Source organism: Hibiscus syriacus, unplaced genomic scaffold, assembly GCF_006381635.1.
Source record: "Hibiscus syriacus cultivar Baekdansim isolate YM2019G1 unplaced genomic scaffold, ASM638163v2 tig00110864_pilon, whole genome shotgun sequence".
In the NCBI taxonomy this organism is placed as follows: Eukaryota; Viridiplantae; Streptophyta; class Magnoliopsida; order Malvales; family Malvaceae; genus Hibiscus; species Hibiscus syriacus.
The window spans coordinates 2443959-2588137 of record NW_024062893.1 but is presented as its reverse complement, the minus strand read 5'-3'; the positions used below and the strand labels follow the sequence as shown (position 1 = coordinate 2588137).

At 32.7% G+C, this 144179-nt stretch overlaps 3 protein-coding genes and 2 pseudogenes across 3 annotated transcripts; 2 read left to right on the top strand and 3 right to left on the bottom strand.

Annotated features, from left to right (window-relative positions):
* Window positions 1–43071: 43071 nt before the first annotated feature.
* LOC120143833 lies at window positions 43072–44601 on the bottom strand (annotated as a pseudogene).
* A 633-nt stretch (window positions 44602–45234) lies between these two features.
* LOC120143836 lies at window positions 45235–58418 on the bottom strand (annotated as a pseudogene).
* A 3774-nt stretch (window positions 58419–62192) lies between these two features.
* On the bottom strand, window positions 62193–62926 carry LOC120143896. The gene is made up of 2 exons (XM_039158102.1): window positions 62454–62926; window positions 62193–62292 (listed from the first exon to the last, which is right to left on the bottom strand). Exons 1-2 carry the CDS (start codon window positions 62924–62926, stop codon window positions 62193–62195), a joined length of 573 nt encoding a protein of 190 aa, XP_039014033.1.
* Window positions 62927–62986: 60 nt separating this feature from the next.
* Window positions 62987–100104, top strand: LOC120143895 (fruit protein pKIWI502-like). Its single transcript, XM_039158101.1, has 6 exons — window positions 62987–63014; window positions 85757–86375; window positions 87527–87626; window positions 87725–87820; window positions 87905–87985; window positions 99889–100104. The coding sequence occupies exons 1-6, from the start codon at window positions 62987–62989 to the stop codon at window positions 99949–99951; spliced, it is 987 nt and encodes a 328-aa protein (XP_039014032.1). The 3' UTR covers window positions 99952–100104.
* Window positions 100105–104720: 4616 nt separating this feature from the next.
* Window positions 104721–106034, top strand: LOC120143894 (probable prolyl 4-hydroxylase 10). Its single transcript, XM_039158100.1, has 4 exons — window positions 104721–104764; window positions 105041–105127; window positions 105547–105638; window positions 105961–106034. Exons 1-4 carry the CDS (start codon window positions 104721–104723, stop codon window positions 106032–106034), a joined length of 297 nt encoding a protein of 98 aa, XP_039014031.1.
* Window positions 106035–144179: the final 38145 nt, after the last annotated feature.

Below are 144179 nucleotides of genomic sequence, written 5' to 3'. Positions count from 1 at the left end.
TTGGTAAACAATTGGTTCGAGGTGAAAAATTTTATCAAAATTCCAAGCTTCTAGAGTAGGAAGATATCTAAAGTTTATTTCTTGCATAGCTTGAAGTGAAGGAATACGTTCTTCCCGAATTTTGTATGACTCAAAATACTGAGAATACCTAAAGAATAGATTTTGTCTACGACCAGGTTCGTTAAAGCATGAATCATGAATAGTCATAACAGGATCGTCGGGATTAGGAATTTGTTGGATAAGAGGAGGATTTGGAGGTGGGTTAGGAGGTTGGTTTGAACGACTAGAGGATGTCCTAGGGCATTTTTGAGACATGATATAAGAAATCGGAAGGGTAACCTACAAATTTAAAACATATGTATGCAATACAAATAATTCCCAAAACTCAAATGAGTCCTCAATATTTCAAGGTTCTCTAAAATAATCCTAATGGGCAATTTTGAAAACTATGTTCGAAAATAATGTTTGAAAATCAATATATAGTTTTCAAGGATAACATAATTAAATAAAAACACAAAAAAAATTTATTTTAAAAATTAAAAGAATCAAATCTTGTGTTTTTTATGAAATTAGTTGTTGAATCTAGTTTAGAAAAATTACCTTGAAATATTAAGATTGAGTGGATTTTGATGATGTTTGCACGAAGTTAATGATGCTAGCAGGTTTAGACGTTGAAAACTGAGTGAAATTCTGCTTGAAATCGTTGATTTTAAGCAATGTAGAGATTATGGGTGAGAGAAAGAGTGAAACGAATAGAGAGAGATATAGAGAGGGTTTTGGCAAAATGAGGTTCTTGGGTGTTAATATCCAGAACCCGTGGAGGGTATTGGTACCCTCACGTGTGGGGGAAGGGCACCCATTCAAAGAGGGTATCGATATCCATGCAAAGGGAGTATCAATACCTAGCGATTAGAAAAGTTAAAAAACTGTGTTTAATCATTCAAAAAGTAAAATTAATCTTTTCTAGTGGTATTGGCAACTCATATTATGAAATTTAATTATGTTCAATCAATCAAATCTATTTGAACATATAATCAATTTTCACTAAGAATCATAAACTCCCCCTAACTAATAGCACAAAATCCAAAAAAAAATATTATAAGCATTTTTCATTTAAAAGTGCTAAACTTATTTTAAACAATAAGTGAAGATAGGTTAGTTAAACCTAATTCTCTCCTAAGTGTCCAAAACCTTTCTTTATCTAAAGGTTTTGTAAAAATATCTTCTAATTGGTGCAAAGTATCAACAAATTCTAGAACTACATCTTCTTTAGCGACATGATCTCTAATGAAATGATGTCTAATTTCAATGTGCTTAGTTCTAGAGTGTTGGATGGGATTTTTAGTGAGACAAATAACACTAGTATTGTCACACTTGATAGGTGTTGTACTAACTTCAATTCCATAATCTAAAAGTTGTTGTTTCATCCATAAAACTTGAGCACAATAACTACCCACTGAAATGTATTATGCTTCAGTTGTAGATAATGCAACACAATTTTGTTTCTTTGAAAACCAAGAAATCAGCATATTTCCTAGGAATTGGCAACAACCGGAGGTGCTTTTCCTATCTATTTTGCATCCTCCATAATCCGCATCATAGAAGGCATGCAAGCTAAAGCTATAGTCTCTAGGATACCATAATCTTAAACTAGGAGTGTCCTTAAGGTATCTAAAGATTCTCTTAACAGCTAGTAAATATGATTCCTTAGGGCATGATTGAAATCTAGCACATAAGCAAACACTAAATATAATATTCGGTCTACTTGCGATTAGATAAAGCAAAGAGCCAATCATTGACCTATATAATTTAACATCCACACATTTACCTCCTTCATCTTTGTCAAGCTTTGTTGATGAGCTCATTCAAGTAGCATGAGGTTTCCCATTTTCCAATCCAAATTTCTTGAGCATATCCTTGACGTATTTTGCTTGATTGATGAAGATGTCATATTTTCTTTGCTTGATTTAGAGTCCCAAGAAAAATGAGAGCTCCCACATCATGCTCATCTCGAATTCACTCTGCATTAGCTTAGAAAATTCTTGGCAAAGAACATCATTAGTAGAACCAAATATTATATCATCAACATAAATTTGATCTACTAATAAATTTTTTCCTTTATGCTTTAAAAATAATGTAGTGTTAACCTTCCCTTTTGAAAAACCCTTTTCAAATAAAAATTTTGACAATCTTTCATACCAAGCTCTAGGAGCTTGTTTTAAACCATAAAGTGCTTTTGTCAATTTAAAAACATGATATGGAAATTTTAAATCTTCAAAACCAGGAGGTTGTTCCACATACACTTCTTTTATAAAACCATTTAAAAATTCACTTTTAACATCCATTTGATATAATTTAAATTCATTAAAACATGCAAATGCTAATAACATTCTAATTGCTTCCATCCTAACTACGGGAGCGTATGTTTGATCATAGTCTATGCATTCTTCTTGAGTATACCCTTGAGCAACAAGTCTAGCCTTGTTTCTCACTATATTACCACTTTCATCAAGCTTAAATACACATATAGTACCTACAGTAGATTTATTACTAGGCCTTTCAACTAATGTTCATACTCTACTTCTCTCAAATTGATTCAATTCTTTTTACATAGCCATAATCTAATGTTCATCATTTAATGCTTCTTTAATATTCTTAGGCTCTATGCATGAAATAAATGCAACATAATTACATATATTTCTAAGATAATATCGAGTTATTACCCCTTTTGATGGATCACCTATTATTTCACCATCCTTGACATAGTTGTATTCCCTTGGGTAAGAGACTTCCCTTTCTTCAATGGTTATATTCTCGAGAGGATCTTGAGTTTCCTCATCTTTCGTTTCTTCCTTTGATGATGGTTCTCCAATGTCATGTCTAACGTCTTTTGTGTTTATAATACCTACATCATCATTCACACAAGAATCCTTCCTTGGAAAGGAATTATCATCGAAAACAGCATGTATAGACTCTTCTACAACTAAAGTTCTTTTATTAAATACTCGATAAGCTTTAGAATTTAAGAAATAACCTAGAAAAATTCCTTCATCACTTTTAGTATCAAATTTGCCAAGATTTTCTTTATCGTTGTTTAAAACAAAACATTTACGAAAGGATAAAAATAGCTAATGTTAGGCTTTTTATTATTTAAAAGTTCATATGGAGTTTTCTTCAAAATAGACCTAATCATTACTCGATTAATAACATAACAAGCGGTATTTGTGGCTTTCGCCCAAAAATATTTTGGCAAATTATTTTCACAAAGCATGGTTCTAGCCATTTCTTCTAAAGTTCGATTTTTCCTTTCAACAACTCCATTTTGTTGAGGAGTTATAGGACTTGAAAAATTATGGCTATATCCAAGATTTTCAAATTCAGTTCCATGATCACTCCTAACACTAATTATAGAGTAACCTTTTTCATTTTGGATTACTTTTAAAAATGTGATGAATTTTTCTAATGCTTCATCTTTAGTACTTAAGAATAGAACCCAAGTATATCTAGAATAGTCATCTACCAAGACAAATGCATAGTGTTTTCCACCCAAGCTAGTGGTCCTAGATGGCCCAAAAAGATCTAAATGGATTAATTGTAAAACTCTACTAGCTGATACATCATTAATGGATTTAAAAGAAACTCGCTTTTGTTTTCCTTTAGCACAAGCATCACAGATTTTATCATTATCAAATTTTAGTTTAGGCAACCCTCGAACTAAATCTCCTTGAATTAGTCGTTGTAAAACACTCATACTAGCATGTCCTAGTCTCCTATGCCATAACCAACTATCATGTTCATCCTTAGCAACTGGCATAAATTAGTCATGTCTATAGAATCTAAATGCACCATGTAAATGTTTCCTATTATATGACCAACAAGCATAATCCGATTAGATGCAATGTCAACAACTTTACAACCACTAGTCTCAACCATGACATTGAATCCCTTATCGCATAATTGACTAATACTCAATAGATTATGCTTTAATCCATTCACATATAATACATTTTTAATTTGTATGGAAGAGGTATTATCTATAGTACATATACCTTCAATGTGACCTTTTGAATTATCACCAAAAGTCACCTCTCCTCCATTTTTGGCGTTAAGCTCTATGAACCAGATCTTGTCTCTGGTCATGTGTCTTGAGCATCCACTATCAAGGTACCATGAGTTTGAATTTATTTCCCGTGCCTAGTAGTAATGCTCCTTTTCCTATAAACATAGATTAAATTTTATTTTTGGTACCCAAATTCTTTTGGGTCCATATTCATTAGTTTCCAAAATCCTAGTTCCCTTAGGTATCCATTTGTGTAGGATATCCTTATCTTTAGTAGTAATGAGTCATTTAGGAACCCATATACTTCTAATGATTTTACCATTTGAGGTTCTTTGGGGAACCTCTATAATTGTAGTTTTTAAAACTTTTTCTAACAAAGTTGATTTTTGAATTTTCTCCATTTTCAAAACGTTTTGGATCAACTTTATTAAAAGAAGCTTTAAGATCATCAATTTTCTTTTGATGATCGTCATTTACTCTTAAAAGTAAGTTATGCAAATCGGTGTTTTTCTTTTCAAATTCATCTAATTTGATTTGTAATTCTTTGATCTTACTTTCAAGATCATTGTTGATTTTGGACACAAGACTATTTTCATTTTTAAATTTTGAAATATCATTTTTGTATTTTGAAAATAAAGTCTTATAATCTGAAGCCAACCCATTATAATCCTCTAATAACTCATCATAAGATAAATCATCTGAATCAAATGAGTTAGAGGTTACCTGAGAATCCTCCCCAGATGTCATCAAGCACAAGTTTGCTACTTCTTGTTCCTCTTCATCGGAACCTTATTCATCGCTCTATGTAACCACATGAGCCTTGTGCTTCTTTTTAGATTGACCCTTTTTCCTCGGTTGGGCCTCATTAATTTTCTAAATCGTTTGACAAATAATGTCATTTCCTCATCATTTTCATCTTCATCCGAATCGCTCTCATCTTTTGTGGATTTGAGAGTAACTCCAACGTTTTTATTCTTCTCTGTCTATTTCTTTATTTTGTCCATCTTTTCGAGGTCTACCTCATCTTGAAGCATCATTTCATGCGTGAGGAGAGATCCAATTAGCTCATCGAGGGTCAAGAATTTTAAGTTCTTAGCCTCGATGATCGTCGTCTTCTTTGATTGCCAAGATTTTGGAAGAGAGTAAAGTAACTTCCTCACAAGCTTCTCATTTGGAATGATCTCTCCAAATGATTTGAGACCATTGACAATCGTAGAGAATCTATCCATCATAGCTTTGATATCTTCATCCGGTTTCATCCTGAAATTTTCATAGCTATGAGTTAGAAGACTAATTTTAGATTCTTTTACCTCGTTTGTGCCTTCATGAGTGACTTGTAGTTTATCCCATATCTCCTTGGCGGTTGTACAAGATGATACTCTCTCGTATTCATCCGGTTCAAGAGCACAAAATATAATATGGATAGCTTTGGAGTTGAGTTGGAACATTCTTGTATCTCTTTCACTCCACAATCTTGGATAAGTGGAAGGTTCGATATATCCGTCTTCTATGATATTTCATGCTCCCATGTCACTTGCTTGAATGAAGTACATCATTATATTCTTACAATAAGCATAATTAGCTCCATTGAAGAAAGGAGGCTTGTTGACGAGCAATGAATTAAGACCAAAGTCAGAGTTTGAAGTGGAGGCCATTGATGACTTGATTATCGATGTAACTCTTCTCGAATCAACTCAAGAGGTGATTAAACCTTTAAATGAGTGAGGCTCTGATACCAATTGTTGAGTTAATTGATCGATGGAATTGGCCAAGAAGGGGGTGAATTGGCAATAAAAATTTCGGTGAAAACTTTTGGAGAAAATTGAAAATATTTGCACAGAGATTTAGAGTAGTTCGAATTTCACAACCAAAGTCTACGTCCACTACCTTAGCTATCCACACTAAGGATTTTCCACAAATTCACTACTTTGTCTTTCTTTTGAGAATAAATAGTAACCTTACAAATCCCTAAAGAATTCCAAATTCTTGAGAACACTCTCTCCCAAAGAGAACAATACAAATTTTGCAAACTTATAGAAAAAACCTCACAAGGTAAGATGTTTGCACAATTCTAGAACAAAGAAAGAACACTAAAGAATAATACAATTGAGCACAATAAGTGTTCTTGAAAGCCAAAATGAATATTGAATGAAATAAGCTTGAAAATGCTCAAACTTAAGGTTTGATTCTTTCTCTTTGATTCTCTCTCAATTCTTCTTAATTGTTGTTGATCAATGGCTTCTAAGCTTGTTTAAATACTCCTTGGATCAATTCTGAACATTGGAGATCATTAGTGGAGTCAATAGAGTCGTTATTGTGTGAAAATAATTAAATAAAATAGTTTGGAGCGTTGGGGGTATCGGTACCCTATCATAGGGTATCGGTACCTTTAGTGTAAAATTCAAATATTTCAACCGTTATAAGACTGGCGGTATCGGTACCTCCTTGGGGGTATCGGTGCTCTCAGAGCATTCTGTTATTTTTCGAAGCCAAATCTTACATAGGGGTATCGATACCCTCTAGGGGTATCGGTATCTTCTGGGCAATCTGCCTTTTTCAGTTTGAGATTTATTAAGAAAAGATTTTAAACTCGATTAAGGCTCTAAATACTTTGTAAAATTTGTTTCAAAAATATTTTAAGATTAAAACATAACTTTACACTTAAGTAAGGATTAAAATTGTCATTTGAAAAACTTGGAGTAATATTTTTTATATTTGAATATTTTAATCGAATATATATTTGAAAATGATAAGAAAATCTTAAAATCCAATAACATTTAATTTGTTATATCGAAACATCAAAATGTTTTCAACACACAACTGAAGCCCAACCTGAATCAACCCAGCTACCACTTGAAGCCTCATCCAACCCAAACCAGTCCAGCAGCCCGACCCAACTCACCTAGGGTTTCATCATAACCCTAGGTACCCTCTGACGCCACCACCCGTCCTTACTGATGTTGTCGCCTCTGACGTCGGCCGCCTACGCACTGTGATAGCCATAATCTCAACAACAAAAATAGAGGAATCAAGCATAAAAATCAGAGGTATTAAAAGCCCACAATCAACACAAACAGTAACCTAGCATTAGATTAGGTTTCACTTTTGTATATTTTTTTTAGATTTGTAAAAGTTGGGGCTTATATATACCCGAACAAAATTTGTAAAAGGGGTTATCACCCTTTATTTTTTGAAAGTAATAAAAACAGCAAAAAAAAGTTGAAGGCATTCCTTGTTTATTTTTGTTAGCTTCGAAACAAAAGCCAAAAAAATATTTATTTCCATGTACTATTTTCTTATTTGTTTTTTTAGTTTCGAAACAAAACAAAACAATATATATATATATATATATATTATATATATATATATATATATATATTATCATGTATTAAAAATCGAGAGGGAGAAAGGAGTCCAATAGTTTACCAGAGTAGGGGTTTTGAATTAAGGTTGATTCGTCAGCGGTCGGAGGTTCGGGAGCTGAAGGGCCTTGTTATTTTGGGGTCATTTTGGGGTGTTTTAGGTGATTTTAGGCTTCGATTTGGCTTTAGGGAGTAGATCCAGAGGTTTTGAGCGTTTCGGGGTAACACGGCGGCCAGAGCAGTGGTCGAACAACATGCATGGCGGTAGGCAGTAGGTTGGCTGAGGGTTGATTTTATTACTCTGTTTTGTTTTAGTTTAATTTAGTCCCTCTGAGTTTTTTATTCAGCTATTGTTATTTTAATTGTTGCATTTTGATCACTGTTCATTTCTTATTTAGTTACTAGCTTTTATTTTCTGACATTTTAGTCAACGTAATTAGTTTTTATTGCAATTAGGTCCTTGTACTTATTTTATTTTTATTTTTTGGTTGTTTTTACTATTTTTATAATTTGTTGCTTTAATTATTTTAATATAGTTCCTTGCTTTTAATAACTATTAGGGCTTAAATTTGTAGATTAATACTTTAAACTTTAAAATTTATAGGTTTAGATCCTTAAGTTTTAGGATTTTATATTTAGGTCTCATAATCATAGTTTATTTATTTAACCATTTAGTCCCCAAACTTAATTAAAGCTTTAACATTTACATGATTAAATAGGATTAATATTAGAGCCTGTGTTTTTTAGACTTGAGCCCCTAGGTTCCTTAGTTTTCATAATTTGACACCTTAAGTTGGAAAAAGCCTTAATTTACCTTAGCTTAATCAGGATTGAATAAAATTTTGTTTGATTGCATTTTATTTTTGACTCTAAGGCAGTGCTCGCTTATTAAGGAATAAATAGTATATCTCCCACGATCATGCTCAGGGAGTGACTACTGATGATTCCCTAAATAGGTCGACATCCTTTTAAAAATATACATCATGTTTTCCAAAAACGAGGCAATATTCGGTTATTAGACACAATAGTTGATCTCCCGCATTTACGCTCGGGAGTGAATGCTATCGGTCTCGATAAATGAATACCCTTTTAACTTTGCATCCGTAATTATTTTCAAATTAAATAAAGATTGAACTCAAACATTCCGATTTTAAATATATGGTAATCAACTAGGTAGCAATCTTTGGGCGCTTGCGGGGGTGCTAATCCTTCCCCACGCGTAACAGACTCCCGAACCCAATTTCTAGATTTTTCGCATACCTTAAAACTTGGTATTTTGATAAAAATAAATGTTTTATTAAAATTACCCGGTTTGTATGGTGTCCCAATCGCACCTTAAATGATTGGTGGTGACTCCTTACCTTTCGAAACACTTCTCAAAGAGAAACCCACAGTCGGTATCGATCTTTTCCTCGTTGGGGCGAAAAACGGTGTCGACAGAATCATTAGTGTAATTTGAATAAAGTTGATTTAGTATTTGTAGTAAAAATTTTAAAATAATTAGATCAACATTTGATTTAGTATTTCTAGTAAAAATGTTAAAAAATATTGTTAATATATTTACATTGTTTAATATTTTAATAATATTTATTATAATTTATTTTCATTATAATCATAAATGTAATTTATCGTCATTACTATAATTTATTTTAATTTATTTTGAATATTTTTATTTTTATGTGTAGAGAAAATGAGAAACAATTTTTTCATGATTGTCCATTACAATGGACATATTATGGAAAATGAGTTTGAAGTTATTTTTCAGTCTGAAGCACCTATAAATATGATGTTCAAAAGGGATATCACATTTATAGAAATGAAGGGGAGGATAGAAAGGTAAATCCGAGCTATAGTTAATAGTTTGAGATACAGGCTTATGGTATGTCCCAATCCAGTCAGGTATGTTACATTACCACTTGAAGAATATGATGATATTACAATTATGATTGAATTACATGACTCAACAAATATTCCAATTATTGAGTTATTTGTTGAGGTGTGTAGTATATCTGATGTACCTGGGTTATCAAGAAATATGGTTGGAACTTCATCTCAAATGGTTTTCGAAAGTCAGTTTGATAACCCGACATATAGGTCGATAAATAGCTTCGTGGCGATGTTAGAAAGTGTAAATGATATCGGTGGAACATTTGGAGTCACAGAGTATGTCGCTGAAAATCACTAGGAAGAAATACTTGATGATTTCAGTAAAGATAAAGAAACTGAGGAACCCGTTTTGGCTAAGGAAGATGATATTTTTATGGTTATGAACCTAATATCAATATTGATGAATATCTGACATCATATCAACCTACCCCTCATATGTACGAGATAGATTATGATGCAATGAGGGCACCTAAATTCCCGGAGATGCCACATTTAACTTCAGGCTACATGACTGAATCATCCGAAAACTTTAGTGAATTATCAATTGGGAAGCAATACAGAGGAAAAAAGAAGTTACACTAGCGATTAAAGAGTATTGCATAAAATACCATGTAGATTGCAAGGTTGTAGAGTCCAATCAGAAAACTCAGTACGTTAAGTGTGTTAAATATGGGCACGAGTGTAAGTGACTGATCAGAGTGTCCAAAATGCAGAGGAAAGATGCTTGGGTCATCATAAGGTACAATGGTCCACACACATGCTTGGTTCAACTATTATGTTTGATCTTCAAGCGAACTTCCTCCTTATTTTCTCTAAGCATCAATTAGCCAATAGTGTATATTTGTGTATGCAACTACTTGATTGATAAACTTTTTCTCTATTTATGAAAATTTTTCCAATTAGAGAATCATATGTGGATCAACATCTTCGTGTTATGTTATAATGATGATGAAATGAAAAAAGGTTAAAAATGAGGAAAAAAATGAGAAAAATGAGTTAGTATAGGTAAAATAATCAATAAAGATAAAAGTGTTATTCAAAGATGAATATAACACCTACCCCATCATGATATATACCTAAATATGCTTTTATTAAAATAGTAATCCTACCCGAACATATTTTCTACCCGACATGATTTATTTTAATAAGTGAGTCCTAACTGCATGGTATCTAGTTCACATGCTCCCGTTCAGAAAGAAATTTATTCTATGTAGAAAAGTGTAAAGGTGCAGAGTTGTTCCTCCTTTGTGTACACCTATTTCAGTACCTACTGACGGACAGAGTCTCATACTACCTTGGGTGAGTAGTCTATGGTTCACTATATGTATGTTTTTGGCTCTAAGGAAATAGAAGTACTCAAATTTTCCTTGATGTTAATGCCCCATTAGGCTACTAAACCCTAAATCCTCATCAATTATAGACTTAAATGGATCGAGTTCAATTCGAGGAAGCACATTCCTTATGTCTACACAGATGGCTACTCATAAAGATCATAAGGGAACATACTCCGAGAGTGATTCACTAACCTGTGCGGAGGGCTACTCACGAAGACGTTAGTGACTCACTCCCACTTAGCTATACAGAGCTCGGGTATAGAGCTTATGCAAATACACATAATGTGTGCGAGGAGGAACTCACAAACCTTGTGACAAAAACTAAAAATCAAGACTTATTTTTGAAAACCTTAGCAATTATGAAATCAATAAAATCAAACACCAGTACTGCTATTTACAAGAGTAAAAATGATGTATGATTATGAAAATTAAAATTAAAAGTATCGTAATTCAAGTAAAGGTTCAAATTTATAAAATTCAACCACTCGGAAAACGTATAATTGAATAAGGCATGACTCTCAAGTGTGGTCCCTAACACAGTCGTCAAGCTGTCATAACCATTTTTTAAAACCAACTTAATTTAAAAATAGTTATGACTTTATTTTAGAAATTTTGAATTTTCTTTTAATTTGAAATTTAGAGTTGCCATCGACTTTTGGATTATGTAGGTTTAATACCTGAAAACGTCTTTTACAACAATTTTAAGAAAATCATTTTTAAGACAAAAAATAGTTTTCGTTTATCAAATATTCATTTTGAAGGATTTGGGAGTCGATTACGCATGGGGAATGGTGAGCACCCCAATGGCGCCCAAAATCGGTACCTTCGATTATATGTCTTCTAGATAGTGGAATTTTTAAATTTGAATTCAAAACTTAAATTACGATCCTTTTATTTCTTTGAATGAAAAGAGTGAATTTCTTTGTAAAATATTTGACTCTATGAAAATGATTTAATTTATACATTTTATTTGAAAAGGATGTTCCTTCACTTCAAGAATTAACGACAATCGTTATCCAGTCATGTTGCACACGATCCTATTAATTCTTGATATAAAACAATGTTGCCTTTGATTATACAAAAATAAGAAAGATTAAATGAAAGATTAAAGAATGCAACAATAATAAATTACATGAAAATGATGAATAAAATGTCTGAAATGTACAAATTTAAACAAATAAATTAACGCACAATATATTTATATTAATTAAGTTGAAATTGATGGGGTATTCTTTCGTTCGTGTGTTCTAAGGAATCGTACTCCAAGTATTTGGAGGTTTTCTCATAGACCACTCTTCGTTCGAGAGATTTCCCAAAAATAGGTATAATTAAATTTTTATGAAAATAATATTATATAAAAAGAAAATAAAAGAAGTATCTATACATATTTATAAGATACACGAATGTGTCAAATATAATGTATAGGTAGGATATTACCGTAGTACATAAATATAATATATAATAATTATTATTATAAAGAAGCAAGGTAAATGGAAATAAAACACGAACTTGTTTATCAAATCTAACCAAGTGGAACATGTCAAGTAAGAACAAAATCAAAAGAAATTGAAATAACAAGATCTAATTAAAATGAACATAAATAGATGTTTATAATTAATATTAAAGGGCCAAATCGAGATGATGAAGAAGCCATAGGGACTAAACATGCAATAAGTCCATAAAATCCATATATTGAAAGTAATGACAGTGACCAAATATGTTAGTCAATAAATGATGATTAAAATAGAACTAAGCAGAACTTTAAAGACAAATCTAAAAAAAAATGCTTGCTTGAATCTAGGGGTGAAAATACAAACTTGTTGGGCTTGGGTAAATGGTTTTAATTGGTTTTGGGTCCGATTTGTAATTTGGTTTGGATTTGATACTTGTTGGGCCTGAAAAATAAAATAAAAATAATATGATTAAATATTTAATAAAATAATAATAATAAAGAATGGTTAAAACCCAGGAAAAAGGGTGTCTACACATTCCTTTTGAGTATATCCTTTAGCTACAAGACATGTCTTATACCTCTCCACATTACCATTTGCATCCTTCTTGGTTTTAAATATCCATTTGCAACCAATTAGTTTTGCACCTTCAGATAATGGGATAAGTTCCCAAACTTTATTGTCTTGCATGGACTTATACTCTTCTTGCATGACATCAATCCACTATTAAGAGTTAGTACTTTTCATGGGATGATGAGAGTTGATTGGATCATCTTCCATCGTTTCATTATCATCCTCATTTTCTTGAAGAAATACAATGTAATCATCCGAAATAGTATTTCTTCTTTGTCTCATGGATTTCCTTAATAGCACTTATTCTTGAGGTTGTTGAGTTTGTTATTTTGGAATAATTACCTCATCTTGAATAGAGAGTTGTTCAACATTATCTTGTTGAGTTTCTGGATTCACTTCTTGATTAATATGTATAGAAACTTGAACACCATCAAAAGTGATAGCAGGAACTGAATTAGAATTTGATTCCTCCTAAAAAACAATACATATAACCTTATTTCTCCCTCCAAACTCAACATCCTTATAAAATGTTGCACTTTCCGTCTCAAAAATTTTCTTAATTGTGGGATCATAAAATTTATAACCCCTAGATCACTGAGAATAGCCAATAAAGTAGTACGCATTGTTTTGGAGTTCAATTTATCTTCATGTGCCCTATAAGGCCTTGCCTCAGTTGGACATCCCCATGTGTGAAAGTGCCTTAAACTAGGCTTTTGACATGTCTAAAGCTCATAAAGTTTCTTTTTACAGTTTCTTTAGTGGGAACTCTATTTAGAATGTAAACTAATGTCTTTAATGTTTCTCCCCAGAGAGACTTAGATAAGGTAGAATGAGTAATCATACTCCTTACCATATCCTTAAGAATTGTATTATGTCTCTCAGCTACATCATTCATACTAGGTGATCCTATCATGGTGTACTGTGGGACAATACCACATTCCTCTAGGAAATTAGCAAATGGTCTTGGTTGTTTTCACCTAATCTATCATATCTACTGTAGTACTTATTACCATGAACAGATCTGACTTTTTTAATTTTTTTGTTGTGTTGATTCTCAACTTCAGCTTTATAAGCTTTGAACACGTCTAAAGACTGAGATTTCTCATGAATGAGATATAGGTATCTATAACGTGAGTAGTCGTCTATGAATGTTATGAAGTATGTTTGATCATTCTAAGATATCGTATGAATGACCCATAAATATTCATATAAATTAATTCTAAGATTTTTGTAGATATGTCGACACCTAATTTCTTAGTTTTGGTATGTTTTCCCTAGATATAATCAACACATTCATTTTTACCAAGGGACTCCAAAATACCATTAGACATTAAGCGCTCAATTCTACCTTTTAAGATGTGTCTTAGGCACTTATGCCATAATAATGTCGAATTTTCTTTATTTAATTTTTTTTAGTACCACGTGATTCCACGTGCAAGGTTTCATTATAGGATGCAATTGTATCTAGTAAATAAAGGTTTTCATACGTATTCAAATAACCAGTTCCAAAAACATTTGAATTTAAAGACAAAGAAACTTAATTGTTTCCAAATGAACAATAATATCCAGATTTGTCCAATAAAGAAAAAAAACCAAATTCCTCCTAAAAGACGTACAACAAAAGTGCCTTTTAAATCCAAATAATAATCAGTTCTTAATAGCAACCTAAAATTTCCAATTACTTCCACTTCTACAATTTTCTATAGCCCACAAAAATGTGTCTTTCACCATCATTTGGCTTTCGATAATTTAAGCAACCCTACATAGAAAACTTATGTGAGTAGTAGCACCAAAATCTATCCACCAATTGTTTCTAAGTACTGAAGTTAAATTAACTTCAGAACATACCAAAGTAAGAATCATATCTTTCTTTACATGTCAATCATGATATTTAGTACAATCTTTCTTCACGTGTCTAGATTTATTATAAAAGAAATAACTTTTTTATCTTATTTTTGTTTCTTTTGAGTTGGACCCTTAATAGCTTCATTACAATATTTCTTTTTCTTGCCCTTAGCTTTAGAGGCACAAGCCAAGTGAGCACCTTCAATTTTTTCTTACTTCAACCTTTCTTTCTCTTGAACATAATGAAATATGAGCTAAATTAGAGTCCATTTCCCCTTTTGGCAGTTGTAATTGATTTTAAATTGGTTAAACTGTGCAGCAAGCAATACCAAAACCATATAAACGAGAAGATCTTCAGAAAGCTCAATCTGAAGTGTTTTAAGTTTTGAAGCAATATAGAATATTCCCATTATGTACTCTCTCACGACATCAAAGAAGTCTAAAATGATGTCATCTCAATTGTATCATTTTTAGCAAAATGTTTCTAAATTTCGTCAAGGAAAACCTTAGTCTTAGTAATCTCTTCAGATTATGCCCCTAAAGGCTTCCGGAGTGTTTTGTTTAATTATCATCAAAATCATGCGATTTGAATGATCCCACCTCTCAAAATCCTTTTTTTGCATCAATGTTGCTTTCCGCGGTGAGAGGTGCAAGTTGTTCTTCCTTTAATGCAAGGTATATGTCCATACAACCAATCACTATAAGTAAGTGCTCTTCTCATTCCTTGAAATTTTTCCCATCAAACATGAGAATAGAATTGATATTAGCAAAAACTACGACAACAGAAGAACTAGTTGAATAAAATATGCAACAAGCTCACATAAGCAAACAATAAATTCGAAATAATGGATAATTCTCATCACAAGATATCGAACACTACATTAATACCAAGTCTTTGAATAGTAATACTAATAATAAATAGTACCCTGTTGTAGTAATCAACCATTGCCAATAAACTATGTCAAACAAAAGACTAATTTTTTTTTGCCCTCTGGTTTCAAAGCTTCGCCCTAACTAATCTGGACTGACCCGGGCCGCACACCTAGCTTTGGTGGGTGAGTCTCCCAGTTGCTTACCACTTGAGCCAACCCTTGTTGGTAACAAAACAAAAGACTAATATTTGGACTAATGTAATGCTCACATAAAAATGACCTTATAATTGTCACATATTTATTACCACATGTGTCACTTGAAATCCAACCAAATATTAACTTTCCTTTGGACCAATTAATAAACGCATGAATTACAATAATGCATAATCATCTTGATAATTCAAATAAATTAATCTACACAAATGAGGTCACTTTGGCAACATTTTATTTCAACGAATTTACTAAAATATCAGACATAGTCAAAATACAAATTTATTTATTCCTGAATAATTTCCTTAATAGTCAACTATTAAAACGATTAAAAGTAAAATTTTAATCAAATCAAATTTAGTATATATTTTAAATATATATTTACCATATAACAAACTGCAGAAAATCAAGAATTAAACGAAATTAAATTTCATGTGCAAAAGATAATTACAGAAGCAATTTGGGTTTCTAGATCAATTACATTAAAAACAAGTAATTGATATGAAACATGCGATGAATTGAATATATATATATATATATATATATTAGTATATTAAAAACATAACTGATGCACCAATCATAAATCTCAATAGTCATGATTTTCAAACATCATAAAATCATGCGATAAGTTAATTAAAAAAATATTCATGTTGACATTAATTACATTAATCATGCAAAAAAATAAAAGAGTAGAGTATTGAGTATTTTTTTTATTAACAAAGAGCATGATTATGTGTAAGAAGGGGGAAAATAATATATATATTACCCAAACGCAGTATCCATACATAGAAAAATTCAGTTGCAAAACTATATCTAAAGTTGGTGAATTGAAAATAATGGTATCGCAAAGTTAATATATACCAACATTCAATGTGTAGACACTCATTTTTGTCCGAATTTTCTATTTTATTTTATTTTATTTTTATTATTTTATATATATATATAGTATAATATCTTTTGAAAATATTTTTTACGGTTTTGAAAACAAATAATATACCTTTTAAAAATCGGTTTTCGAAAATATATATAATATATAGTTTTGAAAACATTTCGAAATATATATATAATATATAGTTTTTGAAAACGATTTTTGAAAATGTATATATTATATAGTTTTTGAAAACATTTTGAAAAATTATACAATATATGTTTTTTTTAAAAACATTTTAAAAATATATATAATATATGTTTTTAAAAACATTTTGAAAATATATATATAATATATAGTTTTTAAAACGTTTTGAAAACTATATATATATATATATATATAATTTTGAAAACATTTTTAAATATATATATATAATATATAGTTTTAAAATATTATTTGAAAATATATATATATTATTGTTTTGGGTAAATATTTTTAAAAATATATATAGTATATTATTATTATTATTATTTTCTCTCTCTCTCTCTATATATATATATATATATATATATATATATATATATATTATGCTTTGTTAATTTTATTTCATTTTCGGTCCAGGTCCAAATTCCAAGTCCAGCAAGGGTGTGGGCTGCCCAATCGGGTAAGTAGGCCTGACCCAGCAAGTCCACCCGGGTTAGGGTTTTGGTATTTAGTCCCACACCGTATAGTTTACAGCCATCAGATCAAGGCGTGGATCGATAACAGAAATCAAAGGGGATAACAGGCAGATCGATCTGGTCTGTTGGATCTAACCCAATCCAACGGCCAGGAAGGCCCCAGAATGTTCTAGAACACATAATACCACAACAAGCACACGAACGGCGCGTGATTCTCACGCGCTGGCGAAGGGAGCAACACGGGTTGATACGCTCTAAACAGAAACATATCGGAACAAATCTGAAGCAACATATCGCAAATAGAGGGCATATTTTTAGTTCGAAATAAAGGAAAACATGACCAAAAAAATAGGTAACAACAAACCAATCCCTTGTCAACGGCTAAATCCCAATGATCTCGGGATCGGGTTAAAATAAACCCCTCCGTCGAACCTATAAGTACCTGCAAAATGAAGAATGAAGGGTGCATTAGATTTTCGAAGCCATCAAGAAACAAACAAAAAATAGAGAGAATAGGGAAATAATCTCACCGAAAAAGGTTTGAATCCAGTCGGAAGATAAAGAGTCACCGGAGAAGAAGAAAGTCGAAACTTTCTTTGTAGATCTACGTTAATAGACTCATTTTCAGGCGAAACTAACCTCGGATCTATAACCAGAGTGAGAAAGCGCTTCGAGTGGTCTGTTTTTCTCACACCTCCGGCGCCGACGAACGGCGATGACCGCCAGTAAGCGGCGACCGACACGACGGATTCTCGTTGGTTTCTGGGAGCCCTTAAGTTCCGGTTGAGAGCTCTCTTGAGCTCTCTCTCTCTTTCCCTCTCTATTCACTCAAAGGGAGATGAAGCAAATGAGGTAATTGGGAAATTTTGGTTGTGGATTTCAACTTATATACTCCTCACGAAACGACATAGTTTCGATGGAAGACTGGTCTGTAATTTTGTGAATGGGGTAAATAGCATTGTAAGTCCCTTCTCCATTGTAATATTACTTCTTAGCCAGCTAATGAAGTTTTGATTTATCTTGTTTCAAGCACTATTGTTTCGATACTCATATTTTAATCCTGTTTTTATGTTTTATGTATTTTTTCTTAATATTCGAATTTGGCCCCCAAATTAGTGAATTTTTTGTTTTGGTCACTGATTTGGTATGAATGTTTAGGATCATTTATTGTTTAGTCCTCCATGTTTCTTTTTTTATTCCATTTTTTCACCTTTTTATTTTGTTTTATTTTTTACTTTTTTCTCTTTTAACAATTTTTTTTATTTTTTTCTTTTATTTTATTTTTCTTTATTTTTTTTTTATTTAGTTGATATATTTTTTTATTTAATTTTTTTCCCTTGATTTATTTTATTTCATTATTATTATTTTATTTTTTATGTTTTTTTTATTTTCTTTCTAACATTTTTGACTTTTTAGAGGGATTTTAACCAATCAAAGGTAAGCAATTCGAAATGGGTTTTTAAATTTAAATTTAAATTTTTGCAATTAAGACAATTGACAAATTAAATGGTATCGAAATGGCAGTTCAAGGGTGTTAATCCTTCCTTGACTATAACGACTCCTGAACCCAACATATTTCTGGTAAAACGTAGATCAGGTCAGATGGTGTCTGATCAACCTAAATATTTGTTTAAATGATCGGTGACGACTCTAACCCATTATTTCAAGTCGAAGCCTAATTCTGGGCCCACCCGAAAGACGGCTGCGACAGAATGTGAAGACGAGTTATCGTATAATTTTAATCCTTAAATTATAAATCTTAAAATCAATCGATTATTAATGATTTAATATGATAGGTGATGATATCACTTGTTAGAATCAAATCATAAATAAATAGGGATGGACACAAGACCCGATTCTGACAGATTTTGACCTGACCCAATTAGGTCATATTTAAAAAAAATCTAGTTCGGGTCAAGTCGGGTTTTTTAGAGAATAGGTTTAGGATGGGTTTGGGTTCAGGTTTGGGTTTGGGTTTGGGTTTAGGGTAAAAAAATATGACTCAATCCAACACAAAAAATAATATAAAAATATCTTATATATTTACAAATAATTGCAATAATATCCCTATTTATATTAACTTTTCAATTAAATATCTATTTATTAAATAAAATAAATAATTTATATTATTTTAGGTCGGGTTGGGTTTTGGGTTGAGGTATAAAATTTCGGGTTGGGTCAGCCAAAAACCTGATCCATGTCTATCCCTATAAATAAATATGAAATCAAACCATGATCTAATCATGTCAAACCATCAAGAATAAAATAAATATTAGATTTGCGGAAGTGTACCTGAATCCATTGTTGAAGATTACCCAGAATGTTGAGATCTTGAAATTACCTTATGATTGTGATCTTCCAATAAGATATAATTCTCTGGAAGATTACCTCATGATGCATCCTGCACGATTTATTGTTGATCATTTAAATTAACATTTAAATTAACCTTTCATAACTATTTATTGTTCACCATTTGAATCAATCTTTCACATCTTCCATAATAGATCGACTCAACATTAATAAAACGGTATCACTAACAAATAATACTAATTTAGTAGGAGGTGTCATTCGAGATCACCACAATATTTTTAAACTTGTTATAACATGACCCAAAAAACAAACTATCAATTTGATGCAAATAAAGCACGGCAAAACTTCCACGATAATGTAGCTTGGAATGTTTAATTCCTAAAATAATCCACTCAGCCGATTATTTCCCCAAATGGGGTGTTTGCTACAGGCGACATGTAATCTCTCGGCGTCTTCAGTGGTATTGAATTCCTTATAGGAACTCTCGACGTATTCTTCAGTGGTGTGAGAGATGTGCATGTGGGACTGGACGTGGGAAATCACGTGTGAGCAGGGAGTTGCTGTTACATGTCCCAGGGTGAGCAGAGAAAGCTGCATGTGGGGGCGACGTATGCATGTGGGGGGCATGCACGTCTGTATATTGTTGGATTTATTAGAGGATCTCTCGGCGTCTTCAATCCATGCATAAAATGGAATGCTCGGCGTCTTCTATGATCGTTCAAAGGATGTTCAAGGGATCTCTCCGCGTCTTCTTCATATTGCATGTGAGATGTCTCGGCGTCTTGTGCATGTAGCAGGATCTCTCGGCGTCTTCTTCAGCCTTGGGGGTGGAATTCTCGGCGTCTTCATCAGCCTTGGAGGTGGAGTTCTCGGCGTCTTCTTCATCGTGCTAATGAGTTGAGTTTGGAAGCCAATAATGCAATGAGTTAAGTTTGGCAGCTAGAAACCTAATAGCATAATGCCAAAGAAAATTTTATATAAAAACATACACTTTATAAAATTTTGCAAAAGCATTGGGGCCTACATTAAATAAAAGCACATTTTATAAAAGAAAAGTTTGTTATTGTTAAAAGAAAATTTATAAAAGCATTAATTTTATAAACTAACACTACTAAACAAAAACATTAAAAAAAGTAACAGGAAAATTTTATATAAAATGCACACTTTATAAAATTTTGCAAAAACATTGGGGCCTACATTAAACAAAAGCACATTTTATAAAAGAAAATTTTGTTATTGTTAAAAGAAAATTTATAAAAGTATTAATTTTATAAAGTAACACTACTAAACAAAAACATTAAAAAAGTAATAGGATCAACATAAATTATATAAAAGTTAAGCAATAATGCGTGCAATAATGCAAAAGAAAATTTTGCATGTGTAATCGGAAATCACTCCATAATATGCGCGCATGTGAAGCAATAATGGTGTTGTTAATGCACCGAATATGATTTATAAATAGGAGGATAGTGGTGTCAGGGAGAATGCGTGAGAGTGAGTTCGATGAGAAGGTAGAAGAGAAGAGAAGAAAATCTTACATCGAGATTTCGAGAGTTATTTCGGGAAAAAAAAGAGAAAAAAGTTTGAACAAAGGAAGGAATAAATCGAATTTATAGTAAGTTTTATGTAATTTTTATAATTGCTCCATTATTTTAATTTTTAAATAGAAATTAATTAGATACTTTTTTTATTTTAAAGAATGAACTATATTTATGATTTTGTTATTGAGTAATAACTCGAGTATGTTAGTGGTTGGTGGTTATTAATTATCCATTAACATCTCGGTAGGTTGGTGGTTGCAGGTTATTAATTATCCATTATAATTAAGAATGTAATTTATTCTGAATATCTATATTTTTACGTGTAGAGAAAATGAGCAACAAATTTTTCACGATTGTCCATTACAATGGACACATGATGGAAAACGAGGTCGGGGTTATTTTTCAGTCTGAAACGCCTATAAATATGAAGTTTAAAAGGGACATCACATTTGTAGAGATGAAGGCGAGGATAGAAAGAAAAATATGTGCTACTGTTGATGGTTTGAGGTACAGATTTATGGTATGTCCCAATCCGGTCAGGTATGCTGCAGTACAAGTTGAAGAAGATGATGATATAATAACTATGGTTGAATTACATGACTCGACAAATATTCCAATTATTGAGTTATTTGTTGAGTTGTGTAATATATCTAATGTGCCTGGGTCATCAAGAAATGCGGTTAGAACTTTCTCAAATGGGTTTCGAGAGTCATTTCGATAACCCAACATATAGGTCGATGAACAGCTTTGTGGCGATGTTGGAAAGTGCAAATGAAGTTGGTGGAACATCTGGAGCCGCACAATATGACGCAGAAAACTGATGGGAAGAAATACTTGAAGATTCCAGTGAAGATAAAGAAATTGAAGAACCTCATTTGGTTGAGGATGATGTCATGTTCGATGGTGATGAAGCTGATATCAATATTGGTGAATATCCAACACCGTATCAACCTACCCCTCACATGCAGGAGATTGATTATGAAGCAATGAGGGCACCTGAATTCCCGGAGATGCCACATTTAATTTCAGGCTACATGAGTGAATCGTCCGTTAACTCTGGTGAATTATCAGTTGGAAACCAATACAGAGGAAAAAAAAGAAGCTACACTAGCGATTAAAGAGTATTGCATAAGAGGAAAAAAAGAAGCTACACCAATATTTACAACCCTCCCATACATGTTGCGGTACGCACTACATAATTTCTTGATCATTGTACGGCCTCCAAATAAACTATAAAACAAAATTATATAGTTTTTATTTAATTAAATAATTATAAAAATTACAAAATAAATTAACAACAATATTATAATATAAACATAATAAAAAAAATTCGCTAATTAATTTTATATATACCTCAACTTTGCATTTGATGTCAATCTTAAACCTAAACTCTTTCACATTATTGTGCACCAACCCCGTTCTTTCTATTTTATGTCTCCATCTGTATACCAATCAAAATAAAATTCTGTAATTATTTTTCATTTACAAAATATTCTTTATTTAATTTAAGATAAAATATTATTACCTTCCGATAAGAGGAAAGTCAACTGCAGTTCGGCTAATCGGTGTTAACCATGAAATTTTGTACCTCGTCCACTATTGTAATAACATCGTGCATCCACCGATTTCAGTCGTATACGCATCGTTTACAAGTAATGACGCCTTGCACATCTCGCGATACAAGAACGCCAAAATTGCTGATCCCCAGCTATACTGACGGGTCATAAAGAAGTTCTCCAAAAACGGAAGATATTGTATATGGACAAGATTACTGGATTTATCCGGCATCAAGATTCCGCTGATCAACCGTAATATATATGCTCGAGTTGCATATATAATGTCTTGCTCACTACAATCAGGATCGAGTTTAAACTCATTTGCCAACCAGTATAATCTCAGTCGTGACCCTTTTGCTATATCTTTGTCTGTTACCTTCCCAAGGTAACGCTCACATATTGCAAACACGTCAAGATCGGTATTTCCCACCACTGCCATTCCATTTGTAGGAACTCCGAGTTGTAAAGCCATATCCTCCAAAGTGATCGTACATTCACCACATGAAAGATGAAAAGTATGCGTTTCTGGTCTCCACCGTTCAATTAATGCACTTATCAAACCGGGGATCAACCGAAATTCTCTTACAAAAGCAACATCATAAAAACCAACTATTTTCAAATTATCAACAATACGTTGATCTGGCATCTCACAGTTGATAAGTCGAGGACGAAGGACTCGTTGTTCGTCATCCTGCAATTTGTTAATCCATGTAATTAGAATTAATTCACCGTTCTCAAATAAAAAAATAAGTTGATCATATTACCAATTCTCCCAAATGACTCGAAATATGACGACCATCTAGCCTCAAAAGAACATTTTCTTCTGCCATGTTTCAACAAATCTAGACAAAAAAATTAAATATTACAATCAAATATTAAGTTATTTTTTTTCAAATAACATATTATCTAATTTAATAAAAAATTAAAAATAAACTTCAAAGATAAATTTCGAATAATTAACTATTTGGTTCTCAATATTTTCAAACTTTGCAATATAATCCCTAAATTTATAAATTCTATCAAATTAAACCAATTATGCATACTAATACTAAATTCCAGCATAGTATACCAACTTTTAATAATTTACATCTTATTCCTTAAATTCCCCAAAGTTTGCAAAACGGTCACTATAACTTGACAATGTTCCAAAATGATCCAAAGCTTATTTCAAATTATATAACAACATATAAATCATTATTTTAAACTATGTAATGTAATAACATATAATCACTAAACCTTAAAAACAAGAAGAAAATTAGATCTAGGGCTTGAGTTTAAATTACCTCAATTTTTTTGACTACGATGATGATCCTCTCGCTCTTTTTGCTTCTGATATCCTTCCTCTCACTCTCTTTGCTTGTGTTATCTCACAATGAAGAAAGACGCCGAGCCGAGCACTCTTATAAAGATGTTTCGAACTTTTGTGCATGCATTATTATGAAGAAGACGCTGAGACATCTCCTCCCATGTGAAGAAAACGCCGAGCATTCCACCCCAAATTGTGAAGAAGACGCCGAGTAATCACATGCATTCTGCTAATCCCGACATCCAGGCCCCATTCATCTTTATCATCTCACCCCGTGAATTCCCTGCTCACCACGTGAATTCCCTTTTGTGTGCATGATTCACTTTTGCATAAATAAATATAGATCATGTAACCTTTCTTAATGTTTAGTGCTACTTTATAAAATTAATGCTTTTATATAATAAATGTATGCATTTGTTTAATGTTAATCCTGGGCCCTAATGGTTTTGCTTTTGCATAAATTTATAAAATGTACTTTTATATAAATTTTTCTTTGGCATTATGCTAATTAGATTACTTTGATTAATTTTTGACATTTGATTATTGGTGTTCAAACTAACTCACTCATAAGCTGGAAAGCTTTCACGTTGGACCCTACAACCCATTATCTTCACTTGCTTTCCTCGTTTTGCTCCAAAATATATGGCTGCCAACGAGACCTCCATGTTTGAATGCAACAAGCATGGAAACCAAAGGAAGACGCCGAGAGATCAGACGAGCATGGAAAATAATTTGAAGACGCCGAGACCTCCATGTTTGAATGCAAATTGTGTTGAAGACGCCTAAAGATCTGATTTTGCATGCAATTGTATTGAAGACACCTAGATCTCCCTCGAACGAATGAACCAACCTGAAGACGCCGAGAAATCTGCTAAAGACGCCGAGAGATCCATGTTCCTGTGTCAATTGCCCCATTTGAGGAAATAATGACATTACAACATTATTTTGGGAAATAATATATTCCCCATACATTATCGTGGCAGCTTTGCCAATAAAGCACACTTTGTTAATGATATGCTCCAAAAGCTTATATAACAAGGCACACTTCTTTCACACAGTAATTTCTTTATTATTATCTTACTATATTACATAATAATATATGTTTAAAATTGTTGTTAATTATTTATATTATAAACATATAGACTAGACATGTTTGTTTGAATCTAAACTTTAAAAAAGAATGACATTTTTTATATAACTGAGATCATCCAATAATTGTTTTATAAGTAATGAATAATTTTTTGAGGGGCAATACGTGTTTAGTATTTAAATTATCAGTTTTGATATGTTTAATATCAAAATTTTTAATTTTATTAAAAGTATACCTAAAGTTTAATTTTTATTTCATTTTAATACTCATGATCAAAATTTAATATTAAGTTTTGAAAAAATTGAAAGTTCAAGTACTAAACACATTATGTTTTAAATGACATGATATTGAAACAAAATAAAAATCAAATATTAAATATGATTTTTAAAATATTTAAATACTAAATAACATAAAACTAATAATTTAAATACTAAATACATAATTTATCTTATAAAAAATCTACCTTGTTTTAAACACATTTAAAGTACTGTAAAAAGTGGTGAAGAACGGCGACTACCGTAAGTGTTGGGAACATAAAAGTCAGTCATTTTTATCACGAGAGAGTGAAACTTAAAAAAAAAACATTTTTCTTTAGGTTGATGTTAAGAATTTTAATTCCACATAATTTGATTCTTAATTTTATAAATCTAAGGGTAAATTATTTATTTAATATTTAAACTATTAACTTTAATATATTTTAGTATCTAAACTTTCAATTATTTTAAAATCATATCTAACTACTATTTTTCAATTTATTTTAGTACTCTGCTATTAAAAACTTAAAACGTTTAGTACCTAAACTATCAGTTTTGACCCGTTTAGTACTACATATTCAACCTTTCAAAACTTAACGTTAAATTTTAAACGGGGTACTAAAGTGAAACAAAAACTAAAGTTTATATATGATTTTTAAAAAAATTAAAAGTTTAGGTACTAAAACGGATCAAAACTTATAGTTTAGATACTAAATACGTAATTTACCCTAAATTTAATTTGATTATCTTTAAAATAAAATTGAAGTTATAAAATAAGATTTAAATAATTTAAATTTTTTAGTAATTAATTAACTTTTAAAATTTAATCGAGCTTTAACTATATAAGATATATGTACATCGGATATAATATATATATATATATATATATATATATATTGTATAGTGTTATAGAAAATTTTAAAATTTAAATCAATGATATAATATTTAACATATTTATTAAATTTAAATAAAAACTTAAATAAATCTAACTTAATTAAAATTTTATAAGCTCATATCAAATAAAATATTAAATGAATTTAAATTATAAAATAATACTTATAACTCAAATAATTTCTAATTTTTGATAAAATTTTAACCCTAAATTTTTAATGGGTTATTCGCCGAAAAGAAAGTCACTTTAATTTTTATGCAAATAGTTATCGAACTTATAGCACGATAGAGTAAATGTTATATAAGAAAAATATTTTTAAGGGTTAAACTACATAAATAGTTACCAAACGTTTGACACACTTGTATTAAAGTCATCAAAATCTTAAAACTTATAATAGAATCACTTAACTTTTAAATCGGTTATATTACTATTAAATACTTTTAATTTACCTTATGTTCGTCTACCATCATTGAATACTTAACAGTATTATGATTGAACAAGTATCTTTTTTAAATTCTGAAATGAGTCCAATTTTTTTTTCATTTTTTATGAAAATTTTTTGGGTTTTGGTTTTCTTTGGGAATCATCTTCTTTTTCAAATGTCAATATTAAAGAGGTGAAAAAGAAAAAAAATGACGTGTATATATTTATTTTACATCGTTCGAATGATGTATATTGTATATTGGAATGGTTTTCAATTTTGTATGTTGTGGGTTAAGTTTCGTAAGTTTTGAAGTGGTTTTCAAAAATCTAAATTAATAAAGTGACAGTAGATGAAGAGACGAGTTCATCAATATCTTGAGTGGTTGGAGAAGTCGGCAATGATTTCAAAACTAATGTCACACATAAATGACTCTGTAAAAAAAAATCTTTGAGGAAGGAGATAAATAAAGATAGAAAAAAAAAAGATTGAATGACACATGGAGATCATGTCAACAAAAAGTAGTCTACGTAAGTAAATATAATTGTCTTATAACCCTTCCATATCTCCTTGTCTTATAACCTTTCCATTTCTAATTGAGTTATCAAAATAGTGGTAAATCAAAAGTCAATTGAATAACTAAAATTTTTTAATCTTAAGTGACCAAATTATGAGAGAAAATAAAGTTGAGTGATGAAATATGTAATTTATCCATAGAATAGATACCAAATTAAAGCTTCTTTCATATGGGACCAAATTCCACTTTTGACACGTTCTCAGACAGAAAAGGAAAAAAAATCCCAAACATTTAAAGCACAACGCCAAGCTTTCAATTAACATTCATTTTGAGCATGGATTATTAACTTCCTTTTTAGACATAAACTTCTTTCACACGTAGCAAATTTAAATGAATAAATTATTATAAGATGTACCTTAACATTAAATTGTGGCTTAATTGAATAAAAAACTAGACATTTAATTAATTCAATTATCGATCTAACTTTTAAAATATTTTTTTAACTATTCACTGGTATCCGATCTATTAATCGATTAATTAAGATCAGGTACTGTAGAGGCGAGGGCGACCCTCCCAAACTCAGTTTGCTCTATTCGCAAACGTCAGGGTTTCGAACTCTTTATCTTGCTTAAGAGACCTAATGTATTCTCACTAGACAAACTAGTTGTTGGCAATTTTTAAAATATTTTAAATAAACTGATTCCATTTATAATTAATTAGTATAACGAAATGAGATAATAACTTTCTTAAGTAATATCACGATTTGATCTTAATGAAGGAAATTAAATTAAAAATATGGTTCATGAATATCTGTAAAATTTGATCTAAATTAAAAAAATAAATATTAATAGTTAATTAAAAAGACAAATTCCAACAGCACTGTTTTAAACAAATTTAAAAAGAATGGCGAGTACCGCAGTTGGTAAGTGCCGACTTACCTTACATTGTTGGGAAGATAAGGTCAACAGAACAACTTTTAAAATGGATCACTTGAGTCTCTTCTGGGTCTAAATCCTTTTTTTATGCTTTTTCTTGGTCCACATCCACAAAAGGAAGTCATTTTTATTATGAATGGAAAAAAATCAATTTTTTTAAAAATCAATTTTTTTATTCATTTGATATTAAAAATTTTAATTCATAATTTTATAAATTCAATTCAATATTTAAAAAAATAAGATTTGAATATTTTGAAACTTCTAATAATTAGTAGATTAAATTTTAAGTTTAAGTTGCTTCTCTAAATTCTAAATAGGATAAATTATACTATTTCTCTCTAAACTATATTTTCTCTTTTATTTTACTCACTGTACTTTTAATTTTTCTAATTTACTCACTGAACTTTCAAATTACTCCTGTTTTGGTCACCCTAAATTATTTTATTATTATTTTCATATGATGTAGAATTTTTTATTATTATTTAATAAAATAATTTAAAATATAAAATAAAAATAGAAGGTGGTCGAAAACCATCGCCAGTCGTCGTCGACTGACGTAGATTGTGGTCGTTGTTAAGTGTATAAAAGTATTATATTTTCTGCCCTTTTACCCATAATTATTGCTAGATCTGAGCACATTTTAGTTGCATTATTAGTAATCCATGCATGATTTCATAATTTTCTTCACCATTAAATTTGATATTACATGAAAAGATGTTGGCGATATGTGTAAATTTGTGCAGATTAGGAATTGTCTTGGCAAACAGGAAATTATCGTGGCAATTGAAACTGATTTTTTAAGGGGTGCACCTCATTCAAGAATATCACAACAAAAAAGGATGAGCCCTAAAAATTTAGATTTCCACGCTAAATTTAAAAATGAGAAGAAATTTAAATTACAAGGAAGTTTGAGGATAAAGATAAAAGAGAATTAATACCCCTTTTATCCCAATTAAAATTCACCCTCATCAACAACCAATTTAACATAATCCTCTCGTATAATAAGAAAGGAATCACAATCTGCAAAGGGTGGTTGACTAGAGAGAAAAAGGTCGAGCGTCTTCTTCTTCTTTGTTTCTTCTTGATTCATGTTGGGAAATCTTTATTTTGTATTTATTTTGCATCCAGCCATGAACTAAACTAAATTGGCTTGGGTTATTATGGTTGTGAAAACGTTTGGATTTGTTTAAGTTCTTGATTGTAGTCTAAGTTCAAAGTTTGTTCATTCTTGGTTCTTTATTTGATTTCGAGTGAATTGGGAGAGGATCTTAAAAATTATCCATTTATCTAATATCAGGAGAGTTAGATTCAAGAAACGAATGAACATGATCTTCATTTAAACGAACGTTGGTGAAGGTTAATCCATCTTAGGAATAATATTCGAATTTCAACGGTTAAAAGAGCGCAAGATCGATTGTTGTTCACCCATGGTTAACGTAGGGATATATCACCAATGCTTGCACAATTAACTAGTTCTTTGAGTTAGGGATAACAAGAAGACATTGAAGAACGTTTCACCGAGCTTTGAAGGAAGGAACTCAGTTGCTAAGATAATTGAATCATTTTCAGTTGTCAAGGAAATCGAGTTGCCTCATTAATCAATTACCCAGACTATCCAAATGGTCATCACTCCGCAACTCACGATAACCCAACATGCTCTCTTATTCGATCACAATCTACTTTAATTTACTTGCTCATTTACTTTATTTGTTAACTCAACTCCTACGATCTCCAATTTATTTCTCTTTACTGTACAAGAAATTAGAACACAGAGTTTCACCAATCCTTGTGGAGACGATATCTATTATATACTATAACTTGTGACAAGTATACTTGCACCAATTGTGAAGCACTTAAATCATGCAATAGTCGTTCAGTTCCAAATTTCATGGGTCACTTCGCATTGACACCTTGAGTCCGAATCCGATCTCCATTTTGTTAGAACTTGCTCCAAAGTCCATGAATTAGAGATTGAAAGTGAGGAAGCTGAAACTTTTTAGTCGAGATTCACAGGTTTTGGGACATTTTTTGGATTTGGACTTATGGGGTTAAAATGAACCAACCCATGAAATTTGGGACCGAACAACCATTATCTACGATGGTCGATTGTGGCGTCCGGCCACCTTTTGTTTTTATTTTTATATTAAATAATAATAAAAATACCACATCATATGAAAAATAATAATAAAATAATTCGGAGTAATCAAAACAAGAGCAATTCAAAAGTTTAGTGGGTAAATTAGAAAAATTAAAAGTACGATGAGTAAAATAGGAGAGATAGAATAGTTTAATGAGGAATAATGTAATTTACCCTTATAAATAATATATATATATATATATATATTGCATATGAAAAATGTGAATAAATCTATATGTATATGGTTATAGAAAGTCCTTTAAATTTGAATCAATTTGTACTATAACATAATAAATATTTAGAATTTAATTTAAACATACATTCAAGCAACTCAACTTGACTCGAATTTTATAAACTTGATTCGAGTTAAAAATTTTAAAATAAAATTTATTAACTCATTTTTTAACTCAATCCAATTGAATTCTCAATCCAAAATTTTATTGTGTTACTCGCAGAAAATAAAGTCATTTTTATGGTCTCACGATTAGAGTAAATGTTGTATAAGAAAAATATTTATAAGTGTAATATGTTCAAATAGTTATCAAACTTTTAAGACATTTTTATTTTAGTCATCAAATAAAACTCATAATACAATTATTTAACTTTTTTTTTGGATAATTCATATTTTTATTATCCAAATAGCAAAATGCTATAAAATACAATCAGGGTTCGTAATAACAAACAATTACATACAAAAATAAGTGATCTTCTATACCCTAATGATTGTAGAGAGTAATATTCACATTATCTACTCTATTGAATTTCCTTCCCTTAAGTTGAATACATACAATTTCTTTGATGATCTCTAGCAAAGCAGTAGCAGTCCTTGATCGCCCTTGAAACTGTCTTCTGCACCTTTCTTTCCAAAGCAAATAAACCAATGTGTTTAAAGCAATTTAACAAAGGATAGTATTGACTTTCCTTTCCATTTAGAGCACGCCATTACCAAAAAAACATCCCAAGAGCATACTGTAAAAACCAAACCAGAAAGAGAAAATATTCGCACCCACAAAATATAGCAGTTGGGCATAATAAGAAAATGTGATCTCATGTTTCCATTTCAGAGTTGCATAAGACGCATGAACTATCAATGATAAGTCCAATTCGGTGAAGTCGTTACTTGGTAGGGAGTTTATCAAGAAGGGTCATCCAAGTTATCAGACTATGCTTAGGTATGTGTAATGGAAACCATACAAGTTTTTTCCATGGGACCTTTTGCTTTTTTTCCCCGGATAGTATCCCATATGGAACTCGCAAAATTAACACCCGAAGAGAGGAGATTTCGCACCTCAAGTCTCAGTTTCAAGATTCTTCTAAAACACCAGCTTGTATTGGCTTTTACTTCCACTGACCATAAATCTTTGTCTTTTATGACGTATTTATGGAGCCATACAACCCATAGGGAGCCTTCACCAGCAAGGATTTGTTTGATTAGGGTGAACATACAAGCTTTATTCCATGTCTTCATATCTTTGATTCCAAGGCCTCCATCTGATTTCAATGAGCAAATTTTATTCCAGCTCACTCGTGCTCCTGATGCTGCTTTATCTTACCCTTTCCAGAAGAAGCGGGAACAAAGCTGTTCAATTTTTCCCAGGACAGAATTAGGTAAGAAGATTTGTCTGCACTAGAAGTTAGTTATTGAAGACATTATTGTTCGGATTAACTCCAGCCTTCATGCATAGCTGAGCAGTTTACTGGACCAGTGGAGCATCTTTGTTTTGATATTATAGATGAGGGTCGCACAATCTTTTTCAGAGATTTTTCTTGTGAGCAATGGTATTCCAAGGTATCTCACTGGTAAAGAGCCAAATTTGAAGCTAGCAGCTTGCTTAATGCTTTCAATTGCTCCCAAAGACATTCCTGCTGCAAAGAATTAGCTTTTGGAGGCATTAAGATGGAGACCTGACATCTCATAAAAATTTATCCAAAACACTAGTTACACCGATGACAGAATCAACCGATCCCTTACAAAATATAAGTAAATCGTCTGCAAATGAAAGATGAGTCAAGTTAATTTTTTTTGCACTTGGGATGAAAATCGAAGATGCCCTCAGGAGCTGCCATGTTAAGGAGAAGAGAAAGGACATTCATATATAAGACAAATAGAAGAGGAGATAAGGGGTCTCCTTGTCTTAGGCCTTTAGCTCCCTTGAAGTACCCGGATAAGCTCCCATTAATGGAGACTGAGTAGCTTGATGTAGTATAACAAGTTTCAATCCATTTGATAAAAGTCCTAGGGAGACCAATTGCTTTCAAGATTGTAGAAATGAATCTCCAATTAAGGGAATCAAACGCTTTATGGAGATCAATTTTCAAAGAACATCTGGGAGACAGATTTTTTCTACTGTAACCTCTTACCAATTCCTGTGCAATGAGTGTATTTTCTATGATGCTTCTACCCTTCACAAAAGTCGTTTGGTTGAGAGTTATTAACTCAGGCATGATATAATTCAATCTTCTTACCAGTGTCTTTGAAATGGCTTTGTAGATTACAGAACAGCAAGAGATTGGTCTAAAGTCCTTAACCTTACTTGGGGTAGGGATCTTAGGAATTAAAGTAAGGACAGTAACATTGAAAGCATGTAGCAAATAGGATTCTTTGAAGAATTGGGAAATTACTGCAGTAATGTCATTTTGAATAATATTCCAGGTCTTTTTGAAAAAGAAATGAGAGAACCCATCTGGACCGGGAGCTTTCTCATTACCTTGACTAAAGAATGCCTCTTTTATTTCCTCTTTTGTGGCTTCTTTCACAAGTGAATTTGCTTTATCAGCAGACAAATTGAAATGAAAAAGTTCCTTCAACAGATTTAGATCAGTTTCCTTTAATGCAGGATCAACTTTTCCAAGTAAGTTTGAGAAGAAATTGGTTATCTTTGTTGAAATTTGTTCGTAGGTTTTCAGTCTATTTCCTTGCTCATCGATGAGGAAGCGAATTGTATCTCTTTTATTTTTGAGGGCAACAGTTGAATAAAATAATTTGGTACATCTGTCTCCTTCTTTTAGCCATTGGATTCTTGAGTTCTGCCTAAAAAATAAAGATTCTGCTTCCTCAAGATTTTTCAGTTCGTTCTGGAGGAGTAGCTCTTTTTTAATGCCTTCTTCACCTCGGAGAGTCTTTAATTGTTGAATATCAAGGTCAGCTCTTTTTTGTTTAACCCTGGCAGGAAGGTCACTGTAGGATGCTTGATTAAGGGCCTCCAGATAAGCTTTCACCCTCTTTAATTTAGTGAATAGAGACTGCATAGGATTTCCATATGTTGGTGTTTGCCAGGATTGATTAACCACTTCCAGAAAATTGGGATATTAGGTCTAGTAATTAAAAAACTTAAAAGGCTTTGGTCGGTTGACTTCAATTTCCTTTTTGAACCACACTTTAGCAAAATAGTGATCTGAAATACCTGGTGCTAGAAACTCAATGTGTGATTTCTGGAACGTGCTAGCCCATTTAGAATTAATAAAGACTCGATCTAACTTCCTTGCAAGGAATCTATTCTGCTGCTTATTAATCCACGTGAGTAAAGGATAGAAAAATGGATGATCGGAGAGTTTCATATCAAAAAGAGCGTCTTGGAAATATTTCATGTCAGAAGATATTAGAGGGCCTAGAATATCACATTCATAGCTTTCGTTCGGATGGAGGATAATATTATAGTCTCCACCTAATATCCAAGGGAGATGGTCGATTTTAGCTTCGAGTTCGTGAAACTGATGCCAAATAAGCCTTCTAGCACTACCATCGTTACTTCCATAAACAGAAGTAATGACAATTGGAATATTTTGAAAGAGACCTTGAATTAAGATACACTGGTCTGAAACTTGGATTACCGATAAGCTTAAAGATTTTTTCCAAATGATCCAAATCCTTCCATTAGAGGCATAATCATAGTTTGAATGGGCATTCCAATCAGCAAATTTACTTCTAAGAATTGCAGCAGATTTTTCTTCTTTCACTCTTATTTCTAGCATACAAAAGACATCTATTTTATTAAGTAAAGTTCTTCTTATAACTTTGTCTTGTTTTAGAGGACAATTGAGTCATCTTACATTCCAAAAAGCAAGTATCATTGAGAAGGGGTAGTTTTTGTTCCCCCACCAACACTGTCAACTTTTATCTTTGGCATGTCTAGTTTGTTTTTCTTTTTTGACTTCAAGTCCTTAACTAAGACAACCACTCCTAATGAAGATGCACGAACTTTCTTTGGGGGTTCACCAATGATCAAATGAGATTCCTCGATTTCGTTTAGAACTTGGAATCTATTAGCATAATCAGTTGAGCTCGGTTTTTCTCTCTCTTTTGGTGGTCTTCCTCTTCCCCTTTTAGGTAAAGAATGAGAGTGATCTCCTTTATTATTTAGGGTTATTTCATTAGGAACAGAAATATGAAGGTCTCATTCAGAGTGATTAAGTTGATCAGCAACATGGTCTGAATGGTTATTCTATGTTACTTCAATTTTTTCTGCTTGACCTGTATCTTCAGTAGAGGTAAGGACCTGGTGCTCCACTTCATTCCCTTTAGATTTTATAATCTCTTTTTCAATATTAATATTCAATATGACAGAGGAGGAAATATCTTTTTCTTGTAGAAGTTCAATCTCACTTACTGTAGGTAATTCCTCTACATCAAGTGGAGAAGACTCTTTTTTCCTCCAGACTTGATTTTTAACTTGGGTATTGATCTTAGATACCAAGAAGTTCTTCTCGTTATGACCAAAGATCTTGCAAGTTCTGCACTTTTCTGGCATCTAAGGAATTTTGACAAAAACAGTAGCCTTTATCCCTTCCTTTAGTTCCACTTTGATAGTTTTGGGTATCATATCATTAACCCTTATCTCAATGCAAAGCTTTGCATATTGTAAGTGATTTTTTGTTGCAGTAATTGAGTCCATGAACAGGGGGTGCCAATGGCACTTGCTATGTAATTGAGGCCAAAACGGTTATACAACTCAAGTGGGACATTAACAAGATGCACCCAGATTGGAACTGTAGAAAGGTCAGAATTCAGTTTTTGGAGGTTTTGTAACACCCTCAACCCGTATCCGACCCGGATACGAGTCCGAAGTGTCACATTGACTTTTCAAACATTTATTCGTATAAAATAGTGAGTAATTTAAAAACTTTGATAACATTTAAATTATTTCAAAACGTTTACAAAATATATCAGAGTTCATACAATTTTTATCTTTAGACTACATGCCAACTACACTCTATATACAATACATATATTTTCTGATCTGACATTTGGTAAGAAGAACTGACCTGTCTTGCTCCCTCTTTATTTCTCTTTTCGCTTTCCATACCTACGTGTGAAACAATCACACGCTAAGTCGATGACTTAGTGAGGCATATAAAACATATAATATTTCATATAACATAAATCATACATAAACATATACCATCATTATCATTAAGAAACACACATAACATCATATGGTTCACGTAACACATTTCAAACCACTTATAAACCCATCGTATACATATCACATTCAGTATGCTTGTTTAATCACTTTATTAGCCCATGTACACTAGTGAGAACTTAATGTATGTGAGTACATTGAGGTTGTGCACACATATGCTGTCACCACAGCTCGATCAATGTCCCGAAGGACCAGTCCATAGATTCCGAAGAACCTAGGTAAACAGTCCATATGTCCCGAAGAACATAGGTAAACAGTCCATATGTCCCGAAGAACATAGGTAAACAGTCCATATGTCCCGAAGAACATAGGTAAACAGTCCATATGTCCCGAAGAACATAGGTAAACAGTCCATATGTCCCGAAGAACATAGGTAACCCTCGACCCTTGGCATGCCAACTATACCCTAGCTCTCATATCACATAACATGGGCATTATCATTTATGACCGTTCACATTACTTATTCATATTCTTTCTCTTATAAACACATATCTTTTCTTTTCAGTCACGTATCACATGTACGTGTAATCCTTGATATCATAATCACATGTTCCTTCTCTTCTATCACATATCAAATGTATGTGTAAGCACATATCTAATATCATATGTTGCATTTTCATGTAAGCATGTAAATCATGTAACATATAAACATACATCCATTTCTATGTACTAATGCACACAGAGTAATCACATAACATTATATAATTTACCTCTTACCATAGTAACTCTATCATTGACTCATCGCAAGCCAATGTTTGATCAATCACATAAGTACAATTTAAATTGCACTCACCTGGCCTCACTAGTCCCTTTCAATCTCTTATCTTCCCTTTTTATCGATCTTACTTGTCAATGATTCCGGAACTCGTTTAGGCTTTGAATCTACATAATTATACATTTTAAGACAATTATTAGATACCCACACCTTTTAATTGTATACTAGCAACTTAAACGAACTTATTAAACCAATATTAACATTTTCCTTTAGGGGGGAATCGATTCCCTCCTGTGGGGGTATCGGTTCCCCTCTGGCATTCTGGAATTCTGTCGTTTGAAGGGGTATCGGTTCCCCTTGAATGGGTACCGATTCCCCTTGCCCAGAAATCATATTTTTAGCTCGAAAATCACTTCAATTTCTCTCAAACACTTCATATCATCCCCTTTTCATTCTTAACTCTAGTACACATACTTAAACCAATCTATATTCATTTATTTCATCTTAAACCTTAGAATTCTATTCTCCATATAGAATTCAATAATCATATCAAATTTTTCATGTTATTCAAACATAATTCTAACACTTCTAACTTCTTAATCTCATAGATGACAAGTTAAATTCAACTTAAAATTCAACTTATCAATTCTATTTCAAGATTTGATTCAAGAACTCAAAATCTTTAATCTCTCATATACCTTTCATCTTGTTGTTTTAGAACAAATTAAGCTTTCCTTAAGCTTAATTATCATCTAATAATCAAAACCCAACCTTGAATTGAACAAATAATCAACTAATGAAGAAACTTACCTTTGCCCTTGCTCTTACGGGAGGGGAAGAGAAAGGAATAAGAAGATGAATGCTTTCATCTTCTCATGTTTTTCTCTTAATAAGGGATAAAAATATCTTTCATGACAATTACCCTTCCTTTAATTCTTTAGATAATTACTAACAACTTTCAGGAAATATCCTCAAATAAATCATTGAACTATTCAAGTATTCTACTTTTATTATCAAATTCTGAAATTTACAATTTAGTCACTAACCCGTAGTTTGGGATGTTACAAATCTCCCCTCCTTTTAATAAAATTCGTCCTCGAATTTTCATTGCACACACTGATAAGAATATCTTTGTTAAGCAGTTTCACTTATACAGAACCTCATTCTTTACCATCTCTTGTACTTTCTTTTTTTCCTCAAAGCTCCCTTTAAAACTTGTAAATACTCTTCTCTTTGTCTTCATCATATCAATATGATCCAAATATCTAACCATATTCAAATCCAGATCATACTTGATTAACTCACTTTATCTTTTCTTCCAATCTTATAACTCTATCACCTTTACTATCACAGTTAGTAAATATCAACTGTTCAATCTAGGGCACGAGCCCTAATTAATCATATATATTTTTTTTCCCAACCATAATTATCTCAATAATAGTTTACTTAACTTGTCAAATCCATATTCATTCTTAAACTTTTCTATTACTCTTTCTTATACACAATACTATTTACACGTCTACTATTCCTTTTTACATATCATCTCTTCAATAAATCTTTCGTGCTATCATAAACTTCACTTCATTACTTTAATTCTTTCATTACATTTTTCCTTATGCTTTTACATTCCTTTCATATCATTTATACTTTTCCTTCTTTATCCTTTTCAACTTTTCTATCAATCCTTAGTTTCCGTCAAACATACAAATCCTTTAACTTAATACGCTCACTATCACACTACTTTATTATTCAACTAATTTCTTTCAATCAAAACATAAACCTTCATCAAACTATCCATATCTTTATTATTCTCAATCAAAATAATTCATTCTATTTCCTTCACTTATCAAACCTTAATTCTCATTTGTCCATAATATAATTCCTTTGGTTCGAATTCAACCATTCCATTTACCTTTGTCTTATACATAACTAAACCATATCATGTCCTTCATACTCTCATGCTATTTTATATCACATATATTTATCCTTAACTATCACTCCTTATCACATTTTCATGACTTTGATAGTCAACTTTACTTGCACAAAACCTTATTCTTATCATTCTTATACTTATGTTTTCTCCACTTGTTCAACAATCACCAGATTTCAATACTCATCTAATCCATTTCAAATACTTTTTCTGCTTCGATTTACATAACTTCTAACAGGGCTTTTAACCCAATTCACAAAGGTTGTCTTTAACCTTGACTTATTATCAATTAACTCATTGATTAATCTTCCACTATCATACCCTACTGCTTTAGTCTGACTGACTCTCATCTAATTCGATTCTCTGACAGAGAATACAACTAATTCATATCGGGTTTAAAGTTGAAAATCAGAATCTCTATCTTTCTTTAATGGGCTTAACTATATAAAGCACTAATTCTCTTAATCATATGAGATTTTTGTTCTCCAATCTCTTCATTCTGAGCTCTTTATAAAACTTTAACGCGATTAATAATTTCTTTAAATAAGAAAAATTTCGAAACCAGTAACACTCTTTTAATTTAAGGCGCAAGCCCTAAACAACCAATCACATGTTCTTACTTATCCTTTCTAATCAAAATCAACTCAACAATAAATCTGTTTAACTTATTAAACTTATACTCATACACATGCACGTATAATTCCCTTGCTTCAAGCTCATATATTCGAGCTTATTTGTTTTATGAACTAATCATTCATGTACTTATTCTTGAACTCTTCTACAAATGATAACCACATCACTTGATCTTTTAACATTCTTATGGTGACATTTGTTCACCATACTTTAGCTTGACCACATAGTAACGAAACTACTCAATTTAACTTCTCCACTTTGGAGAAATGACAATCTTCTAACATTATCTTCCTACCATTTGATCAATTTTCCGCAACAATGGAACATTTCTCACATTCACCCTTGAACTCGGGTGTTCTCAACTCTTTTCAATACATTCATTCTATGAATTATTGAAGTATAAAATTAAAATATATCATAATATCATTCCATATCATGAAACATTCTCTAATCTTGTACAGGCACGCCCTGAGGTTTTTCGCTCTTCTCCCTGCCTGGCCAGGGCAGGTGAATGCTATTACCTGCAGTCTATTGCCTTGTGCTTCACTTAGAAGCTCTCATATATTCATGTACTAATATCATTCTTCTATCACATATAATGTGCATATGATCATCCAATTCATATAATTTAACATATGTCATTTGCATATGTTCACATATCATCTATCACATAAACATATATCTCATAAATCATCATCATGTATTCACTTATCTTATATAACATAACAATTTAACTCTATTTACAAGACAGTATACTCCTTACACTATCAGATCAGAAAATTTTTCACTTTATGTTGGCATGTATACTTTTTAAAGCACTTTTGACTTCATTTTTAGCCTAGAATCGGCTAAACCGTAGCTCTGATACCATTAAATGTAACCCCCCAACCCGTATCCGACCCGGATACGAGTCCGAAGTGTCACATTGACTTTTCAAACATTTATTCGTATAAAATAGTGAGTAATTTAAAAACTTTGATAACATTTAAATTATTTCAAAACGTTTACAAAATATCAGAGTTCATACAATTTTATCTTTAGACTACATGCCAACTACACTCTATATACAATACATATATTTTCTGATCTGACATTTGGTAAGAGAACTGACCTGTCTTGCTCCCTTTTTTCTCTTTTCGCTTTCCATACCTACGTGTGAAACAATCACACGCTAAGTCGATGACTTAGTGAGGCTATAAAACATATAATATTTCATATAACATAAATCATACATAAACATATACCATCATTATCATTAAGAAACACACATAACATCATATGGTTCACGTAACACATTTCAAACCACTTATAAACCCATCGTATACATATCACATTCAGTATGCTTGTTTAATCACTTTATTAGCCCATGTACACTAGTGAGAACTTAAGGTATGTGAGTACATTGAGGTTGTGCACACATATGCTGTCACCACAGCTCGATCAATGTCCCGAAGGACCAGTCCATAGATTCCGAAGAACCTAGGTAAACAGTCCATATGTCCCGAAGAACATAGGTAAACAGTCCATATGTCCCGAAGAACATAGGTAAACAGTCCATATGTCCCGAAGAACATAGGTAAACAGTCCATATGTCCCGAAGAACATAGGTAAACAGTCCATATGTCCCGAAGAACATAGGTAACCCTCGACCCTTGGCATGCCAACTATACCCCTAGCTCTCATATCACATAACATGGGCATTATCATTTATGACCGTTCACATTACTTATTCATATTCTTTCTCTTATAAACACATATCTTTTCTTTTCAGTCACGTATCACATGTACGTGTAATCCTTGATATCATAATCACATGTTCCTTCTCTTCTATCACATATCAAATGTATGTGTAAGCACATATCTAATATCATATGTTGCATTTTCATGTAAGCATGTAACATAACATACATCCATTCTATGTACTAATGCACACAGAGTAATCACATAACATTATATAATTTACCTCTTACCATAGTAACTCTATCATTGACTCATCGCAAGCCAATGTTTGATCAATCACATAAGTACAATTTAAATTGCACTCACCTGGCCTCACTAGTCCCTTTCAATCTCTTATCTTCCCTTTTTATCGATCTTACTTGTCAATGATTCCGGAACTCGTTAGGCTTTGAATCTACATAATTATACATTTTAAGACATATAGATACCCACACCCTTTTAATTGTATACTAGCAACTTAAACGAACTTATTAAACCAATATTAACATTTTCCTTTAGGGGAATCGATTCCCTCCTGTGGGGGTATCGGTTCCCCTCTGGCATTCTGGAATTCTGTCGTTTGAAGGGGTATCGGTTCCCCTTGAATGGTACCGATTCCCCTTGCCCAGAAATCATATTTTTAGCTCGAAAATCACTTCAATTTCTCTCAAACACTTCATATATCATCCCCTTTTCATTCTTAACTCTAGTACACATACTTAAACCAATCTATATTCATTTATTTCATCTTAAACCTTAGAATTCTATTCTCCATATGAATTCAATAATCATATCAAATTTCATGTTATTCAAACATAATTCTAACACTTCTAACTTCTTAATCTCATAGATGACAAGTCAAATTCAACTTAAAATTCAACTTATCAATTCTATTTCAAGATTTGATTCAAGAACTCAAATCTTTAATCTCTCATATACCTTTCATTGTTGTTTTAGAACAAATTAAGTTTTCCTTAAGCTTAATTATCATCTAAAATCAAACCCAACCTTGAATTGAACAAATAATCAACTAATGAAGAAACTTACCTTTGCCCTTGCTCTTACGGGAGGGGAAGAGAAAGGAATAAGAAGATGAAATGCTTTCATCTTCTCATGTTTTTATCTCTTAATAAAGGGATAAAAATATCTTTCATGACAAATTACCCTTTTGCCCTTTAATTCTTTAGATAATTACTAACAACTTTCAGGAAATATCCTCAAATAAATCATTGAACTATTCAAGTATTCTACTTTTATTATCAAATTCTGAAATTTACAATTTAGTCACTAACCCGTAGTTTGGGATGTTACAGGTTTGGCTCCCATTTCCTAAGGATTAGAGTTTTGTTCGAAACATGTCATGGCCTATTTTCTAGTATCCATTTTCTAACATTTCTGAGGCAAATAAAAATACAAAGAGGTTTGATCCTGCAATATTTACTTAGATTCTTTCGCCCTTCAGAGCTTTCCTCCACAAGTTATCAACAAGCCTTTACGTTGAGGAGAAGCTCAGAGCAACACCTAGGAACTATCCCACAAGCGAGAAATTTCATTCCTTGATTCTAGCATCGAGCACCTCTTGTGGGGGGTTGGACGGATTTGGATCCTTCGCAAACCCTAGGCGGAAAGAACTCTAGATTTTGGCCCTTAGAACATCCGAAAAGATTTCTCCAATCCATATGTTTTTCACAGTGAGGATCAAATGGAGAGTAATGAAAGGTAACCCAGTGGTTGAAGCACCGAACGGAGATTTTTGTAACTTCGTTTAAAAACAAAAGGCTAATTTGTATCTTATATTTTTGTTAAATGACCGTAATATTTTTTATTTTTTATGAAAAAAATATTGACTTGTGATTTCTTTTGATTTCTCGAAGATGAATCTTAATGGTAGGAAATTGTATATATTAATTCCATGTTCATAGAATGGTAGATATTGTAGATCAAAATGATTTGAGAAATCATAAGTTTTGAGTTGAATTTCATGAGTTTTTAAAGTGGTTTTTGGAAATTCCAAATTGATAAAGTAGTAAGAGATGCGAGGTAAATTCATTAGTGTATTGAGTGATAGGAGAAGATATCGATGATTTCAACACTAACGTGAGACATGGATGAGATTATAAAGCTCTTTTCTTTAGAAGAAGAAGATAAAAAGAAAAAAGAGAACGATTGAATGGCACATGGGTTCCATGTCAACAAAAAATAGTTCATATTAGTATACATGATTGTCTTATAACTCTTCCATTCCTGCTTTAATATCTAAGAAATCAAAATAAGACCAAATCAAATTCATTGAGTAAATTAAAAAATTATAATCTCGAGTGGCCAAAATAAGAGTGAGAATAAAATTGAGTGATGAAATTTATAATTTATAATTTATCCATAGAATAGATATGAGAGAAGCCTCTTCATTTGGCACCATTCCACTCATGACACGTTCTTAGACAAAAAAGGGAAATTTTCCCAAGCATTGAATCCACAACGCCAAGCTTTCAATTAACATTCATTTTTTGCATGGATTTGATCAACAATTATATCCATACTTTTGGAGAAAAATCGATGATCCAATACACAATGATTTGTTCATTTAGTATATTACATTTCCTTGCTCTCCTCAAATTACAAGTATTGATGCTTCACAAATAGCATCAATAGATACCATCGTGATGGCCTTTACAAAATAAAACTTTTCAAAAAGAAAGAGAGAAATTGCATAAACTGCTTCAACTTGGAAGAAGAACTTGTTTCCTTCAACAACGGAGAAGAAGAGCTAAATCCCAGCATGGAGCTTTCCAGATCAAACTCCAAAAGGTTATCTTCCATTTGAAGCCCTCCTATTACAATGGGGCTATTTTGATCCATTCCTCCATCCAAAACCCCTAAACAAATGCTCTCTTGGTTTACTTTCACCATTGAAGAACTCCCTTGAATCCTCCATTTCACCATCTCGCTTTGCAAAACCAGGTCGATTTCGGGCGCCAAAGGGCCAGGCTTGGAGCTAAAGCAGAGTCCAAACGGAGCCACGGTTGGCACCCTGGTCATGTTCATCGAAGCGGCTGCCTCGCCATACGCCTTGGAAAACGTTGCATAGATTGAGGTTTCCATCGTGGTATAAGGCACGGTTGTGCTTAACTTCGCCTCTAATTTGCTTAACCCCAATCTTCTTCCGTTGATCTTGATGGACTGAACGTTAATGGAGTAACCGTCTCGTTTGATGACGAGGGGTGTGTACGTTAACGACCTTGTTATTTTGGAACCGAAAAGTGTTTCTCCGTTGCCGGTTATTAGCACACCATTTGATGATAAGCAAAGGCTGAACTTTTGTGGGTGTCCGATTGAGGCACTGAGTTGAGACGGCAGTGAAATGGGAGATTTCCCTAAACCCACCATCCCCTTAGCACCACTTGCCAAGCCTTGCAAATGGAAGGTCGGTGCACAAGAGAAGATGAAGTGATCAACGGTTGTGATTTCGCCGACTTTAACATTTCAACTGAAACGACGGCTATGATATCCTCCACCAGTTCACCTACTGAGGTCAACCCCGTCACACCATTGTCGGGGAACACATTACAGTTTGTGTTTAAAAGGCAACTCTTGCTTCCCGGATCGTTGAACTTCGCTCTCGAGCAGTTGACGGAGCAGCTGGAGATCAACCGGTTTGATGACGACACGTGTCCGGAATCGCAATCCATCCAAAGAAACGAACCGCCGAGATCAACCACGAGGTCGGTGCGTCGCAAAGGAGTGCCGTGAGAAATCCTAGCGACATACTGGAGAGTTGCGGCGTCTTTAACGATGGGGAACAAAGCGAAATTTGATCGGAAACCCAGAACAGGGAACACGTTTCTGAAGCAGAGAAAGCAAGAGAAAAAGACAAGGAAGCAGTAAGTAGAGGAAGCCATGGGAGGAGTGGAAATGCGTTTTGTGTTGGTTTCAAATATGCGATGCGATGGTTCGCCGCGGTTGGGTGGAATGGGATAATCGGAAGGGAAAAGATCAGAGATTTGATCGATTGTAGGTTTAACGCGAGGTAAAGGGCACTGGGGAGTGGGGACCACCACCATGTTTATCCTCTTCTGACTCGGCGGCTTCTTTTTTTCTTCATTTCTATCGTCTCCCACTCCAACTACTTCTTCGAATAGGGCCTTTATTATCAATTACATTATAGATTCAGTCTTTGTATTCTAATTTAATTACTTTTACTTTTTGTATTCTAAAATTTTATTTTGAATCAAACGCTACAGGACTAATATAATTAAATTACAGAAATTATAAATAATCAACTTAAAGAACATAAACTTAAATTACTATATATGCATATTGCACAAGTTAGTAACATAATTTGAATTAACCTATTTGATTGCCACTATTTAAGTCGAGATGAAAGTTTAAAATTTAAAAAAAAAAATTGAAAATAATCAAACTAAATAAAAGATTTAAATTCGTAAAATATACATAGTACAAGAGTTAATAACATTACAAGGTCAAATTAGAATATAAAGATTTTATTAACTTGAATAGTACAAGAACTAGCAACAGAATTTAACCAAATATCGTGATCAACAAAGTCCGTAGAGGCTCGTTTTTGTGCTGGAATTTTTATTGAAAGCTGCAAGCCACGTCTCACGGGAATGTGTAAACAACTAATTTTCTTTGGTCTGATTATATTAAAAACCCATAAACCTTAGTCGGATTATCAAATTAATTCCTTTATTTTTAATTTCTATAATTTTCGTCATAAAAGTGTATACTTTCAGTTACACACTATGGGGGCATTTGATTCGTGGAAAAAAGTACTATCAAGAGATTCAGAATTATATTTTGTTGATGGGAACAAGTTAGATTTGCCGGCCGTTGGTGGTTCACCTCTTACAGCTAGATCGTGAAAAAGAACAAAGGCAAATAATAATAGTAAAGTTCTTGAGGGGAACACATCCTCCCTGGTTCAAAAAAATAGTAATAATTTCTCTCCACAATAACACCTTTCATGGTCAATCCTACAAAACTGGGAAGAGATCTAATTTTAGAAGTGACCTTATCTATCTCCATGCGTCAGCAACAATATATTACATACAGACATACATACACACTCCGAATTGCAATTATCATCATAAAACTCAAATAAGCTTTTTTCTTGACTTGTTATTTGCCTTCCATTTCACACCTTTATGACCAACATTTTATTACCCTTTAAATCGCTTACCAGCACCAAAATCATGACAGGAAATTTGAAACGAAGAACATCACTCGAAAAAATAGGCCAGAGTAGAACGTCATTTGCAATCAAATTAACTGAAACGAATTATGATAATCACAGAAAATATCAGCCTGTATTTATCACTCAGCTTTCTTTTGAACTAGTGGCCTATGTGGCTTTGGAGCCGAAAGAAACCAAAATTATTTGAGTTAATAGACTAGGACCTTGTAATTTCCATAATGCAGTGAAGCAGAAATTGCTTACCATTGGGATTCCCCTGTTCGTAGAAACTTCGGAAAAGGGAGACTGCTTCCGAGGCTATTAATCCTCCTGTACATTTGAAACCTTTCCTTTGTGGAACTTTATCACTAAAAGAAAATTAGAAAAGAAAAAAAAAAGGTCATTCATTTGAATTACAAATTGTTCTAATAAATTGAAGAGGATGAATGTAGAAAGAAATTCCAGCATTAATGGCTTCTCAGTTTCCACATGAGAGAAAAAGCTATATAAAATAAATCTAGTGAAGACACAATATGAGCATATTATCAAGAAATATTGCAGTAACAAAGGTGGCATTCCCTTCTAAACATTATTTGTGATGATGTGAATAGAAGCACTTTCTTTTGGACCGTTTCCTTTTCCATGAGAGAGGAGAAAAGGAAAAGACCTCCAGGATTTGGTCTCAAATTAAAGTGGGACCAAGAACATGTACAACTTCATTTCAATGAAAAGTATGAAATAGGCAAGAGACGGTTAATAATCAACCAAAAAGTTTAGACAGCAACTTTTAGGCAATCAATACTTTGTAAAAAGTATATTTGATGAATTTGAAGGGAATTAGATGAGTTACTTGCATTGTCACGTACCGTGAATGTAACAATCATTGAGACAACTCCAGCGGCTATATGCAAGATATATAGGGAAAGAGAATTGTTGGCATTGTGTCGTCATCAACATTATACCGAGTATATGAAAACATAACGAGGACAGAGTAGGCTCAAAAGTAATATGCTAAAGGGAATTCTGGTGAAAAGCTTGGAAAAACATGGACAAAACAGGTTTTTTAAGCAGAATAGATGGAAGTCCTTTGAAAAGAGGGTAGGAGTCTTCAAAGAGGTGGTGGAATTATAAAGGAGGTTCGTGGGGGGCAAATAATGCAAACATTGAGGAGTATAGACTAACTTCAAGGAGAGGCTAGAAAAAAGAATAGCAGTCGAGTAAAAATACCTAAAAACTGACAACAAAGACATGGGCATGGAAAGCTAGAAATGGTCAAAATACCAAAACATAAAGTAGTGTTAGGTTCCTAAGAAAATTCCTACTAACGCATTTAGAAAACAAAAAGTAAGAGTGATTATATGCTCGTATGAAAATTACAAATGCAGTTTGCACAAAAGAGCGAACTATGCAATCCCAAATTTGCAGACAAGCTCTTTTCTGGGAGGGGAGTAATATTATGTTATTTATTAGGAAAATATATTTTATTTTTACAGAAAGAATATCTTATCTTATTTTTAGAAAAGAAAATATTATTGTTGTTGTTATTTTAAGGAGATATAGTTTATTATTGTTAGGAGGTTTTGTCTGAGTATTTAATGTCATTACGAGTCTTTATTTATTTCGAGTTGTTCATTTTTATTCTTAGTTTAGTATTTTATTCAAACATGTAAGTCTATTTAAAGAGGTTGATTAGCATCAATAAAGTCTAGTCGGAATTAAAAAAAAATAAGATCTTTGTCTCTCTTTTTACAAAACATGAGGTTTCGACTCCCTTTGATATGTTGGGTAGATTTTAGTCTCCCTTTGACCAGCTGAATTATCAATCACCATAGGTTGTTCCAGGAATAACAATAATAATAATAATAAAGGCAATCACTTCGACTTCCTGAAAATTGTTTAGTGACTTGGTCCATATCCAATGACAGCCCATGACCATAGCTGTCGACCCCGTTTTTTGCCCGGGCGGGGAAAATACCGATACAGATTCGGGGGTTTTCTCTTTGAAAAGGTTTTTTCAAAATGTGAGGAGTTGCTACCAATCATTTAAGGTGCGAGTGAGACACCATAAAAACCGGGTGATTTTAATAAAACATTTTATTTTTATAAAAATACTAAGTTTCAAGGTCTGCGAAAATCCATAAATCAGGTTCGGGAGTCAGTTACGTGGGGAAGGATTAGCACCCCACAAGCGCCAAAAAATTGGTACCTAGTTGGTTTCCTCATATTTAAAATCGGAAATTTTAAGTTCGATCTTTATTTAATTCAAAAATCATTACGGATGCAAAGAGTTGAAAAGGGTATTCGTTTATTAAAGTCGATAGCGTTCGCCCCCTAGCATAAACGCGGGAGATCAGCTATTGTGCTCGATAACCGAATATTTTCTCGTTTTTAGAAAATCATGATGCGGTTTTGATAAGGATGTCGACTTATTTCGGGAATCACCAGTAGTCACCCCCTAAGCATAATTGCGGGAGATATACTATTAATTCTCTAATAAGTAAACATTGTTTTAGGGTTAAAAATAAAATGAAATCAAACAAATTTTATTTATCCTAATTAAACTAAAAGTAAATTAAGGTTTTTTTTAACTTAAAGTGACAAATTATGAAAATAAAAGGACCTAAAGGCTCAAACCTAGAAGTGTAGGTTCTAATATTAACCCTATTTGCTTTTTAAACCGATTATTGAAATGAATAACCAAGGTGGTCCCTTGAGCATTTACGTGAGGGCCGACTCGGATTATTACCTAAATTAAGGGGACTACATTGAAATCTATCTAAAAGTAGAGGCTCTATTTAACCTATTTAATTATGTCAAAATTAAAACACTAATTGAAGTTCGGGGACTAAAAAGGTCAAGATCTAAAAATCGATTTCTAAAAGATTAAAAGTTTAAAGACCTAAATCGAAAATTTCTAAAGTTGGGGGCTAATTAATAAACCAAAAAGCCTAATTATTATCTAAATTAACCTATTTAAAGAACCTAGCCTAAAAGTTTTTTAGAAAATATTAATTATTAATAAATTTTAAAATTCGAGCAATCGATTTGAGTAATTGGACATCTTATGCGAAAACTCGACTCGAATTGCTCCCTAATTAATAACTAATGTGTCGTCTTAATTTCTAAGCGTGATTTGAATGCTAATCTAATTTAAAATTAAATATAAGAATTTATACTATGAAAAATTGAAACATTTAATAAACTTAATTAAAAAAAATTAAAACAATAAATAAAAAACAGAAAAAAACAACATAAAATAAGAATAAAATAAACCTAAATATAAGACCTAATTACATAAATTTTAAAATACTAAACTAAAAGGGAATAAATTAAACATAAAAAGGGGTTAAATTAAAACAAATTAAAATTTAAAGTCTAATTCGAAATAAAATAAAACTAAACAGATTAGTGACTAAAACACAAAACACGCATAATATGCAGGGACCAAAAAGCAATTTTTCATTTTATTTAAGCCTAAAACTTAGTTTGTTAAATAAAAAGGGAAAATTACAGAATCGATCCACAGATATTTAAAAATAAATAAGTAGTCACTACAAATGACTAAAATACAAAAACACGGTTAACTTACACGGAACAAACAACAATTTCACCAAAATAAATAAAAATAGGCAAATAAAAGGAAAAATTACAGTTTTAAATCCTACTGGACTAGAATGCAAAAACACGCTCAAATAACAGGGACCATAACATGGATAACCCAAAAAATAAGGCATATACAGCAAAAATGTAAAATAGCAGTTTTGGTCCTTGCAGGGACCAAACTGCAAAAACATGCCTAAACTCTTAGAGGTAAAACGCGATTAAACCCTTAAGTTAACCTATAAATACCAACAATGTTTGTTTTTTACTCATTTCAATCGAACTTCAGGAAAAAAAAAATCTTTAAACTCTCTCCCCTAACCCGGCCAACAATAGGTCGGCCACCTTGAGCCCCTCCAGCCGCCGCACACGATAGCAGAAAAACCTAAAATAACCTCAAAATTTCACCGATAGTAGATCTAACCGCCCCGAATCTAACCTAAAGCTTAAAATCACCTAAAACGACCCCAAACTACCCGAAAACGGCCCTAGACCGTTCGACTACCCCGGATTCCGACGACCCTCCGTTGACTCAGGTATGATTCCGTTTACTCTCTTTTATTTTTTAGTTATTACTGCAAAATGGTTTGGTTGATATTAGATTAGACCAAAAAAATTCGAAAAAAAAGTTCAAAAAAAAAAAGCTCTTATTTTACTTTTATTCGAGACATGCAGAAAGTAGAAAATCAGTACGTTTTTTTCCTTAAAAAACGAAACAGGGCTGTTTTAATCTCATTCGAAGACGTAAAAAAATTTAAAAAAAAAATTATTGGGTTTTGAAAAATAACAGAGCAAGAATCACTAATAAAGTTGTTCGAATTTAATAAAAAAAACAAGAAGGATAGATAACCTTTTAAGGCACTGTTGTTGCTTCTGAATATGGTATTACAGTGTTTTTGTTTTTGGAGGATTTTCGAACCCTTTTTACAGATTAAATTCTTGGGTTAAATACCCATTCACCACTGATAAAAATCATTGCTAATTTGTTTTCCTGTTTCTTGTTTTGCAGGGGCTTGGAGTGTGCTGTTGGAGTGCTTGATGGCTTCCTCTTTGGTTGGGGCAGGAGCAGGTGGCTTCTGGTTGGAGGAGAAAATGGTGGAATCTGGTTGGGTGCAGTGGGCAGCTGCCCATCCGGATAGGGTCGGATCTGATTTTTGGGCCTCGGGTCGGGTTTAGGGTTTGGACAGTTTGGGTTTTATTTGGTTTGGGCTTTGGGTAAAAATAAAATGTAAATGGGTTTGGTTTTTTTAGTTGGGTTTTTGGGTGTAAATTAAAATGTAAAAGGGTTTGGGTTTTTTTTATTTGGGTTTGGAGTGTAAATTAAAATGGTGCTCACAATAGCAAATGTATGCTAATAAAAAATTCAGAGCTTCATAAAATAATAAGTTGAGATCCAACTAAATGAGGTCAATGGAAAAACAACGATGAAGAAAATTAAACAAAATAAAAGATATACATTTGCATGGAAGAATGAATTCTACACAAACCTGATGAATGGCTCTGAGCAACTGGAATGCAAGGATAAAATTGATCCGCATCCTCCAAATTTCTCATTTGCACAACCATAATATACTTCCTTTATGCCTAAATGAGTAAGATGAGTCAATAACCAGGCTAGCAAAAAAAAAGCAACGAAAATAAAATCTAATCAGAATTATATATTCCTATATTCAAGTATTATAATTGGAAAAGAATTATACCAAGAAATGAAGCTGCAGCACACATTATGCATGGTTCACATGTAAACAAAACACATTGTGAAAAGTTTTTAGCAACTTCTGCTTTTGAAAGCCCATCTCTTTGCCACTTCTCCAGAAGAATGTCTATGGCTTCTATTTATGCATGCCTTGTAGCCTACACAACAGAAAATGAAGCCGTGTAATTTATATCAGCTGACAAGAATGAGGCAAGATTGAATAATAGTCCACTGATATACAATAATTAAACCATAGAAGAGGTCTAGAGACTGTAGAAATGAGCAAAAGTATGATTACTTTATTGACTTCTGGTATAAATTGTGTAAAAACATTACTATCATGTGATCCAGCCCACCTACACCCCATAATTCTGGGGTAGGGGTTCATATAATAACTTTCCCTTGTAGGAGGAATTCATAAACCACACAAAAAACAAAAAGCAAATACTCATAGTAAAATGATCATACCAAAGAAGGGATCAAAATTCAGTTAGCCCTTGAAATGGGAGAAATAGAATAAGAAGAGGCGAAAGAAAAAGAGGCATATTGATATTGCTTGTCTGAGATATTCCACAAAAGAGCACACAATTTTTAGTTTTGCTCTCAGTAGTCCAATTATTAAAATCAGGGAACTCGAACATGAATAGACGAAAAGACCTTTATTGTTACTATTTCAAAATTTTAATTACAAAATGATATTTGAGGATATTGTATATTCTTGGGGCCAACATAAGCATCCTGCATAAAGAAGAGAATGCTAAAGATGCTAAATATGGGCTAACATAAACAAATAGCGTACAACTTTTGGCTAAAAAAGATAAGATAATTTTCCATTTTACATCTCTGCAGATCACCTGCTTGGCACCAGGTGGAAGTCAAAACAGAGAGAGATTAAAAAAAAAGACCAATAGATTTTTCTTAGTTAGACTTGGCTAAGAATGTTAAGTTGCTTATGCAAATTTAACTAATTTCAAGTATACTTAATGACTTGTACATCTTTAGATCAAATTCTCCACAAGAATAATCAACAGCATTAAATTGTTTCGGTTTCTAGCAAATTAATAAGTTAGTCACTTGCAACAACCAATCAGATCACTATTACAATAGGATGAGAAGCATATGAAGACCAAAATGATGCACAAACAAGCATAAATGTTTCTCATAAACATGTATGCACACAAGAGACATTTTTTTTTAAGTACTAAATACCTTCATATAGATTTGTGCAACCAGCATGAAACAAGAGAGATCAAGGAGGCAAAACATGGAAACATCCAACTGATCAAAAAAGGGGTAGGAGATTTATTTACATTTCGTGTCTCAGTGGTTCGATTTCTACCCGAGGCAATGACATTCCCATCTTAAAGAATAAACAGCTGGTCAACAAGAAGTGAAAAAATGCATTTAAATTTTGCATTAGGACTGAGTCACCATGTTGAGCAAAAAAGCCAATTTAGTTTCAAAACTAAACCAGAAACAAAGATAACGGAGAATTATAGAAGTTAACTGAAATCTGATAAAGTTTACAGCAGCTTGAAATCTTAGTAATAATAGAGGGCTTGCAACATGGTCTGAAACTTGGTACTCAACTATTACATGGGTTTTAACAATTGCTTATGCTTTAATACCCGTAACAATGAAGAACTTAATCTATGAGTCTATGATAAAGTGCAACCAACAAAAACTGAGCACTTGGTGATTTTGCCGATTCACAGATCCGGTGAGACAAAATTTATGCATTTGACAATGATGTTTTCTTTTCGACTTAAGTTTATAACTTGTTCTTTTTAATGTTCAAACCACCATGTCATTTAATTTAATATGTAAGTAGGCTAAGGGAGAAAAAAATTTGATCCAACAGATGGAACTTATCGCAATCGCTGAATAATATACAGAAGCTAAACTCAAATTTTATCCAACAGGTGAAAAAGTAGGCTAAGGGAGATTTTTTTTTTTTTTTTGATGAGATTAATACTTACCCAACAGGCATTTCAAGGCTTTCCATGGCAAGTTTTGCCTGAAAAAATATGGGATCACTTTGCAACATTGCAGAAATTGGATTACAGAAAGGGAGAAAATGAAGGATCGAGATTACCTGGTGAATTGCAAGTTCCATGCATGCAAGATTATCACTTTCCATCTAAGGCGATAAGAATGGAAAAGTTCGTTGCAAAGAAAGTGAAGCAGAAGCTGATAATGACAAGGAGAAAAAAAGATGGATTTAGAGGGAATGGCTAGTAGCTACTGAGAGAAGGAAAAAAAGGTAACTTCCTGAATCCTGCAATTCCAAAACCAATATTCAAAAACCTAAAAAGGTAAAACCATAAACAATACAATATATAGAATAAAATCCTGAGGAAAAACAATGAAAGAAGAATGAAAGAAAAGCCATCTCAAACGTAAAAGTGATGGTAGTATCTTTAATTGATTTTGCATGTATGATATTGTTAAAGTTGAAAGGTTATGTCATCATGCAGTAAATAAGGGGTTTGTACTCAATACAACTCTAGATGGGATTGCATATACAAGTATGCCTCCAGCAAGGATAAGTTCAGTTTTTTCTCTCTTACATTTAGAGGGTCAGAACTCCATATATCCATTGGTCTATTAATTTCTATTCTCTAAAAACATATCTAGGCCATTAATTTCTAGTCTCAATTCTCAAAGACTGGTGCTTTAGCCAATTAGTTACTAGAATAAACTTAATTACTAAGGAACAAACAAATTTACTCACTGAACCTCAAACTCCATACCAATTTATCAGAACCATTTTTACTCCCCTATATTGCAATGGAACTTATTGCACTCACAGTATATATGTAAGTTTGATGTCTTTCCCTTGGCTTACATCAATGGAATTTGGTACAAGACAATGCATAATAGCAAAAGAAGAAGAGAAATTCATGAGTACCTAAACACCAGTAGCAGTGAGCACTAACAGGACAAGCCGCAGCAAAGGCCAAAGGGTGGTAGCTGTAGCAATCGACAGTTGGCAATAATGAGCGGAAGCAGAGCAGAGGAGCAGCAAATGATTGAAGTTGGCGGCCAGCAAAAGGAAACTAGGTCATTAAATTTGCATAAATTAATAAATTGAAATATAAAAGAAAACACTCAAAATTGCACCGGATTGAACTTGATAAACAAATTAGCAGGGACGAGCAATCGCTTTAATCAGTCGGTTCAGTTGATTTTTTCATGTAAACTGACATTACAAATAGATAACTGACCATATCGAAATTATTTGTCTAAACCAATCAAACCGAAGCGGAGGGGAAATGTTCTTTAAGAAGGACATAAGATATACAAATAAAAAAAGGATTCATTCAAGAAAAAATGAAATAAAGAGAGCATTACCTTAGAAACAGGATTGTTTAGAACCAGCGGCAAGCAAAGGGATTGTTGAGTTGAGAAGCGGCGGGCAACAAAGGGAATACGAGATGGGTCTGATGGGTTATATCAAAAGTTGGGTTTTAATGGGTGTAAATGGATGACCGGATGGGTACGATAGCGGCGGCGCCGGCAAGATGAAGAGAAATCCAGTGAGAATTGAGAGTTGTGGCGTGGGAATCGGGCGGACAAGATGGTTTAAATAAAAGTTTGGATTGGGTAACTCAAATGTTAAATGGGTTTTGAGATTGGTTGGATTTGTGTTTTTCCCATTTTGGTTTTCGATTGGTTTTTTTTTTTTTATTAATTCTAGTTCTAATCCGGGAAGAGAACGAGAACTAAAAAATTTATAATTTAAAAAAGGATAAAATATACAAATGGTCACTAAATTTTTTAAATGCTTGCATTTAGATCCCTCAACTTTTAAAACTTGATATACAATCATCAAATATTTATTTTGTTTGCAATATAGTCCCGACGTAAAGGCCATTTCACTGCTGTTAGGGTAAATTATATACATGGTCACTGAACTTTTCAGGCGCTTACATTTAAGTCTTCCAATTTTTAAAACTTGCAACATAATCATCAATTATATTCTAAACCCTAAATTCCAAAATACTTCAATTATATTATAAACCTCAAATTCCAAAATACTTCAATTATATGCCCAACCTCAAATTCATAATCCATTGTCAAAATCTACCATAACAAACTAAACATGAAACAACAACCCTAAACCCTCAAAATATAACCCTAAATGATAAATTTCTCCACCAATTAACCCAACATAATCAACAACATTTAGTTCATTTTGGGTCCATAACAATAAATGATTATGTTGGGTTGAGGATTTAAAAGTTAGATTTAACCAACTATAAGTGAACAATACTCAATTCGATTCGAATTTTTATTTTCGACTTGAATTGATACAAATTGACTTTGAGTTGTAATTTCATAAATTCAACTTAAAAAAATTTCAAGTTAAAATCAAGTTGTAAAATACAACTTGAATATCTCAAAATTTTTAGTAATTAGTGGATTAATTTTTAAATTTGAGTCAAGTCTCTTAACTCTGTATGATATATGCATACTATATATGGAAAAAATATAAAGAAATATATGTATTGTATATGGTTAAAAAATATTTAAATTAGAATCAAATAATATTATAATATTATAAATATTTATAATTAAATTTAAACAGAAACTCGAAAATTCAATTCAACTTGATTTAAATTTTATAAACTCAAATCGAAAAAAATTCGTGTCAACTATTTTATAAACTAAACTGAATTAGAATCAAATAATATTATAATATGATAAATATTTATAATTAAATTTAAACTAAAACTCAAAGATTCAATTAAACTTGATTTAAATTTTATAAACTCAAATCAAAAAAAATCGAGTCAAATATTTTATAAACTGAATTGAGTATTTAAGTCCAACATAACCCTAAACCCAACATAATCACTTATAATTCACTTATAGCTGGTTAATTTTTTTGAAAAGGTTGTGTTTTAAAGGTTTAGGGTTATTACTTCAAGTTCAATTTTTATGGAAGATTTTGAGAATGAAATATGAATTTAGGGTTGGACATGTAATTGAAATATTTTGGAATTTGAAGTTTAAAATGTAATTAAAATATTTTGAAATTTGGGGTTTAGAATATAATTGATAATTGTGTTGCAAGTTTTAAAAGTTGGGGGACCTAAATACAAGTGCCTATAAAGTTCAATGACCATTTATATAATTTACCCTAACAGAAGTGAAATGTCCATTACGTCGAGTACCATATTGAAAACGAACTAAATATTTAGTGATTGAATTGCAAGTTTTAAAAGTTAAAAGACCTAAATACAAGCATTTGAAAAATTCAGTGACCATTTGTATGCTTTACCCTTTAAAAAATACGAGAGAATAAAATAAATAATTTAACTAATCCACCAAACATGTTTACTTAAATAAAACTAATTCTTCGCTTCTTGGTACAAAAACTTGGCCGGAAATGCGGGAAAACCAATAATAAAGAAAATATTCTTAAAGATAACAAAGTTGTAAAATTTGAGGGTAGATATATGTTTCGGTTTTAATGATATATTTGGTATTTTTTTTCTCAATTAAGTATCTTAACTTTGCTTTTTTTCAAATTGATACCTAACTTTTGCTTGTTAATTTAAATTGAAAACAAAATTGTAAGTGTCAATTTTGGATAAAAAAAAGACAAGTTCAAATATCTAATTGACTTAAAGAGTATAGATATCAAATTGAACTTTAAAGTTAAATTCAAATATCTAATTAAAAAAGGTTTAGATGCCAAATTAGACCTTGAAATTACTTTTTAGGTATCGAAATGTATATTTATCCATGGATTAATTATCTTTTCATATCTATATATTTATTTTATCAAAGCAATAATTTAAGAAAATGATACAAATTCTAATTTGAGGATACTGTATATTCTTGGGGCCAACATAAGCATCCTGCAGAAAGAAGAGAATGCAAAATATGCTAAATATGGGCTAACATAAACAAATAGCGTGCAACTTTTGGCTAAAAAAGATAAGATCTTTTTTCATTTTACATCTCTGCAGATCACCTGCTTACACCAGGTGGAAGTCAAAACAGAGAAAGATTAAAAAAAAGACCAATAGATTTTTCTTAGTTAGACTTGGCTAAGAATGTTAAGTTGCTTATGCAAATTTAACTAATTTCAAGTATACTTAATGACTTGTACATCTTTAGATCAAATTCTCCACAAGAATAATCAACAGCATTAAATTGTTTCGGTTTCTAGCGAATTAATAAGTTAGTCACTTGCAACAACCAAACAGATCACTATTACAATAGGATGAGAAGCATATGAAGACCAAAATGATGCACAAACAAGCATAAATGTTTCTCATAAACATGTATGCACACAAGAGACATTTTTTTAAGTACTAAATACCTTCATATAGATTTGTGCAACCAGCATGCAACAAGAGAGATCAAGGATGCAAAACATGGAAACATCCAACTGATCATAAAAGGGGTAGGAGATTTATTTACATTTCGTGTCTCAGTGGTTCGATTTCTACCCGATGCAATGACATTCCCATCCTTAATGAATAAACAGCTGGTCAATAAGAAGTAGGTGAAAAAATGCATTTAAATTTTGTATTAGGACTGAGTCATCATGTTGAGCAAAAAAGCCAATTTAGTTTCAAAACTAAACCAGAAACAAAGATAACGGAGAACTATAGAAGTTAACTGATATCTGATAAAGTTTACAGCAGCTTGAAATCTGAGAGTAGTAATAGAGGGTTTGCAACATGGTCTGAAACTTGGTACTCAATTATTACATGGGTATTAACAATTGCTTATGCTTTAATAACCGTAACAATGAAGAACTTAATCTATGAGTCTATGACAAAGTGCAACCAACAAAAACTGAGCACTTGGTATTTTGCCGATTCACAGATCTGGTGAGACAAAATTTATGCACTTGACAATGATGTTTTCTTTTCGACTTAAGTTTATAACTTGTTCTTTTTAATGTTCAAACCACCGTGTCATTTAATTTTATATGTAAGTAGGCTAAGGGAGAAAAAAATTGATCCAACAGATAGAACTTATTGCAATCACTGAATAATATACAGAAACTAAACTCAAATTTTATCCAACAGGTGGAAAAAGTAGGCTAAGGGAGATTTTTTTTTATGAGATTAATACTTACCCAACAGGCACTTCAAGGATTTCCATGGCAAGTTTTGCCTGAAAAAATATGGGATCACTTTGCAACATTGCAGAAATTGGATTACAGAAAGGGAGAAAATGAAGGATCGAGATTACCTGGTGAATTGCAAGTTCCATGTATGCAAGATTATCACTTTCCATCTAAGGCAATAAGAACGGAAAAGTTTGTTGCAAAGAAAGTGAAGCAGAAGCTGATAATGACAAGGAGAAAAAAAGATGGATTTAGAGGGAATGGCTAGTAGCTACTGAGAGAAGGAAAAAAAGGAAACTTCCTGAATACTGCAATTCCGAAACAAAAACCTAAAAAATGTAAAACCAGAAATAATACAATATATAGAACAAAATCCTGAGGCAAAAAGAATGAAAGAAGAACGAAAGAAAAGCCATCTCAAATGTAATGTGTTTGGGGAAGACACCAAAAGAAGGAACAAAACATTTAGGATCTGAAAGAATTGACATAAAATAATAATAAATAACAATTCAAGTGCTGAACAGAGCTGCTATTGTTCATGTTAAAGACTATTAGATACAAAAGAACAGCAAACAAAAGGTTCTGGGGCTGTTGTGCAAAATAATGAAAAACGCAAGCTAAAAGTGATGGTAGTATCTTTAATTGATTTAGCATGTATGATATTGTTAAAGTTGAAAGGTTATGTCATCATGTAGTAAATAAGGGGTTTGTACTCAGTACAACTCTAGATGGGATTGCATATACAAGTATGCCTCCAACAAGGATAAGTTCAGTGTTTTTCTCTTACATTTAGAGGGTCAAAACTCCATATATCCATTGGTCTATTAATTTCTATTCTCTAAAAACATATCTAGGCTATTAATTTTTAGTCTTAATTCTCAAAGACTGATGCTTTATCCAATTGGTTACTAGAATAAACTTAATTACTAAGGAACAAAGAAATTTACTCACTGAACCTAAAATTCCATACCAATTTATCAGAACCATTTTTTACTCCCCTATATTGCAATGGAACTTATTGCACTTACAGTATATATGTAAGTTTGATGTCTTTCCCTTGGCTTACATCAATGGCCAAAGGGCAGTTGGAAGTAATGAGCGGAAGCAGAGCAGAGGAGCAGCAAATGATTGAAGCCGGCGGCCAGCAAAAGGAAGCTAGGTCATTAAATTTGCATAAATTAATAAATTGAATAATAAAAGAAAACACTCAAAGTTGCACCGGATTGAACTTGATAAACCAATTAGCAGGGACGAGCAATCGCTTTAATCAGTCGGTTCAGTTGATTTTTTCATGTAATCTGACATTACAAATAGATAACTGACCATATCGAAATTATTTGTCTAAACCAATCAAATCGAAGCGAAGGGGAAATGTTCTTTTAGAAGGACATAAGATATACAAATAAAAAAAAAGGATTCATTAAAGAAAAAATGAAATAAAGAGAACATTACCTTAGAAACAGGATTGTTTAGAACCAGCGGCAAGCAAAGGGATTGTTGAGTTGAGAAGCGGCGGGCAACAAAGGGAATACGAGATGGGTTATTAATGGGTGTAAATGGATGACCGGATGGGTACGATAGCGGCGGCGCCGGCAAGATGAAGAGAAATCCGGTGAGAATTGAGAGTTGTGGCGTGGGAATCGGGCGGGCAAGATGGTTTAAATCGAAGTTTGGATTGGGTAACTCAAATGTTAAATGGGTTTTGAGATTGGTTGGATTTGGGTTTTTCCGATTTTGGTTTCCGGTTGGATGTTTTTATATATATAAATCTTAATTCTACTTCTAAATTGTTCGTCCAGTTCAGTTGGTAGAGTGTAAGGCTGTTAATCTTGTGATCATGGGATCGAGTCCCACGGTGGACAATTCATAATTTTGACTGCCAGAAGTCTTATACGAAAATTGCTCTTAACTTGACATTGGAGGCATCCTAATATCTTATCTCCTCATCACATTACATATGAGAATAGGCAAGCTAATTTTAGGATCGAGACTCACGGTGGACAATTCATAATTCTGACTGTCGGAGATCTTCTACGGAAGTTGTTCTCAACTTGACATTGGAGTCACAGCCTACTACCCTACCTCCTCACCACATTACATATAAGAATAGGATCAGCTAATTTTTAATTATAGTTCTAATCCGGGAAGAGAACTAGTACTAAAAAAAATTATAATTTTAAAAATTTAAAATTATAATTTTAAAAAATACGAGAGAATAAAATAAATAATTTAACTAATCCACCAAACATGTTTACTTAAATAAAATTAATTCTTAGCTTGTTGGTACAACCGGAAGAAGAGTTGAAACTTGGCCGGACATGTGGGAAAACCAATAATAAAGAAAATATTCTAAAAGATAACTGAAGTAAAATTTGAGGGTATATATATGTTTCGGCTTTAATGTTCTATTTGGTATTTTTTTTCTCAATTAAGTATCTTAACTTTGCTTTTTTTTCCAAATTGATACCTAACTTTTGCTTGTTAATTCAAATTGAAAACAAAATTGTAAGTGTCAATTTGGATTAAAAGAAAACCAAGTTCAAATATCTAATTGACTTAAAGAGTATGGATATCAAATTGAACTTTAAAGTTAAATTCAAATATCTAATTAAAAAAAGGTTTAGATGTCAAATTAGACCTTGAAATTACCTCAAAATGTTTATTTACCCATAGATTAATTATCTTTTCATATCTATATATTTATTTTGTCAAAGCAATAATTTAAGAAAATAATACAAATTCTAATTTTATATATTTAAATTGATTTAGTGGGACGAGATATTATATTCATTAAATATTATATGTTTGAATAATTGAGTTGTAAATGAACAAAATCAAATTAAAAGGATTGACCGTAATTATGACTTTTGTAATAATTAATCTGAATTAATTATATATTAATAATTAAACCGGAAAAACATAGGGAGTTAGGGAAGTGTTGTATTCCAGGTCTAAAGTAGGCGGAGAAAGTCATAATTAAACAAGTCCTAATAAAATGCATAACGCTCAACAATTGCCACGTTTACACTCTCAACGCTGTTCAAATTTTAGGAGAAACAATTATTGACCCAATATCTAACAAAGAGTTAAATAGTTTTTGTTTTTACTGTGTAAGGTCTGTAAAGTTTATATGTCTGCGTCGTACATACCACGTGTAGATATTGGGCTTCGCAGATCGTTTATTTTTTATAAGACAGAAACTCTTCTAACGTCTGCGCGTGGTCTGCACGGTGCAAACGTTACCTTATGTCCGCATACGTCTTCTAACCTCTTTAAAGAGGTTTTATATTTAATTTTTATATTATATTTGATTTTAATTTTAATATTAATTTTTTAAATAAATTAAATATTATTTTTTAATATTATATTATAGATATTAATTTTAATATTAATTTTTTAAATAAATTAAATATTAATTTTTAATATTATATTATAGATATTTAATTTTATATCATATAAATTATTTTATATATTATTAAAATTTTATATTTATTTTAATTATTTTGATTTAAGTTTAAATATAGTATTTTTTGGATTTTTTATTTTTAAATTATATTTAAATTTTTTATTCAAAATGTAAGTATTTAAACCATATTGTTTAATAAAAATGATTTCATTGTTTGATAATTAAGATTTTAAAATATAAGAAATTATAAGTTATGTTTTTAAAATTTTAAAATTTTCAAATATAATCACAATTAAATAAAAAAATCATAAAATAATTTTATAAAATAAAAAATATTTTCTAAAAATATCATATAATTATAAAACTAAATTATGAATATATATTTAAAAAAATTAAAAGTATTACATAATTGCATATTTTAAAAATCATATAATTTAATGATCATTTATAAATTTTATTCTATAAAACTTATAAAACTAATAATACATGTGATTATGTGATACTTATAATAGAATTAATAAGGTGGTGTTTGTTTTTCTAAAAAAATTATTGTAATTGTATGAATTATTTAAATTTCAATATTGTAAAACTAAAATTATTTAAATCTCAATATTGCAAAACTCTTTTAAGTTTAAAAATTCAGTTTATTTATATTTCAGTTTATTTTAGCAGTTTGCAGACGTTAAAAAATAATAAGTCTTATTCTTGCAGCAGCCTTTTGGTCTACCTCTTCTACTATAGATGCCTGCAGATGTGATCCGTAGACGGCAGATCTTTTACCTCTGCAAAAACAAATACCACCTTAATCATTTTACATATGCAAACCAAACGCTCCGTATCCTCTCCCAAGAAAAGAAAGAAATCTCAAGAACAAAAGGAACAGTCTAATTCTAAAGGAGTTATGATGGTTGTATTAACTGACCAAGACGACTGATTTTATCACCTTGAGCAAACTGGCTCTTCTTTGATTGTTTCCAACGAAGGCTTTCTTGACCTACAAACAGATAACCTGTACTTAAATTCCTCAACCCCTTCCAACCTCAATTTCGATCCTTCGGTCGAACTTTCTTCGTCGTTAATGTTTCCGCTCGATATTATCTTGCCCGAAGATTTCGCCGCCACGAAGAATAGAGCCACATCGGCCGCCGTCACGACGGAGTTCAGTCTCTTCATGGGGAACATGATGAAAACGTTGCCGAGCTCTAGTTCTTCATCGGCACTTAGGGCTGAAAATCGTTTACCTATGTGGAGAGACTGTGAATTGGTGAGGAAATAGTTGGGACACTCCAACATGAGCTCGGCGGCCTTGACAGAGCCGCGAAATTGCCGGATTTCACCGCGGGGAAGGACTACTCTCGCCGCTCTTGCGCTCTTGATTAAAGGGGTGGCCAAGGTGCAGGAAATGTAATTCCCCATGACGAAACGAAGATAAAAGTGTTGATATGATGGTTTAGTTTTTCCGAAAGAAAGACCGTTATGGAATTGGCTAAAGAGAGAGAGGAGGGTATATTTATATGAAGAGGGTATGGTACCAGAAAACGATGGCGTTGTGGGGAGTCACTCAGTCATAATAATTGTATGGGTTTGAAAAAGGGGACGCGTTAGGTTTACTTTAGATGAGAAAATAGAAGGTTCATGTTTCGCTTGTGGAGGAGTAGTACAAACGTGGAATGTTGTTATTTGCGTGTGGAGCCGCCTCAGGAAACTGCAGCTGCTCTTTTTCCTTCTACACGGTTCAAATATCTTTGGCGCCCCTACCAGGTTTCTCTACTTTATTATCATTGTTGGTTCTTATTCTAAGATTTCGTTTTAGATCGATTCGTGTATATCTAATTTGATAAATAAGTATTTGTAGTTAATTTTTTTTATATATACAAAGATTATAACTCAAAACTTTGCTTAAACTACTTAAACTTGAACTAACTCTGTTTGTTATCTATTTTATTATTGTAGGTTAATTATTTAGTTTTGTTTGATAAATTATTGTAAAAATATAATTAATTATATTTTTAAATATATTTTATTTATTTTAATTTTTATAATAAATTTTAAAGAAAATAAATAAGAAATTATCTCGTGTCGAGATCTTGTCGCAACAGTCTTTCGGGTAGGCCCCGGAATTGGATTTCGACTTGAAAAATGTAGATTGAGAGTCGCCACTGATCATTTATTTAAAACAAATGGGCCGATCGGATACCCTATTTCTTACCTGATCTGCGTCTTTCCAAAGATGTGTCGGGTTCGGGAGTCGGTTACGGTCAAGGAAGGATTAACACCCTTGAACCACCCTTTCGATACTATGTAATTTCCAGTTGTCTTTGATTAAGAAAATTGCAAGTTAAATTAAAAGCTAAAATTTGATCCGAATTACTTACCCTTAATAAGTTTACGGAAATACCCTTTAAAATAAGATGTTAAAAGAAAATAATAATAATAAAAAGAAAGTAACAAAACTAAAGAGTAAACCAAGGAAATAAATGAAACCAATAATAATAAACATAAAATAATTGGATGAAACAAATATAAAAAAATGAAATTGAATAAAATAAAATAAATGAAGAAAAAATATATATATACAAAAAAGAATAAAAATGTAAAGTGTTTTTTTTTAAAATAATAATAATAAGAGCAAAGAAACTAAAAACATAATGAAAATAAATAGTATAAATAAAATAAAAAATAAAATATATATATAAAAATATAAAAATGTATGTATAATATAATAAAATACTAAATAGTAATAATAATAATAAATAAATGAAAAATAAATATACATATAATATTAACTAAAAAAATAGTAATCATATAAATATAAAATAAAATGAAGTAATAATATATATATATATATAACGTTAGAAAAATATAGTAAAAAAATATAGTAAATAAGTAAACATAGATAAAAAATAATAATATATATATATATATATATATAATAGAAAAATAATATAATATAACGCAAAGAAAAATAAAAAAAATTATAATAAATAAATAAATTAAATATAATTAAATATATATATATACATATAAATGATAAGGGTTAAATTAAAATAAAAAATGAATTAGGGGTTAAAACTAAAAGCCAATCGAAGAAAAAAAAACAACAAAACACGCGGATCCACACGACCTGTTTATAAAAATCCGAATAGTTTTTCAAAAACACAAGCCTCAGGGACTACAAAAATAGATCTCGAAAATGCCCACGTTCATCGGCCAAAAACACTTCTCTCAGTTTTCTTTCGAATCAAAACACAACAAGGGTAAGGAAAAAATAACATGCGAAGGTATGAACTTTACCTTTCAAAATATAAATGCTTCGAAAAATGGCTACGAGTTGCTTGTAATTTTTTGCTTGGTATTTCGTATATCCTTCTCCGAATGTGTTACAATAGTGAGTTACAATGACTATTTATAATGCTTGTGGATCCTATCTTTAGGAGTTTAAATAATAGTATAACTCTATCCTATTTTTAGGAGTTTGAATCCTAGTAGGACGAAAAGATGTGTTGACAGATCTAAATAAAGAATAACTATTTTTTAAATCAAGACACTTAAAATGATAATGTTAATAAAATATTAAACACTTATATTGATCGAAAAAATTTAAATACATAATAAGAAAATTGGTATAATTTAGAAATTTAATTTATATTAAGTTTTTTTACTTTCAACTATTTATATAAGCGTGTTTATATAAAAAAATTTATTGATAATAAAATTAAAAAAATAAACTATAATATGATTTTATCTTTATAAAATTTTAGGGTAAACTATAACATTGACCACTCAACTATGTATCTCTTTTACTTTTGCCACCGATCTTTCAATTTTATCAATTAGACACTTAACTATTTAATTATGTTCAATCAGACTACTTGCCTTTAACAATTGACAGAAATGCCGACGTGACAGTTAAAAAAAATGACATAATTAAATATTTAGTCTTTAATATTTATATATTCTATCAATTTGGTCATAATTTAAATTTAATTTAATAAATTAATCATTCAATTAGGAAGTGACACGTGTCAAAACATGATTGAAAAGTTTTATTTGATTTATTTAATTAAATGATTTTTTTATCCAATCAGGTTGCAGTGGAAATAAAGGAGTAATCTTCGCACTCCAAGCACATCAAACCTTTGTCAAAGGCAACGAAGGAGCAACCAAGCGTCTGAACCACTGGGCCAAAGACTCCCAATGGTTCAAAATATGCAACAAATAGTATTTGTTCTCTAAAGGTTTGTTAATGATAAAACAAAGTAGAAATAAAAGAAATAGAATTATAACCTACATAAATTATAAAATAAAATATCACATAAATAATTAAACAAATACAATATTTATTTTTATAAATATTTGTATATTTTAAATCAAATTTTAAAATTTATAAATAATTATAAATTTTAAAATAAAATATCACATAAATAATTAAACAAAACTAATATTTTAAATTGTAATTGATAAAAGATTTACAATAAAAATATATTTTATATTTTAAAAAATAATTATAAATATAAAAATAATTATAAATTTTAAAATAAAATAAAATAAAATAAAATAAATTATCACATAAATAATTAAACAAATCTAATATATTAAATTGTAATTGATGAAAGATTTACAATAAAAATAAATTAAAAATTCTTAATTTTAAAATTTAATTCAAAATATAAAAAATAATTATAAAAAATAAATATTATATTTGTTTAATTATTTATTTGATATTTTATTTTATAATTTATGTAGGTTCGAATTCTATTTCTTTTATCATTAACAAACCTTTAGAGGACAAATAATATTTGTTGCATATTCTAAACCATTGGGAGCCTTTGGCCCAATTGTTTCGGTGTTTGGTTGCTCCTTCGTTGCCTTTGACATAGGTTCAAATCACGTGTCACCATATGATTGGATAGAAAAATTATTTAATTAAATAAATCAAAATTCATAAATAAAACTTTCCAATCATGTATTGACATGTGTCACTTCCTGATTGAATGATTAATTTATTAAATTAAATTTAAATTAGGACCAAATTGATAGAATATATAAACATTAAGGACTAAATGTTTAATTATGCCATTTTTTAACATTCACGTCGGTATTTCCGTCAATTGTTAACGGCAAGCGGTCTGATTGAACATAATTAAATAGTTAAGTGGTCTGATTGACAAAATTAAAATATCGGTGACAAAAATAAAAGGGCTACATAGTTTACCCTAAAATTTATAAACTAGATGACTAATTTGACACATATTGATTTCAGTTTCTATTGTTATAACTCTAATAAAGTACATGCTTTTATATTAAGACCAACACCCAGTGTGATTTGTTTCCCATTTGGTTGTGGTGTGCAATGTGGCGATTATTAAGTGCAATTTGCCCCCCTTATGTGAATGAGATTTTATCTACCATGCGTCTAATCCTATCACTAATCCACTTATTTTCTTCTTAATCGGGTGAAAGTGCCTTCTTTCCACCCACTTTATTTTTTCAACACATTATTGAGGGTGCAATTGTATTTAAGTCATAGTCTTTTGGGGCCAACACATAGGGTTGAGCAACGAAACTAAGAAAATCAAAAAACCGACACTAATCGAGTAAAATAGTTCGGTTCGGTTTGGCATTATACGCTTCGGTTTTCGGTTCGGTTTAAAGTCTCCATTCTTTTGATTCGGTTCAGTTCGGGTTTTCTATATGGAACCCATTTGTTCCATATTAAACCGAATAGGCAATTTTTTTAAAAAAAATTATAGTTTCAAGTGATTTTTTCATTGAAAAACCGAAAAACCGAACCGAACCGAAAACCCGAACCGTTAAAAAAACCAAACCGAAAAAATAGATTTCGATTTTTTTGATTTTTTTTAACCATTTGATTTCGGTTTCGGTTTAAATATTGAAAAACCGTTTATTTCGGTTCGGTTCAATTTTTTATAAAAAACCGAACTGAACCGAACCGAATACACCCCTACCAACACATAATCATATCGTTGGGCAGATGGAATCATATTTGTGTGGCCATATCTATACTTGTTTTTTTTTCTTTCTAATTCAGACTATAATAGCACTTAGAGATTTGGTATAACTTCTTAAGCAATAAGGTTAACAATTTAAGATAAAGCATCAATTAAAATGTTTTCTTGATGTTCTTCTCCTAAGATATGTATATCAGTTGCGTCGTTTATATCTTCTTTGATTGGTCAAAAGATCATTTTTCATGTGCGTTTTAACATCAATTTTAAAAATATCGGATGAGACACTAGGTCCCTTAAGCAAGGTCAGGGGTTCAAATCTTGACGTTTGTTAATGGAGCAAACTAGGTTGGGAGGGTCGCCCTCACCTCTGCAGTACCCGATCTGGATTAGTTGGTCAATAGATCGGATACCAGTTATTAATTCAAAACAAAATATCAACTAAGGGAATGTTACATGAAGGATCTAAACTTTATTTAACAATCGTATACCCTTTAATTTGTCTCTCTCTACCATAATTCTACAATATTCAAATCTTCATACATGTTATAACACATGAATTTTATATTTTGGGGCTTGATTAATTGACATTTATTGGAAGAAACTAGTTGACATGGTTCACAAGATTAGATATCAAAACATCAAAATATAAGTATAAATTTCATAATTATAGTTATATCTATATAAAAAATCATTGAAGTTTATAATTGTCCGTTCATTAATAATGTGTGAAAAAATGATTATCCAAAAAAAAAATGTGCGACAAAATGACGACGCGATTTATTTTAGGAAGCTTAATTTGATGTTCTTTACGATTAAAATTTAACTGATTTTTCCTTCTCCCTTTTTTAAGGAAAAAAAAAGACAATAGTGTTATCAAACTCAAATAGTGAACCGAGTGTAGGGGTATTCATAATTCGGTTAAAACTAGATTAATCGACTGGATCAAAAAATTTCTCGATTAATCGATCGGTTATTTTTGGATTCGGTCAATTAATGGTTAATGATTTTTTCAAACTTTTGTTATAAGTTAATTCGGTTTGAAATCGAATTAATTGAAATTGTTAATATTTAATATATTATATATATTATTTATATATTACTTAGCTTTAAAGGTGTTTAAACTTCATTTTTAACCGAATTAACTACAAAAATATTAAATATATATTATTCATAAATTTTGATTAATTCGGTGAACTGAACTTAGTTTAGTTTAGTTAAAAAAAAATTAAAAAAATATATTCGGTTATTAGTTAAAAGAAGAAAAAAATAGTTAATAAATTTTAGATAGTTCGATTCGATCGATTAATTGAATTAACAGGTTCAACACCCCTACCAAGTATCATAAAAAGTAAACATAAGACAAATAATCTGACCTTATATATGGTTTCCACGTAACTGGACAAACACCTATCATAAATGATGCTCTCTTCATCTTATATATATTAAATTATTTATAAATAATAATAAATAAGTTTGCATGAAAGGTTGAGAGTTTTTTTTATATAAAAAAAAAGTTTAATTAGAAGAAATTATATGAAAAATATTAAACTAAAAATATAATATATATTTTTAAAATAATATAATAATATGAACATGCTGAAAATAAGTGTAATATCCTAAATTTTGGACTATTGACTGAAACGTAAAAATTTGAAATTTTGGGACTAAAGTATAAAGTTGTAAAAGTTTAGGGAATAAAAATATAAATTTTTAAAATTTACGTTTTAGGTCTGTAAATAAGTAGTTCATCTCAAGACAGTTATTTTAGTGGGCTTCAAATTTTTGATCTGAAGTTTGTATAAAATTCTATTAAAGGATAAAGTTTTGTATATTAAATACCATAAAAGGAGCAAGATGAAACTTTCGGCCATTGATGAAGTTGTTAGGAACTTGATTTGATTTGTTTTGCTTTGAAATTGATTGGAAATGGTGTGTGGATAACTATATTGTGATTGAATCAAAATTGTTAGGATTTAGGAAGCTCAAATTGGATCAACCGAATAATTTGCCAAGAGATGATGAATTGGTTTTTTGATATTTTAGGGAGTAAGGAGTAAAAAGAGATAGAAAATTGTTGCAAAATGATTTATAGATGTTCTACTTTCTCAACCAAAGTCTACATCCACTACCTAAGCTTCTCACTTAGGATTTTCCAACAAATCCACTAATTTGTTCTTTCTTTTTCAAGGACAAAGAGATAACATTTACAACTCCCTATCTTTTAAATTGGCTAAGATAGAACCAAAACCCCTTTACAAAGGATAAAAGAAAGTAAACAAAGAAACCTCTACAAGGTAGGATATTTACAAATTAAAGCTCACAAGAACAAAAATATTTATAAGAGAAATGAAATAAAGAGTGAAAAGCTCTTCTCTTGTGTTTGATTGCTTGGATAGGTGTCCTAACCCTTCTTCAATGTCTTGAACTTTGTATTTATAAGATGGAATATGTTTGTAGCCATTTCTAGCCTTTGGGGATGCTTTCTAGCCGTTTGGGGATGTTTTCTCTGCAAAATAAAAATGCCCAAAACATAGGGTATCGGTACTCCTAAAGGGAGTATCAGTACTACCTTTGTAATATTTAATAAAAACTAGCCGTTGGGTATGACTGTATCAATACTAAGCCTATGGTATCGATACTACTATGTAAAGTAGTATCGGTACCCCCTTTGGGTATCGATACCTATATTGCATTCTGAAATTTGAGCAAGCTGATAGTATCGATACTACCTTGAGAGTATTGATACTTCTCTTACCTTTGGTATCGGTACTGTTCATATAGTATCGATACTGTAAGAACAATATCGGTACTACTTGTACAGAAAAACGTTTTGCTCAAATTCTAAGTTAATTGGACTTTGAATTATTTTTGAAAACTTTGAATAAATTCAAACAAGTCCAAAAACATTTTGCTTTAGTTTGTTATATCAAAATATTATAAAAACATGTTTCAATAATCTCCCCCTTTTTGATATAACAAAAAATTTGAAAATTTGTTTTTGGCAAAACTCTCCCTTTATAAAACATTTAATGAAAAAGATATATATTTTGGAAAACATTAAAACTCTCCCTTTTTCATTCTTGGAATTGAATTTTTCAAACCATACTTCTCCCCCTTTTTGTTATATCAAAAATAATTCAACTTTAAAGTTAAAAAATAACAATGGAGAGTAAGTGGTAAATTTTATCAAAAATTCATTTGAAAAATCAAAAGTCCCCCCATAACATAAGCATTCCAAAAAATTTTGGCTTTAAGAACTTGGCACTTAAAAGAAAATTGAATTTCAACAAAAATGAACAAACATGTTAGTAACACATGAAATTCAACATATCCAAGTCTAATAAACTTTATGCAATACCAATTGTTGAAATTAAGTGCATGTGCATAAAGCTATCTAAAAATGTTATGCATTTGAAAATTTGATATCAATTGTTAGAGAAATATCATTTTGCAATAAATCACATGCATAATCATTTAAATTAAGGTCAAAAATTAAAAATTTGTAAAAGTAAAGCATTTGAAAAATTGATATCAATTATTAGAGAGATATCATTTGCATTTAAAATCAATTTTGACCAAAATTCATTATGATGAAATAAAATTTATGAAAACTCATTAAAACTTTAAAATGTTCATCATAAAACACTTTTCAACATACATGAAATAGAAAACATAAAATCGTTTAAAATCAAAACTCATGCATGCTTAAGCTAAATGAGCAACCAATTAATCACAATAAAATCATTAAGCTTAGATGTTACACATTCCTTTTCAAGTGTGGCTAGAGCTTAATGATTTTGGTATCCAAATTGCCTTGGATCCTTAGTCGTTAGTTTCAATGCCCCTTGTTCCCTTAGGAACTCATACTTGTTTAATTTTAAAAGATTTTATTTTCTTTATGGGCCAAGTATGTTCCATATGACCATGAAAATGGCAATGTGAGCATTTTGCCATTTTTAAACATAAAGAGTTGTTTTTAGAAATTAATTCTTTTTCTTTTGTTAAGCTTTCAAGCTTAACTTTCAAATCAAAATTTTCTTTTTCTAAATCATTGATTTTGATTTTTGAAATTTCTAAATCATTTTTCCAAAGTTTCATTTTGATTTTCAAAATCAACTTTGGATTTCAAAATCAAATCATTTTCAACTTTATATTTTGAAATTAATTTCATATACTTGGAATTCATGGTCTCAAATTCCAAATACAACTCATTATAAGCATCTTGTAACTCATTAAAAGAATGTGAATTTAATTCATTTGAGTTAGAAGATACATTTGGGCTATTAATGAGCCATTAGAGACACCACCTTTGTCGATTCTTCTTTCTTGTGTCCATAGATTTCATTGAGCTTATTCCAAAGCTCCTTGCATTCGAACAAGAAGAAACTCCTTCATAGATATCAGTACCAAATGCACAAAACACCATGTGCATGGCCTTGTCATTTTGTTGAGCTTTCTTCCGTTCTTGGTCACTTCACTGCTTCGTCTTCTTCGTTGGAAAAGAGTATTCGTTCTCGATCATCTTCCATGGATCAAGATCATTGGATTGAATGAGTAACTTCATTACTTTCTTCCAATTACGGTAGTTTGCTTCATTTGAAATGTGGAGGCTTGTTGATCGGTTGAGAGTTTTCCATGTAGAACGAGCCGGGGTGGAAGTCATCTTCTCGGTTGTTTCGGGAATTGTTAGAATTTCTTCTAAGACCGTCTCAAAGTTTTTAAACCTTCTAATAAGTTTGTTCTTAAGACCGTCTTCTAAGAAGGGGTGAATTGACTTTTTGATTTTTAGGGAGTAAGCAGTAAAAAGAGATAAAAAAAAATTGTTGTACACTGATTTATAGTGGTTTGACTTTCTCAATCAAAGTCTACGTCCACTACCTAGGCTCCTCACTTAGGATTTTCCAACAAATCCACTAATTTATTCTTTCTTTTTCAAGGACAAAGAGATAACCTTTACAACTCCCTATCTTTTCAATTGGCTAAGATAGAACTAAAACCTCTTTACAAAGGATAAAAGAAAGTAAACAAAGAAACCTCTACAAGGTAGGCTTTTTACAAATTAAAGCTCATAAGAACAAAAATATTTACAAGAGAAAGAAAATAAAGAGTGAAAAACTCTTCTCTTGTGTTTGATTGCTTGGATAGGTGTTCTAACTCTTCTTGAAGTGTCTTGAACTTGTATTTATAAGATGAAATGCGTTTGTGACCGTTTCTAGCTGTTGGGGATGTTTTGTCTGCAAAATAAAAATGCCCATAACAGAGGGTATCAATACTCCTAAAGGGAGTATCGGTACTACCTTTGTAATATTTAAATAAAACTAGGTTTTACTAGCCGTTGGGCCTGACAGTATCGATACTAAGCCTATGGTATCGATACTACTATGTAAAGTAGTATCGGTACGCCTTTGGGTATCGATACCTAATTTGCATTCTGGAATTTGAGCAAGCTGGTAGTATCAATACTATCTTGAGAATATCGATACTTCTCTTACATTTGGTATCGGTACCACATGAGCAATATCGGTATTGGTCATATAATATCGATATTATAAGAACAATATCAGTACTACTGGTACATAAAAACGGTTTTGCTCAAATTCTAAGTTAATTGGACTTTGAATTATTTTTGAAAACTTTTAATAAATTCAATCAAGTCGAAAAACATTTTTCCTTAATTTGTTATATCAAAATATTATAAAACATGGTTCAACAAAAAAAAATGGAGACCATTAGGAGAAATACTCCAAAGTTTCGGCATAAAGGAGAAAATTAAGGGAAAATTTTGTAAAAACTTCCTATTGATTTAGAATAAAGTTAAGAATGATTTGGTGTGCTTGAAACGGTGATTTTGGATAAACAAGATATTGGTTAAGTTATTAGGGACATTTTACAAAGTTTGGAAATTTTAAAGGATTAATAAATAAGCTTTGGAAAGTTAGGGTACAATGCTGAAATTTTTGTTAGAATGTGGAATTGGGGTTAAATTGAAAAATGGTGTAAGATTGAGAATCAATTTGAAAATATCTTGGAAACTAATTAGTGGTGATTTTACAAATATTAAAAAGTTAAGCTGATAATTGTGATAAATGATAATCTTTGAGGTTAGGATATTGCTTATCGGGAAGCATCCCAATTCTATGCTATGCACTCATGATCATCGCAAGTTTGATAAGATCATTTGTTTTTGCTTAAGCATCATTAGAATTTTATAATCTCGCTCGAGTACGCATCAATATATTTTGTATCTACAGTGTTCAGCTTGCCAGCCAGAATCTTAGTCACTCTAGCGAATAGACCTTATATTTGCATTCATCTTTTCTTGTGGCTTTTGGTTCGTTGGAATGTTTATGAGGAAATTGAAATCTGTGAAGGAATTGAAATCCAATTCCATATTATGTTTGATTCGTAGACATGTCATATGAATTTGATTTCAGTAATGTAAAATAACAGAATTACCCTTCTTATTTTTTTACTTTATTTTAGTTTGTTTTACAACTTACATGTAGTAATATATTATAAAAAATTAAAAAATATTAAATTTTCATTTTATTGATTGATTAATCATTTCAATAAATTATAAAAATCATGCTAATAAACATCATAAGTTGAAATCATCGCAATCAAAATATGTTAATAAGTTACCAAAAAATAGAACAATATTTCGATACATTCCAATCGGAGTATGTTAATTAGTTACAAAAAAAATACCAAAAACTATTTTTATTCAATATATGAATTAGAAACCCGGCCCGACATGACACAAAATAATAATAAAAATATTTTTATTCAATAAAAACATTGACTTAATTGAAAAAAAATTATATATAGAGGGGTATTATTGTAATTATTCCTAAATATATAATGTAAAATTATATATATTTTTCGGGTTGGTCCATTTTTTTTCACCCTAAACCCGAACCAGACCCGACCCGAATATCACACTTAAAAAAACCCGACCCGACCCGAATATCACACTTAAAAAACCCGACCCGACCCGAACAAAATAAAGTTTCACCCGACCCGAATATATGAATTAGAAATCCGACCCGAAATAATAAAAAATTATTTTTATTCAATGAAAACATTGACTTAATTGAAAAAATATATATATAGAGGAGTATTATTGTAATTATTCCTAAATATATAAGGTAAAATTATATATATTTTTGGGTAGGGTATTTTTCACCCTAAACCCAAACTCGACCCGACCCGAATATCACACTTAAAAAAACCGACCCGACCCGACCAAAATAAAGTTTCACCCGACCCGACCCGAATATATGAATTAGAAACCCGACCCGACCCGAAATAATAAAAAATATTTTTATTCAATATATGAATAAGTTACCAAAAGATTGATGAGGGTAGTATGGTCAAATTTCAATTCCCTTCAACAAGGGAATTGAATTCCATCTATTCTTGGATGGAATTCACTTTCCCTCATTTGATGGAAAGTTGAAGCCATGAGGGATTCCAATTCCCTTGGAAAACTTGAACCAAACATGGGAAAGTGGTGGAATTGAATTCCAATTCCCCCCAATTCCAAGGGATTCCATCCAATCAAACGTCACCTTAGTGTAATATTATTGTTAGTCATTGATTGAGTGACTAAACGTTAGTTTTAAGTTACTCCCATTTGGTTGGAATTTTATATATCGGGGTAATCGACGTTAACGTGACGAGTCTATAAAGTGTATTTTTGTATTCAATAATTAATTTAAAAAATTAAAAAAAACTAAAAAAACTTTGGAGCTCGTCAGTCGAGATGATAAATTTCTCTATAATTTAAAATAAACTAGTTGTTGGGCACGAGTAACCTTTGAGTTTTTTTTAAAAAATTAAACGTTGAAACTCGTCATATCGATGTGATGAGTTTCATCAAATTTAATTCAAAAAATTAATTTAAAAATGGTTTAATACAAAATATTTTATTACAAAATAATTATAAAAGTTATTACAAACTAATATAATCCATAAAAGATTATTTATATTTTCGTAATTCTTGACAAAGTCGAGACGTTATTGAATGATAATGGTGTGGACCTCGTCGATTTTGTCTTGGTCAACCGCCTTGATCATCTTCATCTTCGTTTGCTTCTTCAACATGAGGTGTATTGAAAATCACTCCACTTTGATATCCACTTGCAGAATACGGTGGAGTTATTAAGGTATTTGACGCCATCATTGTCTTCATTGACTCGAATTGGCCACCGAAATCAATACCTTGTTGATCATATATAATATGATCTTGTTCACTTGCATGTTTTGTCGAAGATGCTTGAGTGCTTTCCATTACATCCCATAAACCTCCAACCCAATTTGACTAACTCTCCATTGAATCATGATATGGTTAGTTACCCCATTCATACATGAAGTATATCAAATTCTCAGTTTCATACATAATGTTTAAAAAATTGCGTACATGTTGTTTTCTGCATTCAATAGGTTCACCCATTTCTGTCACGGGAAATGATGTGGAACCCTGTGATCACTAACAAAATGACATGTGACACTTTAAAAAATATTTTTATTTTTTATTTTTTATAAAAATAAAACCCATTTATTCCCTTATTTTTTTCATACTTAGTCTCGTTCTCATACTCTTCTTCTTCATCATCATCTGCACCCAACATAACAGGAGGTGCAACAAACTTCAATTTATGTTTCAACTTTCAAGCTGAACGCAAGTTTGTCTCCTGAAGGAATTTAGTGTTGCGGAAGACGGCTATCGGATAGAGCAAAATCGTAATTGATAATTTGAGAAAATAAAAATGAAGATAAAAGAGACACAAAATTTACGTGAAAAACCCCTAAAATATTTTGGGTAAAAACCACGGGCAACGGTAGAAGAATTTCACTATGAGAAAATAGGAATTACAACCTCTCTCGATCTACCAAGGAGAAAACAATGATAATTCTCTCTAGATAAAAAGGATAAAACAACTCTCAAGAAACTCTCTAAAATCTCTCTAGTATTGGAAGAAAGCTAGAATGCTTTGGGATGATTTTAAAGCTAAATGAGCTAGGGTATTTATAGTTGAAACTTAAGGACTAATCTTATAAATACCCTAAAGTTTAGTGACTAAAGTTTGTAATTTACCCATTTAATTTTCAAACATTGTTGCACCTAATTTTGACATTGTTGCACCTAATTTTGACATTGCAATATTAGGTGCCTAACTTGAACCAATTTTCTCCAAGCTTTGACATTTCAACAATCTCTCACTTGAAGATTTGATTGGAACAATCATATCTTCACACCATTCTTTCTACCTTGTACCATCATGTTGCTTACGTCTCTGACAGGCCACAAGAGGATCGACACCAAGTAAATTTATCAGTGTTGATCGCCTTCATCATGAAATCTGCTATGTTGTCTTTGGTATGGGTCTTCTGCATATCTACTGTCCCTTCTTCTTCCACCTTTTCACGAATGAAATGGTACTGAACTCGTATGTGCTTTGTCCTTGAATGAAATGCTGGATTCCTTGCTAGATGCAAGGCGCTTTGACTGTCACAAAACAGAGAGACATACTCTTGATTGTGCCCAAACTCCTCCAATAACATCTTCAACCAAATTGTTTCTTTACTGGCTTGTGTAGCTGCTACATATTCTGCTTCTGTTGTGGATGTAGCCACAACTGACTGTAATTTTGAAACCCAGCTTACAGCTCCACCAGCAATTTTGAACACATATCCTGTTGTAGATTTTCTTTTATCCAAATCCCCTGCATAGTCAGAACCTACATACCCATTGATTAGTAAGTTTGATCCTCCGTAACATAATGCAATATTTGAGGTCCCTTTGATGTATCTCAGGATCCTCTTTACTGTATTCCAATGCTCTTTGCCTGGATTCGCCATGTACCGACTAACCACTCCCACTGCTTGTGCAATGTCTGGTCTTGTGCATATCATAGCGAACATTAAACTTCCCACTATTGATGCATACGGTACTCGAGACATCTCCATCCTCTCTTCTTCACTGCTAGGACTCATACTGGAGGATAATTTGAAGTTAATAGGAAGAGGGGTAGAAATTTGCTTACAATCTTGCATGCTGAATAGTGACAAGATCTTCTTCAAGTAATTCTTTTGTGAAAGCCAAATCTTCCTATTACTTCTGTCTCGGTGAATTTGCATCCCTAGAATCTTGTTTGATGATCCCAAGTCCTTCATTTCAAATTCCCTAGCCAGTTGTGCCTTTAATTCTTCAATATGATCTTTGTTGGGTCCTGCAACCAACATGTCATCCACATACAACAGCAATATAACAAAATCGTTATCACCAGACCTCTTGAAATAAGCACAAGGGTCTGCATTAAGTCTGTTGTATCCAAGGCACATAATGAAGGAATCAAATCTCTTATACCAACACCTCGCCGCCTACTTTAGACCGTACAGAGATTTGTTCAACCTGCAAACCAAGTTCTTCTTTTCTTTTTCTTCAAAACCTTCAGGCTGGAGCATATAAATCTCTTCTTCAAGATTTCCATGAAGAAAAGCTGTTTTAACATCTAGCTGCTCTAGATGTAAGTTCAATGTAGCACACATTGCCAAGAGTACTCGAACTGTTGTTAGTCGAACCACAGGAGAAAATATTTCATTGAAATCAATACCTTCTTTTTGAGCATATCCTTTGACCACCAGTCTTGCATGGTACCTCTCCACTTGATCGTCAACATTTCGCTTGATTTTGAAGACCCATTTGTTACCAATTGGCTTCCTTCATTCCTCAAAAACATTTCGCTTGATCGTCAACAGCAGCTGCAACGTCATCGAAGACTAGACTGGTGACATTACTATTTGTCAAGTTGATGATGAGTTGATCATACGAATCCGGTAGACTTTGAAGTAGAAGTTCAGCACGTTCTTGTTCTCCTATTTTACAGCTTAAGGATGTAAGCTGAGAAAATAAGGTGTTCAGTGTATTTAAGTGCTCTGTCACTGAAGTAGATTATGGCATACGGAGAGTGTACAATTTCCTTTTAAGGAAAATTTTATTATGCAACGATGTGGCCTCGTACAATTTGGTGAGATGATCCCATATCTCCTTAGCTATCTTCTTCTCCTCGATGCTTGACAATACTTCATCTGCTAATGCTAGATGAAAGTTTGCCATAGCATTTCCGTCCATCTCGTTCCATTTGTTGTCATCTGCGAAATCCACCGGCCTTTCATTGATAGCCGCTAGACACTCGCCTTTCCTCAGGATGGCCTTCATCTTCAATTTCTACAGTGAGAAATTTCTCCCATTGAATTTTTCAATATCAAATTTCGTTGTCATAGCTTCTATTACGGATAGCTCCCATTATTTCACTATCGTGAATAGTTCTCTGGAACCTTCAAAGAATGGGTAATACCTTCTTACTTTCTTATGTTGGAGGATCCACCTTTTGGTGGCAACCACAAAGACAATAAGCAGATATTACACACTCTAATCTAGCTCTGATACCAATTGTTACGGAAGACGGCTATCGGATAGAGCAAAATCGCAACTGATAATTTGAGAAAATAAAGATAAAAGAGACACAAAATTTACGTGGAAAACCCCTAAAATATTTAGGGTAAAAACCACGGGCAACGGTAGAAGAATTTCACTATGAGAAAATAGGAATTACAACCTCTCTCGATCTACCAAGGAGAAAACAATGATAATTCTCTCTAGATAAAAATGAGAAAACAACTCTCAAGAAACTCTCTAAAATCTCTCTAGTATTGGAAGAAAGCTAGAATGCTTTGGGATGATTTTGAAGCTAAATGAGCTAGGGTATTTATAGTTGAAACTTAAGGACTAATCTTATAAATACCCTAAAGTTTAGTGACTAAAGTTTGTAATTTACCCATTTAATTTTCAAACATTGTTGCACCTAATTTTGACATTGTTGCACCTAATTTTGACATTGCAATATTAGGTGCCTAACTTGAACCAATTTTCTCCAAGCTTTGACATTTCAACAATTAGTTCCATTTTTTTGTTCTTTCTATCATCATCTCTTTTGATCACTGCATCGTCATCATTAATTTTCTAGCAAATATGGGTTTTTCTTCAGCTTTCTTCCGATAACTGGGTTTCTTTTGCTCATGTTAGTTGTTAGTGTTGATCTTTTCGTATGATTCTCTTTCTTCAACTATTTTTCAATTGTAGGGTTTAACATGTTTGACTCATTTCTTGTTACTGGTTTTTGGTTTTTATAATTTCCATTGATTATCCTTATCTCTTTTGTATTAAAATCTAGTTTCTAATTACTAGGTTTTTAGCTTTTAGCTAAATTCTAGAACCATGCCTTTTTCACTTCCATTATCATCGCTATTTTTCTTTTCCACTACCGAGTTTGACCTGCAACTCACAGGAGGCTATTTTTGTTGTTACCGCCTCCTTAATTCATGGTGTACCACAACAGGGAGATTCTCTACCAGTAAGCTTTGCAACTAAAGATACAATCTGACTCCACTAGTAGGAGAACTGGAATATTTCTTTTGGCGTTGAAGGGCGAGCGTTTTGTATCGGGTCTGAACACCCTGGGAGGACTGGGAGAGATCCATAACGACAACTTCTCCTGTCGTTTGGGGCTTCTTAATGTATTTTCCCATTTGGGGATTTTGAAAAGAAAAAAACTAAAAGTTTTTGGAAGAAACATGATTTGAAGCTTTAAGTTCCCATGTGAATGAGAGAGGAATACAAAGGCGAAACGAAGTGAGGGTAGTGAGGCTAGAAACGAAAGGTTGGCTAAATATAAATGGATGTCCCTTGTTCCCATATGTAATGGGGTAAGGGGGAGGTAAGATAGTAGGCTGCCCCCAACACCAGGTTAAAAGCAGCTTCCGTAGAAGACCTCCGAATTATAAAATGCCCTCCGTGGGACTCGATCCCACGAACTCAAAGTTAAGTATAGAAATGAGTAATCTGGCTTTCGGTTTTTTTTTGGAAAAATGGCTTTTATTTTTAAAAAAAATTAAAAATAATTTTTGAAGTATCACATGTCATTTTATGAGTGATAACATGGTTCCATGTCATTTTTTGTGACAAAAATGAGTGAACTTGTTAACGGCAGAAAACATCTTGTATAAAATCGATAATATTTTTAAACATTATGTATAGAACTAAGAATTTGGTATTCTTCATGTATGAATAGGGTAATTAAGCTAAGCATGATATGGAGGATAAAAACCATAATTGGCATGAGATACAAAATACTCGGCAGAAGGAAAAACAGAAGCAAAAGACAAAGATGTTGATGATGATGTTTTCTTGCTCTTTGCGAATTTGGCCTTCATTTCTTCCCATTGTTCCCTCTCTTCTGGTGTTGTTAAATATGGTTTCTCATTTACTTCATAATATAGTTATGTCTCACTAGTTTCGTACCATTAATCGGAACACTAGTTGGTAAGAGACAATTTTCAACATAATCATCACTTCACCACTAAAAAAATGGAAAGTATGCATTTCGGGCCTTCAACGTTCAATTAGCATCGAAATTAGTGACGGGTTCAAATTAAAACTACGTAGAAAGCCCGAATTATTGAAGATAATAATAATTCGATGATGCAGATCTCTAAGTGTCATTCCACATTGACGAATGCCCCATTCTTCTTCTGTAGTGAGTTTAAGTGAAGAAATACAAAATTTTCTCAATTTTTTCTTGACAATTCATAATAAAAATCATAAACCTCAAACCCCTATTTATAACCCCAAACACAATGACTATTTTTTTAAAAATCCCATAGAACTCTTCACCTCGACGTGATGAGTTACAATTTACCCGTTGAAATAAGACCGTTGCTGTTACCCGTCTCCCAAAAACTATAAACGACTAGTTTTTTAAATTCTAGGGAAATTCGTTTGTAACAACCACAAATTTAGGTTAATAATTTTAGGTAAGTTGCTTGGGCTGGCGGAATCATAGAAAAGCCTTGTAGGACAACTGACTTAAGAATGACATAGGATTTGGGCTTGAATTAGGCCCAAGTGAGATGAGAAATAACATTTTTGGATTAAAAGAAATTAAAGGAGGACTAAAAGAGTATTTTACCCATGTCTATAAAGCAAGGGTGATTTTCATTAAATGAGGATGAGGTCACGTGGAAGAGGTAACATGCTCCCTTGTCTCATTCTTCTTTCTCTTCTATTTTCTCTCTTCATCCTTCCTTTGTAAGAAACGCAAAGGAGTGAACTTTTTTAATTTTCCAACCTAGGCTGAACTTTAAGAGGTAAGAAACATCATCTCCCTATCTAGAGCTCCATTTTAAGCCCTTAATCTTGAAGGTTGGTGATGGTACCCAAAGTGGGGGTTTAAAGGATATTTTAGGGTTTTAGGACCTTAAGATGTTTTAAATTCATCTATAAGGGTTTAGAATCATATTTCAACTCATTTAAAGCCTTTAAGTTAGTTAATAATCATTTATAATTATTTTGACTAGTGAGAGAAGTTGGTGAAAGCTCAAAAGGCAAGAATAAGGAGAAGTTGGTGCTTGAGTGATCTTGTGAGCATTTTTCATAAGCTAATGCTAAGGTAACACACACTTAACTCATTTATACCACTTGTGGGTCTTTAACGTATTGTTTGCTTATATGTGATCTATGGAGCATTTGGGTGCATTTTGACTTTGACATGAATTTGGGTATTTTGATGTTCTTCTTGAATAAAAGATTGAACTTTTATAATACTTTAAACCTATATAAACTTTAAATAACTTTTGGGACCTTGGAAGGGTCTTAGGAGTGGTTTGGGGAGTTATCCACGAGAGAAATAAGGCTTTCTGGGTTAGGGGGTATTGGTACCGTATGAACAATAGTGATACTAATCGTAAAAAAAGGGTAAAAATCTGAAGGATTTTGTAAAAGAGTATCGATATCCATTCTTGGGGTATTGATACTATTCAAGGAGTATCGATGCTCGGAGCTTAGTATCAATACTAATAAATTATTTCAGATTCTAGTAGGAAATTTTAGTACCGATACCACATAGGGGCCAATATCGATACTCTAGATAAGAGTATCAATACTTAAATATTTTCCCAAACATAGAAAGTAATTTTGGTACCAATACTAAGGGTAGTATTGATACCACGAGAGGGAAGTATCGATACCTAAGGTGAAAGTATCAATACCCACACAATTTATCAAACATCGAATAGAATTTTAGTATCGATACTCGGGGAAGTATAAATACCCTAAGAGGGAAGTACCGATACCCTAAGAGGGAAGTAGCGATACCCAAGACTGAGTATCCGTACCCTCGTGAAATTTGAGTAATGAGCCTTGATTACTTTAGGAAGCCAAAAAAAAGGGATTTCGTGCGAGTAAGGAGTTGCATATAAATTACAAGTGAGAACCTTAATAATGGTATAATAACACAAGACTTATACCTTATTTGATACTCGAAAAAAATGATACGAACACCTGAATTACTTAAGTGTATGACGATTTCCTATCTTACATGCTTGCGAATATCTGGGTGTGATATCTAGAATGCTAAGACATTTTAGTATTAGTGTAAATGTACTTCCGTATCAATGTTAAGGCACTTCCGTACTAGTGCCAAAGCACTTTAGCTATCTGAGGGCAACACCCTCATACTTGGATAGTGATCATGAAACAAATGTTAATTATGAACAATAATTGAAACACCAATGGATTTATGACTATACATGTTAGTATATACATTGATGATTGCTTGTAGTATTGTTGTGTTATTTGTGTGGCATTGAGCATCGTAACTCATCATTTGAAATTGTTTATGTTCGTATGTCCTTATGTGTCTTCGGAAGAGCCTATTACCAGTGTGTAGATTCCAGATTTGATCAAGTCCAGAGTATGTCTCGATTATTTTAGTGGTATATATTTTATATACCCTTTTAGTATATTGAGTCGTAACTCTTTTGAGAAACTTGATGTATTTTGAGGTGTTATTTTGGGAGCTCATCGTTTGTAAAACTTAATTGTTCCATTTTAAATTATGGATATTTTGTTATAATTTCGAGTAATGGTATTTTTTTTTCAAAAATGGTTTACCACTTCGGTGGTTCCGTGTAATATCCAAATTTTTTGGATTTCGGGTCAGATCAGATTTGAGTGTTACATCGTCACCTCAACGTGACGAGTTCCAAAGTTTTTTTTTTTAAATTAATTACTTTATATGAGACTCGCCACATCGACATAACGAGTCTCTGAAAATATATTATAATATTAGCCCACATGGGATCCACTTACTTGTGACCATTAAAAAATATTTTTTTAGTAAACTCATCATGTCGACCTGACGAGTTTGTCATGCAATATAACATTTGACGTAGTTTGTAAAATAAATTCAATTATGACCTATTAGGCCAATTAATTTTGATGTTTGGCCTATTGGGCCAAAAACAATCTGTGGATGATAGCCATAATGAGAAATTCAGTAAAAGAAACAAAATTAAGAGAGTATAAAGAAAAATGATTTAATTTAAGGTTAAACAAAGATGTGATCGAATATATTATAAAAAATATAATATTTTTTTAGTTGTAAACTTTTTCCATAATATTTTTAATTAATAATCTAAAATATTACATTTTTATAATATTTTAGATTCAACGAAAAATATTAAAAAATAACATTTTTCAACAACGTATTATAGTTTTTTTATAACATTTTTTGTCACTTTTTTATCTTAAATTATATTATCTTACGGAAAAATTATCCAACAAAACCCATGTCGGTATCGTCTTTCGGGTGGGTCTGGAATTGAGCTTCGACTTGGATGGAATAGTTACAGTCGCCACCGACCATTTATTTTAAGAATAAAAATAGGTTGATCGGACACCTTAATTTCTTACCTTATTTGCATCTTACCAAAGATATGTCGGATTCAGGAGTCGGTTACAGTCAAGGAAGAGTTAGCACCCTTGAACTGTCATTTCAGTACTAATTAATTTCCAGTTGTCTTAATTAAGAAAATTGTAATTTAAATTGAAAGATAAAAGTTTGATTCGAATTACTCACCTTTAATAGATTTAAAGCGTACCCTTAAAAAGGTCAGAAAAAATGTTAGCTAAAGTAAAATACAGAATCAAAAAGATAATAACTATAAAAATGTCACGAAATAAAAAGAAAATAAATACAAAATATATAAAAATTAAAAACCAAATAAGTTAACTAAATTACGAAAATAAATAAATAAATAAATAATTAAAAGAAGAAGAAAAAAAGAAGAAGAAAAAATAAATAAAAAATAAAAAAGTAATAATGAAAAAATAAAAATAAAAATATATATAACTATTAGGTACAAAAGAAAATAATAATAATAATAAATGAGAGAGGAAAAATAAAAAAATAAAATAAATCTAACCTACTACAATCACTTCACCGAAAAAAGAAAATTTGATCGAAAAAAAGAGAAAATTTGGTTAAAAAGAGAGAAGACATGAAGAAAAAAAAAGGTCTAGGAGATAATCATAACAAATATAGGTAATATATATATATATATAATATAATATTTAATAAGTAAAAAAATTAAATAAGAATAAATAAATAGTAAAAAAAAGAATAGAATAAAAAAATTAAAAAAATATATATAACGGTATTTAAATAAAATATAATAAGGAAATATATATATATATATATATATATATATAGAATATTAGTAAAACAAATAAATAAAATAGAATATATATATACATACATAAAACACTAAAAATAATAATATAAAAAAACAGAAAGAAAAAATAATTAAATATATAATAATAAGAGATTAAATTAAAATAAAAACAAATTTAAATATATATATTTGATATCTCTTTTTAAAATTTACAGAAATTTTTCTCTGATTCTCACTATTTCTTTCTCGTATTTTTTGTATTTTCCTCTTGATTCTTGTGTGTATTTTGGTGTGTTGATTGCATCAATTTATAACCTAGAAAAAAATTATTTTTAGTTCGGATTTCGAGTGCCACTGGAACTCAAATACTAATATATTTTTTTTGACTTGTTTGTGTGCCGGAAAAATCAAAGTTGTTGGCTGATTATTGTTCGACGGCGTTGGGAAGATAAGGGAAGCTAGGGTTTCATCTTGGGACTGAACCGGGTCTTGGATCGATCTCGGGTCGGGCTGCTGTTGGGTTCACTGTTGGACGGCTATTTGCACTTTGTGTTTGGGTCGGACGAAAATTAATATCCTCAATTCGAAAAACCCTAAAACTGCTTACCCTCGGAATTAAGGTATCACACCCTCTAAATGCCACATGGAGCTCCAAAAGTGGCTCATGGGCTCATTTTATGAAACGCCACCTCATCAGCTTCTGCCCACCTTTTGCGCTGCCTCTCTCTAGTCCCCGCCACTCTAACCATCTTTTTATTCTCTTTCACAATTCTCCACCCAGACCATGACCGTCATTACACCCCACATGCGCCCTGTAGCGCTCCTCCCCTTCCCATGCCTATCCTGTGCCGACTCCCCTTCCGCTCCTTGACCCCCCGCCCTCGCCCCCCTCGCCGTCGATTCGCTACTCTCGCTGCACTTCGCCAAGATACCACCGTCTGGACCCCTTCTCCGATCTCATCAATCAAGACGGCCGCCGAGTCCCTCTTCCACGTTACCATCGACGTGTCCAACTCTCCTGATCTCGCGGCCTCGCATATCTTTCCGGGACAGTACCTCCTGCTGCGGCTCCCTGATGTGGAGAAACCTTCTTTCTTGGCCATAGCGTCTCCGCCTTCACAGTCAGCCTCAACTGGAGCGTTCGAGTTTTTGGTGAATAGCGTGGCGGGGTCGACGGCGGAGCTTTTGTGCGGGTTAAAGCAAGGGGATATGGTGGAGCTTACTCAAGCGATGGGAAACGGTTTTAATATTGATAAGATCGATCCGCCTGAAGATTATCAGACGGTTTTGATTTTCGCTACTGGATCAGGAATCAGGTTAGATTTCTCATTTCTGTGATTAACTTGTAATTTATGCTCTCTGAAGCTCAGAAATTTGCATTTTTCTCTTCTCACATAATCATGTATGGATCTTCACCAGTTGCAGACGCACATATGATTTTAATGACCGCATATGAATACTGATTAGCTATGTATTTATGTATTTATTTATACATGCTCATTTTTTCTAAATTTTTAATTTTCTGACGGCCTTCCACGGAAGTTACTCTCAACCTGACGTTGGGTAGCCTATTACCTACCTCCCCTACCCCATACATATGGGAATTGGGTTTTGTTGTTGTTGTGGATCTTCATTGAGTACATGGTCTCCTAAAATCCCCTTTTTAATCTTCAAGGACGAATCAGTATCTGTTAACCACGCTATTTTCAAACTAGTATATTTTAATTGGCCAATTTTGTGTGGTTTTCATGTTCGATATCAATTATTGTTTTTTTTCTTCATATTTTAGTGTACAACTAGCTGTTTGAATCTTCTTAGTTTTCAGATTTGACAGCACGAATACGTTGATCTGATCGAAAGTTTTCATGCCATAATATCATGATTCTTTAGTTTATCAAATTTATCTGTGTTTTAAAGCATTTAATAGTTAATATTTAGAGATGGATTGAGTAGTTGCTATAAATCTATGGATTTGCAGGCTTATGGGATTTGTTTTTATATGTATGCTTTTCAATTTGCAGTAACACCTTTCCCTTTCAATATAACTAATGCACCCGTTCTCCAGTCTTATTTTGTTTATTAGGCTGAGCATTATTTGGTGTAAAACGGAAAACAAAACCAAATTGGCTGATTTGGCTTGAATTGGTTTCAAAACTTTATCTAGAGATAAGACTCCCTTTTCTTAAAAGATTCCTAAAGACCACTTGTTAATTAACAGTAGAATCTGACAATTTGCATGAAGGATACAGATGAATATTTGATTATAGCCCTAGATTAAAGCTCTAAAGATGTAATTCCATCCCCATGCCTAATAATTGATTAAAGAAAAAAAGCTGAAATAATTAAATAATTAATAGCTTAATAGCTCCCGCATCCTCCAAATGTGGATAACAGTGTGATACATGTTATTTAAAGCCCTTAATTTTATTTATCCACTTACTTGTTCTCTTTACTTTCTCATTTCCAGTCCAATTCGCTCTCTCATTGAGTCAGGATTTGGTGCTGATAAGAGATCTGATGTCAGGCTCTATTTTGGTGCCAGAAACCTTAGGAGAATGGCTTATCAGGTCCGAGGCAGGCTTGTTCATTTTTTTAGACTTTAATTTTATAGAACAAGAAAATCTTATGTTTGATTCTGAAGTTCTTGTTTGTTCTCATGTTAAAGGATAGGTTTAAAGACTGGGAATCTTCTGGTGTCAAGATTGTGCCAGTATTATCACAGCCGGATGATAGTTGGACTGGTGAAAGTGGCGATGTACAGGTAGAGTGATTTATTCAATCCGTGTCTTAAGATTGTTTGATGCCATAATAATCAAAGTATTGTAACCTAATTTGACTTTTGCAGGCTGCCTTTGCTAGGGCTAAGAAAATTCATAGTCCTAAGGGCACTGGTGCTGTGATTTGTGGACAAAGACAAATGACTGAGGTTTGTTGCTATTTCTTTCTAGTTGAACTATTTTCACTGATTTCTTTGCTTAATAATTGCCTTTATCTCTAGTATATTTGTGGATATCTGTTGGTTCTTTTTTGATGTTATTTTTCCTTGAAATGCAATGTTTTTAATGATTTCGATCGTTAGAAATTGATTCATGCTTTCTTTGCTTTCAGCAATGGAAAAACTTTGCATGTTAGGCAACTTTTATGTGTTCTTTAAATGACACTGTAGTCTACTTAAATTTTTGTGTTATCGGCTTCTTGCATTTTTTTAATTTCTTGTAGAATATGAATTTTAAATCTTATTAAAGTTATTTGATCCTGTATCTTGAACAATGCGATTTCTTCTGTTGAAACACTCATTTGGAGCAAAATTTCCATGTAGTTTAGGATGCTTGAGAAAAAGTAAGCTACAACGATATAGGGTTGAAACATTTCAGCTAGGAGTTTTTTTAGTTTTCATACACTATTTGCGGCCTTAGTTTGTAAGTATGCCGTTGGAAGAGTAGTTATTGTAACACCATAGACTAGTATGACACAAAGTCGATCGATTTAAGGTGCTACACAGAACCACCGAAGTGGTTGACCAATTTTTTCTTACTTTCTTAAAATATAAAACAGCTGTAAAATAAACTGAAGAATAAATAAAATCTTTACACTGAGGAGCTCCAAATTAAAATATTCACACTTTACAAAAATAATACAGACCGCTCTATTGAAACTACGACTCAACTGGACAATAAAGTTTAGAAATATACATGCCCTTTCAAAAATGTTGAGACATACTCTGAATCTGTACTGGTCTGAACTGGGTTTTGGTCTATCTACTATTGCTCACTTGTTGGATCTACTAACATGCCTACGGAAACAATCCAAAGGCTGAGCTAACTAGCTCAACGACACACTAATAGCTAAAACATACTAATTGCATATCACTGAAAGGTTAGCTATCAAGTCTACTGATCTAATCTGCTTGGTGAATATCCTTGCGATATTCACTCTCTACGCTATTGTAGACATCATGGCGCGGATGAGGGATTACTGCATCTCAGAGCTCAAGCACCCCTCTACCCGAAATTCTACTTCGGACACCATATCCCTGACTAACCCACCCTTTGCGAGTGTCAGGCCTCGGCCTTAGTTAGTCAGTTTTAAGGGCCTTGCTCCCTACCTAAAGATATATTCGGACTGAATCTATACTTTCGACTCCACTAGCTTTTCTAAAGGAATTGGGGTGTCCGAATCGTTTCTCGAGCATCAAACAAGGCTAGTCTTATTTGTCCTTAATTATTTGGTTTCTACGTTTGATTAACTATTAATATTGTTCCACTTGTAGTCTTATTTGATGATATATTAAAGTGTTGGATACCTCGAGTCTAATTCCCTCAAAAACTGATCTTTTTGCCCAAAACAGACTGAAAGTATTGGTAATAGCCCGAGAGTATTGATACTCCTGCAAAGGTTTAGATACTTTATATAAGGACCAATACTTTTAAACATTATGTTCTGCCTAGTTTCGATACTTTCTAGGAGTTTCGAAACTCTTGCCCAGAAAACATGATTTTACCCAAAAACGAAGAACAAGTATCGATACTATCCCTATAATATCGATACTCTACCTGCAAAAACCATAAAACAAGTATGAAAAACTCTTTTTTTCATAACCCAAAGATCCTAAGAGGTCCCCAATCATTCTTTAAGTCTTATGTGAAATTATGGGAGCATAACTAAGGCTTAGAAACATGTTGAAAACATTAAACATAAAATCTACCATGGAAGGCTAATAAACATGCTCATACTCAACTTTCAAGCTAAACTTCTTTCTAATGATCCTACAACTGGTATGAAAAAGATAATAATGTGTTACCTGGATTCTTTGGATGCTATAACCTCTCTCAAACAACTAGGAATCCACCTTTCTTTTACCTTTGGCTTTTGAACTCTCTTCAACCTCTTTCACTAACAAGGTATTTGAAATGAGTTATTTACTCAACTAGAGGTTGAATAAAACTTAAATACATTCCCTATAGCTCAAATCCTTTCTTAAAATGGCTTGAATAACTTAATTTCTTAAACCCATAAAAACCCAATTTTGAAAATCTAAACCAAAACTTGAAATTAAGGGCTCTAATGGAAGCTTACGAAATGATGGTTAAGATTCTTACCTTAATTTCTTCAATCTAAGCTTGAAATCTCAAAGGCTCTCACTTCTTTGCTGAACAGTGGGAGAGGAAAGGAAGAAGAGAAGAGAGGATATTTTGAGTTTGGTTTTCACGTGGAAATTTCTGGTCTTCAATCTAAGCTTGAAATCTCAAAGGCTCTCACTTCTTTGCTGAACAGTGGGAGAGGAAAGGAAGAAGAGAAGAGAGGATATTTTGAGTTTGGTTTTCACGTGGTAATTTCTGGAGAAGAAAGGGGTTTATCACCTTTAAAACAACTATGGGAAATTGCTAACTTGGTCCCTCTCCTTTTTTTTACCTCAAATTAGAACTACCACTTAGCTTAATTCTTGGGCCTACCTTAGAACCAATACTCTAAAGAATTGGTCTAATTTAGCTTGAAAAATCTAATGGGCTCTATTGACGGGTTTTGAGTTGACCGAAACTACTGACCCAAAAATCGGGGTATTACAGTCTATGTTGCACTGATACGGATACGGGGACAGGAAATGGCAATTTCTAAAATTACAGGGTACGGGGACGGCAAGGGTACGACATATAAAATAATTTTAAAATTATAAATAAAGTCAAATATCAAAACTCAAACCACAATATTAAGTTTAGTTGGGTTGGTGCATCATAATCCGGGATGTTTAGCCAAAGGCCATGAGAGACAGCGGTCGGAACACCCTCGCGGAGGCTGAAGGGGTATCCACGGATAAAGTCCGCACCCTCCCGATACGGGTCGTACAGGGTGTTGAAGAAGAAGGGGGTGGACGGGGATAACAGGTTCATAATGTGCTGCTCGAGTGCATTGATCGCTTTCCCAGATGGGTCCTTAGCAACCTAACAACAATAAAAACAAGACCCAAATCTCAGATCTTGACTTGCAGATTGATGTTCATCATGTAACATGAATATATAACATCCAAGATTTTAAAATTCCATAGCTGTACATCACAATGCAAGCAGTCCCTTAATAATTGTAAGGTATATTTTCATGATTTAGGAACGTGCAAAGCTGCCAAAAGTGCACTCCATGTGAAGGGAACTTTGTAGACACCATAATGAAGGGCACAGAGGAGATTCAACAAATGAGTTAATCCAAATCTCACATCAAAACAATAAAAGCATAGACCTTTTGTTTTGACCAAAATAACAGAAACCCACTACAAAAACACCACAAGAATTCAAATCAATGTAGAGATCCAAAAAATCGACTAAAATAGAAGGGAACTTACAAGGCAGTCATCATCAATGGTGAAAATATACTTCTTCTTGGAGACCATGTAACCAAAGCAACGTCAAGCATAGTCCTTGAAGGAAATGCATGAAGCCTTAGGACCGAGGATCCTATTGATGTCATTCCTGTTGTAAAGCTCGTAGTCAAATCCCTCGGGGACCTTGATGGTCTTGGAAGGATCACCATCTTGAACGATGATGAGATGGTAAGGCTGGAAGAAAGGCCTCCACATCTCAAGAAAGTCCAAGTTCCTTATGGTTGGTATAACGATGTCGAGCTCATCTTTCAGCAGAGCCACTGCTGCTGCTGCTGCTGCTGCTTGTGTTGCTGTTGCAGGCTCTGCCATTTTCACTGCAAAGAAGGAAAAACGAATAGAGAAACGGAGTTTTTAACCTTCTTGCAGTTTAATTGTTGGAGGATTACTGATCTGATTCGAGAGGGAAAGCTGCTATGCCAATATATATAGATGGTAATGGAGATTGAGGAGTCATGTGAGAAACGAGTGAAACGTCCCCAGCGAGCACCGAAACGTCCCCCTTATCGTTCGGCCGTACCGTGCCAGGGACGTTTCGGGTACTTGAAACGTCCTTCCTTTGTTGTCCCCGTGCAACATAGATTACAGTTATAGTCTTAAGATCCCCCAACTTAAACAACAACTTGCTTTCCAGTCTTGTGAATTGAGCCTGTTTCCTTAAACATCCTTAAGGGCTCTTCTGGAACCTCTACATTACAATCTCTCTGGAAGGAAATGGGCTGAAGAAACAAAATGAGAAGATAGAAAAGAGATTTTTTTTCCTTCCTGTTTTTATGGTACAAAATTGAAAAATACCAATAATATTCCTACATAAATAATCCTCTGCTGATCTGGTGTCATATGCACCTCAGATCAAGCATGATTAAATTCATGAAAATAATATATAAATATGATTGAGATGACATGCAACGATATAGAGGCAGCCACCTTTGAGCTTTCACATATATCCTCAAAGCTACCCAATTCCACTAATCGACTCTTCATACAAATATATAGAAAGGACTAGGGAGCAGACATGGAAGCAGGGAGGGAACTAGAAATAGAGCTGACATATGCCGGAGGAAGCAGGAAGGAGTTTGATTTCCTTATTTTGCTTTGAATTAGCCATTGTAATTAGGTGTGAGCAAAACTCGATCTAATTCGATTTCTCAAATTGAGTTATTTGGATTCTTTGATTTTTCAAGTTTGAGTCAGTTGAATTGTTCCATTCAAATAATCCGAATTACAAATTTTGATAAGTACAACTTGGGTCCCTAACAGTTTCAAAAATATGTAACTTGGTCCCTCTAAACAAAAATTACAAAAAAAAAATTAAAAAATATATAAAAATTACAAATATTTTGTAAATATTATAAAATATTAAAAATATATATAATCCTTAGAAAGTCTTTTGAAATATATAAAAATGTTAAATTATAAGAATTTCAAAATTGTTCCGTAATGATACATTTGAGGCTTTAACCAAATCAGTCATATTGTTGACAAGATATTAATCTGATGTTTTTCTTAATTTAACCCAAACAAATTTATTTGGCATGATCCAAATTTTATTTCACTCGATTCAACTTGAAAAAATTTCAAATTGAGTTAGGGTGATAAATATGACTCGTCAATTCGACTATCTTAATTTTTTTACTCAATTCAATTGAATACTCGCCTATAATTGCTATTTTAATATTTGAGCTCTTATACTTGACTCTTAATTTTGAATTTGTTGAAGCTTGACCTAGTTGGAATTTTTTTTCTGTTTATTATGGAAATATGCAAATTCTATTTATCTTGCATCAAGTAAATGGAGACTGAAATATAAATGTATAACTGCTTAAGAAATGAGGAATAAATGTGAAGGGGTGAAAGAATGGCCAAATATATGTGGCCAGAATCGCCCACATTCTAACCGATTCTTTAATAAAAGTGTGAAACTTTTAGCTGAGAATGAAATAAAATATGCATTCTTTGATTAATTATTAAGTAAGAAAGTGATGATAATTCGGTTCAGTGTTTCATATTAATTTTGGTTTTTACTTTTTGGATTTTATTTTCACAAAATGGATTAGTTTTATGATTTTCTTACATCATTTGCTTAAAGCTTTTTAGTCATTTTCATTTTTTTATAGGAGGTGGAGGCCTCGTTAAAAACCCCCTTCATGATTAAAGGAACACCGATCGGTTTTCCTTAATCAGCAGAAGGAGGAAAAGAGTGCCTCAAATTTCCTTAATAATTTAAAGATTACATAATGTTTAAAACAGACAGGCCCCTTACAAAAACAACCCGAAAACACCAAATAACACATCTAACATTAAGGAAAAAAATCAACCCAACAAAACAAAAGAAAACTACCCAATACCAGCCTTAGCTAAGGTATCTGCTTCAATATTAGCAGTTCTGTCCACCCATCTGATAGCACCCTGGAAAACCTTTATCATATTAGCAATTTCTTTGACTAAATCACGAAAACCTACAGGACAGTTATCCAAGTTCTTAACCTAATCCACTACGTGTTTGCTGTCAGATTCAACAATCCACCGAGTCTTAAAACTCTGAAGAATAGAATCAAAGATAATTAGACCCCTTTTGATGGCTATAAGTTCCAGCAAAGTAGGAGGGTCTGGACCAGCTGTTTCCTTGAAAGAACCCTTGATATCGCCAAACTCATCTCTTAATAGGCCACCTACACCACTTTTGCGCCAATCCTTGCAAACTGTTGCATCCACATTCAATTTTAAATAACCCTTAGGAGGGGGGATTCAGGAGATAACTTTATGGAACGAATTTGTAGTAGAATAGCAAGAATCTACGATAGATGGATCATTAATAATAGAGTCTTTAGAGATAGGTACATCGTTGAACTTAGCTAAGAACCATGAAGCTAGCCTAATCCTAGCCATGAAAAATAGCTCAACCTGATCTAAAGACCTTCCTTCGAACACCACTTCGTTTATGAATATCCAAATAGTCCAAAGCACTACTCCCGGAATTAAGGACCAAACAGAAGAAGCAGGCACCAATTCATACCAAGCAAGTAAAAATCCTTGAGCATTAACATGAAGAACCGAACTAAGTTTCCAAAACTTCATAAACTTATTCCAGAGGGACCATGCAACCGTTCAGGAGAAAAATAGATGAGTGTCAGATTCAAATTCTTTTTTGCACATAGGATAAGAAATTTCAACAATCCCCGAAACCCCTATTTTCTGTAATTCCAACTTTACCGCCAATCTTTGATGCGCTAATTGCCACATAAAAGTTTATACTTTTGGAGGGACCAGCCCCCTCCAAATACAAGTTTCCCAAAAATTTTCTTCTGCCGATTCAATAAAACAGGTCTTCAAACAAGAGTTGACAGAAAAAATACCTTCCCCGTTCCCTCTCCAAATCAAACCATCCTTGGACTCTTGGAGTATACTATAATTATGAATGAAGGTTAGAAAATTTGAAAACTGTTCATCTCCCAATCACACAGGTTTCTTCTCAACTGCACATACCAAAACCACCATGAAGATTTAAACTCACCAAACTCATTTAACATCCCAAACTGATTCAAAAAAAGAGATCTAGAGCCCAAATATCGAACCAAAACCTGATGCTCATCCCATTACTCACTTTAATTTGAAACATGCTTCGAACCTTCTCACCAAACTGATCATCTTTATAGGGATTATTAACCACCGATTTCCACAACCAAGAAGCATTATTTGGTAATTTGCTGTTGAAAAAAATCAGATTAGTGTTCAGATTGTATTTGGAACAAATCATCTTCTTCCAAATTGAATCCCTATCATTAGCAAACTTCCAAAACCATTTCTCTAATAATGACCTATTCATAAAATTAATGTTCAGCACACCCAGACCACCACAACCTTTTGGTTTACACACTGTAGACCAGTTTATCCAGTGTATTTTCTTAGACTCTGCAACACCTCCCCATAAAAAATAGCCATAATGGAATTTAACTTCGAATTCACTGCTGCTGGAATTTTAAACATAGACAGAAAGTAAGTAGGTAGAGAGCACAATACCGATTTCAACATTACCAATCTCCCTTCCAAAGAGAGTGTTCTTGCTTTCCAACCGGATAACATGTTAAAAAATTTCTGAACTACCGGATCCAACAAAGCAGAAGAATTTCTGTTTGCTCCAAGTGGCAGACCTAACTAATCAGACGGGAGAGTACCCATTGCGCACCCAAGATCATCTGCCCACTCCTTGATTTATTCCTCACCAATGTTGATTCCAAATATCTTGCTTTTGCTGAGATTAAGATGTAAACCGGACATAACTTCAAAAACTCTTAGAACTCTCTTTATGTTTAAAATTTGCGTCTTGGATGCATTGCATAAAATTATTAGGGCTTCTGCAAATTGAAGATGAGATAACATATAAGAACCGTCGTCTTTAACTACTACCAAACCACTGAACAGCCCCAAAGAGACAACCTTATGGAGCATTAGATTAAGAAGCTCTGCTATAAAATTAAACAACAGTGGGGAAAGGGAGCAGCCCTGACTAAGTCCTCTAGTCATTGGAAATTCCTCTGTGGGCACACCATTAACCAAAACTGACACTGAGGCTGTAGTCACACATCTTCTTATCCAACTGCACCATTTGTCTCCAAAACCCATTTTATCCATTACTTTGAAAAGAATATCCCAATCCACTGCATCATAAGCCTTCCTAAAATCAACCTTAAAAACGCATCACTTCAAACCTTTCTTTCTCCAAAAATCTATTCCTTCATTAGCTATAAAGGAGCAATCCAAGATTTGTCGATCGGGAACGAAGGCAAATTGCGAATCACTAATAACATCATCCATGCAACTCCTCAACCTTCTCGAAAGACATTTCGAAAGGATCTTGTACATTCCACCTACTAAACTAATAGGTCTGAAATCATCTAAACCGCCAATATTAGAACCCTTTGGGATGAGGGTTATGAAAGTGTGATTAATACCATGCTCCCAATTTTTCCCAAATAGAATTTATGAAAAAAATTCCAGAATACCGTCTTTCAATGTGGACCAAAACCTTTTGAAAAGTCCTATATTCAACCCATCCGGTCCTGGCGCTTTGTTGCTATCACATGAATTCAAAGCCTCCCACACTTCTTTTTCCGTAAACCTCTTCTTTAAAGTGATGCTCTGCTCTAAAGAGATTCTTATAAAATTCAGGTTCATTTCTTCCACTTCCAAAGTAGACTTTGAATTATAAGCTTCAAAAAAATGATCCCGGACACTCGCTTTGATTAGAATCGGATCATAAATAATTTCAGCTTTAACCTTGAGAGCATTCAATGAATTCAATCTCCTCCTAATTGTGGCACAAGTGTGAAAAATTTTTGTATTACGATCACCATCTTTTATCCATTTCACTCTTGAGTTTTGTATCCAAATATGCTCTTCAATCCTATATAATCTCCACAATTCTGATCTCAAAGAACGCAATTCAACTGCTGTTTCTGGACCCTTCACAACCTGCTGTTCTTGACAATCCTGCTCCAATTGATGAATCTTTACTTCTAAAGCAGAAATGGCAGCACCTGGAAACTGATCTCTCGTTCCAGACCAGTTTTTAATGGCTGATTTGGAGCTTCTAATAATGCTCAAAATACCAGCTCTTCTCTGACCATTCTTGCATTCTTTAATGGCAGCTTAAACGTTCTCATCAAACCCGAACTCATACATTAAATAATTGAACAATCTGAATGGTTTCTTACCCCAATTATCACCCCCACTCTGGAGCAAAATTGCATTGTGGTCAGAAATTGATCTCGGAAGTAAAAGTTAGGTGATATCCGAAAATGCAGAAGAGAAATTAATACTCAGCAAAAACCTATCCAATCTAACAACAGTAGGTTCTTCCCAGTTATTACCCCAAGTAAATCTTCCCCCAATTAATGGAATATCAATTAAACCCGATTGATGAACAAACTGCCTGAAAATCTCCATCGAATTTCTGTTTTGAGCTCTCCCATCCTTCTCCCCTTCTGTTAAATAAGCATTAAAATACCCTCCAACACAAAACGGAATAGTAATACCATTTAAAAACAAACAAAGCTCCTCAAAAAAACCTGTTTTCTCTTCCTCCACCGAAGGGACATATACATTGATAAACCCACATTTTAATTGATTCAATTTGAATTTACCTAGAATAGCAATAAATCTCCTATGAATCTGCTGGTTTTCTACCTCAAAAACAGTTTCATTCCAACAACTTAGTAAACCCCCTGATGAAACTTCTGCTGGAGATTCGATGTAGCCTTGAAGATTGTTCAGACCACTTCTTCTCAAAAAAGACCTTGGACAGACCTCCACTTTTGTTTCTTACAAAAAGAGAAAAGATGGTTTCTTCTCGGAAACCATTTTTTGAACAGCTTGATGCTTCTCTTTTTTCCCCAAGCCCCTGACATACCAAGACACAATTGCTATCTTTGGTCTCATAATAATAGACTAATACCAAGCTATTCCACAACTCAACAACCTACTCAACTAACCGTAGTTAAACCTTTCTCTAAGTTCTTGATTTTATCCAAGAAAGCTTCCTTCCCTTCTTTAAATGAAATGCCCAACATCTTGCTTATTTCCCAAGCTGCAAGAGCTTCCTTTAACAGCAAGGGAAATTCTGTGGATGTAATTGTGGAAACACTCACCTGTTCTAGAGCATCCATAATAAAGAGCCTTTTATATCTCCTTTTAATCCTCATGTTCCCTGCATCATTACGATCCTCTTCTGAATTATAATCCTCCTCGGGAATTTCAGATTGTGCATATCTTACAATAACAACACTATCTTCCTGCTTGAATGAAACCCCATCTATTGCAGAATTAATATCCTGCACACTTTCGAGCCAAATGTTCCTCTCCCTGGATCTTTTATAGACTCTCTTATAACTTCTTACCATCCTTCTTCCCACCGGAGCACTCTTCATAGATAAAGTATCTGCTGAACGATTTTCTAAAACACCCCCAAAACTTAACAAATTAGTACCTTCCACAGAACTCTCAAAAACTGTCTTCAATGCTGTGTTAGCCATCTTCCACTATTTTCTCAGTGGAATAGAACCCCTTTTTTCCTGCCTCCTTTGGGCTGCTTGGAAGAGGCATACAATGATTATGGCTTGAAAACCCAAGACCAGAAATTTGAACTGCTGGACCCGCAGGGATTAACTTCTTTAATGGAGAATTGGGCTCACTACTTTCAACTGTTTGGGCCTGAGAATTACAATTTGAATTAGTCAAATTTCTAATTCTCAAACCTGCAAACTCTCCCTTTTTAAAACTCCCAAAACTGTGCAGATCTGACATCTCTTCATTAATGCTTTGCCCATCCCTTCTTGTTCTAGGAGTCCTAAACCCTCTGCCAAAGTCAACAAAACCGGAAGAAGCTCCCTGTTCCATCCAGCTATCAACTTTCTTGCGTGCATCCTCAACCAACCGAACAGAACCTGTCATGTCAGTTGACTTTAAGCTGTCTGCTTTCATCTCCAATGACTCTGAGGCAGTTTCTTCTCCATCGGAAAAATTTTCCGGCGAGATACTTGAGAAAAAACCAGAAAAGATGGAAGTCGAACCCAGCTTGATTTTCACTTGATAGGATCTTCCATATGAACCTAATGTAATCACTTTAGTCATTTTCATACATCAAGTATAAATTAAATCAAAATGGATTTAGGTTCCGGTTTTTGGTTTTTTCAGTTATTTTACTCGGTCATGAGAAGGGCTCTTAGTTCACCACATTCTATCTGATATATATGTAACAAAGCAATGACCCTTAGTTTGAGACTTCCTATCAGTTTAAGTTAAACCAATTTATTTCTCTTTTTGAATACTTGTATTTCTATATAGCATTTTAAAAGTGTTGTATGGCTATTTTCTTTGATAATAATAAGACAACTTCTTCATTTAAATCATAATACTATAGGTTATCTTGACCTACTAATAGAGATGTTTGGGATCTGAACTTTAATCAATATATGCACTTACCACTATGCCAAATATTTGGGTGCTGTTATATTCTTCCATATGTAAAGACTTGTTTATGGAACATTGGGCCTGAGTATTGCGTTCTTCAGTTATTTATAGCATACGCTTGAAATGAAATCTTAAACTGCTAGATGAATGTATATGGCTGAGAGATGGAACTATGAAGGTAACCTTGTCGAAAGATTAGGGGCTATTTCCTTGAATGAGAGTATGAAGAAGCTCAGTGCTTCATGTAGTGATTGAAGCCAGTGTAGTTTTCACTTCACAATGCCAGGCAATGAATCGAGGTAGGGGATGATCATATCTGCCTATCCATCATCACGGACCGAGATTGCATTTCATTATTCTTAGTTTTCCGATATCAGTCGCCATTACCAACAATTTTTTTAATACTCGAGTATGCAACATCATAAAACTGTTTTCTTTTGTATTTAAGGTGAATGTTGGTAACCAGTGGATCACTTTGTCGGTTTTTGCAGGAAGCGAGTTCAATACTAGTGGCAGATGGAGTTTCGAGAGAGAAGATCCTAAAGAACTTTTGATGGCAACTTATAATTATTATATGTTGTACCATTGTTGAGGAACAGCTGACAATTACTCTACTTAACATAGCTAAGAATGAAAGCATGCTAGGCTAATAAACTCTATACATGGGAATTATTAATTCATTCCTCATCTTTTATTATATAAGTAAATTTTAGGTACATGATTTTAAATGTGTTATTCATTCCTTATGATTTAGATTGAATTACCAGAATAAATGAATATGGTTTATTTTAAGTATGTGTTATTTATTACTTGAATCTTTATTTATCTTTCTAATTTTAATCAGAATTTTTGTTAATTTTATTTTAAATTCATGTAATTATAAAAAAATAATAATAACATGAATGAAATGACTTCAATGATTAAAGGATTTGTTGTTATCCTTTGAGGTTTTGATTCGAGCGACATTTATATATAAGCGTTCATTGTCAAATAGTTGAATATATATTCTTGTATTTATAAAATATAATAATAACTAGAATAATTTTATAAAGGATAAATTATGTTTTTAGTAATTCAATTATTATTTTGGTTTTATTTTAATCATTCGATTATTTTTAAAAAAATTATCACTGATGTTACGTTTTGGTTTTATTTTGATCTCTCGTTATTAAAAATTAGTAAAATTACTAATATGATATATTTTTAGTGAACTTCATAGTGGCACATTAGTATCAGCGTTAAGTTAATTTTTAACAATAAATGACTTAAATGAAATCAAAATGAAGAATAATGATGATTTTGGAAAAATAAATTAATAATTAAAATAAATCTAATAATAATTGGGTGACTAAATGCATAGTTTACCTTTTTATGTATATTAGGGAACCAAAGAGGTTTAATATCTAATTATCATAGTATTATAATTTATTTCTCGTTTTATTCTGTACAAGTTTTGTCTCAACTCTCAACTACCCCTTTTATTATATTCTAGAGAAAATAACTTGAGTGACCGAAAATGTCTTATAATATATGATTTTAACCAATTTTTTTTTAATTTACAAAAATAACCAATGAATTCGCAATTCAGTTTCGAATTCGCAACACGAAAGCCAATTTACTGAATTCGCAACACCAAAGCCAATTTTGCAACACAGTTTCCGAATTCGCAACATAAAATTTGGAATTCGCACACAGAAGACGAATTCGAAACTAGAATTTAACAATTTCGCAACACGAATTTCTTTTTCGCAACTCGATTTTTAAATTCGCAACACGAGTTTTGTTTTCGCAACTCGATTTTCTAATTCGCAAAGCGAGTTTCAATTTCGTAACGCGAATTTCGTTTTCGCAACTCAATTTTCAAATTCGCAAGGCGAATTTAAATTTCAAAAATCAACTTTTAATTTCGCAATATAAATGTATATAGTATATCCCGTAAATCGCAACTCATAACCTAAACCCTTAAATCGCAACTCAGTCCCATCTCTATCCGTCCCCATCTCCGGTGACATCCGTCCCTATCTCCGGTGACCCCCCTCCATCTCCATCTTTCACAGCCACCCTCTCACAACCATTCACGACCACAAATGAAAAATCAACCACCGAGGGTTAGTTTTTTTTTAATTATTTTTATTTTGAAATTTTTGTATTATTATTAGATAATTAATCATTTTCATATTTAAATTGACGTTAAATTTACTCGTAATTTCAATATATAGATTAACCATTTCACTTAAATTTCTTAGTAAATTCATTCGGTTGCTGTCAATGCTGCTAAACAATTTAGTCTTTAACCCTGTGAAGTAAGTATTTGTCTTTGTTTTTTGGTTGAAGTAATGCATTTCATTCAAGCTTCAATTTGCAGAAGAATAGTAGTTTATTTCAAGAAACTTAAATTCGCAACACGAAAATCGCAACTTGAAAACGAAAATCACAACTCGAAAATGAAATTCGAGTTGCGAATTTCATTTTCGAGTTGTGATTTTCGTGTTGCAAATTTAAGTTTCAGAATAAACTACTCTTCTAGAATGTTGTCATTGAACCTGCACTAAACCTATATGATGTCCTTTTTGTTTATACTTATGCTTACTTCTGGAATGTTATCTGATGCATTTTGTGAACTATGATAGAATAATGACTTGGGTGAATACCGGGATAGTTCGAAACATATTTGACTATATTTTCCCTATTTAATATCATGTCTGTTTATTGTGTATAATTTGTAGTTTTTGGTATATTATTAGTATATCTAACTTAATATTTTTATTGTTTTTGTTAGGAATTTTTTTCGGCTGCATTGACTTTAAGGAATAAATTAAGCCTATCCACTACAATTGCGTCGACACTTACACCTATCCAAAGAAATTTGTTTGAGAATACTTGTTTTGGTTCATGGCTGAAAGTACAACATCCAAGTGGAGATGCTTTGCTGACTTATTTGTTTCTACAAACCATGACTAACGATCTACCTGAGGGGATACCACATGGCGATGAGGAGATATGGTTTCATTTTCCACCGGCGTATACTCGTTTTGGGCGGGAGGAGTTTTGCTTGGTCAATGGTCTACGTTTCGGATGACACAATGAATTAGGTCCGTACACTAGTCATATCGCCACCCCATCATGGTTATTTCGTGTTTTTCCTGACATGGCAAAGGTGATGACCACTTTACACGTCGACGATTTGAGAAGATTACTTCTTAAAGATGGTTTTACTCGAATAGATGACCTTAACGTTGTCTGAGTATGCCTTTTGTTACTTTTGTATGCCGACTTTTTAGCAAAACAGGGCAGACAACCTATTTTTAAGGATTTAATATTATTGGTAGATGACCTAGATGCATAGAACGTGTTTCCGTGGGGTTCATATATATGGAAAGCTACATGGAAAAAATTGTTGTCTGCCTTTGAGGACCGTCGTAGTTTGCATGGGCATGGTTCCAAATACACTTTGGTAGGCTTTATTTGGACCTTTAAGGTAAGAATTTCTATATAATGTTTCCAAAATTAATTATTTAACTATTACTAAAATTAATGTTTGTGTATTATATTGTAGATTTGGATATTTAAGGCATTTCCCAGCATGCGTACTTATGCCATCAAGAATTCAAATGATATTCCTAGGGCTATTACTTGGAAGAGGATCTGACAGTTGGATTGGGATGAGATACTACCATATATGACGATCGATGATGTAAGTAAACACAAATACTACCATATATAATCAATTTATTACTAGTAGACGTTTGACTTTATTTGGGCTTTTATATTGTTAGGAGGAAAACTATCTATTACAGACATTGATACCCACAGAGGCTGAGGTTGCCACGGATTGGTGGCAAGCTAGTAGGCGTTTTTTTATGGGACGGATGATGAGCACCCCCACTTTTTCATCGAGTAGATTCTCCACTTCAACACTGAGATCCATCACCTCATCGAGTCGATTCTCCACTTCGACACCGAGATCCATCACCTCATCGAGTCGATTATCCACTTCGACACCGAGATCCATCACCTCATCGAGCTGATTCTACACCTCGACACCGAGATCCATCAGCTCTAGCCGACTCTACACCTCGATACCTAGATCCATCACCTATTCCATCACATCATTGAGCCTCTTCTCCACCATCACCTCATGATAGGCGATCGACAAATATGCCATGATATTTATCTCCCCGTTCTCCACCTCTACGGGATGAGTTAGGTGCTTTACGTGATGAGGTCAGTGCTTTATGTGATGAGGTCGGTGCTTTACATGATGACAATGGTGCTTTATGTGATGAGGTAGGTGCTTTACGTGGTGAGGTAGATGCTTTACGTAATGGCAATGGTATTTTACGTGGTGAGGTAGATGCTTTACGTGATGAGGTAGGTGCTCTACGTGAGATTGTTTCATCGTTGCAGAATGAGATGCGTATTTTACGCGAGGAGGTAAGTTTGTTTAATTTTATAAAAAACACTATACTAAAAATGCAAATAACATTTTTTCGACATTATTTATTTATTTACTGATTTATGTATTAATTTATTTTTAGAGGCCCGATGATAATATGTTACATGATGACCACTATAATTCCGAGCCAGACGTTTTTCTTGCACGACGAGGTTCACGCATCAGACGTCGTGGACCTGCCATTACGTCTCATTTCACCCTAATAGTTCCAAGACTGCATAAGAAGAAGCCTGATCCACCTACCATTGTTCATGATTCACCTCTTATCATTCAAGAGGCCCCTCCCATTGTTCAGGATCCACCGCCCATCGTTCAGGATCCACCCCGCATCGTTTAGGATCCACATTCCATATTATGTAGACATATTGGTAAACCCCCTCTTGTTCCCGGTATGTTGGATATGATATGGCTTTCGTATCAGTTACCGATAAGTACCATTCCTCAGCAAAAGATATGTACACTATCAGACACAGTTAAGGATAATACCGTTTGGGCTAAGACCTCAGTTGATTTTTATCTACATGAGCGGAGCAAGGGGTGCTTCACCAACATATGCAAAATCGACAATACACATTTGTTTCTTGAGCGGTCTTGGTGGGGTGTTTTATTTGGGGTTGAAGATAATGACTATTTCGAATGGGAGTAAGTATTATATTCTTTTTATATTGATTTTGAGTATTTTTTTAATCTATTAAATTCACTAATAGATGTATTTTTTTTATAAACAACATATTGATGCATGGGTAACATAACTTCTTATTTTAAGAAAATTGAAGAAACTAAAAAAGACGTGATGGACTATTATACATTCGTCTTTTCACTCAGCTCACTTGCAGGATCAAAAAGATGCTTCATATACGTTAGGTAATGGCAAAACTATCATTTATCCTGATTGGTGGGAGGTCAATAAGGTTAGTATTTATTTTTGCATATTTAAAGGTGTTCATCAAATTTATTTGATGTGCGCAGTTGAAGCATTATTTATTTAATATTGTAGGTGTTTATCCCTATTATGGAACGTCGTCATTAGTTTCTCGTCGAGCTTCAGCTCCCATCACTAAAGATGATAGTATATGACAGCATGTTGAATTACATACCATTGTCTGATTTGGAAGATATTATTTGTAGGGGATGGATTGATCTTTTGTCTAAATACTTGGATGCGATTGCTTACTGGAGTAATTCAGGAAACGAGAAGCCGAAGAAGTTAAAAGTTACAATGATGAGAGACGAGACAACGCCACAACAAGCGTCAATAACCAGAGGGGATTGTGGTCTGTTTGTATGCATGTGCTTGGAACGTATGACGAGATGAGGCAATCAGTTTCTACCTTCGACAGATAGAGATATAGGTGCAGTAGAGTTGTGGTTTTGACATGTTATGGCTAGAGAGATATATGCGAGATGTTGCCTACCTACATCCAGTGGTTGATATGCGACAGTATGACCATGTGAGAATTTCCTTTTGTCTTAGTTCATTACTTTCATCTTATTTCTTTGGGAAAGTGTAAAAGTGTTTTGGGAATTTGTAACCAGATGATGGCTATTATGCTTATGTATTTGTATGTTCGCAGGCTTTCTTCATGTTTATGATGCATTCCACACCTAATCAAGTGTTGCATAGACTTCTTGCTATATTAAAAAAAAGAAGGATTTGTTACCTCTTACCAAAATTTATGCTACTGATGTACAGGTCTGATGTTGAAGAAGGGGGTGAGACAATATTTCCTACAGCCAAGGGAAATATTAGTGTTGTGCCATGGTGGAATGAATTGTCTGATTATGGTAAATAGGGTCTTGCATTGAAGCCTAAAATGGGTGATGCATTGTTGTTCTTGAGCATGAGACCTGATGCCATACTAGATCCTTCAAGCTTGCATGGTTTGCAGCCGATCCCCCTTTCCCACCTTTTTTTTCATGTTATATCATTAGTTGTGGTTCAAGAATGCTTAAGAGAGATTACATTTCCATATGAAAAAATAGTTGAATTCTTATCCATAGTCGTGCCATTCATTTTCGACACTTATGTGCATAATGCTTCTCTTTTTATCAAAGCAACTTTTAGATGTATTGTTAATTTAACAGTGTGTGATATGGGTGATTATAGGTGTATGCCTTGTAATTACGGGGAACAAATGGTCATTTACAAAGCGGATGCATGTTGAAGAATACAAGGTTTAAGTTTTCTGTACAAAAGGTACTTGTAATGAGTCCCTTGCTGGGAAAGTGTACCCTTTAGACTCAGGTGTCGGATCCAATATTCTTTCATTTGATGGTGTTTGTATCTTTTGACATACCTGGTTGAGAAGTACTATATTTTCCTATGGTTTTGCTTGGAAATACTTGAACTAGTGAGAAAGATATGATGCCTTATTTTGATAGATTTGTACAATAATTGAATCTGTATTATGTTGAAGGCAAACTATTAAAAGACCCATTAAAGGTTGCGAATTTCATTTTCGAGTTGCGAATTCGATTTTCGAGTTGCGAATTTTAATATCGAGTTGCGATTTTCGTGTTGTGAATTTTCGAATTCAATTTTCATGTTGCGAATTCAATTTTCGAGTTGCAAATTTTCACTAGGCAAATTTTCCTACTAATCATACTTGTTTAGTTATTACAAAACTAAAGTTCAAGCGTCTGGAGAAGTTCACAATAACCATCTTTTTTTCTAGTTTCACATTCAAGGCAAACACCTTCAAAAAGATAACAGACAACAATCCTGATATGTGAGAATGAATCAAGTGATGTCATGAGTACAACTTAATAATGCATGCTTAACTGCAAAAATGTATGCATCCACACATAAAATATACATAAAGTTGTTAATATAGTAATATAATAAGTGTTATAGAATCATGAATACATAATACAACGTTTGCATCTAAAAATCACCTAAGTTAATAGTACCAAAAGGTGAAGGCGATTGTGATTGGGATTTTGATTGCGATTTTGATTTTCCTTTACTTGGCACCATATGAGCTTTGGATTTTGATGAAGATTCATATTTTGGTGGAGGAAAAGATGATTGTGATGGCACTGGTGATCCACATGTTAACCTTGTATGACCACTTTCCTTGCACCGTCTACATGTCGATATCTTCTTCTCTTCACCCTTAGACGGTATACGATCATGATTTTTTTGGTCGGCCAGGTAGCCTTCTGTCCATGAATGGTGGCAAAATTGTTTATAAGTCATATGGTATGTCTCACTTAGAAGGATGTGGAATAGGGTAGACAATATCGGTACAAGTCTGTCGATATACTTCTATAGTGTAGCAATCCATAGCGTATGCGCTTGAATCATCTTAGTTTAGATGAAGAGCAACTTTTATAACATGGCCACACGAATAACCAGATGTTGCCATTTCATACAACTACACGTCTTTACATTTAGATCGACAATCCTATTTAAGTTATTATCCAAGACTTCAAACAAAGTGTTTGAACATGGTTTAACTCTCTATGACGTTGACTTCACAACTTGTTTCGTTATCTTTTTTTCAGTCCATGGTGAAGATATTAAATTTTTTTACCCATTTTTATTATTATTTATTATAATTATAATTATTATTATTATTATTATTATTAATATATATTATTTATTAATATTACAAAACCCAAATCGAGGCCCAACAGACTGGCCCAAACAAAACAAAAAAAACCCTAAAACCCATTTAGGGTTTATATCTCAGCCAGCCGCCGCTTTGCTTCTCAGCCGTTGGATCTAACTTAGATCCAACGGTCCAGATGGTGCCAGACGAAACCTTAGGGTTATGATACCCTAGGGACTACACCAGCTGCCGCCGCTCCACGTCGCTCCAGCCGCTGCCACGCCCCAACTGAAGGCTCCAGAAGTTCCAACGCCAGCCGTCCACGTTATGGCCATGGGGTGAGTCACCACTGGGAGTCCGGTGACTCACCGAAGGGTACTCTTTTACCCGGTCCGATGGCCACACCGGTGATGGCTATAAAGCCATCACCCCATCTGCAAAGAAAAAAAACAGACCGAGAGAGACAGAAACCGAGAGCAAAGATACAAAAATAGAAACCAACTCACAACAACCAGCAACCAAAAACAAAAGAAAAGGGAGGAGAGAAGCTTACCGAGGAAGCTACGATCACCGGACCTCTTCAAACATCACCAAAACCTTCGAAAATCGAAGGTACTTTATTAGATTTGCTCCGATTAGGAGCGTTTTAAAAGAAAGGAACACCGGAACCGTCATTAGGACGGTCCGATCTACATAATGGTGTAAAAATAAATTTTTCTTGCCACCGGATGCGGTGGCCGGCGGTGAGAGTCACGGCGGCAGACGGCTGCCGTCCGGTGACCGGCTTCCCTCCGATGAGGGAAGCTAGAGAGAAGGGAGAATTTTTATTCTCTCTCAGTTAGAGAGAGAAATGAAAAAAAAATGAGATATGGCCCGAAGGGCCATCCGGATTTGGCTTTAAATAGCCCTTCCCGAACGACGTCGTTTCGGGGAGGGCTATTTGTGTAATTTTTAATTGTTAAATCCCGTCCGCCATCCCTTGAATTTGTAATCCTTACATTTTAGTCACTAAATCGAGTTTATAATCCTTTTAATTCAGATCTTTAATTTTAATTTTATTTATTTTAGTCCTTTATATTAAAATAATATATTTAGGGTAAATAACAGATTTAGTCCGTTATTTTAAATAATTAATATTTTAATCTGAATAGTATGTTTTAATTTATTTTATTCTAATATCTGAATTTTATATAATTTTATTTTAGTCACTAAATTAATAAATAAGAAAATAGCATGTTTAATCCCTATAATTTTGATTAATTATGAATTAGGTATTTAATTTTAATTTTAATATAATTTAATCACTAATTATAAATATTTTCATTTATTTTACTGCTTTTAAATATATAGTTCTAATTGTATTTTTATTGTTTTAATTTTACTTGTTTATATATTTAAATATTTTTATTATTATTATGTAGTCATAAATATATATATAATAAATAATAATTTATTTTGTTTTATTTTTTTAAATAAAATAATTTTAATATTTATATTTCAATATCGAAGAAAAGGGCAGTCTTAATACAACTGGATGTCCTATTCTGGTATTTTAGAAATAAATGCTATAAAAAATTATTATTTAATTTTATTTAAATTAATATTTATTAATATCAAAGAAAAGAGCTGTCTTAAGGCACTTAGAAGTCATTTTTCCGATATTTTTAAATATTTTTTATATAATTTTGAAATAATAGGATTATAAATTAAATATATTTTAAATTTTTTTAATTTCTAATAATAGAGACAATTTATAATTAAAAAGTGCCAATTTTGGGCGTTGTAGGGGTGCTTATCCTTCCCTAAACGTAACCGACCACGAATCCCTTTTTATTATTAAAAAGAACAAATTTTTGGTTAAAACGCAGATCAATTTATCTTTTAACTGATGTTTTCTTAAAACTCTTTTAAAAGATAATTTTTTAGGTATTCGACCTACCTAACCCAAAAGGCCGATGGCGACTCCCAAATTATTTTCAAAAACCATTTATTCACATCAATTTTACCGCCAAATAAATATTTCGTACCTGGACGAAAACCGGTTACGACAGCTTGGCGACTCCGTTGGGGACTGGTCAAACTTTAAAACCAATTATAAATTGTCTCTATCAGTTAGAAATTAAAATTCTTATATTTAATTTTTAATTATTTTCTTTCAAATTATTTTTTTATTTTATTTAGATATTTTTTTTATTTTATTTTTCTGTTTGTTGTTTGAACATTTCTCCTCACACACAACACTTGCATTGCATAACATAAAGCTCTATAATTGAGTTTGTCCTTTTTAAGTGGGAGTGAAAGCGACGTCTTCGTGAGAATTTATTCTCCGTGTCAGACCTAGCAAGTAACTTTCGGGGTTCATATGCTCTATGTCTTCGTGAGAATTTATTCTCCGTGTCAGTCATAGAGAAATGTGTCCCCTCGAATTGAACTCGATCCACTTTAGTCTGTGATGGATTAGGATTGAGGGTTAATAGCCCAAGGGGGCACTAACAAGGACAATTCGGGTACCTTTATTCTTAGAACTGAAGCCTTACATATAATAAACCCTAGAAACTCTTCCGATCTGAAGCCATGCTGAAATTTTGTCCAAAATAGGTGTACACACAGGAGAAATGAATTCTAGCTTTCCTTTTAATTTATTTATTTTCTTACTGATTAAATTACATGTATATTTAAATTATTTAAATTATGAAAAAGCATGTTTAAATAAAAATATTTATTAGATATTATTATTAAATTTCTTTATTATGTAAACTAATTCATTTCTTTTTGTGTGTTCTTTATTTTTTCTGTTTGCATAGCATCATACAGGATAAAAGACATTGATCCTCGTGTTAATTGTCTCATTGGAAAGCTTTCATCCATGGATAAAAAGTGTTCAAATCAAATAATTCTAAACTCAGAAGTAAGACAGTGGGCTGAGGACTTACAAAGACTAGGAGGAGACAGTCTGCAGGATGATTATGTATCTGACTTGGCCAGTTATGCTCCAGTTTCGCTAAAAAGAAATGATATGCAAGATTTGCGAAGCATTTGGGAAAGTTGGGATTCAAACAAAAAAATTGCAGTTTTATCAGACTTACGGAGACATCCCATATTTGCTCTATGTCGAAGTTGATGATGAATTACTCAGAGCCCTAATTCAATTCTGGAATCCAGGGTACAATTGCTTCACTCTCAATAAGGAGGACTTGGTCCCTACTATTGAAGAGTACACAACTTTGCTACATATAGAAGGGGCTTTGGAGAATCGAATCTATTCAAAGTCAATTAAAACTCAACCCTTTCGAGTTAAATTAGCAAAGATTGCCGGGGTACGAGAAGAATGGGTGGCATCCCGTACAAAACAAAAAGGCGAAAGCGAAGGCATTGCTTGGACCAACATTAAAGAACTTATTCAGAGTCATCCAGACACTAAAGTACGATTCGATCTATTTGCTCTGAGTATGTATGGTATGGTCATCTTCCCAAAAGTATTGGGATATATTGAAGCTGCAGTAGTAGATTTGTTTGAACAGCTACAAAAAAAGATTAATCCTGCCTCTACAATTCTAACAGAGACTTTCAGATCGTTAAATGCTTGTAGAAAGCTAGGAGGTGGACGATTCTCAGGGTGTACCCAGTTGTTATATGTTTGGATCCGTAGCCATTTTTGGAGGACATAAAAGACTTCATACCGACGCTTTAATACGGATTATTCACCATTAAAAGAATTTCTGGAGCAAGAATGGCCGAAAGAAATTAAGAAAGATATGTGGATTAATGCTTTTCGAAATCTGCAAAGCAATGACATTGTTTGGCGAGCCCCGTGGCAAATCCAAAGGGAATTCTTTTACAAATGTGGTGATTACAATTGGATAATGCTGCTCGGATTATGGGGAGGAATTGGATATGCACCACTTCTGGTCATAAGACAATATGAAGGTCGTCAATTTGTACCTGTTACCGTTGGATTACATTCATCTGAGTTCGCATTCCACAACAAAAATTATAAAAGAAATATCATGGAAGCTGTTACAGCTTGGAAAACAACTTTTTGTATCCGAGCTAAAGCAGCAAAAGAAATGCTAACTCCTGATTATGAGGAATGGAGATCTGTCAAGAAAAATGAAAATATTCCTCTACCAGATCAAAATGAGGATATCTCTATGGAAGATGGCATTAAGGTGGTTCCATCAGAAATTGAAATCTTGAGAGCTGAGTTTGAAGCATAAAGAGGAGGCTGGTCAAGAGAATTAGAGCAAATGAGACGAGATAAAGCTATGTTGGGTGTTGATATTGACTTTCATTCATCACAATGTGCAATGTTGAGAGAAAACAAAGAAAAAGTTGATGGTGAATTTAGAGCATTAAAGAAAAATTACCAAGAGTTATATAAATCTTGGAAAGCATCAAGACCAAGCCAATCAACAGTACAGATGAGCAGAGAATTGAACATCGAGAAAAGTTGAGTTGAAGATCTGAAAGGAAAGAATAGCCGTCTACTCAAAAGCCTTGAGAAAAGAAAGCAAAAAATGGAAGATTTTGAGGTTGACAGAAGAGAGCGAATTATAAAACACAAAGCTGAACACCGTGAAATCATGAATGAAATGCAAAGAGAAAGGGATCGAGCCAAAGATTTAGAAGAGATGAAAAATGTCATCTTTGATAAATTTGAAGGTGAGAAAAATATCATGTTCAAAGGATTTGAATCTGAAATGAACCAGTTGATTGCCGAACTTGAAGTCAGGGGCCAAAAGATTGAAGAGTTCAATATTGAAAAAGAAAAATGGGAGCTGGAAAGAAAGAATTTCAACACCAAACTTGAGGTAGAGCAAGAAGTGGCTAGCAATTGGATGCAAAGATGCAGAAACAAGAATGTTCAAATCCAGAAGATTAATCAAAGAACGCAAGAAGCACGAACAAAATTTGAAGAAGATCTGGATCAGTCTAGAAACAAAAACTCAGAGTTTAACGCTTACATTTTGCAACTTGAAGAATCATTATTTCAAGAAAAGGTTCGTCTAGGACCTAATGATCTCAAAGAAAGTAATGAGGAAAGTGCTTCACTGCGAAGACGCATTAGAGATCTTGAAAAAATTCTGCACAATTGTCAAGTCAGAATCACTGAATTAGAGCAAACTCTTGAAGGAACTAATGAACAATGGCAAAAGTCAACTGATTTCTATGTTGAAAGAAGTGAAGAAAGAAGTAATATGGTGTTCGAGGCCATGGTACAAATGAGCGAAGTTGCTAGATATGTTGGGGAACTAGCTGTTGAAGCTAAAATAATTGAGCATCACGTTGATCCAGTTTCTAAGTTTGGAAAGAAGGTGTCATGGTTAATGAAAGAAATTATAGAGCTTAATAGGAAAGCTACGCCTTATCTGTAGTTATGAACTATTATAAAGAAACTTTTGTATGCCGATGAAAGTTGTTCTATGACAGTTAACTTTTTGGGATCAATACCTTTTTGCATACATGCATTTTGCATACATTCATTATTCATTTCATGATTTTCTTTATAGATATATTTTTTTATTAAGATAAAATTCATTAATTAAAATTTGGAAAAAATAATATCAAAAGATTTTTCAATCGCAGTTATTCTGGCCAAAAGAGAAATACAACATCACTACGGTACTAGACAAGCTACTAAGAGAATTATGGAGGATAAAATACAACGTATTGAGGAACAACATAATAAAGAACAAGCAGAAATGAGAATGAAGCTGGAGAAAATTAAAGCCAGTATTGCAAATTCACAAGACAACATGATGCAGAAAATAGAAGACATGTTTAAAAGGCAGGTTATCATTGGAAAAATGCATGAAAATCATGTATCTTTCGACCAAGAACCTATGTATCCTCTAGGTTTTCCACCAGAACCAATTTATCACTCTGGTACTACACCTATACAAATTAATGCTCGCACTTCAGCATTTCAAGAAGCCAAATCACATGAAAATCGACAAGTGGATCCTGCATCTTCAAGCAAAAATCCACTTATATCAGATGTGAAAATAGGGGATTTTAATACTGAGCATTTAATACCAGATTTGAATGAGCTGAATGAGAAAGAAAAAGTAAATGAAGAATTGACCAGACAGATCAAGAGCTTAGAAGAACGAATGAAATCTGTGGAAATAACTGAATCATTCTATGGGTTTGACGCTAGTGAGTTGAATTTGGTTCCAGACTTAATCCTCCCCATTAAGTTCAAAGTTCCCGAATTTGATAGATATGACGGTACTACATGCCCTTCATCCCACATTACTATGTTTTGTCGCAGAATGACAGGATATGTGAAAGACGAGAAGTTGTTAATTCACTGCTTTCAAGATAGTTTGATAGGACCAGCTTTAAAATGATATACTCAATTGACCAGAGCCAATATTAGATCCTGGAAAGATCTGGCTAAAGCATTCCTAGAGCAGTACCGCCACGTAACAGACATGGTCCCTGATAGATGGACTCTCCAAAATTTGGAGAAAAAGAATAACGAAACATTCAGACAGTATGCCCAGAGATGGCGTGACACAGCAGCCCAAGTTCAACCACCTTTGTCAGAAAAAGAGGCCACAATAATATTTGTCCATACATTGAAAGCTCCTTATTTAAATAATCTAATGGGGAATGCAACCAGAAATTTTGCAGATTTGGTCATTTCTGGAGAACTCATTGAAAATGTCTTGAAAAGTGGCAAAATTGAATCAAATGAGGGATCTAGTTCCAAAAGACCTATGTACCGGAAAAAAGAGAATGAAGTCAACAATGCAAACTCTTACAATAAGGATTCATCGAAAAGTGTTACAATAACCCAGCCAAGGGTTAAGAAAGAGGAAACAAACACTAATCGAGCAGAGTCCAGAGGATCTCGAAAGGAAAATGAAAGGTTGTCTTTTACACCTTTACCAGTACCATATGCTGAGATCTATGATTCACTGTTAAAAGCAGATGTCATACGTCCCTATCCTTTGGTTCCCATACAACCACCATTCCCTCCTTGGTATGATATAAAGGCACACTGTGTTTACCATGAAGGAATTACGGGTCATTCTATTGAAAACTGTTTGGCATTCAAAAGGGTGGTTCAAAATTTGATCAACACTGGAAAGTTGGAATTCAATTCGCCATCTACATCAAATCATCCATTGCCAAATCATGGAGATAAAAACGTGAATGCAATTCAGGAAGAGAACAGAAAGAAAGCAAAAACTGACATTTCTGAAATTAAATCTCCTTTTGTTTGGGTATTTCAACAACTCTCTTTAGCCGGTATAATTCCACAATAATTCAGGCCAAAACATAATGAAGGCAAGAATTATTGTGAATATCATCAAGAGAAGGGGCATGAAATTCAACTATGTCTTGAGTTTAGGGATTTGGTGTAAAAATTAATGAATAGCAGAGAGATAGAATTCTTTGAAGAAGAACCAGGGAAAAAAGAAGATGATGTTTGCTCATCAGAGGATTCTAAACCTAGTCAAAGAACAAATGATCCTGTGATCATTAATGTGAAATCATCTACGGTGATTCCTGTACCAATAAAGCCGAAAGTAGTTATCACCACTCCTCTACCATTTCCATACAAAGATACCCGCAGGGTACCTTGGAATTATACTACCAATGTTTCAATGGTAGGAGGATCTGTTTCTCTAGAAAAAACGGAAGAGAAAATACAGAGTTTGGGTACAACATCGACATCTGAAGCAGTGAGTGAAGTCAGATTCTTTACAAGAAGTGGGAGATGTTACTCTCCCGAAACATCCAATGGTTCAGAACAAGTGAAAGCAAAAGGAAAAACCATGGTAATACCCCAAAATGTATTTGATGATGAATCCCCTCCAGCATTCAATGAGCCTGTAACAGAAAAACAAGCTCAAGAATTTTTGAAGTTCCTGAAACATAGTGAGTATAGTGTGGTTGAACAACTACACAAACAACAAGCGAGAATTTCTATTCTTGATCTATTGATGAATTCAGAAGCACATAGAAATGCTTTGATGAGAATGCTCAACCAAACATTTATCCCTGAAGATATATCCCTCAATAAACTTGACAGAATTGTGGGACATATAGCCGCTGACAATTACATAACGTTCACGGATGATGAAATACCTGAAGGCGGAATGGGGTCAGTAAAAGCTTCTAATATCACTACACATTGTCATGTCATGTTTTTCCAGGGGTATTGATTGACAATGGATCTGCTCTCAACTTGATGCCTCTAGTCACACTTCAAAGAATGCATGTGGATAAATCACACATGAAGAGCTATCAGAATATAGTACGAGCCTTTGATGGTACTCAAAAAGAGGTGCTTGGAAAAATGGAAATACCGTTGTGAATCGGACCAGTCGTGTACAATATTGACTTTGTGGTGATGGACATCTACCCTGCATATAATTGTTTATTAGGGAGGCCATGGATTCATTCAGCAGGAGCCGTTCCTTCTTCATTATATCAGAAATTGAAATTTGTTGTTGATGGACAACTAATATGCGTAGGAGCTGAAGAAGAAATCATTGCGTCTATAACAAGTGATGTTCCATATATTGAAACCAATGATGATGATCTTGAATGCTCTTTCCGAGCTCTTGAATTTGTAAATGCAACCTTTATTGCAGAAGGAAGCAAAATTCCATATCCCAGATTATCTGATTGCACCAAGATGACGGTACGACAAACTTTAGGCATCGGAGCTAAAGCTGGGAAAGGTTTAGGAAAGAATCTTCAAGGGATTTCAGTTCCTGTAAGTATAAAGATGAAGAAAGATCGTTTTGGGCTTGGATTTAAGCCCAATTTTTAGCAAAAGAACAAATAAATGAAAAGAAGATGTGAAGACAGAAAGGCAAGGTTGAAAGGGAAAGAAATCCTTTGGGAACACATGTTTTTCCCATAGTTGAAGACCACATTCAGATCAGGGGGAACAATTAATGTAGAACAACAGCTTGTTGAAGCCTTTAAAGAAGAAAAGTTGACGAAAGATCAAAACATAGTTGAAGAAGCTATGAATGGATTATTTATCAACATGATCATGAATGACAACAAGACTGGCAAATACTTGGATAGGATTCGCCCATGTTTTCCTGGAGAAACACTCAACAATTGGACCACTGAAGATCTTCCTATAGTTTTTAATATTAACACAGAGTAATATTCAGAACTAATCTTTATGTTTAGCTCAAAAGTATGAAAACTTTTTGTTATCTTGTAAAGGAAATTAGGTTAAATATAAGAAATTTTCTTTAAAATTTTCAGATAGCAATCATTCTTTACATTTTCTTACATTTTTACATTTATTTACTATATTTCTTTCGGAAATATGTCCGACTTAAATTTGTAGGTGTCACCATGTTAATAGCATGTTTATTCCTAAATTTAATCAAGCGATAAATTTAGAGCAACCCATATGTCTGGAAGAAATCAATGGGTGTGAGGATGAACTGGAATATGATGTTCCTACTGAATTATTAAGACTGGTAGAAAAAGAAGATAAACAAATTCTACCTCACAAAGAAGAGATTGAAATTGTGAATCTGGGAACAGATGAAGAAATAAAAGAGGTGAAAATTGGTACTACTCTGACCATCCAGATAAAACAAGAATTGATAAATCTCCTTCAAGAGTTCAAGGATATCTTCGCCTGGTCTTATCAAGATATGCCTGGTTTGAGCACAGATATAGTAATGCACAAACTTCCAATTAATCCAGAATATAAATCGGTCCAACAAAAGCTCAGACGAATGAGACCAGAAATGTTGTTGCAGATCAAAGAGGAAGTGATGAAACAGATCAATGCAGGTTTCCTACAGGCAGCTAAATACCCAGAATGGGTAGCCAACATTGTTCCCGTACCAAAGAAAAATGGGAAAGTTCGAATGTGTGTGGATTACAGAGATCTCAACAAAGCTAGTCCGAAAGATAGCTTTCCATAACCCCACATAGACACATTGGTAGACAATACTGCAGGACACACATGGTTTTCATTCATGGATGGCTTTTCAGGATATAATCAGATAAAAATGAATCCGGAAGACATGGAAAAAACAACATTTGTAACCATGTGGGGCACATTCTGCTATAAAGTGATGCCATTTGGATTGAAAAATGCAGGGGCAACGTATCAAAGAGCCATGGTAACTTTGTTTCATGACATGATGCACAAAGAGATTGAAGTATACGTGGATGACATGATTGCCAAATCCCGAACTGAAGAAGAACATATTCAAAATCCGAGAAAGCTTTTCCAGAGATTGAGGAAGTATCAATTAAAGCTTAACCCCGTAAAATGCACTTTTGGGGTAACTTCCGGGAAACTTTTGGGATTTGTGGTCAGCAAAAAAGGAATCGAGATTGATCCAGATAAAGTAAAAACAATTCAAGATCTTTCACCACCCAATACAAAAAAAGAAGTTCGAGGCTTTTTGGGAAGATTAAATTATATATCTCGGTTCATTTCTCAATTAACTGACAAATGTGATCCAGTGTTCAAATTACTTCGAAAGAACAATCCTGAAGTCTGGAATGATGAATGTCAAGAAACTTTGGATATTATTAAGAAATATTTATCCAATGCCCCCATTTTAGTATCACCAATACCTGATAAACCGTTAATTCTTTATTTGACGGTCTTTGAAAATTCGATGGGATGTGTATTAGGACAGCATGATGAATCTAGAAGAAAAGAAAAAGCTATTTATTATCTGAGCAAGAAATTTACTGATTGTGAAATTCGATATCCACCAATACAAAAATTATGTTGTGCTTTGGTGTGGGCTACTCGAAGACTCAGACAATATATGTTATATCATACTACTTGGCTGATATCCAAACTTGATCCTTTGAAATTCTTAATGGAATCACCAGCTTTGACAGGCAGAATGGCTAGATGGCAAATGTTATTATCTGAGTTTGATATTGTATATGTCAACCAAAAAGCGATAAAAGGAAGTGTCATAGCTGATTTTCTGGCCAGTCGTGTATCAAATGATTATCAGCCTTTGAGTTTCAATTTTCCCGATGAAGATTTGTTGTGCATATCCATGAATGAAGAAGTCAGAACAAATGATGCATATGCATTTTGGAAGCTTTACTTTGACGGAGCATCCAATGCTTTGGGACGAGGAATCGGGGCAGTGTTAATTTCTCCAGAAAATATTCATTATCCCTTTACAAGTAGACTGGAGTTCTTTTGCACCAATAACATGGCGGAATACGAAGCTTGTGTCATGGGATTGAAAGCAGCTATAGAAAGAAAAATCAAATGTCTCAAAATATATGGAGATTCATCGTTAGTGGTGTATCAATTGCGAGGAGAATGGGAAACAAAAGATCCCAAATTTTTGGAATACCGAAATTTTACCCTCGAATTAGTGAAAGAATTTGAGAGAGTTACCTTCAATTATCTCCCTCGAGAAGAAAATCAAATGGCAGATGCTTTGGCTACATTAGCTGCTATGTTTCAGGCAACTAAGAAAGTTGATATGATGCCAATCAAAATGCAAGTATACGAAATTCCTGCACATTGTTATAGTGTGGAAGAAGAGGTAGATGGTAAACCATGGTATCATGATATTCTGCAATATATCAAAAATCAAAGTTATCCACAAAATGCATCTGAAATTGATAAAAGAACCTTGAGAAGAATGGCTGCTGGATATTTTCTTGATGGAGAGATTTTGTATAGAAGAAGCAATGATCAAATGCTATTGAGATGTTTAAATACCAGCGAAGCCCGAAGCATCATTGAAGAAGTACACAATGGAATATGTGGAACACATGCAAATGGTCTTTCCATGGCCAGAAAAATAATGAGATATGGATACTATTGGGCTACCATGTACACAGATTGCATTGATTATGCAAGGAAATGTTATAAATGCCAGATATATGCAGACAAGATTCATGTACCCCCATCTCCTTTACATGTAATGACATCACCTTGGCCATTTTCTATGTGGGGAATAGATGTCATCGGTGCAATCACACCAAAAGCATCGAATGGACATTGCTTCATTCTTGTGGCAATTGATTATTTTACCAAATGGGTTGAAGCTGCTTCATATGCCAATATTAAGAGGTCCACAGTCTGCAAATTCATAAAGAAAGAGATAGTTTGCCGGTATAGCCTACCAGAAAGGATCATTACAGATAATGCTCTGAACCTGAACAACAAAATGATGACCGAACTTTGTGCACAGTTTAAGATCAAACATGCAAACTCAGTGGCATATCGTCCAAAAATGAATGGGGCAGTTGAAGCAGCAAATAAGAACATCAAGAGAATCATTACAAAGACCACTGAAACTTACAAAGATTGGCACGAGAAGTTACCTTTTGCTTTATACGCATACCGAACTACTGTTCGAACATCTACAGGGGCAACACCTTTTTCTTTAGTCTATGGGATGGAAGCAGTCTTACCAATTGAAGTTGAGATTCCATCACTTCGAATTTTGAGAGAAACAAAATTGGATGAATCTGAATGGATCCAAGCTAGATTTGATCAATTGAACCTTATTGAGGAGAAAAGATTGAAAGCTATTTGCCATGGACAGATGTATCAGAAACGGATGATGAAGTCTCATGACAAAAAAGTACATACAAGAGAATTCCAAGAGGGTGATCTAGTACTAAAAAAGATTTTGCCTATACATAAAGATTTCCGTGGGAAATGGATGCCTAATTGGGAAGGGCCATACGTTGTGAAAAAGGCCTTTTCCGGAGGAGCGTTGATCTTGGCAGAAATGGATGGAAAAATTCTGAGAAATCCAATAAACGCAGATTCTGTCAAGAAATATTATGCTTGAAGAGAAGAAAAAGAAGAAAAAGAAAAGAAAAAGAAGAAAAAAAGAAGAAAAAGAAAAAGGAAAAAAAAAGAAAGAAAAAAAGGGGGTCAAGATGAAAACCCGCAAAGGGCATCTTGTAACCAAAGGAAGGATTTGAGTTGAAAACCTGAATGGGCGGCTCAAATGCATGTTGATATTAGGCATCTGGCAATTGAACCCTCTTAAGATTTTGACAGTTTGGGAGAAACTTCACATCTACAAGCATTTTGACAACGTTTGAGATCTTCCAGACAAAAGCTTACATCATTACTCTAAATTGTGTCAATTTGATTAATTTAGAAATACTTATGCTAATAATTTGTTGAGACATTTGAATTTTTATCAATCTTATGCTTGTCATAACTTTGAATACAATTCTATCTATTTTAAGTTCAATTTATTTAAGATTCAATTTATTTTCGAAAATTCAATTTATTCTTCTATGAATTAACATAATTTTGAAATAAGTTAAAGATTTCTGAATATCACTTTATGTTAATACTTTTAAATGCATGGAATACAAAGTAAACCAATCATCATCATCATAAATCCATGAACAAATCATTATTTGCACTCTGGATATATAGGGTAACATTGGTTACAGTATTTCAAAAGTTGAAGATGACCAGTTTTACTATTAACTAAATCGTTCCATGATTTGAAAAGAATGGGATATATTGGAACAGCAGAAGAGACAGCTGTCGTAGCATTCATTGCAAGAAAATGCACCAACAAAAATCTTCTAGTTCATCATGATGATGTTTATTGCTTCCATCAAGATTGTTACACGGGATGCTACCGACAACAAGGTCGAATCTGCCAAATCTACTCATCAATTGCTCCAACCGATCATCATTCAGTTCTTGCACATCTGTTTTCAAAGATATGCTAAGACAGTAGAAGGCGACCTCTGCAGCACTGATTCCAGCAAAAAGAAACAGGACATTGATATCACTAGGGAACATATCTCTAGCAGATCCTCCTCCTCGTGTATGGTTTTTAAGGAAACCTAGAAGCATTTCCGCCTCATCAGGTTCAAGTGGAGCAACTTTATTCCTTCCAACCCATACTAGATTCCATTTTCAGCACTCATCAAGAACATACTTCTGGACACTCGAATGTGACTCATTGTCATAAGCTTCAAGAGCCTTACAGATCCTTTCTGTCAATTTGGCACTTCCTGTACATGTTTATAAACAGTTCAACTTTGTTCTTGGATCCCAGGAAGGCCATCATTTCTTTGTCAATGGAAAAGCATCAGCACATGGAGGAAGCAGAATAAGAGAAAATCTGTTCTTAATTGGCAGAATTATGAATATAGCCCTTTTCAGTGTAGTAGCATGAAAATGCTTCGAATCTACAAATTCTGGCTCTACATCGAATAAGTACTGTGATATCCCAGTCCAAACATTAACTGGAACAAATGCCATGTGCTCATAGCATCTTCTGGAAGTGTTCTTTGAGTTATCTGATCTGGTTTGGTAGAACCAGTCATTAATTTTGAAGAGGAATGTGCTCATAGCATCTTCTGGAAGTGTTTTTTGAGTTATCTGATCTGGTTTGGTAAAATCAATCATTGAATTTGGAAGAGGAATGTGCTCATAGCATCTTCTGGAAGTGTTCTTTGAGTTATCTGATCTGGTTTGGTAAAATCAATCATTGAATTTGGAAGAGGAATGTGCTCATAGCATCTTCTGGAAGTGTTCTTTGAGTTATCTGATCTGGTTTGGTATGAACCACAGAACCAGTTATTGAATTTTGAAGAGGAATGTGCTAATAACATCTTCTGGAAGTGTTCTTTGAGTTCTCTGATTTGGTTTGATATAAAACCCAGAACCAATCATTGCAATTAAAAGATGAATTGCATGATCGTCTTCATTAAGAAGTTTCTTTTCAAGCTTCTTTTGTTTATTCCTTTCCCAAAAATCATAGCCCAAGTTTCGCCTTTTCTTGTAATTGGGATCATTGCATAATGGCTTCCCATCTTTTACCGGAAGAAATGTGTCAGTAACCTTAGCCATTTGAGCAGCACATATAAAATTTGTCAATTTTGCAATTGATGAATCTGGACCACATCTCTCCATGGCTATTAAAGCTTCAGCCTCTGAGAATCCCATTTTTGTCAAGTATAACAATTTATTCTCCTCATCAGAATCAGAATTCAAGATTTCTCGGTATTAAAAGAACTATCGATATATGTGAAATCATCTTGAAAGGTCACTTCATAATCAGATGAGTTGTTATCAGAATCAGAAATCAAGATTTCTCGGTATTAAAAGAACTATCGATATCTGTGAAATCATCTTGAAAGGTCACTTCATAATCAGATGAGTTGTTATCAGAATCAACATGTTGCATGAATGCAAGCTTTTCAAGAGTCTATACTATTGAGTTTTATTCTCAAGAGGTTTTGTGACATTATATCTACATCTACATTTGTCAAAGATGATAGATTCTCTGATTTGAAGAAGAAAGATCTATTGGGTTTTTACAACTGAAGAAATACTCAATTTACCAATCTAAAATCAAATAACTTAACATTCATGCATCATATTTAGGTGTTTGCAAAAATAGGTGCATTTTCATTCATTTTCATCCATGTTGAATTTTTAACAGGAATTTCAAAGATTTTAGCAAAGATTTAAATCCATCATTCAATGGATCATCATTGCTAGATGAAGTTCATAATGAGAAGAACTCATATGAAGAAGGAAGAAGAAGTTCATAATGAGAAGAACTTGTTCAACTTTTTGCTCGAATTCATCTCTTGATGGATAAACATTTTCCAGAAGTGTTCATAATGAGAAGAACTCATCTGAAGAAGGAATAAGAAGTTCATAATGAGAAGAATTTGTTTAACCTTTTGCTCGACGCTATCACAGAAGGAGATAGATCGGCATCAACTTTTCCAGAGAAAGTTCATAATGAGAAGAACTCATCTGAAGAAGGAAGAAGAAGTTCATAATGAGAAGAACTTGTTCAACTTTTTGCTCGAATTCATCTCTTGATGGATCAACATTTGCCAGAAGTGTTCATAATGAGAAGAACTCATCTGAAGAAGGAAGAAGAAGTTCATAATGAGAAGAACTTGTTTAATCTTTTGCTCGACGCTATCACAGAAGGAGATAGATCGGCACCAACTTTTCCAGAGAAAGTTCATAATGAGAAGAACTTATCTGAAGAGGAAGAAGAAGTTCACAATGAGAAGAGCTTGTTCAACCTTTTGCATAATTCTATCACAAAAGCAGATAGATTAGCATAAACCTTTCCAGAAGTGTTCATAATGAGAAGAACTCATCTGAAAGAGAAAGAAGAAGTTCATAATGAGAAGAGCTTATTTAACATTTTGAATGACTCTATCACAGAAGAAAATAGGTCCACATCATCCCCAGCAGAAAGTTCATAATGAGAAGAACTCATCTAAAGAAAGAGAAGAATTTATTCAACATCTCCATCATAATCAAGTGGAGCTAAATGGATAAAAAAATTTTATCTTTTCGTCTTTGCCCTATTCTTGTCAACACAAGAATGAGCAAAGAGGGGCAGCTGAAGATATTAAATTTTTTTTTACCCATTTTTATTATTATTTATTATAATTATTATTATTATTATTATTATTATTATATATTATTTATTAATATTACAAAACCCAAATCAAGGCCCAACAGACTGGCCCAAACAAAACAAATAAAACCCTAAAACCCATTTAGGGTTTATATCTCAGCCAGCCGCCGCTTTGCTTCTCAGCCGTTGGATCTAACTTAGATCCAACGGTCCAGATGGTGCCAGACGAAACCCTAGGGTTATGATACCCTAGGGACTACACCAGCTGCCGCCGCTCCACGTCGCTCCAGCCGCTGCCACGCCCCAACCAAAGGCTCCAGAAGTTCCAACGCCAGCAGTCCACGTTATGGCCATGGGGTGAGTCACCACTGGGAGTCCGGTGACTCACCGAAGGGTACTCTTTTACCCGGTCCGATGGCCACACCGGTGATGGCTATAAAGCCATCACCCCATCTGCAAAGAAAAAAAACAGACCGAGAGAGACAGAAACCGAGAGCAAAGATACAAAAATAGAGACCAACTCACAACAACCAGCAACCAAAAACAAAAGAAAAGGGAGGAGAGAAGCTTACCGAGGAAGCTACGATCACCGGACCTCTTCAAACATCACCAAAACCTTCGAAAATCGAAGGTACTTTATTAGATTTGCTCCGATTAGAAGCGTTTTAAAAGAAAGGAACACCGGAACCGTCATTAGGACGGTCCGATCTACATAATAGTGTAAAAATAAATTTTTCTGGCCACCGGATGCGGTGGCCGGCGGTGAGAGTCACGGCGGCAGACGGCTGCCGTCCGATGACCGGTTTCCCTCCGATGAGGGAAGCTAGAGAGAAGGGAGAGCTTTTATTTTCTCTCAGTTAGAGAGAGAAATAAAAAAAATGAGATATGGCCCGAAGGGCCAGCCGGATTTGGCTTTAAATAGCCCTTCCCGAACGACGTCGTTTCGGGGAGGGCTATTTGTGTAATTTTTAATTGTTAAATCCCGTCCGCCATCCCTTGAATTTGTAATCCTTACATTTTAGTCACTAAATCGAGTTTATAATCCTTTTAATTCAGATCTTTAATTTTAATTTTATTTATTTTAGTCCTTTATATTAAAATAATATATTTAGGGTAAATAATAGATTTAGTCCGTTATTTTAAATAATTAATATTTTAATCTGAATAGTATGTTTTAATTTATTTTATTCTAATATCCAAATTTTATATAATTTTATTTTAGTCACTAAATTAATAAATAAGAAAATAGCATGTTTAATCCCTATAATTTTGATTAATTATGAATTAGGTATTTAATTTTAATTTTACTATAATTTAATCACTAATTATAAATATTTTCATTTATTTTACTGCTTTTAAATATATAGTTCTAATTGTATTTTTATTGTTTTAATTTTACTTGTTTATATATTTAAATATTTTTATTATTATTATGTAGTCATAAATATATATATATATATAATAATAATTTATTTTGTTTTATTTTTTTTAAATAAAATAATTTTAATATTTATTTTTCAATATCGAAGAAAAGGGCAGTCTTAATACAATTGGATGTCCTATTCTGGTATTTTAGAAATAAATGCTATAAAAAATTATTATTTAATTTTATTTAAATTAATATTTATTAATATCAACGAAAAGAGCTGTCTTAAGGCACCTAGAAGTCCTTTTCTGATATTTTTAAATATTTTTTATATAATTTTGAAATAATAGGATTATAAATTAAATATATTTTAAATTTTTTTTAATTTCTAATAATAGAGACAATTTATAATTAAAAAGTACCAATTTTGGGCATTGTAGGGGTGCTAATCCTTCCCTAAACGTAACCGACCACGAATCCCTTTTTATTATTAAAAAGAACGAATTTTTGGTTAAAACGCATATCAGTTTATCTTTTAACTGATGTTTTCTTAAAACTCTTTTAAAAGATAATTTTTTAGGTATTCGACCTACCTGACCCAAAAGGCCGATGGCGACTCCCAAATTATTTTCAAAAACCATTTATTCACATCAATTTTCCCGCCAAATAAATATTTCGTACCCGGACGAAAACCGGTTACGACACATGGAGTGACACAACGTTCCAATGTTCCTATAATTTTAAATAAATAATACTTAGTAAAATCTATTAAATATGTTAAGTTATGAATTTAAAGAAATAATACCTGCATGGTTTCTTTTCTTATAGTACCACTATTGAATAGAGACTCAAAAAAACTCCATTAACATAGTAATGGGTAATTTTCGAGAATAACGACTTAGAGCGTTGATTGATTTTGCACTATTAGACGTCATGAAACCATATCTTGCTCCAAGTTGATGTACTCTTGACTATCTTTCAAATCCGACATCTTCTAGTGTTTGAGCACATTGAGGCAAAACACGTCTTAAACAATTTATATGCTTATTAAAATCCACTTCCCGATAAGCTTTTACAGTCTTCCAGTATGTCCATTTATGATTTTTTTATACTAGCAGACCTTGATTTTAGATTTCTGTACAAATGAACACCACAAAGTCCATGAAAAGCATATGGGAAACATCTTCTAATAGCATTATCAATTGAGCTTACCCTATCATATATGATTGTCAGATTGCTAATAGGACCTATGCAATCCCTAAGATGCCCCATAAACCATGTCAATGAATAAGAGGTTTCAGATTTGCCAACCCTATAAACTATTGGCAGTATCCCATTGTTAGCATCCATGGCTACTGCTAGTAAGTTTGTTCCAAGATATCGACCTTTCAAATGTGCTCCGTCAACTATAATAACTGGGCGCATGCAAGTAATAAACTAGCGAATCTACAAAATAATATACACAAAAAAATAATCATTTAAATGTGAAATGCATGTAACTAACAAAAATGAGTCAACAAAATTATATTGATTTACTAACTGCAACACCAATGGCGATAAACAACAACTCAAAACGTCTATCTCTATCTGTTTTGATATGAGTTACCGACCCAGAATTTTTCAGCTTTAAATTGTGACAATAAGCTGGCAGTTGGGCAAACGATGCTTCTGGCGACCCCTCAACAATTCCAAGGCATAACATTTGGCTCTCCAAGCTTGAGAATATGAGATACTAATCTTGAACCGAGCATTCATATCAGTCATAATTTTATGACCCCGATATACCCTGCCATTCAAAAACATCAACTCAGCCAGAAAACCACCCAACACCTTTTTGTTTGCCTGTCTATGGTGAGGAAAAACTTGGGTTCTTGAACATGTATGTTTATCAATAAAAGTCCTAACTTGAAATATTTCGCAATCTTTTATCCTCTTTCCAATCATACGCCACGTACAGTTTTTATCAATCCTACACTTTGTTTCGAAACGATCTTTTCTTGATTTGTTAACTTTTAGTTGATAGTCATCTTTCACACATTTCGTATACAAAGCTATCTTAAAGTCTTTCTTTGTTTCAAAACAATCATCTTTCTTGATACGAATAACTTTTGTGTAACAATCAACTGCTATCTTTACCAACTCTTCTTCCGGTATCGGAAGTAATTCTGGCATATTTCAGTTATACTCTGTGGCTCTTTCTTCTTCTTTTCTTCAGGGACTTCTTCTTCTTCTTCTTCTTCTTCTTCTTCTTCTTCCTCAGGGTTATATGAATTACAGAATGAATGTTCAACATGTTCATTCACAACCGTAACTTCCTCCTCATTATAATCAACAACATCTTCCTCGGCAGCGGTTGTTTCATCATCAAAATCCGAGTATTGACCAATATCAAAATCATTACTGTAATAAGCAGGGTATTGACCAATATCAAAATCATTATTGACCAATACGAAAACTGGAATTTGGGTCAGTAAATTGATTAGGATTTGGATTAGGGAAAAATTGTGGATTTTGAGATTGTGTTTGATATTGTGTTTGGTATTGGAAATGTGGTGAAACAAAAATTTTCTTGGTGATGAAATTGTGGTGGAACCATGAAATTTTGAGGTTGATTACTACCCGTTATTGACCCAACTTCACTACTTCTAGGTTCAACAACATACAATGTAACATCATCTTGCGAAACACTAATGTAAGCAATGAATCGTTCAACATCTTCATTGTCGGTTAACAAATAAACTTTAAACTTTCTCTAATAAGATAGCCTAAATCCACTTAGAGGCTCTAAACTCAATTTCTTTGAAACACGTAACATTAGATTTTCATAAGTTAACTTTTTTAATGACATTTTTAGTTGAAGATTCATGGGTAAAGGCATATATTATAAAACACCATTAACATTCTCCCATGACCCTCCATAACACAAATCTATCCAAACATGATCAACATTAGATGATTTCATTCTACAAATTGTAAATAAAGTAATTTACTAAACAAACGAGCTATAAACTAGATATCATTACTAACTTAGAGAAAAACATTTGTTGCAACACGTAGTTTATATACCCAAAACATTTGTGTTGCAACACGATAAAGCTGTGTTGCGAAATTAAAATTTGCGTTGCGAATACAAAAATCGAGTTACGAAAATGAAATTCCTGTTGCGAAATTGAAACTCGCGTTACGAATTAGAAACTCGTGTTGCGAATTTAAAAATCGAGTTGCGAAAAGGAAATTCGTGTTGCGAAATGGAAATTCGTGTTGTGAAATTGTCAAATTCGAGTTGCAAATTCGATTTCTGTGTTGCGAATTCCATATTTTGTGTTGCGAAATCCAAATTTTGTGTTGCGAATTCGGAAACTGTGTTGCGAAATTGGAGTTCGTGTTGCGAATTCGAAACTGAGTTGCGAATTCGTTGGTTATTTTTGCAAATAAAAAAAATTGGTTAAAATCATATATTATAAGGCATTTTCAACCACTCAAGTTATTTTCTCTATATTCTATCTTATTTTTTTATTTATTCAAAAAAAATCTTTTTAGTAGTATTTTTTAATTCAAAAAGTCTTTTGATCAATCACCTATTGTCGCCTGCAATGAAAAATTAATATAAAATATTAAAATTCTCTTGAAAACAAAGTATTTTAAAAAAAATAAGAATTTGTTGATTCTTTTTATGATTTTTGTATTTTACTAGTTTTATGGTTCTTTTTAAAATTTTTAAAAAATAAATAAAAAACAATTGAAATATATAAATTACAAAATTTCAGAATTAGATATATATATATTCTTTTTTTCCTTTGCTTTCTTATGAGTTTTTTTTATATTTTTAAAATTAAGTAATTTTTTAATAAAATATATCACTAGAATGATACTCCATATATAAGACAATAATAATAATAATTAACAACGTCTTGATGACCGGGGAATATCTCAGGAAAGGCGACTAATATACGGCATTACCGGAAATATTAAAAAATATTTAACAAATTTGGTTTAGCGCTACCTATTATGTTGACAGACTAATAATGTTTTAGGTAAAAAATAATGGAAAACTATTAAAAAATTTGGTAACCGGTAAACTTTGATTATCAGTAAGTATCGATACATATATATAAGTGTCCATACTTATTTCACTGAGGAAAATATTAATTTAAGGTTATTTTTTAGTGAGTTTTAAGATATTAATTTAGTAATTATACACGTTTAATGGTTTATTTTTATGTTATGATATATATTATTATTAAATTAAAAATAATAAACATAGATATTACATATTTATTATTATCTTTGGTTAAAATTGTTAAATTTAAATTCTAGATAATATTTTATAAAATATCTAAACAATCATATAATTTTTTTTGTAAATGAAATTATTAAATTAATATTGTAGCTGGAAAACATGAAGTACTATTAAAATTTTTTGAAACATAAATTACATAACTTTCAACAAAGTATCGATACATTTTTATAAAAAGTATCTATACTTTCAACATATTAGGTAAATTTTACCGGTTTTATCATAATGTTACCTGATATGTTGAAAGTATCGATCCTTTTTATAAAAAGGATCGATACTTTACAATATAACAGGTAAAAATATGATGTAATAGGTAGCGCTTATATAATGTAACAGGTACCGCTTATATAATAAAATAGGTTAATTACTAGAAACATTATCAAGCATAATAACATATTAGGTAGCACTTATATAATGTAATAGATAGCGCTTATATAATGTAATATGTATCGCTTATATAATAAAATAGGTAAATTACTAGAAACATTATCAAACACAATAACATATTAGGTACCGCTTATATAATGTAATAGGTAGCGCTTATATAATAAAATAGGTTAATTACTAGAAACATTATCAAGCACAATAACGTAATAGGTAGCGCTTATATAACGTAATAGGTAGCGCTTATATAATAAAATATGTTAATTATTTAATTTGTTATTACAATATATTAGGTAAACGCCTAAAATATTACCAATGATAACATAATCGGTTATTTACTGGAAACATTATCAAGTATAATAATGTAAACAGTAAAAAAAATAGGCACTACCTATTATATTAAACTACCTACCAGATATGTTGAAAGTATCGATTCCATTTAAATAAGTATCGACACTTTTGAAATTTAAAAGAAAAGCAGTAATAACGCCTATAAACATCAAATACAATAAAACAACATTATTTATTAACAAAATAATAATATTATTTTTAAAATATTAGAATAATTTATTTAATATTATTTATGTAAATATTATTATTAAAATATTATATCTATAATTTTATAAATAAAAAATTATGATTATTATATTTTATTAAAATAAAATTATTATAAATTATATTTTTTATAATAAGAATAATATATCATTAATTATATTATAATGAGAGAATAGTTAAATATATGTGTCGATACATTTTCTAAAAGTATCGACATATATGTTATAATTATAATGTAATAGGTAAATTTACAATGTAACTGGTATACAACAAAAACAAAATAGGTAAAAATTACCGAAAACATCATTATTTTAACAAAACAGGTAAAGCACTACGAGTTTTGTTATTTTTTTTACCGGTTTTGTTATTGTTGGGCATTTTACCGGAAATGTTAAAAAAATTGATGTTTTAGGTATAAATAATAATATTTTAGGTATTTTTTACCGGTTTTGTTATGCCCAACAATAACAAAACTGGTAAAAATAGACTTTCTAATGATAAAATGAGTAAACACAAATTATACAAATTAATTTTAATTTTTTTGTTTGTAAGTTGCCACAATATAACTAATGAAAAAAAACGATATTTCTATTTCGATATTACCTTTCAAATATATATATATATATATATATATATATATATATATATATATATATAATTACAATATAATTTTAAAAAATAATCATAATGAAGTGATGCAAAATAATCATAATTACAATATAATTATAAATATCAAATACAATAAAATAACATTATTTATTAACAAAATAATAATATTATTTTTAAAATATTAGAATAATTTATTTAATATTATTTATGTCAATATTATTATTAAAATATTATATCTATAATTTTATAAATAAAAAATTATGATTATTATATTTTATTAAAATAAAATTATTATAAATTATATTTATTATTTATTATAATAAGAATAATATATCATTAATTATATTATAATGAGAGAATAGTTAAACATATGTGTCGATACATTTTCTAAAAGTATCGACACATATGTTACATCGAAACCGATAATTATAATCTAATATGTAAATTTACAATGTAACTTGTATAAATATACCGGTTTTATGAGAGAATATGTCTACATAATGTATCAACACAAATTTAAAAAGTGTCGATACATTTTTGTCCAGAATGAATGCCAAACGAGGTGCACGCATAAAGTGTCAATACATTTATTAAAAGTATCGATCCCAAAAACATCTAAACCGATAATTATAATGTAATAGGTAAATTTACAATGTACTCGGTAGAAATATATCGGTTTTATGAGAAAATATGTCTACATAATGTATCGACACATTTTAAGTTTGTGTCGATACTTTTTTCCAGAATGAATGTCCAACGAGGTGCACACATAAAGTGTCGATACATTTATTAAAAGTATCGATCCCAAAAAATCCAAACCGATAATTACAATGTAATAGGTAAATTTACAATGTACTGGATATAAATAAACCAATTTTATGAGAAAATTGGTCTACATAATGTATCGACACATTTTAAGTTTGTGTCGATACTTTTTTTCCAGAATGAATGCCCGACGAGGTGCACGCATAAAGTGTCGATACATTTAAAATTGTATCGATCCCAAAAACATCGAAACCGATAATTATAATGTAATATGTAAATTTACAATGTTACCGATATAAATATACTGGTTTTATGATAGAATATGTCAATATAAGCGCTACATATTACATTATATAAGCGCTATTTAATATGTTATTGTACTTGATAATATTTCTAGTAATTAACCTATTTTATTATATAAGCGTTACCTATTACATTATATAAACGCTACCTAATATGTTATTGTGCTTGATAATGTTTTTAGTAATTAACCTATTTTATTATATAAGCGCTACCTATTACATTATATAAGCGCTACCTAATTTGTTATTTTACTTAATAATATTTCCGATTAAATGATATAACATAACTAATCTAAATTTTAACCGATTATTTATTTAACCAATTACGTTATTTTTTAGTTAAATTTTAACCGACGCACAGTAAAACTACCTACAACAACAACAACAACAACAAAACCCAATTCCCATATGTATGGGGTAAGGGGGAGGTAGGGTAGTAGGCTGCCCCCAACGCCAGGTTGAGAATACCTTCCGTGAAAGACCTCCGGCAGTCAGAAAATTAAAAATATAGATAAAATGCAATGCATGTATAAATAATTACATAAATACATATCTAAACAGTATTCATATGCAGTCATTAATACTATATGTGCTTCTGTAATGGGGAGTAATCCCTGCAAAATAATCCCTGCGAAAGAAGCTCTGCATATAGACAGAAACATAAGACCCGACAAGTCATAAATAATCACCACGTGTTCCACCTAATAGTACAGAGGCGAGTACTAGAAGAGCAAATTACAAAACGGTACACTCTATTAAAACCTTTGCTTAATAAAAAATAAATGTTTAAATCATATATATTTTTTGAAATAATGTTTAAATTATATCTATCTTTCTATTTAGGCGTTTAATACTTTTTCAATTGATCTAATTTTTTGATATTTTTAAGTTATAATTTTAAATGTTTATGTCATAAAAAAATTGATATATGTCATATTCATATAATTTTGAAAATTTTATTTTTTAAAAATATAAACTTTTAAAATTTTATAGAATTTAATGTGATAACTATTTAAACACCTAAAAATATATCTTTAAAAGCATTAACTATCTGGATTAATTAAAAAGTAATTTAGGTATCTAAATTGAAAAAATGTATAATTTAAATTTAAGTGTAAAATATTTTAATAAATGGTACTTAAAACTATAAAATTATTATGGAGAAGGGAAATAGTAAGTTGTTAAATCTTTCTTATTATGCACAACATATTTGTGGACATTAATTCCTATGATGATCGGCAAAGAAACAAACAATCTAAGAGAGATACACTTTCCCACCTATAAACAGGAATAGATAAACTACATTAATAGTCACCAACCTGCTGATTCTTTCCGATTCATTAAAAAGTGTGCTTCAGAAATGGCTACAGCTTACGATTCATCGATGGATGATGAGAACATGAAAAAGGGTTTGATAGCTAACGAAAGTGGAGCACAAACAGAAGAATCAGGCCATACTACTTGTTTGAATTTGGATGAATTCATTGAAGAATCCAGGAGGATTGGGTACATAGCAGGTCCAATGGTGGCAGTGAATTTCTCACAGTATTTTCTGCAGATTATATCAGCGATAATGGTTGGTCACCTTGGTCAGCTTCCTCTCTCCAGCATCGCCATTACCGTCTCCTTAGGTTCCGTCACCGGCTTCAGTGTTCTTGTAAGTTCTTTCCTGCTTCCCCTTTGATTTCTGATTGTCAAATAAATTATAGGGTGTGAAGACACTAGTTTTTTTATTTCATTTGTTTTATTTATTATTATTTTATTTTAATATTATTATATTATAATATTATTATTTTTTATTACAGGCCCAATTACAACCCATACTGGCCCAGACCCAACAGACCCAACTTGGTCCAGGCCCAGTTACAAACAGAAACCCTAAATTAATTAGGGTTTGTATCACAAGCTCCCAGCTGCCATTGCTCACCACCGTTGGATTTGTCCTTGATCCAACGGTCCCCAGATGCTCCATCAAGAAACCCTAGGGTTATCATAACCCTAGGGACCACGCGGCGCCGCCCCTGAAGCCAACCAAACCCACCGACTGTCTTCTGCCAGGTGCCTCATCCAGACGCCGTCTCCACCGCCAAGTGGTCCAAACAACTGCTGCCGGCGCTATTGCTGCCACGCCAAGCCTTCACCGAGCTTTCCAGAGAGCCAGCTGCCCCATCCACGTCAAGACACTACTGTGAGTCACCTACATAGCTTTGGTTACTCACCAAGGCTTTCATCCTCTGGACTGGTCTGAAGCCATCACCGGTGGTGGCTATAAAAGCCACCGGATCCTGCAAAACAAAGGGGACAGAGAGAACAGAAGAAAAAAAAGGGGCAGAGAGCAAGAAAAAAAAAAGAAAAACGAAGAGAAGAACGGAAGACAGAACCACAACAACCACCCACAACAGCCAAATATTGAAAGAAAATAGAGGAAAGAAGCTTACCAAGGAAACTGCAGTCATCGGATTCTCCTTACGAGGTCGGAAAACTGAAAGTCGAAGGTAAAAACCTTCGATTTATTTTTTAGATCTAGAACGATCTAAAGCGTTTTAGGACAAACGGAGGCCATATTCGGCCTTAGAAGGTCGAGATATATGCTCTAGGGTAATTTAGGAGTTTCGGTCACCGTGAGTAGTGGCCGGCGGTGGTGATCGGCGCCGGAAACGGAGGCCAGTTTTCTCTTTCGGCGAGAGAAAACGAGAGCTTCTCTCTCTAAAGAGAGAGAAGCAAAACCAGAGAAATGAAATAATGGCCCTTAGGGTCGGTTTAAAAGGGTTTAAATACCCTCCCCGAACGACGTCGTTTCGGGGAGGGGTATTTATGTAAATTCTCGTATGGTTAAACCATACACGCAGCCATCGTAGTTTTGTAACATTCCATTTTAGTCACTAAAACTAACTTCTGAACATTCTAATTCAGTCTTCGAATTTTATTTTATTTTAATTTAGTCCTTATCAGCATATATATATATATTTAGGGTAAATATCAAATTTAGTCCCTCATAGTTTAGTAATTATTATTTTAATCCCGTATTATGAATTATGGTTAAATTACACTTTTAATGCCCATATTTTATATATTTCGAATTAGGACTCTAGTTTTATAATTTTACATTTTAATCATTAAATTTTCATTTTTGACTATTTATTTTTAATATTTTACATTTTAATACTATATTTTTAATTCCTTTTATTTTAATCATTATTTGCAATATTATTTTATTATTATTATTGCTTTAATTATTATTTCATTATTATTATTTTTATTATTTATATAAATAAATATATATATATATAATAATATTTGTTTATTTATTCTATTTGTTTTCTATTAAAATCCTATATTTCATAAATTACTTTTAATAATCATATTTTAATATATATTTATTTTTCAATATTAAGAAAAGGACTGTCTTAAAACAATATTAAGAAAAGGACTGTCTTAAAACACCTAGAAGTCCGTTTTCTGATATTTTTACTAAATATCCTATTTTTATAAATCTTATATTAACTTTTAATAAATGTTTTATTTATTTCTATATCAAAGAAAAGAGCTGTCTTAAAGCACTTACAAGCCCTTTTCTGATATTTCTAAATAAATAAATATCTTATTTATATTAATATCTTTTCATAAAATCATAAATTTGAAATAAAAAATATTATAAGTTAAATATATATATTTGAATTTTTAAATTTCTAATGATAGAGACAATTTATAATTAAAAAGTACCAATTTTGGGCGTTGTAGAGGTGCTAATCCTTCCCTAAACGTAACCGACCACGAATCCCTTTTTATTATTAAAAAGAACAAATTTTTGGTTAAAACACAAATCAATTTATCTTTTAATTGATGTTTTCTTAAAAACTCTTTTAAAGGATGATTTTTAGGTATTCGACCTACCTGACCCAAAAGGCCGATGGCGACTCCCAAATTATTTTAAAAACCATTTATTCATATCACTTTTCCCGCCAAGTAAAAAAATTCGTGCCTGGGCGAAAACCGGTTACGACAGCTTGGCGACTCCGCTGGGGAGAGTCAGGCTTTTAAAAAGCAATTATAAATTGTCTCTATTAATTATAAATTAAAAATTCATATATTTAATTTATAATTCTTTCTTTTCAAATTTTTTTATATATTTATTATTTTTTATAGTATTTATATTAATATTTCATTTTACTTGCAAGTTTTTTATTTCATTATTTATTTTTTCTGTCAGAGGTTTGAACATTTCTCCTCACACACAACACTTGCATTGCATAACATAAGCTTTTAATCAAGCTTGTAACTTTAAAGTGGGAGTGAAAGCGACGTCTTCGTGAGAATTTATTCTCCGTGTCAGACCTAGCAAGTAACTTTCGAGGTTCATATGCTCTATATCTTCGTGGGAATTTATTCTCCGTGTCAGTCATAGAGAAATGTGTCCCCTCGAATTGAACTCGATCCGCTTAAGTCTGTAATGGACTAGGATTGAGGGTTTGACAGCCCAAGGGGGCATCAACAAGGACAGTTCGAGTACCTTTACTCCTAGAACTGAAAACCTGCATATAATAAACCCTAGAAACTCTCCCGATCTGAAACCATTTTGTCAGTAGGTATACACAAAGGAGAAATAAGCTATAGCTTTTAATTTATTTTATTTCCTTTTCTTTTTCCTGAATAAATGCATGCGAACTAGAAATCATGTGGTTAGGTTAAATTTTCCAAACAAAGCATGGAACTAGAAAGCATGAGGTTAAGATTTATACCTTGATAGATAGATTTTTTTCCATTAGTTGGTACTAACTATTCTATTTTTTCTTATTTTTTTTCATGCATGTTACATTGCTCTAATTTGTTCATATTGATTTCTTTTGTTTGCATTGCATGATCATGGCATAACCAAAAGGTGTTTACTGGAAAGACTGTTCATCATATTGGTAAGAAATCGTAAATGGACAAAAAGTTTTATGATCAAACAAAATATGATGCGGCCAAAGAAGGATATCCTGAGGAAACTCCGAGGATAGAAGCAAGCAAAGCACATAGAGATCCTGTTATATTAATACCAAAAGTACTCCACAAAGATCCTACCAGATTGATACCAAAAGCAGTCTATGGTAAGAACAACAATCAGGGCATTCATAGTAGTGGAGGTTTTTATGAAGCTCAGACATGTTATTTGAAGAACTTGAACGACCAAAACAAGAAATTAAGCATAGAAATGAAAACCATGCATGAAGATTTTCAGAGGATCAGTCAAGCCTTTCAAAATGCTGGCCTAGGAAGCACCCCAGAAGAGTGGATCACAGGGGTCATCAAGCTGAAAAAGAATTGCAACATATATGAAGATCTTGTTCAAGAACTTCTTGGATAGAAAGGATCTTTTACAAGGGAAAATGAGCAACTCCGAGAAGTGACACAGAAGATGAAAGAGAATGTCATGGAAGAAGTTGCAGTCCAGACAAGCAATATGTCCCTTAAGCTGATAGACTAATTTGGCTTTGGAGAAGTTAGGAATGAAATATATCCATATATGTAAAGTTTTTTTTGATGTACCGAAACTTTTGCGTTCAATGAAATCTGTTCTAAGATGATCACTCTTGAGTAACACATTTTCATACACGCATTTGCATTTTTGTATTTTCATTTTGCATTTGTTGTTTGCTTTTGTATTATTTTATTTTTACATTTACATCTTTACATTTGCATATTTGTATAATTACATTTATAGTTTCAAACTAATATCATACGTTAAAACATTCATTCATTAAAATAAGGATTTCAACCGAAGTGATCTTGGTTCTCCCTTGTAGAAGAACGCTTAGCACAACACAAGAAAAATGTCTAAAGAAATTGAGGATAGGCTAGCCAAATTTGAGATAGAGCAGAAAGAAATACAAGAGGAATTGAGGAGCAAGTTGGCACAAATTGAAGCCAATATCACAAATTCTCATATCGATCTACTGAACAATATGAAAGAAATGATTGAGAAGCACCAGACCGTTGGAAAGAGTCTTGTTGAAATCCCCATAAATTCTTTGGGTGTTACACCTGTTCATATTCCTGAGTTCACCTCTGTACCCCAAGAAATTCAATCACCGATTTACTTCGCTGTTAAGAACTCACCATATCAAGCTGGAGCATCGTTCCCCACTGATTGTCCTACTATTTCTAAGTTGAAGCCTAATGAATTTTGTATTAGTAATGAGGTCCTTGACCTAAACAAATCAGTTGAGAAGGAAAAATTCACTCAACGACTGGAAAATATAGAAGAGGTGATAAAATCTATAGAGACAGTTGAGTCATTTTATGGGTTTGATGCCAAAGAACTAAGTTTGGTCCCTGGCCTGGTTATTCCACCAAAGTTCAAGGTTCTATATTTTGAGAAGTATAATGGGACCACATGCCCTTCATATCATATCACTATGTATTGTCGTCGTATGACTGGCTATGTAGAGAATGAAAAGTTGTTGATCCACTGTTTCCAAGACAGTTTATCTGGGTCTGCATCCAGATGGTATAATCAGCTAAAACGTACTCAAATACGTTCTTGGAGGGATTTAGCTCAAGCTTTTTTGGGTCAATACAAGCACATGACTGATATGGCCCCTGATCGAACAATGTTGCAAAGCATGAATATGAAGTGCAATGAAAGCTTTCGACAATATTCACAACGATAGAAAGACGTTGCTTCTCAAGTACATCCACCATTGACTGAAAAAGTGTTCACTACTTTGTTCATCAGCACATTAAAATTTCCTTATGTTAATCACATGATAGGAGCTGTCCCTAATAATTTCTCTGACATCATCATAAGTGGAGAAATCATCGAAATGGCTATCAAGAATGTCAAGATAAGAGGCTTTGACAATACTAAAGTCAAGAAAGAAGCTGGGGTTAATACAATGAGGTCTTATTCAGTTAAACATGGTACCAAACCTTATAGAGTGATCAAGAAGAAAAAGAATGTGCAGGGATTTCAATTTCCTCCCTTCCACTGTTCGAGTGAAAAATTACATCCAAAAATGCTCTCAGCCAGATCAATTACTCCACAACTTGATCAATCACACTGGCCTCCAAATTAGAATTGGACCTATAAGGAAGTTCCTTGGATAAATCGGACTGGAATTCCAAATTATTCAGCTAAGGTTCCTGGTAACCTTAAGGGAAATTTCCAAGACCCTTTAGAGCAAGCAATTCAAAAATGCAAGATAAAAGAAGGGGTTAAGGTTCAATGTTCAGAAACCGTTGTTGCAATAGAAACTAATGTAACCAAATCCTACGAAGAATATCGGGCACAAGAAAATGGGAAAAGAAATCAAAAGGCTCCCATGGATGTAATTCGAGATTGGCCTATAGGTCTAAGAAAGAATGAGGCAGATATAACCCAAAAGACACCTCAGATACATGTATCAGATTTTTTGAAAACCAGTAAGGCAAAGGACAACTTAAGAAATCTGGTTATTACCCCAATTATAGTTGAAATGAGCACCCAGAACCCCCTCGATAACATGAGAGCATTAATTCGTTCAGAACGATCAAAAAAAGTGATAGCCTCGCGAGCGAGAAAAACTCTGAAGGTGTTTCAAGAATCTATCTCAGACCTGTACCCTCATTTGGTTAAAGGTCAATACATTACACCAAGATTGGTGAAGGTGTCACCAAAGCCTTATGCCCATTTCTATGATCAAAATAGCTTCTGTAATTTTCACTTGGGAGTATCTGGACATTCAACAGGGAATTGTTGGTCACTGTTAAAGGAAATAGAGACGCTCGTCGACAAGGGAGTCTTGACACAAGAAATGGGGGGCAAATAAGGATAAAATTCCTGGGCCAAGTACACACCCAACAATAGAGGAGTAATGATGCATAAACAAGTGGAAGTGTTATCTACCACTGTAGTACTTTCTATTTTCAGCATCTTGTTTGAATATGTTTTTTGTCCCTTTCTCCGCCTTTTGTGAAATAAATAAATATGTGTTTCTTTTATGGTTATGAGCAAGGAGTCAAATTTTAATCTTGAGATTATTGAGTATCAAGTAGATTAAATATTCTTTTAATTTTTCAAGAGTTATAGATCTATTGGCAAGTGGTAAAATTATATCTTCAATATCCCATCAAATGCCAAGTACTCGACCCTTACCAAAACCAAATATTGACACTACATTTATCTGAGACTCTGAAGAAATGTCTCCACATGTTTTTGAGACACCTACTCCAGATGTTTACCTTTTCGGGTAGAGTTAATTGATGATACTACATTCCACCATATATACGATTTCAAAAGTCACACATTTGTCCTTCCAAATACAAAACCACCATAAACCAAATAACCTCAAAAGAACCAAACTTTCAATTATCCGTGAATCTTTTTGTAAGAGGAGACGAGATGCGGCATTATGGACCAGCTTATCGAACATAATTTCGAGTGATTGGAGCATACTCAGAGAAAAAAAATGATTGATTGAAATAAATATATCATGCATTAATTACATTTTTCATGTAAGTAAAGTTAATCTTGAATATTCATACCCCTGGAGATACCTCTTTTTACAAGGACTTCTATGTATGAGATGAATAAACTTCGCGCACAGATCAAGCACGCCAACTCAGTGTCATATCACCCAAAGATGAATGGGGCATTTGCAGGAGCAAATAAGTACCTTAAGAGGATCATTATAAAGACCACTGAAGCTTACAAGGATTGGCACGAGAAGCTACCTTTTGCCTTATATGCATATTGAATTACTGTGCGAATATTTACTAGGGCAACACCTTATTGTTTAGTCTATGGGATGGAAGCAGTATTACCAATTGAAGTTGACATCCCATCATTTTGTATCCTAAATGAGGACAAATTGGAGAAGACTGAATGTATCTAAGCTCGATTTAATCAATTAAACCTTATTGATGAGAATCAATTGAAAGCTATTTACCATGAGCAAATGCATTAGAAACGGACAAGAAAATACATCCAAGAGAATTCCAAGAGGATGATCTAGTGTTGAAAAAGATTTTGCCTATACATAAAGATTTCCGGGGGAAATGGATGCCTAATTGGGAAGGGCCATACGTTGTAAAAAAAGGCCTTTTCCGGAGAAGCATTGATTTTGACAGAAATGGAAAGGAAAGTTCTGAGAAACCAAATAAACTCATATTCTGTCAAGAAATATTATACTTGAAGAAGAAAAAAGGACAAAAAGGAAAAAGAGGTGTTCAAAGCAATTGAAGTCTTATACTCATCCAGCAAAGAAAGAAAAAAGAAAAATCTAGAAAAGAAAGAAAAAAGAAAAAAGATGAAAAAATGAGGAAAAAGGAAAAAAGAAAAAAGATGAAAAAGAAAAAATGAGAAAAGGAAAAAAGAAAAAGGGAAGAAATTGAATCAAGATGGGTGACTCCAAGGAGCCTCAAGTTACAAGATGGATCAAGTACAATTAATTCATATATTCATATTCAACAAGAAGAGCAAGAAATGATGAAGATATGAAAAAATGGAAATGAATCCAAAATTTGGCAGTCTAGAGGGATCCAGATGATGGAAAAATCCCCAGCAAGGCAGATCCAAGTCAAGCAAAGCAAGATTGAAGGCATCTAAAGAGAATATCTTCAGAATTCATTCCGCCTCTCAAGATTGATTTTTATTTGCAAAAATTGGTTTTTAAAATCTTTAATGCATGATATAAAAAATGATAAAAAAGGGGTTCAAGATGTAAATTTTTAAATAACATCTTGAAACTAAAGGAGGATTAGAGTTGAAAACCTAAAAAGGCGGCTCGAATATTGAATGGTGCAACAAACGACATAAGAGATGATATTAAGCTCTTAAATGAAGCACCGCACATCCCAAAAGACGTTCCTGAGATTCTGGAATCAAGAAGTATTTCTACAAGATGAGCATAACAACTATTTCTTCAAGTTAGTGGAAGCCCGAAGCGACATACTGAACCAACTTGAAAGAACCTACTTTACCAGAACCAACCTATACCTTAAATCAGTCAATATTTTTGACACTTGCTATAGGACTATGATTTTTGAATGATTTAAAAAATGTAGTTGATTTATTTGATATTCATTAAACTCATTATTTATGATTTGATTATATTGTGAACCTGAGAAGGGCATTACTTTTCAAAATTCTTTCATTCTTCAATAAAGAAAGGATAAAAAACATTTTCAAACAGGACAGTCTTAAATGAGGAAGGTCCTTGAAGCAACTGTTGCTTATTCTACCTCTGTTGTAGAAAAAGAATGAACGAGGCCAGAATAATGAAGCACATCACATTTTTGAAGGCAAGTGGTCCAAGAAGCCAGAAAGTCTGGAGAATTGAACTTGTGACACTCTCCTATGACATTATTAGTAGCTCATCAAGAAAGATTATCGTTTATCTCATGCTGAGGGCGATAAGCATCACCAGACAAATTATTTTCCCCAACCATCAACCCTTGTTCTCTAGAATATTACATCACAGAGTTAAAAGTCCCATTAAGGTATATTATGGGAATGAACAAATCCACCATCTGCACTCTGGTTATACTGTGATGCTGGCTCAAGTCTTGATACAATATTGCTGCATTTTCTATGCTGATCAATTTCCTTGACAAGATTATATCCATTATGTCCTTCAGAAGATTGCTGAATTTGAATTTGAGGATTTATGGAACAGAACAAGACATTGGAACAGAATCTACCCTTATAGGCCTTTTATATAGGGTAACATTGGTTACAAGATTCCAAAAGTTGAAGATGACCAGTTTTACCGTCAACTAAACCGTTCCATGATTCGAAAAAGTGGGATATATTGGAGCAGCAGAAGATACAGTTGTCATAGCAGTCATTGCAAGAAAATGCACCAACAAAAATCTTCTAGTTCATCCTGATGATGTTTATTTCTTCCAATAAGGTTGTTACGCTGGATGCCACAGATAACAAGGTCGAATTCGACAAATCTACTCATCAATTGCTCTAACTGATTATCATTCAGTTCTTACACATCTGTTTCCAAAGATATGCCAAGACAATAAAAGGCAATTTCTGCATCATTGATCCCAGAGAAAAGAGACAAGACATTGATACCACCATGGAACATGTCTCTATACAGATCCTCATATATGGGTTTTAGGGAAATCTAGAAGCATTTCCACCTCATCAGGTTTAAGCGGAACAACTTTACCAGATTCCATTTTCAGCACTCATCAAGAACATACTTCTGGACACTCGAAGGTGGCTCATCGTCATAAGCTTCAAGAGCCTTACATATCCTTTCTGTTAATTTGGCACATCCTGTACATGTTTGTAAATAGTTCAACCTTGTTCGTGGATCCCAGGAAGGCCACCATTTTGTCAATGGAAAAACATCATGTATAGTGCGTGGAGAAAACAAGATAAGAGGAAATCTGTTATCAATTGGCAGATTATGAATATAGCCCTTTTCAGTGTAGCAGCATGAAAATGCTTCGAATCTACAAATTACGGCTCTACATTGAATAAGTACTGTGATATTCCAGTCCAAACATTAACTGGAGCAAGTTCCACGTTCTCGTAGTAGAAATAAGGAGACCCAATAGCATCTTCTGGAAGTTTTCTTTGAGTTATCTGATCTGATTTGGTATGAACCCCAAAACCAATCATTAGATTTGAAAGATAAATTTTCTCATAGTAGAAATAAGGAGACCCAATAGCATCTTTTGGAAGTGTTCTTTGAATTATCTGATCTAGTTCGGTAAGAACCTCAAAACCAATCATTAGATTTGAAAGATGAACATGATCATCTTCATTAAGAAACTTCTTTTCAAGCTTCCTCTGCTTCTTCCTTTTCCACAAATCATTGCCCGAGTTTTACATTTTCCTGTAATTGGGATCATTGCATAATGGCTTCCTATCATCTACCGGAAGAAGTGTGTCAGCAACCTTAGCCATTTGATCAGCACGTATAAAATCTGTCAACTCTGCAATTGATGAATCCAGACCACATCTCTCCATGGCTATTGAAGCCTCAACCTCTGAATATCATGTTTTTGTCAAGTATAACAATTTATTCTCCTCATCAGAATCAAAATTCAGGATTTCCTCGGTATCAGAAAGAACTATCAATATCTGTGAAATCATCTTGAAAGATCACTTCATAATCAGATGAGTTGTTAT

Bases quoted from the DNA above. Each gene is read 5' to 3' on its own strand.
- LOC120143896 (XM_039158102.1), bottom strand. From the start codon at position 62,926: ATGGGGAATTACATTTCCTGCACCTTGGCCACCCCTTTAATCAAGAGC. The intron at 62,293-62,453 runs GTGATAAAATCA...TTGTTTTTGCAG, and splicing joins GAAGAGCCAGTTTGCTCAAG to AGGTAAAAGATCTGCCGTCT.
- LOC120143895 (XM_039158101.1), top strand. From the start codon at position 62,987: ATGGAATTGGCTAAAGAGAGAGAGGAGG. The intron at 87,821-87,904 runs GTAGAGTGATTT...TGACTTTTGCAG, and splicing joins GTGAAAGTGGCGATGTACAG to GCTGCCTTTGCTAGGGCTAA. The intron at 87,986-99,888 runs GTTTGTTGCTAT...CGGTTTTTGCAG, and splicing joins GACAAAGACAAATGACTGAG to GAAGCGAGTTCAATACTAGT.
- LOC120143894 (XM_039158100.1), top strand. From the start codon at position 104,721: ATGGCAAAACTATCATTTATCCTGATTGGTGGGAGGTCAATAAG. The intron at 104,765-105,040 runs GTTAGTATTTAT...GGAGTAATTCAG, and splicing joins ATTGGTGGGAGGTCAATAAG to GAAACGAGAAGCCGAAGAAG. The intron at 105,128-105,546 runs GTCTGTTTGTAT...ACTGATGTACAG, and splicing joins AATAACCAGAGGGGATTGTG to GTCTGATGTTGAAGAAGGGG.